General features: G+C 44.2%; 2 protein-coding genes, 4 long non-coding RNA genes and 2 pseudogenes across 14 annotated transcripts; 1 reads left to right on the top strand and 7 right to left on the bottom strand.

Moving 5' to 3' along the window:
• Positions 1 to 21,107: 21,107 nt before the first annotated feature.
• Positions 21,108 to 22,726, bottom strand: LOC127302267 (chloroplast envelope quinone oxidoreductase homolog; annotated as a pseudogene).
• A 1,473-nt stretch (positions 22,727 to 24,199) lies between these two features.
• Positions 24,200 to 26,186, bottom strand: LOC127302266 (chloroplast envelope quinone oxidoreductase homolog). Its single transcript, XM_051332675.2, has 4 exons — positions 26,022 to 26,186; positions 25,799 to 25,940; positions 25,213 to 25,301; positions 24,200 to 25,119 (listed from the first exon to the last, which is right to left on the bottom strand). Exons 1-4 carry the CDS (start codon positions 26,088 to 26,090, stop codon positions 24,406 to 24,408), a joined length of 1,014 nt encoding a protein of 337 aa, XP_051188635.1. The 5' UTR covers positions 26,091 to 26,186; the 3' UTR covers positions 24,200 to 24,405.
• Positions 26,187 to 54,074: 27,888 nt separating this feature from the next.
• On the bottom strand, positions 54,075 to 55,123 carry LOC127304188 (BTB/POZ and MATH domain-containing protein 2-like; annotated as a pseudogene).
• A 6,188-nt stretch (positions 55,124 to 61,311) lies between these two features.
• Positions 61,312 to 70,693, bottom strand: LOC127302264 (uncharacterized). 3 transcript variants are annotated; one of them, XR_011745676.1, is made up of 9 exons: positions 70,428 to 70,484; positions 70,199 to 70,324; positions 69,749 to 69,810; positions 68,706 to 68,820; positions 68,003 to 68,158; positions 62,502 to 62,602; positions 62,286 to 62,401; positions 61,823 to 62,049; positions 61,313 to 61,714 (listed from the first exon to the last, which is right to left on the bottom strand). It is a non-coding gene; the product is annotated as an uncharacterized lncRNA (long non-coding RNA). The 3 variants fall into 3 exon arrangements; XR_011745675.1 differs by having other exon boundaries at positions 61,312 to 62,049; positions 70,199 to 70,320; positions 70,428 to 70,693; XR_007852777.2 differs by having other exon boundaries at positions 61,312 to 62,049.
• LOC139831111 (uncharacterized) lies at positions 62,782 to 64,122 on the bottom strand. Its single transcript, XR_011745677.1, has 3 exons — positions 63,612 to 64,122; positions 63,488 to 63,528; positions 62,782 to 63,361 (listed from the first exon to the last, which is right to left on the bottom strand). It is a non-coding gene; the product is annotated as an uncharacterized lncRNA (long non-coding RNA).
• On the top strand, positions 64,471 to 65,389 carry LOC127302265 (uncharacterized). The gene is made up of 3 exons (XR_011745674.1): positions 64,471 to 64,696; positions 64,781 to 65,035; positions 65,127 to 65,389. It is a non-coding gene; the product is annotated as an uncharacterized lncRNA (long non-coding RNA).
• A 753-nt stretch (positions 70,694 to 71,446) lies between the features above and the next one.
• LOC139831380 (uncharacterized) lies at positions 71,447 to 77,593 on the bottom strand. 2 transcript variants are annotated; one of them, XR_011746106.1, is made up of 5 exons: positions 76,934 to 77,593; positions 75,982 to 76,316; positions 72,007 to 72,211; positions 71,661 to 71,724; positions 71,447 to 71,565 (listed from the first exon to the last, which is right to left on the bottom strand). It is a non-coding gene; the product is annotated as an uncharacterized lncRNA (long non-coding RNA). The 2 variants fall into 2 exon arrangements; XR_011746107.1 differs by having other exon boundaries at positions 72,040 to 72,211.
• A 14,909-nt stretch (positions 77,594 to 92,502) lies between these two features.
• On the bottom strand, positions 92,503 to 103,087 carry LOC127302262 (uncharacterized). 6 transcript variants are annotated; one of them, XM_071820352.1, is made up of 6 exons: positions 102,208 to 103,087; positions 102,086 to 102,119; positions 101,781 to 101,857; positions 100,820 to 100,895; positions 100,554 to 100,666; positions 92,503 to 92,719 (listed from the first exon to the last, which is right to left on the bottom strand). In XM_071820352.1, the coding sequence occupies exons 1-5, from the start codon at positions 102,274 to 102,276 to the stop codon at positions 100,560 to 100,562; spliced, it is 363 nt and encodes a 120-aa protein (XP_071676453.1). In that variant the 5' UTR covers positions 102,277 to 103,087; the 3' UTR covers positions 92,503 to 92,719; positions 100,554 to 100,559. The 6 variants fall into 6 exon arrangements, 3 of the variants coding, with proteins under 3 accessions (XP_071676453.1, XP_071676454.1, XP_071676452.1); XM_071820353.1 differs by lacking the exon at positions 92,503 to 92,719 and adding an exon at positions 98,762 to 98,832 and having other exon boundaries at positions 102,086 to 102,162; positions 102,244 to 103,082; XM_071820351.1 differs by lacking the exon at positions 92,503 to 92,719 and adding an exon at positions 98,762 to 98,832 and having other exon boundaries at positions 102,208 to 103,080.
• Positions 103,088 to 144,179: the final 41,092 nt, after the last annotated feature.

Genomic DNA, 144,179 nt, shown 5'->3' with positions numbered 1-144,179 from the left:
GGGAGAGCTTTAGTCAACGGATCTGCTACATTCAGATCAGTGTGTACTTTGCAAATCTTTACTTCTCCATCTTCGATGTACTCGCGAATCGAGTGGTAACGCAGCTTGATATGCTTCAGCCTCTTGTGTGACCTTGGCTCTTGTGCATTGGCGATGGCACCCATGTTATCCACGATAAATGATTAATGGGTCCAATGCACTAGGAACCACACCGAGCTCTACAATGAACCTCTTCATCCATACCGCTTCGATGAAGCCTCAAGCCGCTATGTACTCTGATTCTGTTGAAGACTTCGCCACCGTGCACCGCTTCGAGCTTGCCCTACTTATCGCAGCACCATTCAATATAAACACGTACCCAGATTGTGACTTAGAGTCATCGGGATCGGTGTTCCAACTTGCATCGGTGTAACCGTTTACAACGAGCTCTTGGTCACCTCCATAACAAAGAAACATATCCTTAGTTCTTTTCAAGTACTTCAGGATATTCTTGACCGCTGTCCAAAGTGTTCCATTCCTGGATCACTTTGATATCTGCTAGTCAAACTAACGAAGATGTGCTATATCCGGTCTAGTACATAGCATGGCATACATGATAGATCCTATCGCCGAGGCATACGGGATGTTACAAATCCTTACTCAGTCTACTGCCGTAGCCGGTCCTAGCGTTTTACTCAAGACCTTGCCATGTAACATAGGTAAGAACCCTTGCTTACTTTCGTCCAATCTAAAATTCTTTAGAATCTTGTCCAGATATGTACTCAGGATAGCCCTATTAGGCGTCTTGATCTATCTCTATAAATCTTGATGCCTAATATATACGATGCTTCACCAAGGTCTTTCATTGAAAAACTATTATTCAAATAACCCTTAATATCGCTTAATAGTTCTATATCATTCCCGATCAATAATATGTCATCTACATATAATATCGGGAATGCTACAGAGCTCCCACTCACTTTCTTGTAAATACAGGCCTCTCCATGACACCGTATAAACCCGAAGTCTTTGATCACCTTATCAAAGCGTCGGTTCCAACTTCTTGATGCTTGCTTCAGTCCATAGATTGAACGCTGAAGTTTGCATACTTTGTCAGCATTTTTAGGATCGACAAAACCTTTGGGTTGTACCATATACAACTCTTCCTCAATGTCACCATTAAGGAACGCCGTTTTGACATCCATCTCGCCAAATCTCATAATCGAAAAATGCAGCTATTGCTAACAAAATCCTCACAGATTTTAGCTTCGCTACAGGTGAGAAAGTCTCATCGTAGTCAACTCCTTGAATTTGTCGGAAACCCTTTGCGACAAGTCGAGCTTTATAGACAAGTAATATTACCATCGGCATCTGTTTTTCTCTTGAAGATCCATTTATTCTCGACAGCCTTACGGCTATCGTGTAAGTCTACCAAAGTCCATACTTTGTTATCATACATGGATCCCATTTCGGATTTCATGGCTTCTTGCCATTTGTTGGAATCTGGGCTCATCATCGCTTCTTCATACGTCGCAGGGTCCTCATCATTGTTATCCACAATCATGACATTTAGACAAGGATCATACCAATCAGAGTGGCACGTTCCCTTGTCGATCTGCGAGGTTCGTAGTTTCCTCGTTCGAAGTTTCATGATCATTATCATTAGCTTCCTCTGTTGCCGGTGTAGGCGGTACATGTACAACTTCCGATCGGCGCTACTCGATCAACGAGTATAGATTCATCAATCTCATCGAGTTCTACTTTTCTTCCAGTCACTTCTTTAGTGAGAAATTCTTTCTCAAGAAAGGTTCCGTTCTTAGCAACAAAGATTTTGCCTTCGGATCTGTGATAGAAAGTGTACCCTATAGTTTCCTTAGGGTATCCTATGAAGACGCATTTCTCCGCTTTGGGTTCTAGCTTGTCCGGTTGTAACTTCTTTACATAGGCTTCGCAACCCCAAACTTTCAGAACGACAACTTAGGTTTCTTATTAAACCATAATTCATACGGTGTCGTTTCTACGGATTTTGATGGTGCTCTATTTAAAGTGAATGCGGCTGTCTCTAATGCATAACTCCAAAATGATAACGGCAAATCAGTAAGAGACATCATACTACGAACCATATCTAAGAGAGTTCGATTACGACGTTCGGACACACCGTTTCGTTGAGGTGTTCCCAGCGGTGTCAATTGTGAAAGTATTCCGCATTTCTTTAAATGCATGCCAAACTCATAACTCAGATATTCACCTCCACGATCAGATCGTAGAAATTTGATCTTCTTGTTACGTTGATTTTCTACTTCACTTTGAAATTCCTTAAACTTCTCGAAAGTTTCAGATTTATGTTTCATGAAATAGATATACCCATATCTACTCAGATCATCTGTGAAGTTTAGAACATAACGATAACCACCGCGCGATGCTACACTCATTGGTCCACATACATCGGTATGTATGATTTCCAATAAGTCAGTAGCTCGCTCCATCATACCAGAAAATGGAGTCTTTGTCATTTTTCCCATTAGACATGCTTCGCATCTATCAAGTGACTCAAAGTCAAGTGATTCAAGTAATCCATCGGTATGGAGTTTCTTCATGCGTTTCACTCCAATATGACCAAGACGACAGTGCCACATATAAGTAGAATTATCATTAAGTTTAATTCGCTTAGCATCAATGTTATGTATATGCGTATCACTACTATCGAGATCTAATAGAAATAAGCCATTCTTTTGTGGTGCTCGACCATAAAAGATATTATTCATAAAAATAGAACAACCATTATTCTCAGACTTGAATGAATAACCGTCTTGCATTAAACAAGATCCAGATATAATGTTCATGCTCAACGCAGGTACATAATAGCAATTATTTAGGCTTAAAACTAATCCCGAAGGTAGATGTAGAGGAAGTGTGCCGATCGCGATCACATTGACCTTGGATCCGTTTCCAACGCGCATCGTCACTCCATCTTTCAGCGGTTGTCGTTTATTCTTTAGTTCTGTTTCGAGTTACAAATATGAGCAACCGAACCAGTATCAAATACCCAGGTACTAGAACGAGAACCGTTGAAATGAACATCTATAACATGTATATCAAATATACCTTCTTTCTTCTTCTTGAGAAGGCCGCTCTTCATATCAGCCTTATACTTTGAGCAATTACGCTTCCAGTGTCCCTTCTCCTTGCAGTAATAGCACTCAGCATCAGGCTTAGGGCCGTTCTTAGGTTTCATAGGAGGCGTGGCAGCTTTCTTGCCACCCTTCTTGAATTTTCCCTTAGACTTGCCCTGTTTCTTGAAACTGGTGGTCTTGTTGACCATCAACACTTGGTGCTCTTTCTTGATCTCAATCTCAGCAGCTTTTAGCATGCCAAAGAGTTCAGGTAACTCCTTGTTCATGTTCTGCATATTGTAGTTCATCACAAAGTTCTTGTAACTTGGTGGCAGTGATTGAAGGACACGATTAATCCCCAATCTGTTAGGAATCACTATTCCCAAGTCACTGAGTTTCTTCTCATGCCCGGTCATGGCGAGCATGTGCTCACTAACGGAGCTGCCTTCTTCCATCATACAGCTGAAGAAATGTTTCGATGCTTCATAGCATTCCATCGCCGCATGAGTCTCGAATATAGCTTTCAGCTCATTCATCAACTCATGAGGATCATGGTGCTCAAAACGTTTTTGAAGATCGGATTCCAGATCGCACAGATGGCACACCGAACTTGAGAGTACCGAGTTTTCCGAGTCGCGTAAACAGCTTTTACTTCATCGGATTCATCTTCTGCAGGAGGGTCACCTAGCGGTGCATCAAGCACAAATTGCAGATTTCCGCCGAGAGGAAGATCCTCACATGACGGAACCAACGGTGAAGTTGCTACCGTTGCTCTTAAGTTTCTCTTTCTCTAGGAACTGATTAAAATTGATTGGGGACGCCATCTCTACAACATATATTTGCAATAGTTTAGACTAAGTTTATGACAAATTGAGTTCAAATTTTAATTCAACATAATTAAAAACCTAAGTGAACTCCCACTCAAAACAATATCCCTCGCATTGTCTTAGTGATCACACGAACCAAATCCACCGCACCTAAACCCGATCATCACGAGAAAAGGTGTGATTTCAATGGCGAACACTCAAAGTGTTCATCATATCAACCATATGATTCATGCTCTACCTTTCGGTATCACGTGTTCCGAGACCATGTCTGTACATGCTAGGCTCGTCAAGGCCACCTTAGTATCCGCATGTGCAAAAACTGTCTTGCACCCGTCATATGTACTTATTGAATCTATCACACCCGATCATCACGAGGTGCTTCGAAACGACAAGACTTGGCAACGGTGCTACTAAGGATGAACACTTTATTATCTTGAGATTTTAGTGAGGGATCATCTTATAATGCTACCGTCGCGATCTAAGCAAAATAAGATGCATAAAAAGGATTAACATCACATGCAGTTCATATGTGATATGATATGGCCCTTTTGTTCTTGCGCCTTTGATCTTCATCTCCAAAGCACGGATATGATCTCCATCATCTTCGGGCATGATCTCCATCATCGTCGGCGTAGCGTCAAGGTCAATGGCGCCGTCTTCATGATTGTCCTCCATGTAGCAACTATTACAACTACTTTGAAATACTACTCAACATGAAATTTAAAGACAACCATAAGGCTCCTGCCGGTTGCCACAATACAATAATGATCATCTCATACATATTCATCATCACATTATGGCCATATCACATCACCAAACCCTGCAAAAACAAGTTAGACGTCTCTAATTTTGTTTTGCATATTTTACGTGGTTTAGGGTTTTCGAGAGAGATCTAATCTACCTACGAACATGAACCACAACGTTGATACTAATGTTTTCAATAGAAGAGTAAATTGAATCTTTACTATAGTAGGAGAGACAGACACCCGCAAAGCCTCTTATGCAATACAAGTTGCATGTCGAACGAGGAACAAGTCTCATGAACGCGGTCATGTAAAGTTAGTCCGAGCCGCTTCATCCCACTATGCCATAAAGATGCAAAGTACTCAAACTAAAGATAACAAGAGCATCAACGCCCACAAACCATTGTGTTCTACTCGTGCAACCATCTATGCATAGACACGGCTCTGATACCACTGTAGGAGAACGTTGCATAGAAAACAAAAATTTTCCTACCGCGAACACGCAATCCAAGCCAAGATGCAATCTAGAAGACGGTAGCAACGAGGGGGTATCGAGTCTCACCCTTGAAGAGATTCCAAAGCCTACAAGAGGAGGCTCTTGTTGCTGCGGTAGACGATCACTTGCCGCTTGCAAAAGCGCGTAGAAGATCTTGATCACGATCGGTTCCGGCGCCACGAACGGGCAGCACCTCCGTACTCGGTCACACGTTCGGTTGTTGATGAAGACGACGTCCACCTCCCCGTTCCAGCGGGCAGCGGAAGTAGTAGCTCCTCTTGAATCCGACAGCACGACGGCGTGGTGTCGGTGGCGGTGTAGAAGTCCGGCGGAGCTTCGCTAAGCTACGCGGGCAATATGAAGTGGAGGAGCAAAGCTAGGGTTTGGGAGGGGGTGGCCGGCCACTCAAGGGGGGCGGCCAAGCTATGGTCTTGGGGTGGCCGGCCCCCTCCCTTGGCCCCTCATTATATAGGTGGATCCCAAGTGTTGGTGTCCAAGTCTTCGAATAAGACCCGAAACCAAAACCTTCCATAGGAGGGGGAAACCTAGCCCAACTAGGACTCCCACCCAAAGGTGGGATTCCCACCTCCCATGTGGGGGTGGCCGGCCCCCTATGGTGGAGTCCACTTGGGACTCCACCCCCACTAGGGCTGGCCGGCCATGGAGGTGGAGTCCCTTGTGGACTCCACCTTCCTTGGTGGTTTCTTCCGGACTTTTCTAGAACCTTCTAGAACCTTCCATAGAACCTTCTGCGACATTTTATTTCACATAAAATGACATCCTATATATGAATCTTATTCTCCGGACCATTCCGGAACTCCTCGTGATGTCCGGATCTCATCCGGGACTCCGAACAAATATTCGAACTCCATTCCATAATTCAAGTGCTACCATTTCAACATCCAACTTTAAGTGTGTCACCCTACGGTTCGAGAACTATGCGGACATGGTTGAGTACTCACTCCGACCAATAACCAATAGCGGGATCTGGAGATCCATAATGGCTCCCACATATTCAACGATGACTTTAGTGATCGAATGAACCATACACATATATTACCAATTCCCTTTGTCTCGCGATATTTTACTTGTCCGAGGTTTGATCTTCGGTATCACTCTATACCTTGTTCAACCTCGTCTCCTGACAAGTACTCTTTACTCGTACCGTGGTATGTGGTCTCTTATGAACTCATTCATATGCTTGCAAGACATTAGACGACATTCCACCGAGAGGGCCCAGAGTATATCTATCCGTCATCGGGATGGACAAATCCCACTGTTGATCCATATGCCTCAACTCATACTTTCCGGATACTTAATCCCACCTTTATAGCCACCCATTTACGCAGTGGTGTTTGGTGTAATCAAAGTACCTTTCCGGTATAAGTGATTTACATGATCTCATGGTCATAAGGACTAGGTAACTATGTATCGAAAGCTTATAGCAAATAACTTAATGACGAGATCTTATGCTACGCTTAATTGGGTGTGTCCATTATATCATTCACACAATGACATAACCTTGTTATTAATAACATCCAATGTTCATGATTATGAAACTAATCATCTATTAATCAACAAGCTAGTTTAAGAGGCATACTAGGGACTTCTTGTTTGTCTACATATCACACATGTACTAATGTTTCGGTTAATACAATTCTAGCATGATATATAAACATTTATCATAAACATAAAGATATAAATAATAACCACTTTATTATTGCCTCTAGGGCATATCTCCTTCAAGATCATGTAAATCACTTATACCGGAAAGGTACTTTGATTACATCAAACACCACTGCGTAAATGGGTGGCTATAAAGGTGGGATTAAGTATCCGGAAAGTATGAGTTGAGGCATATGGATCAACAGTGGGATTTGTCCATCCCGATGACGGATAGATATACTCTGGGCCCTCTCGGTGGAATGTCGTCTAATGTCTTGCAAGCATATGAATGAGTTCATAAGAGACCACATACCACGGTACGAGTAAAGAGTACTTGTCAGGAGACGAGGTTGAACAAGGTATAGAGTGATACCGAAGATCAAACCTCGGACAAGTAAAATATCGCGAGACAAAGGGAATTGGTAATATATGTGTATGGTTCATTCGATCACTAAAGTCATCGTTGAATATGTGGGAGCCATTATGGATCTCCAGATCCCGCTATTGGTTATTGGTCGGAGTGAGTACTCAACCATGTCCGCATAGTTCTCGAACCGTAGGGTGACACACTTAAAGTTGGATGTTGAAATGGTAGTACTTGAATTATGGAATGGAGTTCGAATATTTGTTCGGAGTCCCGGATGAGATCCCGGACATCACGAGGAGTTCCGGAATGGTCCGGAGAATAAGATTCATATATAGGATGTCATTTTATGTGAAATAAAATGTCGCGGAAGGTTCTATGGAAGGTTCTAGAAGGTTCTAGAAAAGTCCGGAAGAAACCACCAAGGAAGGTGGAGTCCACATGGGACTCCACCACCATGGCCGGCCAGCCCTAGATGGGGTGGAGTCCCAAGTGGACTCCACCATAGGGGGCCGGCCACCCCCCACATGGGAGGTGGGAATCCCACCTTTGGGTGGGAGTCCTAGTTGGGCTAGGTTTCCCCCTCCTATGGAAGGTTTTGGTTTCGGGTCTTATTCGAAGACTTGGACACCAACACTTGGGATCCACCTATATAATGAGGGGCCAAGGGAGGGGGCCGGCCACCCCAAGACCATAAGCTGGCCGCCCCCCTTGAGTGGCCGGCCATCCCCTCCCAAACCCTAGCTTTGCTCCTCTCCTCCAGATTGCCCGCATAGCTTAGCGAAGCTCCGCCGGACTTCTACACCGCCACCGACACCACGCCGTCGTGCTGTCGGATTCAAGAGGAGCTACTACTTCCGCTGCCCGCTGGAACGGGGAGGTGGACGTCGTCTTCATCAACAACCGAACGTGTGACCGAGTACGGAGGTGCTGCCCGTTCGTGGCGCCGGAACCGATCGTGATCAAGATCTTCTACGCGCTTTTGCAAGCGGCAAGTGATCGTCTACCGCAGCAACAAGAGCCTCCTCTTGTAGGCTTTGGAATCTCTTCAAGGGTGAGACTCGATACCCCCTCGTTGCTACCGTCTTCTAGATTGCATCTTGGCTTGGATTGCGTGTTCGCGGTAGGAAAATTTTTGTTTTCTATGCAACGTTATCCTACATCAACTTCATTTTTAGAGTTGTTACCAGCATCATTTTCAGCAGGAGCTTCCTCAACCCGCAGCACATTTGTTATAGGCACAATAACAGTCATATGATCATCAACATTGTGCACCCGCATGAGATTTTTGGAGAAGGAGAATTTTTTTCTAAGGAGAGGACCAACGTTTGGATGGAGAGATGCAAAAGGGAAGACATTCTCATCAAAACTAACATCTCTAGATATGTAAACACAACCTGTGGAAATATATAGGCAGTTAACACCTTTGTGACGGGTACTATAACCCATGAACACACATCTTTGGAACGAAAAGCAAGTTTGCGTGTGTTGTAAAGACGAAGGTTGGGCCACCAAGCACACCCAAAAGTTCGAAGAGCATCATAGTTTGGTGTAATATGAAGTAGGCACTCAGTGGGAGTCTCAAGATTAATAACTTTGCTGGGAAGTAAGTTGATTAGAAAAGTGGCAATAAGGAATGCTTCATCCCAATATTTAAGTGGCATGGATGCATTTGCAAGTACGAAAAAACCAACTTTCACTATATGACGATGTTTTTGTTCAGCAGAACCATTTTGTTGGTGTGCATGAGGGCAGGAAACATGATGTGTGATACCCACTTTTTGAAAGAATGCATTGAGTTTCTCATACTCACCTCCCTAATTAGTTTGCATAGTAACAATTTTTCTATCAAACTTGGGCTCAACATATTGCTGATAATTAAGTAAGGCTTCATAAACATCAGAACAATTTTTAATCAAATAGATCCATGTGAACTTGCTAAAGTCATCGATAAAGCTTACATAATATGCATGTTTCCCAGTAGAAAAGAGGGGCAGGACCCCGTACATCAGAAAACACATGTTCCAATAGAAGGTGGAGATGGGGTATGGTAACTGATGGCTCTCGCCTAGATGACAATATTCACAAACATATGGAGTGATTTCTGGTGTGTAAGCTATCTTATTCCTTCTAAGTACTTGTTGAACCACAATAGAATATGGGTGTCCTAAACGGCGATACCATGTAGAGGATGATAGCTTTATTGTGATGAATGCATGCTTTGAGGACTCACTGGAGATGGGCATCAAGGGGTAAAGACCCCCATAGCAAGTGCCTCTAAACAGAGTTCGTCGTGTTACTTCGTCCTTGATCAAGAAAAAGAAATGGTGAAAATCAATAAAGTTGTGGTTGTCAAGACTAAACTTATGAACAGACAATAGATTTTTGGAAGCACTAGGAACATGTAATATGTCATTAAGTTTAAAAGAGATTATGAGGGGTGTGCTCAGTTGAATGACCAATATGACTAATGTGCATACATGAACCGTCGGCTGTGCCAACATGATCTTGTCCATGGTAGGTATCATGTGTAGAGAGCTTGTTCAGTTGACCAATGAGATGTTCAGTGGCGCTGGTGTCATAGTACCAGTTTGTAGCAACACCCTGAGAGGCAAAATTTGCACTTCTATTGTTGTTGTCACGTTCACGATCTCCATTGTCACGTTCACAACCTCCATTGTTGGGGAGATCATCATCTCAACGCCACCAACAGTCACGTGCTGGGTGCCCATGAATGCTGCAAATATGGCATGTGACATCAACATAAGGGGTCGGGCGACAATCACGACGATGCCCACCATCATCATCCCGACGAAGGGAACGCTCAACATCACGTCGACAACCTTTGTAGCCACCTCCATCACGCCTATCACCACCGCGGTATCCATAGTCGTGGTAGTCCTGTTGCTACCTGCCATAGTCCTCATAATGACCGCGGTTGTCATCATCACGGCGACGAGGACGATCGTCCCGCTAGCGATCTTCTTGGTCACGCCGCGGAGGAGCACCACCTCCATGACGAGCCAGATTTGTAGAAGATGAGAAGCTGTCATCATCACTCTGGGGCATGCGATCAAAGACTTGAACTTGACTAAACATATCAAACACACTTGTACTTGGATTTGCACGAACAACAACAACAATCAACTGGTTGTAAGAACTACCAAGACCTTTGAGAACATACCATAAAATCTCATCATCATCTAAGGGTTTGCCTGCAGCAGCGAGTTCTTGAGCTATTGTTTTCATCTTGGCAAATTATTTTTCAGCAAATATATCATTCTTCTTTGTCTCGACAAGAGCAAACCACAGTTGCTGGATCCAGGACTTCGACAAGGCAGAAACATGGGCATTGATAGCTTCCCAAACTTCAGCAGACGATTCTAGCCCAACAACATGGGCTAAAACATCAGGGGACAGTGCATTCACAAGACACCGAAGAACTTGCTGATCACGAGCAATCCAAGAGGCACACTCAGGGTTTGGAATCGTAATATTTTCCTTGTTGACTTCTTCAGTCTTGAGGAGTTTGTCGGGGGCTTTGTCCAGGCCTTCAATCAGCTCGAGAACGCATGCACCTCGAAGGAAAGGCACCACCAGTGCCTTCCATACCAGGACGTTCTCCCGCGTGAGGAGCTACGCGGGGGGAGCAGCAAGGGCGGCGACCAGAGTGGTGGCTGAGGATGATGAGCCCATTGTTTGCAGGCGATGTGGGTGTTACGATCGGATCTTGAGGGTTTTGAGGCGGCGGCGGCACGATTTGGTGCGGCGGTGACAACGTGTGTTTGGCATGTGTTTTAGGATTTGATGGCGGCGGTGGCTTTGAAAAGCTGCGGCGACAGGGTTTTGGGTGTAGGCTTGTATGTGCTTGTAGGCGGCGGCAGGGACACTGCGGTGGCAGCAAAGCTTGTCGTAGCGGCGGCGGCGACGATTTTTCGGTGGCAGCTAGGTCACGGAAGAGCCTTCTCGGATACCATGTTAATGTTTGTGAGGGAGCCGTACGTGGAGCTGGTACCGGTTACATGTTATATAGGGTAGAGAGTACATCGTATGTAGGTTGTATCTAATACACAAGAGTGTATGATATACGCACTGTTTAAAAACTAGGCCGATTCAACGATTACTAGGCCGATTAATCGCTACTAGGGGAATGACCGTGTCAATTACCATTAATCGCTTATGTTAATCCTTTAGCCCGATTAATCATTCCTAAAGTCCGGTTACTAGGTATATTCCCGATTAACTACTACACTTGGTCAAAAAAGTTACAATATTTTCAATGCATATCGCTAATACAGGCGCTAACCCTCCCCAATAAAGTAGGTTTTCCGAAGCTCTCTCTTGATTGCAGCCTCCAATAGCTTCATTCCACTATTGCCAAATTGTTCCTTGCCCTTCCAGACCAGTTACTCGTAGTTGCCCAGACCTCAGATACAGGAGCTCGATCAACTTGAGGAGCTCGTTCAGGAGCTGGAGGACGCCTTCAATAGGTTAGGTGGTTAAGGTGTAAGAGGGGTCGTACACTAGGTAGATGGTGCGAGAATATAAACTTTAGAGGTGAGAGGAGAAGAAGTGGAAGGAAGGAACGCGGCTTTGGCCTCGTGACCTTGAAGATTAGGGCATGGAGGAGAAGCTTACATATTTTTCTAGGATTTTAGACTTTAGAGAAGTAGGGAGAGACATATAGAGGCTCATATACTATTATTTTTCTTATATAAACTGTTTTAAGTGCTAATTTGTGTAGGTTGCACCGATTAATAGCCAACCGATTAAATCAGTTAATCGTCCGAATTCCGATTAATAGCTACTCCCAAACCGATCGAGCAATTAAACGATTACCGATTTTCTTAACATTACTATACGTATACAAAAGGTATAAACCAATAGCCTATTACATTGTCTAATAGGTACAATAGTGGCGGGGACAGCCCAAACACGCAAGCTGCCGCCGCGTGACCTCAACTTCCTTTGTAAGCTCGCCCCCTTTGCCTCTAAGTGGTTGTTTTTTTTTTGAGAACACCTCTAAGTGGTTGTTTGGATACTGAAGATTAGCCCTGAGTTTTAGCAAAGCGGGTTTTACGGGAATTTTTTGGGAAGCAAGTTTTGCTAATAATTCGGTTAGGAACGTGCATTACCAAAACCATGTTTGGATTGGAAAATCCATAAACCAGCGTGTGTGCGTTCATAGGGGTGAGTGTATACGCGTGTATGTGAGCGTCTGCGTTTGTACTGTGTTTCTCAAAAGAAAAAGAAAAACTCCTTGTTCAGCAAACAGGATTTTAGTTAGTGATACAGTTAACTCAGTCCACGCTTTTTACGTCGCGCCCAAACAGGATTTTAGTTAGTTATACAGTTAACTCAGTCCACGCAAAACTAGGTCTTCCAAAATCTCGTATCCAAACAAAGCCTAAGTCATCCATCGTCTAGCTCAACCAAGGCACCCCTCCAGTCCTCATCCCCTCTCGAGATGGTGCTGCGTTCGCGAGCGCAACATGCAAGCTCTAGAGTGGCAGCAGGGCCACACCGTCCTCGTGCTTGCCAGAGCCAAGGTAGCTCTCATGCAAATTTCATCTCCTTTGGTCACTTATTTCTCCAGGTTGCTGGTGAAGTGTGAGTTATGCTTCCTGCAAAAACTAGCTAAGATTTGGTACAATCTTTGCCCACGTCACATCAAGGATTAGTTGTGGTGGACGTTACACATCCTGCTCATCGGGAGCATTGTCTTACCAAAAGCTCTCTTTTAAGTATTAAAGATTGAGTGCTGCTATACACACGAACACATTCTGTCCAATCCTTGTCCGACAAAACATATCATACCATCCGTTGATTGCACCAGATCACAACACACGACTAGAGATTGTATCTTATGAGTATCGGACACAAACATGTGGTACCTGAAGTACTTCTGTTTTTTGGAGCCAATTCATGAAGACTTTTCATTGCCGTAATAAATATAGCATGCATGAGGTTTTATTCAATTTGTAAATGTTTCATCCGATGAGACTATTTTTCTCCTGCAGTTTTTTAGCAGCTAGAGCAATATGCGCATATTAACATTGGAAGTCGTCTTATATCTAAGCCTAATCGGACCTTATGTACAGGAATTTTTTTATCTCAGTTTGACATCCATTCAACTTGAGAAGTGTTTGGTCAGATGGTACTTCAATAGAGATAGTACTTAAGAGTACCACGGGGGACTCTTTCACAAAGAAGGATGATCAGTACTATTTTTGCTGAACTACGGTTAATGAGTGCAATCATCTGTGTTAATTTCTCTTAGATTTCAAAATTTTAGTGTACTTTAGAAGCTTCATTACTCCAATGATATACATGTAGTGTGCAGGAGTTTTGTTATTGAATTTGTAAATACTTTTTCCCTGACGCATTTTTGCTATTGTAGATGTTTAGCAGCTAGGACAATATGCTTCTATTGACCATTTGAAGTATTCTTTCTATCCACTACTTGGTATGCAATATAAGACGCCTTGAAATATCATGAACCAAAATAATATTTGTTGCGATTAAACTTCACAGAGTTTTTATTAGTGTTTGCATCTTCTTATTTTAGTGTGTGTATATATCCTACACCATATATGAAAGGACGCATGGATAATTAAGATGCTAGCACGTCACCGAGTTTTATTCTTCGAAATAGAGGTTCTACTCCTAGCCTCTGCATCAAAATGATGCACATAGCTTTCTTTTATTAAAATTATTCACCGGAACCTTACAAGAAGAAATACAAAGATCAAGCTGAAGCCACCTCATTAACGACCTCATTAACGACAGATGTCGCAATACCTACAAGTTTGACGAAAGGGGTTATCGTGTCGGGGTCTCATGCCCGGACCTCACCAACGCACATCATCAGAAAATTCGAGGCCTCACCAAAACGTTTCATACCGAGTTGGGAAGTTAAACCGGTCCAGCCAACCCTGAACGCACACTACTATACACGCTCGAGAAGTCGCTGCCACCATCTTTGGCCAACCCATCTTCGGGAATGATCATGATCAACGCATTGACCTTGCCAGGCGTGCCATCGACGCCGTCACGGAGCCAGACGACGCCACCACCCTGCGCGAGTCCAGCCTACCATGTCCATCTCCGAGACTCCGCTGCACCACGCCGCCGAGAAACGACAACGTCTAAGAGGTAGATGAAGACTGCCCCGCCTCAGGCTCCTCCGGCCAGCATCAGCTCCAAAAACGATGTCCCCGTGGGGGAGAACGACGCCTCACGCCATCATCGTTCGATTCGGCAGAGCCGGGTCTGAGGTTTCCCCCCGGAGCCGACGACCCTTCCCGCGTCGGGGTAGCGTTCGGCCATCTCTTCGTGCTCTGAAAGGGGAGTGTGGAGGTGCTAGGGTTATCGATGGTCTGGCGGCGACGCGAGGAGGAAGAAGAAGGGGAGGATATATAGGCGGCTGTAGGCCGAGTGTCTGCGTGTCCACTGGCTTGCTGCTCCGGTCACTAATGACACGCAAAAGCCGAGGAGATGACGATGACCGCCGTGATGTGTCACTGACTGAACGGGCCACTGGCAGGGCGGTATTCTTCGCACGTTTTTCGGCTCTCTGCGTCCTTTTCTCTCCATCCGGCGCTCGCAGACGCTTCCCAAAAATAGGTGGTTCGGTCTGAAATCGCCGGATGAAAAAACTGCTCAATCCGACGAATTTGGAGACCGCGGCTGAAAAATTTAGGGCCATCCCGGTACGGGTCCGGCCTCCGGGCCGGGCTCCGGCGCCGGGGGACTGTCCCGGCTGCGGTACATCGACCAGCACCACCATCCAGCAGTTCGGCACGATGCAGCAGCCGCAGCACGCGTGGCGGCCCCAGCGTGGCCTCCCGGAGTCTGCCGTGTCCGTCATTCGCGCCTGTCTCTTCGAGCACTTTCCTCCACCCGTAAGCTATCCACCGCGCCGCTGCCCATGCATCCGTTTCGATCGCTTTGTGCTCAGTGCTCACTGATCCCGTGATCCGCCGTGAATGCAGATACTCGAAGGACTCGGAGAAAGTGATGCTGGCGATGCAGGCTGGGCTGTCCAAGTGTTTCGTCAACACGCGTGTTCGGCTGTGAAAGCCTATGGTCGAAGAGATGTACAAGGAGAAGTTCAGCGCGGAGATGGACTCGGCCAGCTCGTCGTCGGAGAACGCCGGAAATGGCAAACACGGCAAGGTCTACGAGGCGGCATGCCAGAAGGACCAGGACCGCCGACTGCGACGAGTTCCATAGCCCGTCAAGCGCCGCTGCGAGGAACGTCGGCGGGAGCCACTTGCTCTACACCTACAAGTCGTAGCCGGTGTCTGGCATGGACGCAGGCGCGCTGTCCAGCCTCGGTGACCCCCCCATCCTGAACCACCACCGGCCAGGCGGCGGCAGGTTCGTGGCGTTCGGCAGCGACATGGCGTGTCGCTGACGTTGGTCGTGCAAGCACTGCAACAACAACGCCGGCCACGTGCCGGCCGAGTAGCAGGGCCTGTTGTATGGCGGCAACCCCGGCGACTTCGACTTCCACAGTGGCGCCAGCTGCTGCACAATTTCGTCACATGAGCGGCTGCCGGAACTCACGGCACAACGCCTCACAGAACTCACGGCCGCCGACGCCGTCGACACAGTACATGCACTACATGGTACACGGTTAATCTGAAGCAAGTTCATATATACATACATACGATGATACGAGTATACAATTGACTTGGTAAGTGAAGTATGTTTTGGATTTTTTTTTTGACGGAAATAGGTTTCGTATATGATATGGGGATGTAGCTGCTCTAAACATAGTACTGGTATTTTTTGCAGGTTTCATTAACTAACGATTATTTCATGATACCATGATCTGTTGATCCGGTTTGTTTCTCGATCTGTAGTTGTTGAAATGTATCCAACCTGCAGTGTTCTGATCTTCTGAAGATGTCTTGCCATATCTGCACTTTGGAAGCTGTACAAGAAAGACGAGTTCCTCGAACGACTGTATCCGGTCAGTTTCTTCAGCTGTACAAGAGTCAAGAGGTGGAGCGCGTGTATCTGATCTCCTTGTATATATAAGGACTTTGTTAGCAATAATTTTACCGTACTAGCATAACCAAGTTGATTAGGCTTTTTCTAGTCAGCTTGACGTGCATCGTGAGTCATAGCTTATTACTACTAGATGATTCCCGGAGCGCTGCGGCGGGACATTAGCATGCCAATCAGCTCATGTGAGAGATGAATACCGAGGACGAAAAGAGAAGAGATACATGCATGCGGCCATGTAGGCAGTGTGGTGGTAGAATGTTAACAATCGTAACCGAGAAAGACAATTTAGCAAAATATCCGAATGGAAGTTGGTTGGTCTGATGAAAAGAGAAGAGATGGATTTTAAGAACACTCACTGCTTATAAGTACACATAAAGAATCAACAATGCTATAAAGAAATACAGTGCCAGAGGCGTGAAAAATTGTTAGTATCTGAAATCGGTGATCATACAGAGAAAATGTTATGTTGGATCTCGATTTAAATATTGCAATACTTACATACGGGAAGAAACAATTGAGAACCGTCCATATTGCAACAAAGATCAACGCGGAAGAGCTGAAAAAAAAAACAGATGCATTCACCAAGGTCCAAGGAAGGTCAAACCTTGGACGATTGATATATAGATTCAAATGACCATGCCTGTAAATAAAATGCTGAAATTAAATTGGTGTTTAACAGGAACAATTGGTAGAGCCGAAGAATCATCAAAGCGAAAACTGGAGCCAAACCATATAGAATTGGCCCAATTTTTTAACTCCGAAACACCAATGCTAATTCTGCACTCAAATAATATAATTCAAGCATAGTAATGGGATCAAATTCAGATGAACTAATCCACAAAAAATGTAGAATATAAAAAATGACCAACCAGTAAGAGACAGATAGTTATCTCAAAGAACTCAGCCTCTATTTGAGAGTTCAGAAGTACTCCTACTTGAAGATATATAACATGTTGACTGCTCCTAAAAATAAAACTGCATGACAGTTCAAATGACATACCTTTGGGGAATCAAAACTACTATGCACTAGCCAATGATCATATACTAATTTTCTGTAAGGTATATAAGGTGAATAAGAAATGTCAAGTTAACAAAACTGTGGCAGCGAGGCCGTGATGAAAAACACACTGAGAACAAATAATAGCTCTTGTGAAAATATGGTGTGGATACTTTGCTACCTACTTCTGAAGATACCATTGAAGTTGCTAGTGTTTGTCGTGTAGGAGATCATACCTTTGGGTTTTCCTGATCTATTTGCGTCTATTGTGAATGCTCAGCCATGTCTGATTGCAAGCAAATCAGCCATGGTTCGAAAACCTGAGCTATCAGAGTTTGTGCTGAACCGGTTGGTTTAGCTTGTCCATAGCGGCGTCTGCTTCAACATGGGATTCAAGGAGCAGCAGATAAAGAAGATATATGCGGATGTTCTTGTATTCGCTGGCGTACATGTCACCATTGTCCAACTGTACAACCACATCAGAAACTGGAGGACGAAGTAGAGCGTCATTATGAAGATGAAATCTGATCGCATTCTGGTCTTGAGCGAAGATGGTTGTTGTTTCTACGGTGGTGATGAAGGGATGGCGGACGAGTACATCCAGGTACGAAGCCTTATTGAGTCACTGCATAGATTTGAAAGTATATATATATGAATGTCGTTCGCACTAACAGTTGTTCCTTGTGGATTGCAGCGCTACCCGAAGCACCGTCAGTACGTCGGCACCCCAATCACAAACTACGCTCAGATGAAGACGATCTTCACTCCCCGGTTTGTGTGCAAGGCTGTTCCAGCCTAACTTGCTGGTCAGGGCTATCGACTTCATTGCAGACAATGAAGCAGAGTATGCCGTGTACCGTAAGCTGCATCCACCGAAGAGGAGAAGCTGGCTTAGGACCTAACTCCGCAACCAGTTTCCTGCTTAGTGCTCCTGCTTCCTTCGTCATGATCTGCTGATTTTGGGAGGTGATCTTGTATCCCTCCATTAGCTAGAACTTGCTACAACCACTACAACATAAAAGACACGTAGAGACGTTAAATTTAGGTGGTTTAAACGCTTTAAAGCGTCATTATGTGCTTGTAGAGCCGCTTGTGTAAAGCGGCATAGAAGCGTGTCTATCCCTTTAGAGAAGTTGTGATGATTTCCCCACAAATCGTCTTTAAATTTACGTTCTTGCGTCCTAAAGAATCATAATACACCTTTTTATTTTACATAAAATAATTATTTTATAGTTGAGACAAATTCCTTTCACGTATTAGGATAATATAATATATATGCTATCAAACAAGATAACACAAAATACAATGCATTCTTTGGGGAAAAGCTTTATTTATCGGGAACAACATTACATTACAAGCGATTTGAACATATTCATGAAACAATTACAAACTCGACCATGCAAAATCCTCTAAATCTCGTACACTTTCTTCTATAGTAGTTGGAATATCTCTACAAGCTTCTGCATGGAACAATGATACATCAGCTCTCCATCGCCATACTGCTGGTTTGTCTTGCAATATTCTGTGTTGCTTAAAAACCATCACAAGTAATTTCACTGTAGACAATGGAACAATGTTAGTTGGAATATCAGTATAAATATCTCTACAAGCTTCCGGATGGAGCAATGGTACATCAGCTCTCCATCGCCACTACTGCTGGAGTGCTGGTTTGTCTTGCAATATTCTGTGTTGCTTAAAACCGTCACAAACAATTTCACTGTAGACAAAGTCAATTCAAAAGTAAATAAAATAGTATCTTGCAATAAATTTCCATAGCAAGTTCTACTTTTCACATGCACAAATGGAGCACACGCCGTGAGTGTTTTACCATCAGAGCGGTATATCTGCAAAATGCAGCACCATCTGTTCACATTGGCTGCTGCAAGAAAAACAATTACCAAATACTAAATAGCCATACAGAAAAATAGAGTGCTTGCTTGTGTAGGAACTAATTTTGTAGAAAACAGAGTGCTTACCTCTGTAGAAAACAGAAGATAAGTAGAGCTTGTGTGAAAAATATGTACATCGAAAATGATACTTTGTTATGTACTTGATCAAAGCAAGTCTTAAGATGATTACATACATGGATGCAGTTAGATAAATAATACTTTAGAGGATTAGATAATTGCTCGTGGTATCTGATGAAACATGCTTAGAACTTAGAGGAGAAAAAATGGAACGTACCTTAGCATTGCTTTTATGAGTACATCATCCTGAAGCGCCAATTATTTCAGTTCACAACAACGACTAGATTAGAAATGCAAATAATCTCCCGAAGCTGCAAAACAATGTAACATAAAGTCTTTATATTAAGGTCAAAGAATAAAAACAATTAGTTTGCATGGTTCACGTCTATGTCTTTACTAAATTATGTCTTCGAGGCCACCATAGTTTACTTATATCTGTCATAGCAAATCGAAGTGAAATACTTGAAAAGAAGGAATAGATATGATTGAGTTAATCAAGCATCGAGATATATATAGAACAACATACAAATACTCTGGAAATAGTCATATGAATTTCATGATTTTCGTGGCCTAATACTACAGATTGCTTATGAGCTTTCCAGATGTTCATATTCTTCATGGTATGTACATAATGCTAAGAAAACCATCAGTGACGAGCAGCTTCTCTCCATTCCTTGGCGGCGACGCTTCGAGGATGCCGGCGAGCGGTGACGGTGAAGATTCAGGACCTGATTGCTTTTTTAGATTTTGTTCTGGGGTGTGTTTTATAATTTATAGGCCTTATTTTCAAATTCTAGGTTCTTTAAGGCGAGTGTTGTAAAGGGTCTGTTTGCAATTTGTACCCATCACGTGTCACTCTAATGGAATACCACCTTCTATGTGCAAAAAAAAAAAAAAAACTAATTGTACAGCGTCTCAAAGTACGTCTCTACCACACGATTTTTTTTCCTCTGTCTTGCACATAAAGACGAGTTGGAAAGCATCCTATGGAAGACGTCCTTAGGTGATTGATTTCTTGTAGTGAACCTGATTCCCGGTCTGTAATGATGAACTTGTTCGAGGTGGTATATACTAACCCCTCGTGTGACGAACCTGTGATGCATCACGAAGTAGTTGCTTCGCTCGTGATGCATCGCCACTAAGTAGTTGTTGTGTATTACCAGCACCTTTTGCGATGAACTGAATTTGATGTGTGCTGAATTTGATGTGTGCTGTTATTTGGGTAACCTCACCACTCTAAGAGAAGGGGTTACCACAGTACGCGGCTATGTGCAACCAAACACGCTGTGGGTTGCACGAGCAGCGAAGAAAGTAGTGGAAACGGGCAACCAAACGATGGGATATGTCTTCCCTCTCCGGTGCAGAAAAGACCGCACAGGCTACCAAACTACCCGGTTTTCATGGCCCGTTTGCGATGCGCAGGTGAGCTCATCTCACTGACGCAGTGAGCCACGAAATAGATGCAAACTACCAAACGGCCCTCATGACCGGACCACGCACCATGTTCTTCGTGGCAAGGAACGTGTGCGAAGCAGTACTGTTCCGGGAGTAGCTGGAGGCACCTGCCCGCGCGTATGCGGATGCTCCGTGTAGAACTGCATGCTCTAACCAATGCAACCAAAAGACCGATCTAATGGAAGAGATTAGGCAATACATTTATACTTCAACACTCCCCCTCACGTGTGGCTCCCTCAGGCCTAAACGTGGACCGAAAGTGGGCTGCAATTTTTTTATTTTTATATTGCGCCAGCCGTGTCTTGAACTCAAGACCTCTTGGCTCTGATACCATGTAGAACTGCATGCTCTAACCAATGCAACCAAAAGACCGATCTAATGGAAGAGATTAGGCAATACATTTATACTTCAACACTCCGGAACAGAGCCAGCACCTGCCTCCCCTCTCTGGCGGTGGAAGCTGATCGAGATGACCTTGTCTCCTTCCCCGGCCAGATCGCCAACTGCAAGTTCGCAAATCTGCAACAATGGTTGCATCGTGCTACTAATGTACTACCAATTCATACAGTGATTCGTGCTCACTCCGCGCCTCCAATTTCCACGACGATCTTGCCTGTGGCATGCCCGTCGACGCTCTTCGCCCACGCCTCCTGCGCTCTGCTCAGCGGGTACCTCGAGTCCACCACCGTCCTCAGCCTCCCCTGCCTCGCCAGGTCCACCGGCCACTCCATCTCCTCCTTCTTGGGCCGTTGGGCGTCAGCATCAGCATCAGCATCAGCATCAGCGGCGCCAACCTCTTCTTGGCGAACGACAGCTTCTGCAGGAGCGACGTGAGCGCGGCACGGACCCCCGGCGTGACGTCCGCGGCCGTTCCGCCCTCGTCGGACCGCACCGCCTTGAGCGCCGGCCAGGACATCCCCGCCGCGCAGTTCGCCACCGCGTCGTACTTCCTGCCGGACGGGCTCAGGACCTCGTCTTGTAGTCCAGCACCTCGTCGGCGCCCAGGCCCTGGACGAAGGCGACGTTGCGCGCGCCGCAGGTGGCCGTGACGTGCAGGCCGACGAGCTTGGCCAGTTGCACCACGTAGTGTCCCACGCCGCCGGACGCCGCGGTCACCAGCACGTTCTTCAGGCCGGTGGCGTTGGACGTGCTATCGTCAAAGCTGACCCCCGTGGCCTTGAGCAGCTGGAGCGCGCTGCTGGCGGCGGCCGGCAGGCATGCGCCATCGACGGCCGACACCTCCGGCGGCCTGGCCACCGTGAGTGCCGCTGGCATCACCGCGTACTCGGCGAGTCCCCCGCCGCTCTGCAGCCACCGATCGTGTCAGAAGTCAAAAGTCAGAGCACTGGGTTTTGACTGTTGGGTACAGACGGAATGGCAGCATTGGATGGTGCGTCGTCCTTACCGGGAAGCCGATCGAGATGACCTTGTCGCCTTGTTTGAAGCCGGTGACGCCGCTGCCCAGCTCCACGACTCCGCCGGCTAGATCGCCAACTGCATGTTTCCCAAATGGCAAAGGGTTCTTGCATGAGCACTTGAGGAATGTCGGAAAACTTAAAACGGAGGTGGAACTACATCATAAGAGGCTATACTCGACATCTACATAACAAAGATGCACGGAGCACACACCCTAAATACCAAAGGTTTCAATAATACTTAAGCTTCACAAACGGCTTGAACATACCCAATGATCCAACCATCTGCAACTATAGTCTAGAAGGGCTTGCCCATCCGCACGACATTGAAAAGACCTAGTCAGGATTCAATGTGATCCAGTGTGTAGCCTTGTGAACAATCTACAAGTGAAAAACTATATTGTGAAAAACAACAAGGAAAACATACTCATGCCCGGATGTGAGAATTAAGTTGGCAGTAACCTCGATCATTCAACCAACTTCCAAAAGTAGTCCTTGTGCTAGTTGTTGGTGGTAAGTTAAAAATTACTTGAGTTCTCCACCACACAATTTAAAATGGTTAGTGAAGTGGATGTACAACTTAACCACCTAGGTTCAATTTCATATTATTTAGAAAAAGTCGATGTAGGTGTTTCCCCTACCGCATTTCTTAAATAGAAAATCAAGCCAAAAAAATTGACTGAAAAATATCACTAAAACAACATTTTATTCACATCTCAATTATATTATGCAAGATTACCCTTAATACACATCGCAAGCTGGATGGCAGTGGTGCCTGTCACAGAGGGCCTAGCAGCCTCTCGTGGGGTGCAGATTGAGTGGTCCGAGGGGAGCGGTTTCACACAACCAGCAATGAACACATTCCAGAAATCAGGCCACCCGAGGAGGAGCCGGCTCAAACGGTGATTCTGCATATTCTATTGCATGATATGGTCAAGGGGATTTTCAAGGAGAGAGGGGATTTTGGAATTCAACGCGCGAGAGATTGCTATGTGTTTTGCTTTTCCGCTCTTGCAGGGATAGATTGGGCTGGAAAAGATGTTTTCTTTCATGTGCTACCACTGATTTGTAACGTGCTACAGAGAATTGGTGCAGATCCACACGCCAATAGCTAGCTGCTCACGGTCATGCAAATCGACACGACGAGAGAATTGGTGCAGATCCACACGACATGCTAGCCGCTCTGATTTCTTTTAGCAAATAACAAATTTATTCTGTAGCTAGCTAACACATTAAGCCGGCCAAGGTGCATCGCTGAGCGCGCTAAGTGAGACCAAACCGTTCAGGACCAAACACAGGTATCAGGTCCGGTCTACAGCCCTACAGGTCAACTACATGTAACGCTCATATATATATGGGGAATTCGGGAGGTTTGTTCTTAACTTCTTATCCTACTGATACTAGCAATGGCGGTAGGACTGAGATTTTGGGAGGAGGCTGAGCACTAAGAGCTGTATTTTAGAGTGAGAATCTGATTATTTTCCAGCGGATAGTATCGACCCTTGGTGAACTGCTTGTGGAGTGCATCCCCTGGATGTGCCATGGCCGGCAGCGGACACTCTACCTCTAGATGTTGCAGGTGGCTGCTCGCCAGAGAACGCACAAGGACACGCGCGACGGCCTGGCTCGGACGCACAGTAGCTCGCAGACAGGTGAGGATTTCATAGTCAATTTCTGGTGGCGTTGCGCAAGCGTGCCATTCCCAAGGCGCACTGCCTGAGTGTCAATAATGTGGATGCAACGTGAGATAGAAGTTGGAAGGAGATCGGGTGATGGCCGCTGCTTCCTCTGCCTTGAATATCAGATATCACTGCCACTTTCCTACCTGCAACGTTGAGAGGTAAAAGTTGATGGCATTACACAACTGGTACTGCTCACACCTCAAAAGTTTTTAGTTCAATTTCAGTCTCATTTTTATAGAATTGTGTTGTTATTCGTGCTTGATACTGGTTTTTTTAGTAGCATCTCACCATGTCAAGAACGATTTTCTCTATAAAAAATGTTGCTTGATACCGTTATGTTCTAGCGTTGCCGAAACACACCGTTTGATTGTGTCTTTTCTAGATACCATTACAATTCTGTGTCACATTTGTTATAGCTAAAAACTAACGTTGAAAACTAACGGTGTTCGGCACCAAATTTTCCCAAAAAAACAACCCGTTGTATAATTCTTTCAAGAACTTTGTGTTTTCGCTTGTCATAAATTCTCGATGGGTGGTGCAATAGGGACAATATGAGAGCCATGAAATAAAGAGGTATGAGTGTAGACACTAACCGCGCCATGGGTGGTGCGAAGCACGGGCTTTATCCTAGTAGCTACCAATGGTCGCATCATGCTAATAATCAATTCATACAGTGACTCATGCTCACTCCGCGCCTCCAATTTCCACGACGATCTTGCCGGTGGCGTGCCCGTCGACGCTCTTCGCCCACGCCTCCTGCGCTCTGCTCAGCGGGTACCTCGAGTCCACCGCCGTCCTGAGCTTCCCCTGCCTCGCCAGCTCCACCAGCCACTCCATCTCCTCTCTCCTGGGCGTCAGCATCAGCGGCGCCAGCCTCTTCTTGGCGAACGTCACCTTCTGCAGGAGCGACGTTAGCGCGGCGCGGACCCCCGGCGTGACGTCTGCGGCCGTGCCGCCCTCGTCGGACAGCACTGCCTTAAGCGCCGGCCAGGACAACCCCGCCGCGCAGTTCGCCACCGCGTCGTACCTCCTGCCGGACGGGCTCCGCAGCGCCGCGCCCTCGGGCGTCTTGTAGTCCAGCACCTCGTCGGCGCCCAGGCCCTGGATGAAGGCCACGTTGCGCGCGCCGCAGGTGGCCGTCACGTGTAGGCCGGCGAGCTTGGCCAGCTGCACCGCGTAGTGGCCCACGCCGCCGGACGCCGCGGTCACCAGCACGTTCTTCGGCCCGGTGGAGCCGGACGTCTTCTTGTCGAAGCTGACCCCCGTGGCCTTGAGCAGCTGGAGCGCGCTGCTGGCGGCGGCCGGCAGGCAGGCGCCATCGACGGCCGACACCTCCGGCGGTCTCGCCACCGTGAGCGCCGCTGGGGCCACCGCGTACTCGGCGAGTCCGCCGCCGCTCTGCAGCCACCGATCATTTCACAAATCAGAGCACTGGGTTTTTACTGTTCGGTACAGACGGAATAGTAGCATCTGGTGGTGCGTCGTCCTTACCGGGAAGCTGATCGAGATGACCTTGTCGCCTGGTTTGAAGCCGGTGACGCCGCTGCCCAGCTCCACGACTTCGCCGGCTAGATCGCCAACTGCATGTTTCCCAAATGGCAAAGAGTTCTTGCATGAGCACTTAGCAAAATAGAGGGATGTCGGAAAATTTAAAACAGAGGCCGAACTACGCGTAGTTTTTTATTTGTTAACACTCGTAATTTGTATTTTAAAGTTTTAAAATATTTAAAACAAAATTTTGAAGATAGCCAATCATGTATACTGCAATGATGTAAATTTTCCAGAATTCTGTCTACATCTAAATTCTGCAGCTGTTGCTTGAATGAGTACCGATTTTAAGCTTCTTTTCCGATTTAGCTGCAGATTTCAGTCAGTTCAAGAAGTTGAGCAGAAAGAAGAGCATGTCTGTCATTTGTGACAGGCCCTGGATCATAATCACCATACAAATGATATCTCCAGTATCAGCAAGCCGACCGGCGTCATGCGGTTTCTGTTTGGCCATTGTTGCGGCAGCAAACTTTGATCACGAAACTGATACTGAATTCGATAGCCATGTGCCAGCCTGAAGCTAGATTACCTGGCGTGAAGGGGAACTTTCCGGGGAGGAATGGCCGGAGCATGCCCTTCTGGATCTTCCAGTCGATGGGGTTGATGCTGGCCGCCTCCATCTTGAGCAGAACCTCCCCCTTCTTCGGCGACGGGACCGGCACCTCCACATGCTGAATGAAATCAACCAGTAATGTTCAGTACTTCAGTTCAGTTCATCTCTGCGTCGACGTTGATGAACCAAGCGCACGTACCTTGAGGCCTTCCGCTCCTCCGCCATACTTGTCGTACTGCACGGCCTTCATAGTCCTCGGAGTCGCCATGGCCGCGGACTGTTGCGTGCTCGTGCGGAAGAGAGGAAAACAGGGGAAGAGAGAGTGAAGAAAGAGAGACAGGTGGGTGGTGTGCAATGCGCTGATGCTGATAGATATTGGTGGCACTCGTGCACGGAACTTGGCCGTCCAACGGTGTCGCCCAGCCGCGGAGGGTACACCGTGCCGCTGGCGATTTTTTTTTTAAATAATACACTTTTTTTATTAAATCCAGAAATAATACTCGATTTTCATTTTTTACACGAATAATACACCATCGGGGTGTGTGAAACTGAAATGGAGAAATCGGGGTGCCAAATCCCGAAACGGAGGGAATCTGGCGTGCGAGGCCAAAGTCGAGGACTTGGACCCCGAAGAGTGCCTGTCGGCCACGCGCGGCCCATGTCGGCATGTCTCCTCGCCAGGAGCAGATGCTGTCGGGGCCCGGAATCCCGATGCGCGGTATTCGGGGAGGGTGACCCCGAGTTGGGCAGCGTGACTCCGAATCGCGGGAGAATAAATTTGTCCGCGCACGCTGCGGCCTCGCCCGAGCGCGCTGCTGCCTCGACTCTCTTCTTCCTCCTCCAGCTCTCAGTTCATCTGCTTTCCACAGAAGCAGAGCACATCACACAGAGGAGCTGGGGTTCTGCGGTCTTGGCCGCTACGTACCGAGGTATGTGTAAGGGTTGCTAGCTCACCTTGCAGGGTTCTGGAATCGTTGGTTGCCCACTCCTGTTGCAGCTCTGGTCCTGGGCGAGGTTTCCCATCGGCCGTCCTGAGATTGGTGGTGGGTCTTGGCCGACAGACGAGTTGTACGGCGCGGATCGCATCGACATGCCGACGTTTGGTTCTCTATGGACATCGTGGAAGGTATACGCAATATTTACTCCGTTTTATATTGTTATATAAAATGTAACACTAACATAGTTATGTTATGTTATGCAGAGACTTTTTGGGCATAATCAGCTAAGGAATTGCTACTCAGCATTCACAGAGCAGTTTGACCTACTACTAGAGAGTGATGTCAACTGACAGCGATACAGTGAGGACCACCGCGACGGGGCATACCCAGGCGGTATATCGAACATGTGTACCAGAGATTGGACCTACTGGATGACGAAGGCGAAGATCATCTTCGATATCTTCGTAGAGGAGATGTCGCATCAGAGGGTCATGAGACAATTTGGACAGCGTCAGTTGATCGAGCCACCACCTCCCACCGTTCCTCTACCACCACGCATTCACGCGTGAGTACAATTTAATTTTGTCCTAAGTTATTACATAAATTAAACAATCATTGACGACATGCATTTTTAGGTTAAACAGAAAATGAGCGAACAAGACTGCTGCTGGATGGGTACAGGTCCTGGCTCCATACATCACGGGTTGGGCCAATGCGCCGGAAGTATCATGGTTCACTAGGGAGCTGTTTGATCTCCAGGAATTTCAGCAGTACTTGCGAGCTTACATGCGTAGGACACGACTTCGGCTGAGCCAGGCGTGTGACCCAGTTGAGAGGGCTCCCTCGACACAGTGGGACACCTACCCTCGTCACTCCACTTCAGGCATTCGGCATCACGCTGTAAGTCAAATTTATTTATTGTACATTTTGCCAACACATTACTAATTTGTGCTCACAATTGTAGGCCGAGTTGACGGCGGAGCTCCAAGATGACGTCGCCAATATACACGCTCTCTCTCCTCCGGCCCACTTCTTGGACGGTATGAGCACCACGCCTCCTTCGCACATCGTTTTTAGGACAAACTACGTCGAATCTACTCGGCTCTCACATGCACCCGATCTTCGGATGTTGTCGAGTACCGAGCAGCACCAACAAATTAAACGGTACACCAAGCGATAATTAAGATACAACTTACTACTGCAACATACCTCTCTTCTAACAAATTAAACGGTACACCAACGCTACAACATAGTGCAAGATCCATGACTACTGCTAACAGAACACTAAGAACACAGCACACCCTTTCCCTTGCCCTTCAACGATGCAGCTTTCATGGCCTTGGTGCTAGGCTTGAAGTCGTCGTCCGAGTCGACGACCGGCGGTGCAGCGCTCTTGCCCTTCGAGGACTTGACACTCTTGCCCTTCGACGATGCAACTTTCTTTGCCTTGGTGCTAGGCTCGAAGATATCATCGTCGTCTTCACTCTTAGCCGCCCATCGTTCTGGATATTTCAAATCCCTTCCCCTGTCTTCTTCATTCTTCCATGTTAGTGACTTCCACTTCTCATTCAACCTGATAAGCTCACACCTTATTTCCCGTGGGCTACGAGCTGACATCTTCTTGACTGGATATCTATAAGACGAAGTCTCAAATTTCCTACCCACCTTACCGAGCAAGGCGTCGCTACTGATGAACTCCTCGGAGGTCTCTACCTTACTCTCCCTCATCACATAGCGGGCACTGTCTAAAAGATGTTCGGCCATGAATTCGTTGAAAAGATGGGGGGATTCTTATATGGGGGATCCATCTTATTGAGAGAATACACTGAAAGACAAGGAAACGGTGGGGTTTTTTTTATGGGCTAGAAGGGATGACTTTCGGCGGGAAGATGTGAGCGGGAAAAATTGGGCGGGAAAAAGTGGCGGAAGATTTGGGCGGGAATAAATCGCGGGAAAATTGGGCGGGCAAAAATTGGGCGGCGAATTTCGGCGGGAAACAATTGAGCCAAAATTTCGGACACAAATTTTTTGCGGCAAATTCATTTCACATTAATACTAAAACTGAAATTAAGATACATTGCAGCTGAAATTAAAATACGGAATTTAAGATACAACGACAAACTAAAACTGAAATTAAGATACATAGCCAGTACGACACATCACTCTACTTTCACTGCGTCCACCGTGGCCATTTTCCAGACTTGTCGCCGCGTTCTTCTACCACTTGCGCCTCAGCAGCTCTTTTCCTTAGTCTCTTCCTCTCCGCTTCACGAGCCTCCCTGCGCACTTCTTCCTCTGCAAACCTACGTGCAGCCTCATCATCCATCCTCATCTGATTCACCTCGCGATTACGAGCTTGTTCCGTCCTTAGTTTCTGTATCTGCCTCTCTCGCTCTGCTTTTTCATTAGCACGAACCTTTTCCCAACGCTCCTCCTCAAAGAACGTTTCTCACGCACGCCGGTGTTTCTCCTCAACCTGCTGGCACGCCCAATCCGGCTGCTCCGTGCCTATCCAGTGAAACCATTTGCATAGGGGCGGGGGACACTGCAACACAAACAGTAACATTAAATCACATTCACAAATAAATTTATGCCTACATAAATTTATGTCGAAACATACCGGCGGCCTGGTGGACGACGAAGCTGAACTACGGGATGGATCATGCTCATAGCTCGCACACATTAAAAATTTCATGCCAAACCAGTCGGAAAAATCCTCCACCTGCTTAACCTTAGCAAGATGGCCGCACCAACACCGCCCCGCAGTCACACCCGGGGGCAAACTTGCAGCCTTCGCCTTCACCGGCCTAAGCTGCTGGTCGGAGCACGACACACTCATGATGGCTAAGGATGAGCAAACAGAAAAAAAAAGATAGAAGCACTTGTGCAGCGAAGAGTGTTGATGCCTGCTTTTATAGACAAAATTCCGAGAGCGTGGCGGGAAAATATAGCGGGAGCTAGTGGCGGGATAAAATTGGCGGGAAGAAGTGGCGGGAAGGAGTGGCGGGAAGGGTGGCGGGAAGGGTGTCGGGAAGTGCGGGAGCGAAACACGGCGATGTGAACGTGAAAATGCGGGAAAAAAATCGGCTGGTGCAAACACCTCGGGTTCACCTAACCCGAATTAAAGATATCGGGTTCAACTAACCCGAAATTGGGAAATCGGGTTTAACTACCCCGGCTTAATATTTCCATTCTATTTGTTTTTCATCGAGGCACGGTACCACGTATAATCGGGTTGGCCTACCCCGATTTCTTAAAATCGGGCTCCTCTGCCCCGATTTCTCCATTTTGGATTCATAGACACTGACGGTGTATTATTCCTGAAAAAGATGAAAAACGAGTATTATTTCTGTATTTAATAATAATTAGTGTATTATTTTAAAAAAATCGCGTGGCGCTGGACATGTTTCGTCTCGGCTTTTCTCTATATTTCATTTCTTTTGCTTGTGTTAGGCTGTAGCCGTACCCTTCTTGTGGTAATTCTCCCAAATGCTGTACTGATTCTAGAAAAAAAATGCTCCTGCTTTCGGTGTAAGTCTATCACAGGTTTCAGGTACAAGTATGATACAAATTTTGTACCATATCTAATCATGAGAATCAAAGTAAAATTATGTAATTTCAGCAGAAATATAAACAAGTACATATTGTTTTAGTTTATTTCACATATAATTATTTTGTGAGGACAAGAGGTTGGCATTAGATGATTGGGAGAGACATGTATATCCGGCAGGGGAGGTTTTTCTTTGGACCAGTGGGCTCAGGGGTTGTCAATATTGAAAAATATCCGTCAGTATTCGGAATTTGTTACATGGTCAATTTTTTTGGGTACAAAATCAAAGTTTTATATTCTTTCTGGACAAAAGAGCACTTTTATTGAACCCAAAAGTTCAGATCAAGAAGGATAAAGCATAGTCCCACGGCATATTCTGAGCTAAGGTGCATAACACCGATAATAAATAGTGGAAGAAGATTAAATACAAAAATACAAAGCCTAACATTCTTTTTACAAAAATAGGTTCTTCAACCACCTAGCGAGTGGAGCTTAAATGAAGTTAACCGGCAACCACAAAGTTAGTTTCGTCAGTGAAACACATCGAAGAACACGCACGATGTCTAGTGCTGTGCAGCCGAGATTCTGGATCAACCAAGCGCAGGTACCTTGAGGCCTTCCGCTCCTCCGCCAAACTTGTCGTACTGCACTGCCTTCATGGTCCTTGGAGTCGCCATGGCCGCGCACTAGCCGAGAGAGAGTGAAGAAAGAGAGACTGGTGGGTGGTGTGCAATGCGCTGATGTTGATACATATTGGTGGCACTCGTGGATGGAACTTGGCCCTTCTCGCGGTGCCTGAACCATCAGCTCCCTATCCAACGGTGTGGCTCAGCTGCTGCGACCGATGCATGCCGCGGAGAGTATAGCGCTGGACATATCTCGTCTTGGCTTTTCTCTACCTTTTCATTTCTTTTGCTTGTGTTATTTCAACCTCGGAAGCGGCGCTTGTGCAGGCGGCTACAACAAGAGGAGACCTAGCAGACTATCAAATGATGCTTCGCATAGTAGTGGAGCCTTTCCTATGGTGAACAAGAAAGTATGTATGCTAGGTTTTGCATGGTAGTGGTTTCCGATATGCCGGAAACAACGTAAGGGACTAGATGCATACTCTGTCCTTGGGCACAACCGTGCACCATGCTCCCTCGAAGCAGCATAGGTGGCATGGCGTTGTACTATCGGAACACTCAGACAGAGCATAGTCTTTAACAAACTCATGATTTTCTGTGGCACAAACTCCCCAAACAAACGTTGAAACAAAGATACAAGTAGGTTGGTAGTGTGTAGACATAGATTGAAGAAGGGAGAACTGAGTTCTTACATGTACACGGAATGTGGTGATTGGCACTCTCTTTGAAATTTTTATGTTCAAATTGAGTGAAGCTTGGGCCGGATCTCTCTGCTTCTTGTTGTTGTAGCCATAGCAGAACGCATATTTTGCACTCTTAGTCTTTGCACTTTGAGTACTACTCTCTGTAACATTCAGAACACATCTCCATGGTGGTGGCACAAAGGATGACTACAGCATACACAGTGAGCCCTCTGTTGAATGCACATGCACATCTTCCGCCCACGGATCGGTTGGATTGCACATACTTTGGCCACGGGTATCTTCCCATTCATGGAGCATATAAGCAATTTATGCAGCCACAAGTGTGATGACGACTGACTTTGCGAAAGACCTTGCTGAGCCTTTGACAATAAGGTGCAGTTCGCGAAGCACTTGTTCCCTCTGTTCTTCTTCATGTATGTTATTAGCACTCTTCGGTGTCGGGAGCAGAATGGGTATAGGTCACTTAATTTATACTAAATAATTTTACTTCACCATATTTCCGCTAAATATATGTCGCAAAATATCAGTACTATTTAATTTTGTTATCTAAACCGATCTGGCCACTAAATATATATATCACTTTTATCAATAGTATTTGTATATACTATCTTTGAAAAATGCTTTTAAGTATGACTGGCAGACGTAAAAACTAATCATGACATCTATATTAAAAGACAATTCGAGTGTTTAATCTCTACAAATATAATTTGTTGTGAGAAACATGAACTATGTTTTATTGATTTGTATTATTTAACTTATGCTTATGAAAAACATGATAAAATGAAGTCTAAGCTAAGAAAAATAAAACTCTCGCATTACTATCTTGAAAATTAGTTTATGTTCATTAGTATATTCAAGTGCACTTATAGATATACTTGTTCTTTGTTTCTGAAATATCTATAATAAAAAATGTTTTTTATTATATGAATTATACAAACAACGTAATAGAGGATTGTAGAGTATAAGAGTATCAAGCTTGAGTACAACTAAATCGTGAATTCTACTCCTAAAAATTGTGACTTCTTATGTGTCACCAAGTAGTCCTTTAATCCCCTCTTTCCATAGGTTACCAGATACATCCTTTATTCTAATCCAAATCATGCACACCGCTTGTAACATGCATGTATATTTAAAATATGGATGTGGCTATATTTCTTAGTCGATTGAGAACTAATTTTGTTCTCAGCTAGATGATATCATCAAATTTCAGTTGCAACTCGTTTTACAACTCATGACTAGCACGAATCAAGATGCAAATCAAATGATGTAAGACTTAACTGAACACGAAGTTGATTCTCAGCTAGCCAAGAACTAGCAAATCACTTAAAATATAGACTCTCTGTAACGTAAAAGGAACTATTGCATTTCCTTGGTCCCATCTCCTCCCCAAGAACCTCATTCTCCGTTCCTCCCCAGGAACCCCATCTCCTCCCGCACCTGCGCGGCGGAGCCGCGCCGAGCGGCCCCCCAGCGACTCCCCTCCTCCTCCTCCCCAGCGGCTCCCCTCCTCCCGCCGCCGCCGCCTGAAGCACGGCCGGGCAAAGCCCTGGAAGCGTGGCGGCGACGGTGGACTTCCTCGGCCACGGCATCCGTGGGGGCGCGGGTTCGCGTCTCCGGCGGCGGCGATCCGCATCGGGCTGTCGACGGTGGTGCCATGGAGCGGCGGTGACCAGAGGAGGGAGAGCATCTCCATCGTTTGGCGGGCGGCGGCGGTGGTTCGGGTCCGATCTGGGTCCTGGCGGGCTCGGGTGGGCTGCGATCTTACTGTTGCGGTCATAAAGATGCCGGCTTCGTGCAGGTTTCTTGGTTCATTCCGAGGCACGAGGACGCCATGGGCGACTGTCCTTGGCATGGTGGTGGCGGCCTCTTCCTTCGCCGGAGGTGGTCGGCTGGTAGCTAGGGTGGCGGATCACGAGATCCGTCTACTCCGGCGATGAAGATCTAGTCGACGACGAGCTAGCGGTGAAGGGGCCACTGGTGAAAACCGCGCCTTGAAATCATTCTTGGCAGATGATGGCGGCGGCTGTTGGCGTCGTTCCCTTGCGACGACATCATCTTTGCTGGCCTCTACGCTGGCTCTTGCTGAGTTGGGGACTAGCGGCTGTCGGTGAAAGCCGTGCCGCGATTGGCGGGCGTTGGCAGCGTTAAGCATCGCTTCCTTCTTGAAGGCATCGTTGTCGCAGTATGCGGCTACTCACTCATGCTGCTTCGGGAGAAACCCTAGATCCGGGTCTCCCGGATCGGATGATGACGGTGCTTCCTGCGTCGTTCTACCTCTTGGGGCATCATTTTTGGAGCAGTGGCTGGATGAAGGTGGATCTTTGGTGGAGTGGTGATAACGCGTGAAGCACACGTCCGTTGGGAACCCCAAGAGGAAGGTGTGATGCGTACAGCAGCAAGTTTTCCCTCAGTAAGAAACCAAGGTTATCGAACCAGTAGGAGATGAAGGCCACGTGAAGGTTGTTGGTGAAGGAGTGTAGTGCGGCGCAACACCAGGGATTCCGGCGCCAACGTGGAACCTGCACAACACAATCAAAATACTTTGCCCCAACTTAACAGTGAGGTTGTCAATCTCACTGGCTTGCTGTAAACAAAGGATTAAACGTATGGTGTGGAGAATGATGTTTGTTTGCAAAGAACAGCACAGAACAGAGTTTGCAGTAGATTGTATTTCAGATGTAAAAGAATGGACCGGGGTCCACAGTTCACTAGTGGTGTCTCTCCAATAAGATAAATAGCATGTTGGGTGAACAAATTACAGTTGGGCAATTGACAAATAGAGATGGCATAACAATGCACATACAAATCATGATGACTAATATGAGATTTACTTAGGGCATTACGACAAAGTACATAGACCGCTATCCAGCATGCATCTATGCCTAAAAAGTCCACCTTCGGGTTAGCATCTGCACCCCTTTCAGTATTAAGTTGCAAACAACAGACAATTGCATTAAGTATGGTGCGTAATGTAATCAACACAAATATCCTTAGACAAAGCATCGATGTTTTATCCCTAGTGGCAACATCACATCCACAACCTTAGAACTTTCTGTCACTGTCCCAGATTCAATGGAGGCATGAACCCACTATCGAGCATAAATACCCCCTCTTGGAGTCACAAGTATCAACTTGGCCAGAGCCTCTACTAGCAACGGAGAGCATACAAGATCATAAACAACACATATATGATAGATCAATAATCAACTTGACATAGTATTCCATATTCATCGGATCCCAACAAACACAACATGTAGCATTACAAATAGATGATCTTGATCATGATAGGCAGCTCACAAGATCTAAACATGATAGCACAAGAGGAGAAGACAACCATCTAGCTACTGCTATGGACCCATAGTCCAAGGATGAACTACTCACGCATCAATCCGGAGGCGGGCATGATGATGTAGAGCCCTCCGGTGATGATTCCTCTCTCCGGCAGGGTGCCGGAGGCGATCTCCTGAATCCCCCGAGATGGGATTGGCGGCGACGGCGTCACAGTATGTTTTCTCGTATCGTGGCTCTCGGTACTAGGGTTTTCGCGACGGAGAGAATAAATAGGCGAAGGGGCAGAGTCGGAGGACGCCCGAGGGGCCCACCCCACAGGCCGGCGCCCCCCCTCCAGGCCACGCCGCCCTAGGGTGTGGGGCCACCTTGGCCCCTCTCCGTCTCCTCTTCGGTGTTCTGGAAGGCTCCGTGCAAAATAAGACCGTGGGCTTTTGTTTCGTCCAATTCCGAGAATATTTCCTGTGTAAGATTTCTGAAATCAAAAACAGCAGAAAACAGGAACTGGCGCTTCGGCATCTTGTTAATAGGTTAGTGCCGGAAAATGCATCAAAATGATATAAAGTGTATATAAAACATGTGAGTATTGTCATAAAACTAGCATGAAACATAAGAAATTATAGATACGTTTGAGACGTATCAAGTGGTGTTCATCTACCACGTTGACGTTGATGATTCCCGGTGGCATGGAGCTGCAGGGTATCGAAAACGGGCGCGGACTGCAGGACACGTGCAGGATGGTGGAGTTGTCTGCCGTCATGGTGACATCGACGGCAGGTCTGTGGCGTGTGTGTTGGCGTGCGCTGAGAGTCTGCTTGACTGGATGTGCTTCTCACCTGCTATTGGGAGGCTTGGGAAGGCATTTGGTTGTTTGGATGATGTGAGTTGGTGTATTGTCACCCCCTTCATCCCTCTGTAGGTTTAGCGAGGTGGTTTTGAGTTTGATCTTTTGTATTGCTCTTGTAAGATGTTGCGAATAATCTAATAAAAAGCCGTGTGCATTCCTTGGATGCAGAAGCTGGGGTGATTTTTTTCCCCATTTCGGAAAAAAAAAACTTCCTTTGTCCTTATTTACATGTACTTTTTTTAAAACAACCTTATTTACATGTCGTCCTTGGTTTTTGTCAATCATGAAAATTCTCATAAAAGTTGTACCAATAAAAACTTCCTGCCAATAAAAATTTGATGGTAGCATTGGTGTTTTGGTCCAGCAATAATGAATATGGGCAGTGTAAAATTATCGATATGGATGGCAGAACACCAGAGTTTATGGTTCTGGCCCTTATGAGGAGGTGATACCCTGCTCTTGTTTGTGGTGGTTCATATTTCCTTTGGTATTTTCCTAACAATACTTAACGGGGACAATGGATGTATCAGAACTTGATGGTAGCCTCCGGAGAACGATTTAGACATGTTTGGGCCCGAAAATAGCGTCCAGTAACAACTCTACTCCTGTTTGTAGCTAGTTTGAGCATAAAAATAGAAAGAAGCATATAGGTTTGGGAGCACGAGAGGTTGGGATGAGATGAGCGGGAAGAGGGATGTAGACTAGCCGCAAAGGTTTGTTTTACTAGGGGGTGTTGCCACGCAAAACTGCCGCGCAACACCAGGATAACCGTCGTACTTTCGTGACGACGAACGATTGCTTTTCCGGCAAAGCAACAAAGGATCCTCGATTTCGAAGAGGAGATACGGCCGCTTTTCAGCGCAAAACGGCAAAGATGAACCAAAACCCTAGGGTTGCTAGGACATGGCAGAGAAGAACGATAAAGAAAACGTACGTAAAACAAAAGTAGATTGTATTGTGTATAGATCGATTGGTTGGGGGTTTTCCTCAATCGGCCATGGCCTATTTATAGGCACGGAGGACTTATCGTACATTAGAACTTAGCGTACAGATATAAAACTCTACGAGCTAGCTAAACCGAATATATCCGTACAGATATAAAACTCTACGAGCTAGCTAAACCGAATATATCCTTGATTCGGTTACCATGTATGAATTAATACCTGCCTATTCTACTCGTAAGCAGATACGTGATAACTCCAAACAAGATCTAAACTTGGACGTGATTTGCTTGGTAGCTTCTGAACATGACGCTTCAGTCTGGCATCGGAAGCCTGTCCTATGCAGCAGCGTTTTAGCTTAACATATTTTAGAACTTGCCTTTGGTCGCCACGGTAGTCCATACAAAACTCCTTATAATTGTCCTTATTAAATAACCTTGTATGTTTGATCTGCCGCCGTGGTATTTGAATTCAACTATGATCAGACCTGCATTTTGAACTAAATAACAAGTCCAAATAGATATGTCAATCAACGATTAAATCACACACTTTAAATTAATTTGGCCAATCATAAAAACCAGCTAGCCAAATTACGCCATCAACACATGCCCCCCTGTTTTTGGTACGATTGAATTGACCAAAAACAATTCTGCAATACCTTAGGACGATGCCAATAACTTCAGTGGCCATAATTTTTCTTAGGGCGATATCCAAAGAACACATCGGCCAATTTTAATATGACGATACTCAAAATAATATATCGGCCAAACTATGTTAGGGTGATATTTCAAGTAACATAACGGCCATGATATCTTCAAGCCTCTTGCCACACACTAGGATATACCTATGTATTTATTTTCCATTGAGTGATGTTGGTAACTTCTCCTCTCTATAAGTCTATATGAGTCTTCCCAACTCGGCGACCAGTTGCCGAATTTTCTATATAGTCCCTATCTCACACTCCTTTTAGTGTTGATAACAATTTCCTAACAATGTCGGCCAATAAAACCCGCTATTTTTTTTTAACCATCACATCTCTTGAGCTGACTGGTGTGTTTTGCATATTGCTTCATGCACTTTAACCTTAGCTAATATATTTTGATCAGATTCCAGAAACTTCAAAAGGAAACCATCTATAGTACTTAGATATAATTCGGCAGTCTATAAGCTACATGTGAAAGCTTGTGGCCGAATTATTTCATCTCTAATTTGACTTGGATCCTCTAAATAATAAACTAGTGGAACTCTCCAATCATCAGGTTCCAATCTATTTTCTAACTCGGCTGTTTGTAACTCATTTACCGAATTAGCTCCCTGTACTTACTAGTTTCTGGACTGAATTAGAATCAGCGATATTATGCTCTGAATCACCTTTGCATTGTACGACTAGTTTTTGAACGGAACGGGTTGCACCCTGTACCAAGCTAGCATCCAGCAATGCCAACTTATATTTTCTAATTCGGTTGTATGTAGCTTATGTACCGAATTAACATTATCATGCAATACTTGCTGCTGGACCAAACCTGGATATGCAGACCCATGGATGGAAACAACAACAGTCTTACTTTTAGCAGCTACAAGCATCGGCCTTTCTAATATAAAAAATTTCCTTGTGCTAATACGAAAACCTGATGCTTGTTGTGCTAAATAATCAGCTCTTAAATTTTCTTCTCTAGCTATATGATGTATAATTAACTCATCTAGAGACTCAATTATATCTAAAACACTGGTCCAAATAACTATTTAGTACTTCATCAAAACATTGGAATTCGCTTTTATTTTGGCGCAATACCAGAAGCGAATCCCAGAAAGCATATGTAACCACCCATGTCTACTAAACTTTCTAGAGAAAATCAAAACCTTATATTCAGTTTGGTTGTTAGTACAAAGACATTTCAAACGGACCGATGTTTCATAAGCTATATTATTAGGGGAAATTAAAACATGGCTGACACCATATCCGTCTCTACAAACCAATCCATTAAAATATTTTTTTTTTCATGGGCAAACACCAACAAAAATAATATTTTCCTCATCCTTAGTCATATGACCAACAATAGAATCGGCGATAACTTCACCTTTCATAGCACGCATCGATTCATATGCTAAATCACATTAGATTAGTGCTAAACCCATTTTCTAATCCTACTATTGGTAATCGGTCGATGTAACGTAAATAGTTAAACATGCCGGCTATCAAGTTTGCACACATATACTAGAAAGTAGATAATGCCGAAAATTGGTACATGTATAATATAAAGATACACATAAATTTTCAGTAAACACGTACCGATTCTCGGCGTCGAGTAAGCTACAGCTCAGATATGAAATGATGTACTTCCTCTAGATATCCTCTTCGTAGGCACCATTGGTTTATCTTGATTAAACCATTCATTATGCCAGTTCTCAGGTGACTTTTCTCTAATTTCGAATACTTGTAGTCGTTGTACCCGTCGTTTTTGAGTATGTGTGCGTCCTGTTGGGTACCACTGAGGTCCTGGTTTAGTTCATGCTACAACTGACTTAATTCTGTTGCCCCCCGAGTTCCGCGGCCTGTACTGATGTGATATCATTTTTGGCGCAAATAGTTTGTCCTCGGCCGAAAACATTCTCTGCGGATCAGATATGTCGCTGGCTACAACTCTCTGGCTACCTCCATTTCTTGAATCCCAGCATTGCATATATGTACTAGCATCAGATTTGAGAGTTGTTGGAGACAAACAAGCTGAAACAGCATACCTTCTAGCCGATCCAGATTTCCTACTTATACGTGTGCTAAAGGATGCCAGCATATCATTTGCATGTTTCCCTTCTGTACTAGCAACCTTTTCTTTAACTGAACTAGAACAAACTCGATCATTGTCAGCTGTTTTGTGATTATTAACAACACCTACAGCTGATCGATGGTCACCAACCTTCAAACCATGGGTAGCATCTAAATCATCTGGGCTTTTTACGCACTTAGGTTCAACACGGTTCACTGGCATCCACATGAGTTTGCGGTCACCCTTACAGTTTCTAACATCTTCCTTGTGCACCAGGGATCGGTTTCCTCGAATAATAGTTGTATCACGCGACATTGCTTTCTGATTGAACCGAACCTTTTTCTCATGCAATTTTGGTCTGAACATATGCCTTGACGGAACCCACTCCGGCTGAAGATAACATGCTGGCCATGTATGATACGGGGAATTATAATCCCATGGAGGAAATTGAGGACACATAGGAGGTGGGCAGCCCCAATGTATTGGCACCACTGGGAAATAAGGTTGCCCGTTACCTCCAAGCCGACTAAACACCTTGTTGACCTTGCGCGAAGTGTATTTGTCCAACATATGTTTAACAGTCGGCTTTGGTCTTGGAGCTTGTTTTCTCTTTCTTTCATCGACGTTTTGTACTCCTACAATTGGATTTTTTGGTTTGATCATCCTAGGCGCAGCATTATCATCAATGATAACATTTTCCCTTTGGTAGATTCGGCCTGATCCGACCGAATGAGAATTTTCTTGTTCTTGAAGTCAACCTTATTGATGGGAAAAAGATTAATATCGAGCTTCGTCTTAGAACATTCTATAAATATCAATCGTCCATCATCAATGGCCGATTGTACCTGTCGACGAAACACGTTACAACCATTAGTAGCATGTGAAAAAGAATTGTGCCACTTACAATAAGATCTTCCAGCCAATTCTTCTGAAGGTGGAATTTCATGACCATCTCTTATTCTAATTACTTTTTCTTGCACCAATGTATCAAAAACTTTATCGCACTTGCTAAAATCAAAATTATACTTAATATCCTCTCGCTTAGTAGGTGTAGGGTTCAAAGAAGAACATGCAAAAGGTTTTGACGTAGGTGCTTGCACCCATTCGGCTATACATATGTCAATATTATCACCACTAGCCGAATCCCCATCATATTCTAAATCCTTAACCATGTGGTTTTCCTTCTCTTTGTTTATATTTTCTTTTAACCGGATATGTTGTTTAATTTCTTTAGCCTGGTTTTCATGTTCCAAAGCTTTTTGTAAAACTTGATTAACATCTAAAAATTCTCGCCCTTCTAATTTTTCCTTAATATGAGCAAGCAGACCCGAAAAGGCACGATCAGCCAAATCCTTTTCGGCTATGTTTAAGTTGAAACAACGGTTTTTGACATCTTGAAACCTCCTAATATAATCATGAACACACTCATTATGTTTCTGCCTAACCATGGTTAAATCTGAAAGTCGAAGTTCAGTTTCACCGCTATAAAAATAATCATGAAATTTTTCCTCCAATTGTGCCCATGTTAAAATAGAGTTAGGAGGAAGCGATGTAAACCAAGTAAATGCAGCACCAGACAAAGACAATAAGAATAACTTTACTCTATAAACATCCGATGTGCGTACCTCACCACATTGTGCTAGAAAACTTCCTACATGCTCAAAAGTGGATCTACCATTTTCCCCCGTAAACTTAACAAAATCTGGAATTCTAAAACCACGTGGATATGGCGTCAAGTCAAAATATTCAGGGTATGGTTTTTGATATGCCCGTGCTCTACCCTTAGGTTCCAAACCAAATTCTCTAAGTATACTAGCAATTTGATCCTTAAAATTATCAGTGGGTCGTGGAGAACTAATTTGTGTAGTGGGTGAAACACAAGTGCGTTGTATTATCTCCGGCAAACTAATTTGAGCATGCGTGGTTTGCTCCGGAGAACCATTATAATAAGCATCTGGTATCGGCCCGTAAGGAATTTCGCTACCAATGGGTAGCAGCGGAGATGTATTATATGCCACCGTTTGATAACTAGGTTGCTGCAAATTAAAATTAAAGCCTACACTTCGGTCCTGACTACTGAAATTTTGTGAAGCCGAAGTTAAAGTACCATGAGTTGCAACACTAGATACAAAATTATTGGCCGAACTACTGACATAATTTCGGCCGCTTTGATTGCAATTTGAATTGATACGAGGATGTAAAATATTTTCATGTTTTCTATTAAGCTGATGTAGTGCTTCGGTCATTGTGTGTGCCCTATTTTTCATATTATAACCATAACCAGTATCTACAGCCACGTCAATTAAATTAGCAATTTTGGTGGTTGAAGTACTTACCTGAGTGTCGAACGTAGGAGAAGGGATTGGTGCCATTACCTTCATGATGATACCGTCTCTTGTCTTGAAGTACCGCTTCAACTTCTCAGCCTTCAATTCTTCAAGCTCCCGCTCAAGCTCTAGCCGGTCATCTTCACACAAATCATCGAGGCCGAAGTCACTGATGTTGTCTAGATTGATGCAGCTTGTGTCCTTGGGATCGGAGTTCATCGTGCGCTTCTTCGTTTCTGTCCCCAGCGGAGTCGCCAATTGTGTTGCCACGCAAAACTGCCGCGCAACACCAGGATAACCGTCGTACTTTCGTGACGACGAACGATTGCTTTTCCGGCAAAGCAACAAAGGATCCTCGATTTCGAAGAGGAGATACGGCCGCTTTTCAGCGCAAAACGGCAAAGATGAACCAAAACCCTAGGGTTGCTAGGACATGGCAGAGAAGAACGATAAAGAAAACGTACGTAAAACAAAAGTAGATTGTATTGTGTATAGATCGATTGGTTGGGGGTTTTCCTCAATCGGCCATGGCCTATTTATAGGCACGGAGGACTTATCGTACATTAGAACTTAGCGTACAGATATAAAACTCTACGAGCTAGCTAAACCGAATATATCCGTACAGATATAAAACTCTACGAGCTAGCTAAACCGAATATATCCTTGATTCGGTTACCATGTATGAATTAATACCTGCCTATTCTACTCGTAAGCAGATACGTGATAACTCCAAACAAGATCTAAACTTGGACGTGATTTGCTTGGTAGCTTCTGAACATGACGCTTCAGTCTGGCATCGGAAGCCTGTCCTATGCAGCAGCGTTTTAGCTTAACATATTTTAGAACTTGCCTTTGGTCGCCACGGTAGTCCATACAAAACTCCTTATAATTGTCCTTATTAAATAACCTTGTATGTTTGATCTGCCGCCGTGGTATTTGAATTCAACTATGATCAGACCTGCATTTTGAACTAAATAACAAGTCCAAATAGATATGTCAATCAACGATTAAATCACACACTTTAAATTAATTTGGCCAATCATAAAAACCAGCTAGCCAAATTACGCCATCAACAGGGGGCTCAGGGCTAGGATGGTGAATATCAAAGAGCACGTTTATCAAAATCAAAAGTTTGCATCGAAACGATAGAAGCAATAGGTTCACAACCAACCTCCGCATTGTTAGGGAGAAAAGTCGGTGACTACGAAGATGCCTAGGACAAAATTTGAGGGAAATTTGAAACTAAAATTTTTGAGTGGCACAAGAACAGATTGTTAATGATACATGTGGAATTTCCTTTTTTTTTTTTGAAAGACCTGGCAAAGTGCTGGCTTTTCGTGAGGAGAGTAAAGAAGTTTACCAACTAGTGGACAGGATACAAAAGAGAAACATAGAGAAGAAATAAAAAAAAGGCTTTACATGAAGTTTAGCCAATTCGTCTCGCTAGGTTCCCGAAGGAGGCTGCTAGGCTTTTGGCACCAGCCAGGCTCCAATCCTCCTAAGGTCCTTGAATTGCAGCAACAATGTCAAACATAAGGCTCGAAATGAGCCCGGCTTTGAATTAACGAAGCCATCAACCGGCAAGGAGATACACGAGAAGTTACAACACACACGCGCTAAACGCACAAAGAAACCCACACAGAAGACAACATAGAGAACGTCGAGCCGAAGCGCCAGCTTGAACCATGAGGAGGGGCCTTGTCTTCTGCGGCACCGGAGCAAATACGACCATGTCCACACCAACAATGTCTCTCACCGGTCTTACCTTCCCTTCAAAAATTATCCAGCTTCGCTCAAGCCAAAGCTCATAGGCTATCAAAATAACCATGGAATTGACTCCTTTTCTTGAGGCCAGAGGTTGGCTGGCGATGTGGAATTTCCTCAGTAATGAATATGATTATAGCATTTTTGTAGCGGAAACTTTGGACTGCAAAGGAGGAATAGGGCATTGTTTTTGCAAAGAAGATATCACTATAGCCATCTTACAAATAGTCACTTCTCACTCAACGTAGAAACCCATGATTTTTTTTTTGTATCTTTCGCACAAATCTTATTGCTCAAATCATAAGATTTACTTACAAATAGCTACTCCCTCCGTTCTTTTCTATAGTGCCTATAGATTTTTGGCATTTGTTTCAGAATATAAGGTTGTAGCTTAGCTTTTTTCAATTACTCCCTTCCCATTCAGCTCCCAAATCGTTCATCTCCCAAATTTGTTATAGTAAGTTAGGAAGATATGGATTTCCCAAATTTTACGTTGATCTAAAATCGTTCAGCTAGGGTTCTTGTGTAAAAAATACTCTTGCTCTAATTTCCATGCCAAACAAACTATAGGCACTATAGAATGGAAATATTTCAGTCAGGCTAGAAATGGCAAAATCAGCAGCAGAGGCTAGCTGTTTCCTCAGAAATGAAATAGCAAAGTATGGCTATCTTACAATAATTCACTAAAGTGACATGGCGTGCTCGTGGTACATCATTATTACTCTGCGTCTTTTACCATGTCCACGATGATCTTACCGGTGGCATGTCCGCTCATGCTCTTGGCCCAGCCCTCGTGCGCCCTACTCAGCGGACAGTCCTTGCTCAACGATGCCGTCATCAAGGTAACGACGCAGAACACCGCCATCCCTGCCATCCAGCTCGATTTTCATCGGCAACTATGTATTCCCGACTCGCACCCGAGACTAGATGACGAGTCTCGCGATCCGACAACCCAACCTCAGGCTGACCACCTCCGACGAAGGAGATGGACACCACCACGTCAGATCTTGATCGTCCTTAGTGATGCGGAGGTAGCCTAGTGGATACCCACGCCACCTACGGAGAACTAGTGTGGGAGAATCCCGCCTAGGCCCAAGCGGACCCAAGATTGGGGTTGCGCCACCCACTAGTGCCACCGAAGCCCCACCTCGGTCGCCTCTACCATGCCTCACCATCGCTTGGAAGGAAGTGTCGGTCGCCGCCATGCCCCTTATTGGCGACACAGGAAGACGGCCGTCGTGCCACACAGGCTTTGCCCGATGAAGCCATGGGCGGCAGCGGCGGGAGAGGGGGTTGGGATGCGGGAGGTCGAGGGAGGGAGGAGTGGTGGCCGCCCGGCGCGGCACGACGCCGCGCCACCTTGCGGGTGCGGGAGGTGTCTAGGTTGGCGCAAATAAAAATATGGTGACATGAGATACTTATCTTGATCATCGGTTGGTCCTACTTGAAATATGTAGGCAATGATTTGTATATGTATTATTATTGTTGAATAAAATGATTGGCTTTGCTGAACTCTTGGCGAGCACATTTTCCCTCGCTTCAGAAGCCGTCACCACCATCGAACCGCTGATCCATCTTCTAGGCAGAGATCCACATAGTCCTTGCCTCTCCTGCTGTTGATAACACCATGGAAGATCTGTCGTGTGTGGCACCTGCTGAACAGGCATGCCTCAGCGTAGCACTTGTCAGCCAGGCATGACTTGACATCTCCTCCTCCAGCACTTGTCTATCGGCGCTGCTACTCAAATGATGCTCTCAAGAGATAAAAAAGACACCACCGTGCCGCCATCGTCCGGTTTGGAAAACAAATCCTAGGGCTTCCCCCATAGCAACATGAGTAGGTCGACAATCGTTGCTCAACAATACCTTCATCAAGGTAACGGCACAGAACACCGCCATCGCCCGCAAGCCGGCTTGGTTTTCACCGGAAACTATGTCTTCCCGACTCTCAGCTGAGACTAGATGACGGATCTCTCGAACCGACAACCTAGCCTCAGGCCGACCACCTATGGCGAAGTAGATGGACAACACCGCGTCAGATCTCGGTCATCCTCAGTGATGCAGACGTAGCCTAGGGGAGACCCGCGCCACCGACGAAGAACCAGTGGGTGAAGCCCGCCTAGGACCAATCGGATCGAAGATTGGGGTTGCGCCACCCACTAGTGCCGCTGAAGCCCCGCCCCGGTCGCCTCTACCATGCCTCACCATCGCTTGGAAGAAAGGGCCGGTCGTCGCCATGCCCCCGATCGGCGACACAAGAAGATCGCTGCCGCGCCACACGGGCTTTGCCCGATGAGGCCATGGGCGGTGGCGGCGGGAGAGGAGGTTGGGATGCGGGAGGTCGAGGGAGGGAGGAGTGGTGGCAGCCACGCGCGGCGCGACGTCGCGCCGCCTTGCGGGTGCGGGAGGTGTCTAGTGTTGGCGAAGGTGACATGAGATACTTATCTTGATTATGTGTTGGTCCTACTTGAAATATGTAGGCAATGATTTGTATATGTAGTATTATTGTTGAAGAAAATGATTGACTTTGCCAATGTTGGGCTTAACCAGTTTTTTTTTTCTTTACGGAAGACATAATGAGATCCATCCTTGTTTTGGACCTTCTCCTCTAAACACTTTCTTTGGGTTTTGCCATTTCAGCCCAGCCCAATCGCCACCCCCACCACTCCACACACAACACTCCACCCGACACACACACACTTTCGTTCCTCGTCTAGCCCGCCGCCGCCGCCGGTTCCTTTGTTCCGGCCGCCGTCTCTGTCCCCGCAGTTCGCCGTATCCTTCCGATTTGTATCAGGGATGGAGCTGCCGTCGGGTCGTCGCCCCAGCTCGCAGTCGCTGATAGGATCTCGCCGTCGTTCCCAGCCACGCCGCTGCCCAGACGGCGGCGGAGACGACCGGATCAGCGCCCTTCCGGACGAAATGCTGCTCCAAATCCTCGTTCGCCTCCGCTGCGCCCGCGCCTCCGCCCACACAAGCTCTCTCTCCCGCAGGTGGCGCGGTCTGTGGAGGCACCTCTTCGAGCTCTCCTTCCGCGAGATCCCCTTGGACGCAGTCGACGCCGCCCTCCTACAGGTCGCATGCCCCGCTCTGTCCCGCCTCGAAGTAGAGATCCCCGAGGAACACGGGATTATGGACCCTGCTCGCATCTCCGCGCTGCCGCGCGGTTCGCCCCGGCGGATCTCGTCGTCGATGTCCACGGGGACTGCAAAGATCATGAAATTCCTATCGAGATTCCCTCCTTCCAACGCGCCACCTCGATCAAGCTACACGTAGCCAACCTTTATCTCACACTGCCGGCAAGGCGCGTTGAGTTCCCTATGCTGGAGAGGTTGTCTGTTGCCCACTGCCGCTTCGACAACATGAACATGGTTGAGCTGATCAGCCGATGCCCACGCCTGCGCGTGCTAGAAGTGGACCACTGCTGGCGTCTCGACACGCTCAAAGTTCACTCGGCGACCATTGAAGAGCTTGTGGTGGACGATTGGCTGACCAACGTTGATATCGTGGCCCCCATGCTTAAGAAGTTCAGGTTGAAAGCCACCATGGAGAGATGCTTCAGCGTGTTGTTCTCAGCACCGATGGTGGAAGATCTCTCGTGGTCATTCTCGTTTCACCATCAAAATGTCGGGATTGGCGAGATATCGCTATGGTGTGTGCGCGGCCTGAGTCTACAGACAAAAGAGCGCGCGCACGTCCTACTGTTGGACATAGATTTTGCGGTGCGTATTCTCTCCTGCTCAATTTACCTTGCCTTATTGTCCTGATGCTAGATTGTCTTAGTTGGTATTTTACATGACTGTTTTCTGTATAAATGGCCGAACCTCGAAATGCTGAGCTGATGGACATTCTAAATGGATTGATACTTTTGGATACCATGCCTTGGATTAGGTTCCTATAAATTGATTAAATAAGATGAGTATCAAATTTGGATAAGCAAATTTGTTGCCCAATAAAGGTCCAGTATGGGCCCTGGAGGAGTCGGGTTGCTACTCCACCAAGTCCCTGTACCTCAAATTGTCGCATGGGGCGGCAATCACACACTTCAAGGAAGTGTGGAGGACGAGGGTTCCCCCGAAGATCAAGGTCTTCCTTTGGCAGTTGATCAGGGGGCGACTGCCCTCGGGAGAGCAGTTGGCCAAGCGTCACGGCCCATCGAATGGGGACTGTGCGCTATGTGGGGAGTTCGAGGATTGTAATCATATCTTCTTCAACTGCCACTTGGCTAAGTTTATGTGGGCAGGGATTAGGGAGATCCGGTCGTGCGCTTGGAACCCAACAGGGGTTGGGGACTTTATCGCTATTGTACAGGGTTTGTCGGGGCGCCTCTGTAGATTAGCTTGGTTTACCTTTGCGGCTCAATGCTGGACGCTTTGGAATATTCGCAATAAGCTAGCTATAGAAGGAAAGGTCCTTGGCAGCCCGGCTGATGCTATGTTCAAAATGTCTATTCATATGCAGGGGTGGAGGGTTCTGGTCAGACGGACGGACCGGAGACTCTTGGACGTGGCGACGGACGAGGTTAGGCGGCTCCATGGGGCGACGAGGACATGAGCTTTGGGCGGGGCAGCGCTACTCGACAGTTCTCTTCGTCGTTGGCGTGTGATAGCGCGTGTGTGGATCCTGTTATGTATTCGTAGACTATGCTATGCTGTGCGGTGTCCCAGAACTTGTGTTGGTGCTTGTATGACTTGAGGTACCAGTCGTGGTGGCGAGTGCGTTGTATCGTCGAATATGTGTTGTGGGGCTATATATATATATATATATATATATATATAGGGTCGCACTATTCTGAAACCGGTGCTCAAAATAATATTCTGAGCACCAACCGGCCTATAAGGAGGTGATCCGCGCTGGAAAATCGCACCGAACGGTTCCACATAAAAAAATGAACCACGCCAACCACGCCTCCACCCAGCCGGCCAGGCCCGCCCCCTTCCCCGGCTGGAGAGCCGCCGCTGGCGAGGATGCCTTCTTCCCCGGCCAGCCCGCCGCCTTCCCCTTCCTTCGGACTGCAGCACCACTGCTTTCCCCTGCCGTTTTTCGTTGTCCCCGCATCTGAGAGCTCCGGTCGCGCCGCCGGCCGCCGCCCCCTCCTGCATCTCCAGTATTCCGTCGCGCCGCCAGCCTTGACTCCGGGAAGCGCAGCCGCCGCCTTCCCCGCCCCCAGCAACCCCTGCAGCCGCCTTCCCCGCCCCCGGCGACCCCCACCGTTGTCCCCATATACGGGGTCAACCGCCGCTGCTGCTTGGAGAGGTCGCCCGCCGCCATCGCCGCCTCGGAGGCCCATCGCGCCGCCACCTCGAGCGCTCGCGTGCTGCCGCTGGAGGGCTCGACGCCGCCACCATCTCAAGGCGCGCTGCCGCCCGGAGGTCCCCTGCCGCTCCTGGTTTCTCTCGCAGCCAGCCATCAGGCCTGCTTCCGGCGCTGCTGCTCTTCCCTGCACGACACAGGCCGTCGCCTCTCCCCGACCTCACGCGACGCTGTCGTCAGCGACATGGCCACTCCAGTTCTAGCCGCGTTTTTTCTAAAAAAAATTATCTTAGTTTATCTGATCGGGCAGTACAAGCAGTTGGAAAAAAGATGTGCAAGCACAGCAAAAAGAATGCCCACGAAGAAAACATAGTGCAGGGTAGTAAAAAGTTCGATTCAGAACTGAAATAGCAATTACATAAGATGTTCAGTGATGCTTGCCAACAGTACAATCGCATTGTGGTATGAAGTAAACAACTTCAGGCCATGGAAAATACCCGGAGAAAAGACATTAAATCATAAAATTGAAATTATGATTCAGAACTCGTAGGTAGTGATTAAATTGCATCTCCATCACTTCTGCTAAGCCATCCATTTATGAAGTACTACCATCAGACAAACAAATGATGGTGTTTCCGAGAGAGGCAGTTGATAAAATAAAGAACCTGGACAAATTATGTGATTTTTGCAACAGCCAACCATTCATGTAGTACTACACATCGCTGCAGGGAGAAAGTGTAGGAAAATTGAAGAAAAACAAATGATATTTAGTTAAGATTTTTGTATTAGATTGCGCACATATAAAACAGGACACTACACTTATTTCACACCAATGTATCTTTGAAAAATAAGAAGGCGAGAAGTTCAATTGATAAGTATTGAAAAGTACAGCCCGATGGTTATCGGAAGTACAAGTACACCAATGAAGCATCTCATAACAATATTACATGATGTATAGCTGGATTAACTACAAAGAAGTACATGCCATAAATTTAGGAAGTACACTAAAAACAGTCCAAGAAGTAGATAGTGCGGTGCGGTGAAAAAAAACCATCACGATTCCCCGATCCATCTCCACCTCCCACAATATTTCCCCTGCCACGATAGTACCCTCGAGCCGCTGGTGGCTAGGCGCGCCGACCAAACCGCTGTCGGCCATGCGTCCCACCTAACCGCTGTCAGCCAAGCGTCCCTCTTGCAGCTCTCAGCTTCCACGTATCTAAATGCTGCTATGTATACTTCTGTAGCTACTTCAGTGCATAGGCAAATAATAATAATTAATAAGAAAAGAGAAAAGGTGAGGTAGCACGGGTGTGGTTCTGCAGTTGCTACGTATACTTCTGTAGCTGCTATGTATACTTCTGTAGCTAATGAATTTTGACCTCAAGCTTAAACTAATGTGTCTAAGTCACATTGTTCATTTCACTAAATACTTGTATTGGCAGTTCGCACCACAAAGTACAAAAGAAAGTTGCAATTCTTGTGTATAATATCCTTTTTGATTTATAGCTTTAATCTTAGTCACGAAGCACAAAACAAAGTTGTAATTTGCTTCGGCTTGTATGTGGTGTTCATCAAATACTCCATGGTATGGCTACGAGGACTATTTTTTATCTTAATTTGGCCGGATAAATACAAAATAGTCATTTCATATGTACAACAATTCACGAACATAAGTACAATTATTTGTCGCGAAGAAGTACACATATTAAACGCAAAGAAGTACAATTATTCATCGCAAAAAGAAGTATAATTATTCGTCACGAGAAGAATACAAAATCGTGGAGAATTACATGGATAAATAATGAGAAGTTCAATTAATAAATGTCGGGGAGTACACACCTTGCGGTCAAGAAGAACAAGAAAACACATGTTTGTCAACAAAAAAATACCAAAAAAACATCAAGAAAAATGTTGTAGCATATGCTTCCGAAAGAAGTAGACTCCACGGGAAGTACAAGCGTAGATTCGAGGAAGTACGAGTATATGAGTCCGCAAGTTCAGGTCTATCGTTTCGTTAAGTACAACCCGTTGTCTAGAGAAGTTCAAGTCGGTCCTCAGAATATTAAACTAGTTCTCATTCCATATAAACCTTCTTGGTAATTAAAATGTCTGCTGGGAAGTACAACCAATAGCGCCGGGAAGTACAAGACTTCGGGTTTAGAAAGTACAAGGCTTCTCTTCCAGGAAGTTCACAGTACACGTAAAGTGGTAAAAACATAATAAAAATCATCTAATTATTTACCTCACGGGAAGTACAAGCAGTGATTTCCAGATGTACAAGTGGTGACTACGGGAAGTACAAAGGGTTGGTTTTGGAAGTGGAAAAGAAAATTATAGTTGATTTACTAAACACTTTATGAATCGCGCCGAGAAGTACAACCACATTGCTCGAAAAGTACATGCTCATGTCGCGGGGGAGTTCAAATACTTGACGCTGAGAATTACTACCATTCAACACGAGTAGTACAACCACTTAACATAGTAAGTAAAAAAACCGGCAAGATCTAAATGCACAAAAACAAAATAATCCCATCATCCGCGAGGAAGTTCGAATACTCGATGATGAGAAGTACAACCATTCAACACAGGTAGTACAACCACTTATTTAGGAACTACAAGAAAGCCGATAAAAATTCTAATATACAAAATAATCTTGTCATCCGCGAGGACGTACAAAGACTTAAAGCTAAGAAGTACAATCGTTCGACACAAGAAGTACACCCACTTAATATAGGAAGTACAAAAAATCGACAAAATCCTAATGCACAAAAAATAAAAAATAAAAATCCTCATCCGCGGGAAGTACAATCTGTGATTCCGAGAAGTACAAGCGGCGACTGCAGGAAGTACAAGCGGTAACTACGGGAAGTAGACAGTGTTCAGATAAAATTTATTAGTTTTTCTGAACAGCTTCGTGAAACAGCATCAAGAAGTACAACCGCATTGCCCGAGCAGTACAAGCTCATGTCGGCGGAAGTTCAATGCTCTGTTTTTTGCGAGGCGGAAATCTATTGTGAAAATCTCATTGTTTTGTTCACTAACCAACTCAACCATTGCCACCCAAAGCTTTATATGATAGAGTATGAGTCTAATTTCATTACCTACAACATTTCACAACAAATAAATGGATCAAATTCATCGAATTCGAGTCATTAACTCGCAAAGTATACCGGAAACATGATTTCAAAACTTCTAAAATTACTTTTAAACCGTTTGGATTTGGCAAAAATGGTAGATACGAAAAAGATGCGCCCTTTCAACACCTTTCCAACCGTATATCATTTGCATTGTTTCAATATACCGGATGGAAATCGCGGGCAAAATCATTCGGTGCCCATCACATAAACCGGGCGGACAGTAATTCAAGTTGTTCTCTTAAACTGTAAGGAATCAGAGAAAACAATTGGAATAAGAAAGTTGCGCCTAGTTCATAGCTTTCCAACGCCATATTATTTGCATCATTCCGACAAACGGTTGAAAAAATTCATCTAAATTACTGTCCGCTCGTTTTTTAGTACGTCCGAAATTCGGTATTTTCAAAATTGTTCAAAAACTGTGAGGATTTTGAAAAAACTTAAAACATGAAAAAGTTGCGCAATTTCATTATCTATCCAACGGTATATCATTTGTACATTTCCGATAAGCGGTTCGAAAATCAAACTAAAAGTTCGTTTTCTGGTCAGATAGAAGAGTTTTCGTATTTTCAAAATTAAATTTAAACCGTGCTGAATCTGTGAAAGTTGTGAACATGAAAAAGTTGCGGTTTTTCATTATCTATCCAACGGTAGATCATTTGCATAGTTCTGACAAATGGTTGAAAAAATCGTAGTGTAATCAGTAGCTCTTAAGAAAATGGGAAGTTCAAGTAAGTTCCGACAAAAAGGTCAACCCTCTTATCCAGGAAGTTCAACCTTGTGTCCAGGAAAGTACAAGTCGGTGCTCAGAATATTATTCTGCAACCGGTTGCAGAATAGTGCTGGTATATATATATATATATATATATATATATATATATATATATATATATATATATATATATATATATATATATATATATATATATATATATATATATCGACGCGGATTTTCTACCAAGGGTGGTAGCTATGCATAGGGTAGCAGCCGTTGGATAGAGGGAGTTCTGATTCTACTCATGCCCAGATCAAATACCCAGGAGCACTTTCACTGAATGGCCGTTTGTGCTCCGTGATTGCATGCAGTCTAAAATGGCAGGAAAAAACGTTGCCACATCTTTCCTACACTTTTTTTAAACATCATTCCACACATTTGTGTCGGCAACGGTGGTGACCATCCGTGGTGTGAAAATTTAGCTTTTTTTACTCCTTTTGACAATTTGCACGGGTGACGGTAGCCAGGTCAAGGGTGCTAGCTCCATACCATATGAAATGTGTCATTTTTTACTAGTTTTCACACATTTTTGTCGGCACGGTATGGTTTAATAAAAAATTATGTCCTACGAAATGCCATGGTCGTTGTTAAATGGTAGTTAATTTATCCGCGTCATTTTTCCAAAACATTTATCTATTGTAGTTTGCACTTTCTTCAGAAAAGATTAATCGGCCTAGCTCAGCATGGTGCCATGCCGTGTGCAATTGTCGTTTTTTACATGTTTTGATATTTTGCATCAGTGACGGTGCCCGCGTGCCATACCGTATGAAACTTCTCTTTTTTACTCGTTTCCAAACAATTCAGACGGACGGCGTGGTCAGCAGTCGTTGCTAAGTGGTGGTTGAATTAGCCGTAGCATTTAGCAAACGCACTGTTATCTTTTAGCTCTCATATTTTATGTGGTTCACAAGTAGAACCTGTCTTTCCGAGCAAAATATTTGTGGCTTCGCGATGGCGTCTTCTGTCCCGACAGATGGGTGCTTATTTTCTGTTCTCCCCCCTCCCCCTAATATGAATTGACAACAAACCAAACAAGTCAGAAGATTTGGCATGAATAATATTTTAGAAAGGTTAGCTAAGGGGCATGAACGAAACATGTCCTAGCTTATCTTATTTTGGTGGAAAAAAACAACGTCAACTAATATGGAACGGAGGAAATATCCAGTAGTACGGAGTATATAAAAGATCTCAAATATATATACGTCCTAATTTACAGCGTTTTAGCCGTAGAAGTCTCAAATTCTCAATGGATATTGTGCAAGTCCAGCAAAGTAAAGAGAACTCAAGAGTGCGGACAACTAAAACTAGATGGAGTACTTCATCATCGCCGGTACGAATCACACGCGAGTACTACTAATTAACTGCTCATTTAGCGGCCTCTTCTTCTCGAGGATCTCCAGCAGAGCAGATGGGCATCCTGTCTTGAGCTTCTCAAGACCATCGGGCGATACCAATACCACAACTAGGTTACCGGGAGAAGAGAGGAACCGCATGCCCGCCTCCCTCAGCACGGTGCAAACCATGACGCTCGGCCAGCGCCAGTGTGGCGGTCACGGAGCTCGTGTCGATGTGCTTGCACAGCGCTTCCTCGCAGGCGAGCTTCAGCTCCTCCAGCTCGTACCTGTCCGCCGCGGCGAGGAGCCGCTCCGCCATCGCCTCGAGCTCCGGCGGTGGCGAGTTGGTGTACATGACCCGGAGCAGCGCCTTGCACACGTCGGCGTCCATGTCGCCGACGCGTAGCTCAGCGACGGTGTCGTGCGGGGCGAGAGCGAGGTCCGCCTTGAAGACAGGGGATCGGCCTCGAGCACCCATCTGTGCGCGGCGAGCGTCTGCTCGTCGCCGACCACGATCTTCACGTTGGGTTCCTATCTTTTCCAGATGGCTTCCGTGATGCCAAGCACAGGGAACGGCTGTGGCGCCTTGGCGAGTTCCTCCGCCGCAGCGACCTCGTCCATGTAGTCCTCGGTGTTCAGCCCGAGGTTGACGGTGACCTCGCAGAGGACGGAGAGGCAGTCGTCCTCGAGGTGCTTCTCCTTGTCCGAGTACACGACGGCTTCCAGGACTTGTTGAGTATGCTCAGCTTGTACCCCACCGTGGCGTCGCCGCTCTTGGCGTGGCTGGCGTGCCGGAGAAAGAGGGAGATGCAGCCCTGGTTCTCTTCTGCGTCGCCGTTTGGGTAGCACTTGATACACCAGTTGTGGCCGCCGACGCCGAACTGACCTGACTCCACGGCAGCGCCATTGGCCACCTTCTCCCTGACCTGCGTGAACCTGTGGAGCCTGAAGACGTGAGAGCCGGTCGCCTGCGTCCTCGCGCCCAAGGTGGAGGCGGTGATCTGCTGCCGGCCGCCGACGCGCAGGGCAGACAAGAGCGCGGACGTCGACATGATGCCAATGTACGGGAGGGTGGATGATCGCGGCTTGCAGACGTTTATATGTAGGTTATAAAATCAGGACGAGAGCGTGTTGTTCATGGCTACTTGAACAACGCATCTAATAACCCTGTTGATACCCGCACATGCATGTATTACTTCCTGGACATACCACATCGTGGTATATGTGGGCTCTGGTACGTATGCTACCCAAACAGTGTTATTACTTCGGCTACAATCAATCAATTGGGCAGACATTATTTCCTAGATGTCTAAAAGGACACATTTGCAATACGAGCTATCCTATAACTAGATAATGCAATGGAAAGGGTTAGACTAAATGACTACTGTAATGGTTGCTGTAGGTGATCACCTTCGGTCCGTGAAGAGAAAACAACCAAAACAACACATTACTACGGATGCGGTCACTTACGGTCCGTGAGGAGAAAACAACCAAAACAACGCATTGCTACGGCTGCGGTGTGGTACACATGATTGAAAAAAGGGTGATGCCATCGGATGCTATCCACACGTAGTCAACTGAGAAACTGCCAACCGTGACCATCACTTGGTTGTTGTTTTAGCAAAAAAATTGCTACGGTCTTTAGGTACGATCTGCACCGTGGTATGGTTGATGTTTTGGAATTTAACCGTCCAACGGGTTCTTTTTCTATGGTACAAACCGTACCCGTGGCTGGTTGTTGTTTTAGTATTTAGAGGAGTTACGGTATGGTTAACTAACGGAGTTGCCTATTCGAAAACGGATGAAAACCAAATGGTCTAACACCGTGTGCTCCATATATGCTCCCTATAGAAGATCTAATGGTTGGATCTATATGCATAGCTACCACCCATGGTACCCCACTATTTTCCCCATATATATATATATATATATATATATATATATATATATATATATATGGCCGGGCCTTTGGCCTTATGTTTTAAAAAAAGTATTGCAAGTTACAGATCGAAGCATAAAAGCTGTTTATCTAGGTAAGTACAATAAAAAGGTACTCGTATTTTAGTATTGCAAGTCTAAAGCTAAGCTACCCTATATTCAACTAAGAAAGAACCAAACAATGAAAAGTGGTGAAATAGTTTAGTGTTGCTGTTCGGTGCATCTTCCTCTCCTGCTCAATTCATCCTGTGGTACAGTCTTCATGCCAGGTTCTCTTAATGCATGACTAAGATAAGCATTACAACTTCGTATCCAAGTATAAACGACCTTTTATCTAAGTAAGCACACATAAAGAATTATTGTTGTATTTATGTACTCAACTTTTTCCAAAACCCCTGGTGTCGGGCCGATATACTGATATGCAACAAACTACTGACTATTAACTATTAAATTCTGAAAACGCCATTCCAAAACACAACCATGCATTGGTAGCGAAAAGTTACTGCTACGGCTACTACTAGTCTACTACTGCATAGATACCGTTGCCAAGAATAGCTTATTGCTTACCAGCTATTGCCCCACCACCTCCTGTTCAACCAATCAATGCCAGCTGCTAGCCTTCTCTGCCATGTCAACTGCATGGCCTCCATTCGGACAGCACATTGCTTTTGTGCTTCTGTTTTGTTAGATATAGTATTAGCTTAGGTCTTAAGCTAACTAGGTAGTTATTGTTTGGCCAAAGCCGTACAGGCGTCACGCCCCTTCAAGCGGACGCGAACCTTGTAGTTACCGCCTCATTGGCACCTATTCAGATTGTATATATACCCAAGTTCTTGATCAATAAAACAGAGATTTCATTCTCACTTCTTTTACATCAAACATGTTTGACCTTGGACACTGGTATGGCCTCCAAGGAACCACTTTTCCATGGGTATGGTAGAGGTGTCATTCAGGATTTTAAAGGCGTCTAAGAGAGGTTTGGGGACGCTTTGACGCCTAGTCGCCTAAAGCGAACGATTTTTCAAGGCAGAGGGGTGGGGGGGCTCCTTGATTCATAAGCGCCACCTAGGCGACGCTTTTAAAACCATGGTGTCATTTAGAGCAAGTGCTGATCAGAAGAATAGTACAGTACCCAAGTTGAAACCAGAGCAACAGATGACAGTGAATTGAGTGAGTTTGGAATTTTAAATGAGGAAAGAGAACCAAGGTTTGATTATAAATTTTGTATGGCTGTAAATGGAGCCAAAGTCGGCAAGAGAATTAAACAAGAATCGAAGGATTTTTTAGTGCGAAGCCAGATCTGGGAACTGTATTTTGTGTTTTAAGCTTATGCATGTGCTTAAAATAGTGAGACGCTATAGCATTGTAGATTTCGTTGAGTAAATAGAATTTTATTTAGCTACCAAGTCCATAAGCCCAAGACCACCTTACCAGCTGGAAGCCTGTCAGGCTCATAATGCTAACCTGCCCACACATGGGGTGTCACCTGAGCTACCACAGATCTCCACCACCACACAACATAGTAATTGTTGTTACATCACATATCAATTGTTTCGCTCAATGTTCATAAGGGCTGAACAATATAGCGACATTTTGTTTTCAAGTTATCTGGAAGAGGTTAGATACATTTTAATTTGGCCAATGACTTTGGCCATGTTTGAATTGCAGTACTCGTCCCTGAAAAAGTAACAATATCGCTAGGGGAGCTTCCTAGGCTGATGTCAGGAAAGGCTTGCAAGGCGATGGATCGGCTTGATTGAAGTAAAAAAATTAGCAGTCTTTTATAAGTTATGGTCTTCAAAACGACAAAGTATTGAGAACATGCAGGCTTGAGGTAGTCTGGGAACATTGTGATGTAGCTTTGCTATGCTCCTGCTTAGACATTTCTTTTAGTCATGTCTGCCGAATGCATGCATAATAGTTTGTTGACCTTGGATCAAAAGTCACACATTCAATTACTTCTGCTTCACATCATCAAATTGCTTTAATAGTACTCTGAGTTGATCTTTTTTAAATTTCCTTTTCATGGACCTTCTATGCATTAGCACGAGGAATTTCTTCTGGACAGTGACTTGTTCCAGCAGATATCACCGCTTCCTGAATTTTCTGTTTTGGAGATGTATTTGGGATCATATGGACATGTTTTTGGAGCAATGATGTTGGATCTTCTTGGGACTTGCAACACTATAACCATGCTTAAAGTCACCATGCGAAGCTCACCGGTAATTCGCCAATCTGGGCACCATGATATATAATGCATTTAAGAGACCTGATTTTATATACTCTTCAGATGACTGTATAACTTGATACTCCTGTATGAGTAGGTTTTTCGGATTCATAATCAACAATACTTCACGATTTTTTCAGAGAACACAAGCATGCCCACCAGAATGTCTTTGCGATGAATACCCAAACTGGAGAAGTCAAACTATCCCGCTGATGTCTCTTGAAGAAATAGATATAGATGGGTTTTTGGGACTGGGCCACGAAGTTGATTTCTTGAAACTTCTGTTCAGATCCGCAACTTTGATGAAAACAATGGTCGTCAGGTTATCCCGTAAGCTTTTCCCAAGTGATGGGGGATATAAGGAAATGTGCAGCATCTTCGAGGCGAATCCATCCGTGAAATGCTATGTTTATCGCAGCTCTGAATGGTATTAAGCAGGTTATTGAAGCATGTCTATCTAATGATTCTAGTTGTAACTTTATATGACAGCTCCTACTAAAACTTGAGCTACTGCCCTATCTTCATTGGTCGTCTTCATGTTTTGCGGAAGATTTACGTCAGTACTGCAAACTTCTGTGTTGTCTTGGATTTTTTCCATTAAAATAGCATGAACTTGGTTGGCACCAGTAGCAGGTGCAATGGGAGCTCATGGTCTACAACTGTTAAGTAGGCCAGTTCAAGTATAAAAGAAGAATGGAATGGGAGGGCAGGCGCTAGTTCACTGGACCTGTTTACGAGTTCCTAGACTGGAGGTAGTAGCCAGTAGATGAGTACTGAAAGGGCTTCCTCTCCAGCTTCTCGGTTGAAGTACTTCAGTTTCAGCCCTGCTCATCAAACAGCGTGTCCAGGAGTTGTCAAGATTGCTGACGTCCAATTCGCTTACGCCATTGTCTACCTTCACTTCTATTAATTCCCAGCGGAGTCAAGCACATCGAAGCTGAAAGGACGGTGATTGTTTCGTTTTAGTGTGAAAAGTTATGGGTCATGAACACATAATCTCTATGGCTATACCGCCTGTGCTTTTTCTCAAATGCGTGGATTTGACACGACTGTTTGGTTTCCTCTTGTTCGTGCACTAAATTGCACACGTTTGGGCAAGTTCATGTTAAGGACGTACACAGTGCTGAGAGCTTCCGTACTGTGCGGAGTGAGAAGGTGTTAGTGGCAAGCCTTACCCTCACGAAATCCAATGTGAGGAGACCGCGACTCGAACCTGGGCAAGTTCATGTATGCACAACAAATTATGTTTAAAAATAGGGTGACATGAGATACTTATCCCGGTCATCTTTTGGTCCTACTAGAAATATGTAGGCAATGATCATGTATGCACAACAAGTTCATGTATTATTATTGTTCATGTATGCACAACAAGTTCATGTATTATTATTGTTGAAGAAAATGCTTGACTTCAGCAATGTTAGGCGTAACCAGTTTATTCTTATTTTAACGGAAGACATAATGAGATTGATTAAAAATTCCATCCTTGTTTTGGACCGGTAATGCTACACATGCGGATGAAATTGGCTATGGAACGCTACGCGCTGACGTGACGAAGGGACGGTGGAGCCAGCGTGGGTAACTTCTCGCTCACAGGCGAAAGAAAATCAGTTACGAAAAATATCCCCCATCTTCCCAGTAGAGCTCCACTACTTCATGGGCGGTGAGGCGGCCTAGACCTGGTCGGCGGCGGCGCGGCGACCTAGCCCTCATCCTTGGCGGCATGACGACCTAGCGCTCTTCGGCGGTGGCGCCGTGACCTCTCCGTCGTCATCGTCAGCGCGGCGACCTAGCCCTCGGCGGTGGTGGCGGCGGCGCAGCTCCCCCTGTTCTGCAGCTGGACGGTGATTCCCCTCTCTTGCAGACCCATCTCGTCAGAGTTGGTCGTTAAAACTACAAGTTTCAGAAGTACCAATGCAAGTGTGGCATCTTGCTAAAGAATTTTGTCTCTCTTAATGCTGGTCTCTTACAATTTCATTTCGTGGGTATGCCACGGCCGGATGGATGAGGCTAATGTGGTCTGCACTGAGATCAAGGCGAGACGATTGCTGCCAGATTGCTACTGGATTCTTTTCTGCAGGAGCATACAATTTTATCTAGTGGATAGTCCTGGGGATAATTGATTGTATTGCAGCCTGTAGTAGAGCTAATGAATGTAGAAACAGGGCTGGGTTGTATGATTTCTTCTCAGGGTAAAAGTTGTGTGACACAGCTTAGTTGTGCACTTCCATGTGTTATCTTTGTACCATACTACTTTGTATAAGCTTCACGTTTATATTTACATGAATACAGATTGTTCAGATGTACCGGCACTTATGTCGTTGTGCCATGTTGTACTGCTGCTAGCTCATGGTCTGGCTACCAATTAGCTCCACTACCTGGTTCTTGTTTGTGGTTCTGGGGTACATTTGGATGTTGTTTCGACAGTTTTCTAGCTGATAACATTCTGGACTCAAACGCATGCCAGACAATTGCTCTTCTGAACTCAAACGAGTTCAGTTGTACATTACTCTTTCTGTTGGCATGTCCAAGGGAAAAGAATGTGATGTGTATAGTATTGGATGGTACAGGCCTGAGATTCTGTGAACTACTGTTGCTGGTAGCTTGTATGCTATACAATGTGATATGTTGTATGATAAGATAATAAATAATAAACTCTTTTGATGATAAATTCATTATGATATCTTGTTCTATTCCAATACTGACAATTGCAATCGCATATAATTCAATAATCAGTTCAAATACACTGTGGAGAAACCAGATTCCGAAACATAAATTCGTTTACTTTCTACTACCCTGTACATTAAAATTTCCAAGTGCATAAAAGATTATAACGAAGGTCTGCATCCAACATCCTTAAATTACACAATTCATCTCTAACTTTGATCCATCGTATTGTTGGACTTCTCCAGTTCCATCAAAGCGTAATTGCAAAGAACTGGACACATGAGCGGAGCTTTGCTGAACTTGATACAACATGCTTGTATATTCCATTGCTGGATTATGTTGGTAACACTAAAGTCAAACGGTTTCTGCACCAAGCAAGTTTAGAAGGTACTTGCTATAGAAATAAATAAAGAGACAAAAATATATACATGAATTGCTCCATATGGTATTGTGGCTATCATCGAGGTCAATGTTGGCGCACCTTATGGGGACTACGGAGCTCTTGAGAAAGTTTGTACATAGCCCGGTAACCTTTCCGAAGTCATTGAGGATGTAGGCGAGGTTTTGAATGTCTTCTCTAATAGGGGCTACAAAACCACCGCATCATCCGCATAAAGAGATGTGCGGAGGATGGTACCCCGCCCTCGGATCTTATGGAGAAGCCCATGTCCCGTTGCCTTTTCCAACGCATGAGCCAAAGTACCGATAGTCCAACACCTTTTTTTTCTTGTAAAACTTCTCCTTAATTAATAGAAAGGGCAAAGCTTTTGCCCGCGTATCAAAAAGAAAAACTAATGTCCAAGAAAAAAGATTCCTGGTCCAGATAAAGTGGTAAAAGACATATGTGCTCAAGTATGTAGTGAAAATAAAGAGATGACAAACAAAGATACTTGAATTGTGCTGTAACTAAAAAAATAGCTACCTCATATTTCGTCTCCTCTTGTTGTAGGCTGTCTCTCTCGGATGATTTTCTTTTTGCATTTGATCTTTTATTTTTGATTTTCATGGAGCGAGCCTGAAATAAATACTAAATTAGTGGACTTAAAGTGTAGAGCTTTTCGAAGAATCAAAGTATTTGTTAGAAATATCTATTGTTCAGCTTTCTTCTTCTCCTTTTGTGCAGATTTCTTCTTCTCCCATCTCCCATTTCTGTACATCATGATAATATTATAAGAATGTATATAAGAAGTTAATTAAACAAAGAACATATTAGTCAAACCAACTGAACACTAATACTACTGCCGCTTGAGGTAATGGACTACTACTTGTGTGCACCGTGACCAGTGTTATCCCCTAAAACAGGTGCTGATTAGCTAGTGATCAAATTTTAAAAAGCTTGACGAGAGACATTTTTTTTAACATAGCAGAATAGGAAGATTGAGTACCTGCAAACACAGATGGATAAGGATCAGGCAAGCTGAACTGGGTTTGATCAATTTACTTGAACCTGTTCCTCTGCCATAGAATGATCGATCAACAGCTTGGCGTGGTCAATCTGAACCTACAATGCAAGTTTGTTGCATAATTAGAAGAATGTCCGGTGGCCGCCAACGGTCAAAATGGCGAGGTCTATCTACGGGTTGAGGACGATGGTGAGGTACCTGCATGAAGCCCGGCCATTCACCACGGCGCGATGGAGGAAGCGGGACGGTGGCGGCGGCCCTGCACGGCGGCGCGATGGAGGAAGGTCGGCGTGATCGATCTGAACAAGGGCAAAACGTATTGGGCACGTCCTATTGGTTGCATAATTAGCGGCACGTCCTGTTTGTTGCATAATTAGCGGCGCTTTTTTTTCCTTCCGTGCAGCAGCCACGTCCAATTCCATCCGCGTCAGTGCGTAGCTATTCCGTAAGTCTAGCATTTCCGGTTTTGGGCCTTCTCTAAACACTTTCTTTGGGTTTTGCAGTTTCAGCCCAGCCTAACCGCCGCCCCCACCACTCCAAAAACTCCATCCTTGTTGTTACATGTCGGTGGCAGGGGCACGAGCGAGTACGGGAGCAGAAACCGTCGGGCTCCCAGCACCCTCGGTGGAGGAGGTCCCCGTCCGCTTGGCAGGTGGCGCAGACGGCGCATCCAGAGTTGCCTTCCTCTTTTCCATTGCTAGAAAATGGTAGTTCTCCTTTCCCTGGCATACGACTCTCATAGGTTGGTACTGATGTTCTATTAGCTATCACTCCAACTAAATCACCGAAGCCAGGTTCATGTTCCTCATTCCGTATTTCATCTTCTCTTCGAGATTCAGTACCAGTATCCATGTAGTCAACTGAATAACTACATGGGCTACGTCCCTTCCATTCCGTCTCCTCGGGTATCAAAGGATCCCGTTGATCTGAGCATCACATAAGAATAATAAAGTTAGCACGATCCACTTGCTTGCATGCCGTAATACAACCTTGGAAAACCAAGAGCGAGTAATACCTTCGGCTTCCCCCTCAATGGTATCTTTCTTCTTTTTTACTTTCTGTATCAAAAATTTCTGATGTTAGCACCAAGACCACAAGCAGACACGGAGGAGAATTCAGTTGGTGATAAGCAATACACTTTAGAAAACAATTACAGCACATGAATCGAATGTATGAATTATTACCTTCTCTGACATGCTGCGATGTTCATCCCAATAACAATTATCTACATAAAAGAAGGTGTTAGGTAGGTGGACAAAAGACAGAGGGTTGTTGCAGGTATACAGATAAACAGGGACAGGCACATACGCTTGTTCCAACTAAATTTAATGCTATCCTTAGTGATTTTTTGTATTTTTTCTTTAGGTTGTGTTGTTCTCTTCTCTCTTTTATCTAGAATATCTTCAATATCCTTATCCGTTATTGTGCTATCCTCGGAACTGAAAACCTTTGTAGCACCCAACAATGTCATTTTTGAACGGACATTTTTATTGACAGCTGAACAGAAGAGAAATTTATCAGAAAAAAATCATATACGCAATTACTAAAGAAAAATGCTCGAACAAGGCAATGAGTATCAAAACTATACTTTCTCCGTGTGCGAATCGTCCTTGCCAAAAATTAAAGGATACAATGCTAGCTTTTTATACCCTTCCTGAAACACTTTTTCCTCGACGGTGTGCTGTAATTTCGTTTGCGTTATATTTCCAGACAGATAGCAATATAAAATTTGGCACTATCTAGAAACAACAAACCTCAATGCAAAAGCGGAAAACTTGAACTTGTTTATTTTGACCTAGTCCAGTAACACGGTCTAAAGCATTCAGGTAGCATTATGTTCCTTACTTATTTCACATCTTAATCCCATATTTTTTTATACAACCGTAACATGTTACCTACATAATTTTATGTGGATTCTTATTGACGTTTTTTCTTTATGTTTGCATAGGAAAAATAGTTCTACTAGATAAGTTGCTGCATAAGTTAAAGGAGCGTGGTTCAAAGTCTTTATTTTTTCAACGCTGATTGTTTTTTCACTGCCATGCAGATTTGAATGAATTATTGGTTTATCAAGTGTGTAGGAGATATACCACTCGTCGACACTAAGAATGTGTACACCGCAACTTACTTTCCCAGAATTTTGCTTTGTCTAACATATATAGCACTATAACCTGCAGATGCATAAGCTTTTAAAAATCTTGGAAGAGTATCTTAATTACAGAGAATATAATTATTGTAAAATATATGAAGGTACACGCCTAGAAGATCGTGATAAAAGTCATTGAAGCCTTCAACAAGGAAGACAAGTTTGTTTTCTTACTTTCAACTGGGGCATGTGGCGGTGGTATCAACTTTCCCACTGCTGATGTTGTAATATTTTACGACAGCGATTGGTATGCACTTTATTATGCTAAACATGATTTTGTTGCTCACCCTAGGAATCGAATCTTAATTCTTTGATACTTTTGTGCCTTCAGGATTCCACATGCTGATCTGCAAGCTCTAGACCGTGTTACTGGAATAGGTCAAAATAAACAAGTTCAAGTTTTTCGCTTTTGCACTAAGGTTTGTTATTTCTAGATAGTGCCAAAATTTGTATTGCTACCCGTCTGAAAATATAACGCAAACGAAATTACAGCACACCGTAGAGGAAAAAGTGTTTCAAGAAGGGTATAAAAAGCTAGCATTGTATCCTTTAATTTTTAGGCAAGGACGATTCGCACACGGAGAAAGTATGGTTTTGATACTCACTGCCTTGTTCGAGCATTTGTCTTTACTAATTGGGTATATGATTTTTTTATGATAACTTTCTCTTCTGTTCAGCTGTCAATAAGGATGACCTTCCAAAAATGACATTGTTGGGTGCTAGAAAGGTTTTCAGTTCTGAAGACATCACAGTAACGGATAAGGATATTGAAGATATTCTAGATAAAAGAGAGAAGACAACAACACAACCTAAAGCAAAAATACAAAAAATCACTAAGGATAGCATTAAATTTAGTTGGAACAAGCATATGTGCCTGTCCCTGTTTCTCTATATACCTGCAGCAGCCCTGTCTTTTGTCCACCTACCTAACACCTTCTTCTATGTAGATAATTGTTATTGGGATGAACATCGCAGCATGTCAGAGAAGGTAATAATTCATACATTCGATTCATGTGCTGTAATTGTTTTCTAAAGTGTCTTGCTTATCACCAACTGAATTCTCCTCCGTGTCTGCTTATGGTCTTGGTGCTAACATCAGAAATTTTTGATACAAAGTAAAAAAGAAGAAAGATACCATTGAGGGGGAAGCCGAAGGTATTACTCACTCTCGATTTTCCAAGGTTGTATTACAACATGCAAGCAAGTGGATCGTGCTAACTTTATTATTCTTATGTGATGCTCAGATCAACGGGATCCTTTGATGCCCGAGGAGACGGAATAGAAGGGACGTAACCCATGTAGTTATTCAGTTGACTACTTGGATACTGGTACTGAAGCTCGAAGAGAAGATGAAATACAGAATGAGGAACAAAAATCTGGCTTAGGTGATTTAGTTGGAGTGATAGCCAATAGAACATCAGTCCCAACCTATGAGAGTTGTATGCCAGGGAAAGGAGAACCACCATTTTCTAGCAATGGAAAGAGGAAGGCGGCTCTGGATGCGCCGTCTGCGCCACCCGCCAAGCGGACGGGGACCTCCTCCACCAAAGGTGCTGGGAGCCCGACGGTTTCTGCTCCCGTACTCGCTCGTGCCTCTGCCACCGACAGGTAACACAACACTCCACCCAACACACACACACACACACACTTCCGTTACTCGTCTAGCCCGCCGCCGCCGATTCCTTTGTTTCGGCCGCCGTCTCTGTCCCCGCAGTTCGCCGCATCCTTCCGATTTGTATTAGGGATCGAGCTGCGGGCAGGTCGTCGTCTCAGCTCGCAGTCGCTGATAGGATCTCGCCGTCGTTCCCAGCCACGCCACTGCCCAGACGGCGGCGGAGACGACCGGATCAGCGCCCTTCCGAACGAAATGCTGCTCCAAATCCTCGTTCACCTCCGTTGCGCCCGCACCGCCGCCCACACAAGCTCTCTCTCCCGCAGGTGGCGCGGTCTCTGGGGGCACCTCTTCGAGCTCTCCTTCCGCGGCATGCCCTTGGACGCAGTAGACGCCGCCCTCCAACAGGTCGCCTGCCCTGCCCTGTCCCGCCTCGAAATAGAGATCCTCGAGAGACACAGGATTCTGGACCCTGCTCGCGTCTCCGCCCTGCTAAATGCCGCCGCGGGGCTCGTCCCGGTGGATCTCGTCATAGATGTCTGGGGGCACTGTAAAGATCGCGACTTTCCTATCCAGATTCCCTCCTTCGAACGCGCCGCCTCGATCAAGCTACGCGTGGTCAACCTCTACCTGACTTTACCGGCGGGCGACAACATCGAGTTCCCTGCGCTGGAGAGTGTGTCTGTCGCCGGCTGCCGCGTCGACAACATGGCTGAGCTGATCAAGCGGTACCCTAACCTGCGCGTGCTAGAGGTATGCGGGTGCTGGGGCCTCGACACGGTCAAAATCCACTCGCCGTCGATCGAGGAGCTTGTCTTGGACAACAACAGTGTACTGGGTAATCTTGACATCGTAGCCCCAATGCTTGAGCAGTTCAGGTTGCAGGCCACCATGGGTAGGGGCTTCAATGTGCTGTTCTCAGCGCCGATGGTACAATATCTCTGGTAGTGGTGCTCGTGTGAGCAGCGGAATGTCGGAATTGGCGAGGCATGGTACCTAAGAAGCCTGGATCTATGGACAGAGGAGAGTGCCTACATCTTACAGCTCAACATAGATTTCTCGGTGTGTCTTCTCTCCTCCTCAATCTACCTTACCTTGTACTAGTATTCATGCTAGGTTGTCTTAGCTGGCATACATGTCTATTCTTTTCTGTATAAATTGTCAAACCTAGAAACGTTGAGCTTATGCAACTTCTAAAAGGACTTACATTTTGGATTTGAGATAGTATGCAGCAAATAGCAGGTTGTTATAAACTGATGAAATAAGATCAATGTCAAATGTGGATAAGGCCGAGACTAAATATATTGCTGAAGATCCAGAACGACATGAGTACAGAAACTTTGTTAAAAACTATAGAAACATTTTATATAAGTAAGAACGATAAAAAGAAGTATTTTAGTTATGTTACTCTACAGCTAAGCTAAATAGCTAATCTATATTCAACTAGGAGAAAAACAATGAGAAATGGTGAAAATTTTGATGCTGCTGTTCGGTGCTTCTTGTCTCCTGCTCAATTCACTTTGCGGTATTGTCTTCATGCTAGGTTGTCTTATTAGATTACTAACTTGGACTTAAATGTTTGATCGAGGACAGTATTGCTGCAGTAGGTTGCTGTAAACTGATGAAAAAAATCATCCACATATCAGCTAGATAGCAAATTGGACAAGGTTGAGTCCAAATAGAGTGTCCAGCTAAGATCTAGTACCAGATAGGAATTGCAATTTTGTATCTAATCTGGACCTATACTTTATTATGTTGTGCAAACATGTACATACATTCACACTTGCCTACCATTTCACAAAACTTTCCCAGCAAGAATTTCTTAAAGAACTCTTACTACTTTCAAGCCTATTCCTTGCATTTTGCAAGGAACAAAACCCGGATCGCCATCCGTAGCAACCACACATAGCAAACAGGAAGGGTTAGAGAGAGAGGGATTACCTCGTCACCGTAGTTGTCGTCGAGCAGCAGGACACAAGGACGGCGGCATCCTCTCCGGCGACACCAGCAGCGGCCCACATCCGCCACCAATGTCAAAGCCAGGCCAAAAAAAACCATGTTACGGTAGGAAGAGCAAGAAGCCATGTCCAAGGGTAGCTGCAACAAATTAGTTATCAAACCTTAGTGAAAACTGAAAACGGATTTGACTAGTAATAGCTCCAGACAAGACACAAGTTTCATCAGTGTTTGTGCATCATGAGAAAAAAAATCAAAAGAATCTAATGCCTATGCAGGCCAAGTTTTTAGTTAAGTTAAATTAAACAGACTTTCCGCTTCCATATTTCAGGAATAGGGAAAAAAGTAACAGATATAAAGTGTGCATGCAACCAGGAGTCCGGGACGTACTCCAATCCCTTGGGAATCAACTTCACTTCACACTTGAAGCTATGTACTAGTGAGAAATGAATGCGAAAAAATGCAGCTTTTCAGGTGCAACTACAACGACACAGGCCAGAGTTTTTTCCCTGAGAATTCGTGGCCTAATTCAAGTAATCGTCAGGCTCTACAGGACCAAACCTAAAGCCATGGCACAAGAGATTTATGCATAATTTTCGCCACTAACACATTTATTCAACATGATAAAATGATCTATACTGAATTTGAAAGGACTCGAAGTCGATGAAGAGGAGGAGAGTAAGCTCACGGGCAGCAGAAGCTTGGGGAGGTAGTGGCGGATGATGTGGTGGTCGGCATGATCGAGGAGCAACAGTTCGGGTTCGTGGCCGGCGCCGGCAACATTATGTATGCGCCATTTTACACTAAATTATGATGATTCATGGATTAGATACCAATCAAGAAATAAATGCTTGGATTCCTTCTATACCTCTGAGCAGGCCTTGATGACTACATGGCAGAATCACGATAACATTACACGACCAAAGAAAAAAAATGCTGTTTACATAACATCAGACCCTATATCTGTCCTACGACGTATTAAGACCCCAACTTAGTTTCTCAAGAAGGATTAAGGAATGTGAAAATCCTTGCAACTATTGAATTGGTATGTTAGCAACTACACCATATGTTCGAGTTTAGATCTCACCTTGAGCATGGCTGACTAAACATGCATACATTTATATTGAAACCATAACCAATAAACAAAGAGTCACAAAGCACCAGTTATGTGGCCCATGAACTAAATGCTCAATAATAAGTGGGCCAGACCAAGCCAGGAAGTCAGTACAGACAGCCGTGGCATCGCATAACACAAACAAGCTAAAGTTAAAATACCTCAAATATCAGTACAAGAAACAAAAATATAATTCAAAGCAAGAAACAAAAATATATAAAAGTATAGTTCTAACTGTAACATCGAGATGATACTTCTAATCGAGCTTCTATACATAGAGGAGCTTGCAGGCTAGCTTTCTACTCTAAAATGAATGATGCAAAAACAGGGCAGCAAACAGTAAAGCTCACAATAGAATTTGCACTCAGTATTAACACTAGGCACGACACATGCATGGATAAATATATATACCCAAAGGTGATAGCAACACCCAAATCATGCAAGAGCTAGTAATAAAACCAAACAGTCTTAGAATCAAGGAAAACTACGATAAAACCAAATAGTCCTAGAATCTAAGATGTGCACACCAGCCAAGTACAGTCAAAATAAGTACAAAAAAGTATGAGGAACTATTTACATCTAGGGACAAGGGTACATCACGTTGCCCAGAATCTCACCTTAACCATGCAGATCAAGAAAAGGACATCGCTGCCACAGGCAAATATTCGTTCCAGCCTATCTGCATACACACCAGGCGGTAAAGTTAGGTTAAAAACATGCAACCAAATAGAGAACCAAATAGACATAGCATGCCAAATTAGTTTCTCAAACCATAAGTTCCAGATTAGGGTAGGGTCAAGCTCGCAGTATATTTGCAATGACTAGCAGGATCAAAATAAGCCACTAAACTCAATCATTCATTCGGTGCAAGTTTTTTTTTACCAATGAAGTAATCATCCACAATCAAAATGCATCCACACAACACCAAAATGGTCTCAGCGTAAAATGAAAATGGTATTAATTTACGAAGCACCCTTTCTAGATGATCAAGAGTAGATGGCCAAAGTACTTTCAATCACTTGCAGAATAATCCATAAACTGAATTCTGACAAGTGACACCTCTGTACCTGCTTATTTGACAAATCTTTTGGACCGATCTCGATCCTCAAAGGAACACCTTTGATTTCCCATTGACAATATTTCGATCCTGGAGAATGGTTTTCACGAGCATCCAAGTCTGCTCAAATCCCTGCCTGATTCAAGGTGTAAATTGTTCAACTCGCATGCTCCTTTAATATCCATTCTGTCAGCATGTTTAAATGGCAGATGAATAATGAAGACCTGGATAGGTCTCACCTTGGGTGGCAGGACTAAGACCTTGTCATCACCATGTGTATTACCATGACACCAATCTAAGAAGAGCAAACATGCCAGATATTAGAAATGCAAGCATAACTAGAAAGAACATATGGTGACAAAATACCACATTCACATAATTAAAAAAACTAGTACTAAGCTATATTTCAGACTGCAACATGCCTCCACATCACAACTCAAGGAGATCAACAAAACATTATGCCAAGACGGGTACAATATCATATCATTCAAGTATCTATACAAAGTTAATAGTGCAAAAAGCAAGTTTAAGATGATCAACTTGAGGGGACCACCACAAAGTATTCCACAATTAACACGTACCTACCAGAAACAGGTTACTGGAAGTTACTATTTAAATGGCAAGTGACAAGGAATCATTTGTAAACATCTACTAACTCCATTCCAATCAATAAGGCTTATTATATTTCTGAGAAGTCAAACCGAGTAAAGTTTGACCAAGTTTTCACAAAAAATACAAAATCAATACTATTAGATAAATCATGAAATATATTTTCATGTGATACCTATAGAATACCACATTTGTTGATATATATTTTTCTACAAGTTTGGTCAAACTTTACTTGGCTTGACTTTTCAGAAATATAAGCTTTATTCATTGGAATGGAGGGAGCAGTGGATATGCATAAATCTACCCCCAGAAAGACATGCCTGACGAACAACAAGAGCCATCACCAAGCTAGTAATAGAACTGTTCGACAAAAATACAATTAACATCATATATCATAGTTGAATACAAACCTACATGTCATGCAAACATGCCAGAAGACAAATATAAAACAAAGATCGCTGACATGCATGATCAACTAATTAACTAGTGTCCAATTGAATCACCCTCATTAACCATAAAAAAGCAGATCGAACCGCCACGGTAACACCAGATTGAACATGCCAACACACAGGTACACCGAGAATATGCTAACTCAAATGCCGTTCAAAAGCACACATTCATGATTCATCAATCTCACGGTACAATAGCTGTCACAACAAGAGAGAGGCATCGCGGTGGATTGAGATATACCAGATCATTACCTTGAGGATACAAAGCTTCATGGAGCTGTTATCGAATGCAAGGAGCAATAGAGGTGTCTAACAGTAGCTGCACAGAAATACCAGGGGCTACCATCGGTTAAGGCTACATGGGAGAGGAGGAGCTGGGGTCTTCGGCTACAGGAAACTGGAGTAGAAGAGTACCTACAGAGGACGACACAGAGGGTTTCAAGTGCATCCTGAAAGAGCTGCATCGGAGAGCCAAACCCTGCATGTAGCAGTAAAATTATGTCAGCGCATGTTTATGTCCGTAGCTCGGATGTGTCACATAAGAACAAATATATACATGAAAATTCAAGAAAAATCCAATGAAGAAATTCACTAAATAAAGAAAAATTGAATAATGCTGCTCCAATGCTCCAGAATGTATATAACCAATTCATGCGAACAATATATATGTGAGAGAAATTCCAACTAGAGACCTCTCTGGTTCATGTAACGTAGCAAATGATATGCTAGAACTGAGAAATGATTCACAACAAGAAGGTACCAACGAAAGACATTGGCAATCATTAATATTTACCTTGTGGCAGGCTTGAAATGAACCAGCATCACGGTCCAGTTGTCCCTCGACCTTCTCCCGGAAGACGCGTGCATTTGCTCCAGGTGGAATCCGGGCGACAACAGACCGGGCAAGAAGAGGAGACCACCACCAAGAGCTCAGGGAGGTCGGCGTTGATGTCATTCAACGTTTTCTGCATGGGGCACAAGCATGGGCATGAGTACTATGAGCAAAAAAAAATAGGATCATTTGCCTACATAACATTCTAGATTATACCCATGACGATAATGATATATGTTTTGAACCAGGAAATGTACATGTTTCCAATAGGCACGGCCAAGATAGATCGTTTAAGTTTTCTTTTCTTCTCTCAATAGTGATGTGAAAATTACTCTCAACAGTTCACCTGTAAATATTCAGTATCCTTTAAGATAATACAATAAAGTAATGTTATTGTTTAGTCACGGCAACATCAAAACAAGCAATAATACGGAACAAGTAGTACCATGCACATCAAAGTAGACCGACCACCATACTCAAAGACCCAACCAAGGCATCGCTGTCTCCCATGACGACAGCATCTTGGCGATGTTGTAGCTGATGGTGTTCTTGATGCATATTTTGTAGCAACCAGTTTTCCGAGAAAATAACTCGTATTAAAAACATATTATACTCTTGCTGCAATCTAAAGCTCTTAGATCAGGCTGATCAAAACTCAATTTAATGGTGTGGGGATGATCTAGTCTATTAGTTCCAAAACACATCCATTTCATCAAGCATGAAATAAGTATGACAATGAACTCACAAACAACACCAGCTAACTTGAGTCCCTGCAAGATACTACACTGTCCAGGTAAACTTGTTATGTTGAATGCTTACTCGGTCAATTGACTAACTTGATGAAAGATAATATATTTTTTACCTAACTAGTAGTGTGGCCCTCGCAATTGCGAGGGAATCATTCTTTTTGTGTCAAGACTGTTTATGGGAACATTGTGAGGGCATCATTCTTATTGTGTCAAGAGTGTTTATGGCTACAATTGTCATTGTTGTTGAAAGATAAATATACAATTGTCATTTCCGAAATGTACATTAATGAGGCCATGGATGGTATGGAATACTAAGTTACCAACCCTCCTAGAATTTACGTTATGTATCAAGGAGGATATCCGAACCGGACGCCCTAATACCCTACACTGAATCAAGTACTATCAGTTTTTTTTTACAAACTATTATATAATCGTCTTTGCTTTTTTTAAGCGGTTATTTAGACATTAGTCTCTTTCATATTTGAATATCGATACCCATCCGTGTCAACCCAGATTACACAGTTACATAACTATTAATTTATTTTGAAATCCTATGCACACAATTAGATCTAACTATCATTATAATTAGGGTGAGATGGCTTAATGTGGCTTGATGTCGTGTCTCTGTTCTAGGACTCATTTATCTTGCTTTTCGGGGCACATCAGCATTTTTCTTAGAAAGGCTCGAGACTCTTCAAGATTACGCCATGAAATGCTTGCACTAACTTTACATGTGCAATATACTCTGTTCAGAAAAATGTTTGCATAGATCACATATGAGCATAAAACTAAGTCGATTACCATACATTATAGAAATTAATAGATTGTTGTAATCGGTATAGGTCATGCAACTAATCGCTAATTTTTTTACGTTCGTACAAACAAATATGCCGTTAGTTTTGGAAAAGTGGTATTTTTTGATGCACCACCAATGCCTGCCTTAATTGTTTTTTACATCGGCGTATTAGCGTAGATCAGCGATTTTCATCTCGGTCAGGAAAAAATATCGGTGGTCACTGATACTGCCGGTTCCTGGAAATACCGATACTTCAAATACGCTGTTATTTTTGAAAAAAAGTTGTTGTCGATACACCATCGTTGCCTCCTGTAAATATTTTTATACATCGATGTATTAGTGTATATCATCGTTCTTTTATCTTGGGTGGGAGAAAATACTGGTCATCACCAGTATTATTAGTTTTCGAAAATACCAATTCTAATACCATCGAGATTTGTCAAACGAATTTACAAACCCATCAAAATTTACGAAAGAAAATAAAAATCTGATCAAAACATATAGATACCAGTAATTTTCGCCTGATACAAATTTTCTCGCTAGTAATTGGAAAAATCGACCAATATTTCAAATCCGCCTTTATTTTTGCCCCCTAAATTTTTTGCATTACATCGACGTATTAATATATATCGTTGTGTTTTATTTCGGGTGGGAAAAATACCAATGGTCACTTGTATTACTGGTTTTCAGAAATACCGCTCGTAATATCGTCCGAGATTTGTCGAATAAATTTGCAAACTCATCCAAAATTAACCAAAGAAAGTCAAATTCGAGTAAATTATATAGATACCAGTAAATTCGTATGGTAAGAATTCTCTCGCTAGTAACCGGAAAATCGGGTTGAGGAGAAATTTCGGAAATACCGGCCAATAAAAAATGTAACTTATATTAGTAAAATTCACATTTGATATCCTTGCTAAACTTTGTAGCATGTAATTACATGCCACGTATTTTTTTTTTTGCATATCCTGCTAAGATGCACATGCATCTGCAGTTCAGCATGTTTGAGCTTTTACGTGCTACAAATATCGTAGATGGGCTACCATGAAAAAAAATAAAAGACTGCATCTAGAGTCCTATGATGATACGACATAGACCGTGTCACTTTTTTAGTTTTTTTTTCACGTTTTATCTAAACCGTGTGACGTATAGAAGTTGCTTTACTTTTTTAGGAGCGGACTTCTCTAGCAAGCTGTCTTCTCATTTATTTTCAAACGGACCGGGATAGGTAAGTCGAGTACGATTTTCTTCAGGTTTAGTTTACTCTTTTTTCCGAGTCTACGTTTGAAAGGAAAGATATGGAGTCGTATAGAAACTACACAATCGCGACATTAGTTCATTTTTGTACACGTATGTTGTTTTACGTAACACTTCGTATCTTTAAATCTCAGCCGTTAAAATTAAAATCTTTGGTTTCTAATTTTTAAGCATATGTGGATTAACCGGGTGCCTCGAAAAACATCCTTATTTTGCTTTTAGTATATAATAGATTAGTATATAATAGATGCCAATTGGGAGCTCAATTTGCATATGATTACTAATCTACTGATAAGAGTAAAGATCACATGGCCTAAATTTTTAGATGATCCGAATCTACAAAGTCATGCCAAGGGTTCAAAAAATGTGAGTAGATCACATGGCAAATGACCAGATCAGAACTACACTTGAGAACGAATGCAGGTTCAAGAAACAAGTGATCATATTTACACACAAAATTACATGTATGACCGCTTAAAATCATACAGCTAATCGCAAAAATCGAACCAACCCAGAAATAATACTAGACAGGCTTGTTTTTACTACAACCATTAAGTGCATTAAAAAAAGATCAAATAGTAGAGAACAATATCCAACTGAACCAGTCACAAATCAAAAATGATGGATAACTTTACAGAATTAAAGTCCCCAGTCCCCATTGTCTAAAAGACTGAAGCATGAAGCTAGACCAAGATTTTAATCAAGTAAAATAGATTTCCTGCTTCCGTATTACATCAATAGGAAAAAAAGCAACATATACAAATTCTGCATGCAACCAGCAGTCCAGGACATACTTCAATCCATTGGGAATCAAAAAACTTCACTTCAAACTTGAAGCTATGTACTAGTGAGAACTGAATGCGAAAAAATGCAGCTTTTCAGGGGCGACAGAAACGACACAGGCCAGAGTTATTTCCCTACGAATTCGTGGCCTAATTCAAGTAATCGTCAGGCCGTACAGGACAAAATCTTTAATGCCATGGCAGAAGAGATTTATGCATAATTTCAGCTACGAACACATTCATTCAACGTGATAAAATGATATGTACTGAATTTGAAAGGACTGCAACTCGATGAGGAGGAGGAGGAGAGGGAGCTCACGGGTAGCAGCAGTTTGGGGAGGCAGTGATGGACGATGTAGTGATCGGCATGAGGAGCAACAGTTCGGGTTCGTGGCCAGCGCCGGCAGCAGCACCTCAGTAAGACGACCGCCAGCCTTCCTCCATGCCTCATGTTGCAATTCCTGTGCCCCTCCCACCGGAAAGAGGCACGGCTGCGCCACCTTGGTCGTCCCCGACAGCGGGGCACCAGGTCAACCCGTGGAGTTCTACGTCTCGGCCAGGCACCACCAGGTCTCCCCCTCCGTTGGGTGCTGCAGGAGAGGAGACGAGGACAGCAGCGTCCTCTTCGGCGACACCAGCAGCGGCCCGCGTCAGCTGCCAACGTCAATGACAACAAAAGAAAAGAACCCCAGGTTACTGTAGGAAGAGCAAGAAGCCATATCCATGGGTACCTGCAACACGTTAGTTATCAAACCGCAGTGAAAACTGAAAACATATATGAGTAGTAATAGCTTGAGACAAGATAGAGTTTCACCACTGCATGTGCATGATGAGCAGAAAACAATCCAAAGAAACTACTGCCTATGCGGACCAAGTTTTTAATTAAGTTGAATATAGATTTCCCGCTTCCATATTTCAGCAATAGGAAAAAAAGGCAACAAATATAAAGTGTGCATGCAACCAGGAGTCTGAGGTCGTACTACAATCCCTTGGGAATCAAACAACTTCACTTCACACAGCTATGTACTAGTAAGATTCTGAATGCGAAAAAATGCAGTTTTTTGGGGCCGACTAAAACAACACAGGCTAGAGTTCTTTTTCCTGTGAATTCGTGGCCTAATTCAAGTAATCATACTGGACCAAACCCTAACGCTGCCACAGGAGATTTATGCATAAATTCCGCTGCTACCACATTCATTGAACACGATAAAATGATATGTACTGAATTTGAAAGGAATGCAAGTCGATGAGGAGGAGGAGAGGAAGCTCACGGGCAGCAGAAGCTTGGGGAGGCAGCGACGGACAATGTGGTGGTCGGCATGAGGAGCAACAGTTTGGGTTCGTGGCCGGCGCCGGCAGCAGCACCTCGGGAAGGCGACCGCCGGCCTTCCTCCGTGCCTCATGTTGCAATTCCTGCGCCCCTACCCTCCCGCCGGCGAGAGGCACGGCTGCGCCGCCCTGGTCGTCCCCGACGGCGAGGCACCAGGTCAACCCGGTGTAGTTCCACGACTCGGTCGGGCATCACCAGGTCTCCTACTCCGTGGGGCGCTGCAGGAGAGGAGACGAGTAGGCGCGGGCTCGACTTGAGTCCACGGCGTCCTTGCCGGAGGTCGAAGCGAAAGACGGCGGCGGGTGAAGCCCACGCCGACGGGTTGGACCTGCTGCGGGAAGGAATGGGGGTGGAGTGGGGGCCGGTGGCCCGTGCCGTAGCTTGAGGGGAGGTTGGCGGCGCATGCAGGGCTTGGCGTCGAGGAGATTGGAGAAGAGGCTCAGGCCATTGGAGGTTAGAGTTGGGGATAGTTGAGATCCGATTTTAGGGGATTAGCATTACTTCATCATTTACGGCTGTTTCCAAGGAATCCTGCATGGCTCACGGCCTCACGCGTAAGATTACAACAGAAATTGCCATGTCCTCTCAATTTGGCGGAGAAAACAAGGGACACCCACTAAATTAGGGAGGATAAATTCTCCCCAACTAGAGAATACCCTACGCGTTGCAGCAGGATCCTTGGAAACAAAAAATTTGGACATTGAAAATGTTGAAAGATCTTGTACAAATAATATAGCGTAACTTGAAACTTTTAGAACTATGTGTACAACTATGATTTAGGATGGTCAAAAACTCAAAGTCATGGTTTATCAGATTATGTAGAAATAAGAATTTAAAAAGGCTCAATAGCACTAGTATCAATTTAGAACAATACTTAAATTCATCTATAAAGAAGGGCTCACATGTCACTGCGGGGAATTTTAGTGCATATTTTGTATCTTCAGTACTTCGGTGAGAAAAATGCTAACTGACGATACTTGTTGTCACTAAGCAAGCAAGAAGCACACCAACTACGCATATCAGCATTTGAGTACAGTTGTAGCTGTCTTCTCTGAATACTCCAACTTTAATTTCAAAGAACTTCCTAAATCATGTAAACAAATGGTTCTTCTATTTCAAAACTTCTGGCCTACAACATAATGGTCTGCATTATACACACAACCAATATTGAGTAACTTAGATTTCTTACGACGAAATAGTTGCAGAAATTTACAAATTAGAGTAAACATCAGAGGCATGAATATGCATAGAGATGTTGCTTGATAGGCTTTTCTTACCAGGAAAGCAAAATTCAGATAATGTACGTGACTAAATTTAGAACTATCTTCATGCAAAAACCATTCTTGTCAACCATCTTCCACCTGTAGCAGAATCCTAGTAGAGACATCTTTCCTATCAGCGGGTGTGAACAGCATGCCAAAATAAGATGCAATTAATCTTACCGGCCTATTACACTTTAGCTGGAACATAAACCTCTGCAGCCCAATGGTCACAGCATAGCATATGGATATATATATCATATTCTCGATAGCGGAGAAAGAGAAGTTGTGGAATTCACAGGACGATGATATCCATCACGCCTCGCCGTTCACCCGAATTGATCTGTTCAGATCTTGCATTAGGCTGCCGGCAAGGCAGGACAAATATGTCAATGAACACCCCACATCACAGCAAGAGAGGGTAAACCGGATGGTATAGCTCCAAACCCTTGCGAATGCCTCCGGTGCGGAGACGGCGAAAGCTCTATCATGGTGGGAGAGAAGAGAGGAGGGAGGGTGTGTCATGGCAAGCAGTGATGTGTTGCGAGGAGAATAACGGAACATGGCTAGAAAATGGTGGAGAGAATGGAAATATATATACACATGATATGAGGGGGACATACTCGGTTTCTGTTTGCAATAGAAGATGAAGAGGAAAGGAAATAAATAATTTACGTGGGAAGCCATAGTGGGAATTGAAGATGACATTGAAGGAGCTTAGTGGAAGGAGGCCTGGTGGAAGCTTAAAAGGTTGGAATACAAAAACGATGGCTGCTTCTTGATGAGGAACTCTGTAACTCAACTGTCCTTGCATCAATGAAAGGTGGAGGCCTTGGTGAGATCAAATAGACGTACAACTAAATGAGGCTATTAGTTTTTAAATTGTGGTCAATTGACACATGATGATATGGCAAGCTAGTGGACTCATGATGATGTGGCATAGCTGCATGTCAAGAGAAATATGTTAGTGAGGATGAACTTCGTGGAGGAGATGTCCCAGCAGAGGATCATGAGACAATTTGGACAGCGTCAGTTGATCGAGCCACCACCTCCCACCGTTCCACCGTTCCTCTACCACCACGCATTCACGCGTGAGTACAATTTAATTTTGTCCTAAGTTATTACATCAATTGGACAATCATTGACGGCATGTAATTCCAGGTTAAACAGAAAAGGAGCGAACAAGACTGCTGTTGGATGGGTACAGGTCCTGGCTCCATACATCACGAGTTGGGCCAATGCGCCGGAAGTATCATGGTTCACTAGGGAGTTGTTTGATCTCCAGGAATTTCAGCAGTACTTGCGGGCGTACATGCCTAGGACACGACTTCGGCTGAGCCAAGCGTGTGACCTAGTTGAGAGGGCTCCCTCGACACAGTGGGACACCTACCCTCGTCACTCCACTTAAGGCACTCGGCATCACGCTGTAAGTCAAATATATTTTTTGTACATTTTGCGAACACATTACTAATTTGTGCTCACAATTGTAGGCCGAGTTGAGGGTGGAGCTCCAAGATGACGCCGCCCAGTATACACGCTCGCTCTCCTCCGGCCCACTTCTTGGACGGTATGAGCACCACGCCTCCTTCGCACGGCGTTTTGAGGACAAACTACGTCGAATATACTCGGCTCTCACATGCACCCGACCTTCGGATGTTGTCGAGTACCGAGCAGCACCAATAAATTAAACGGTACACCAAGCAATAATTAAGATACAACTTACTACTGCAACATAACTCTCTTCTAACAAATTAAACGGTACATCAATGCTACAACATACTGCAAGATCCATGACTACTGCTAACTAGAACACTAAGAACGCAGCACACTCTTTCCCTTGCCCTTCAACAATGCAGCTTTCATGGCCTTGGTGCTAGGCTCGAAGTCGTCGTCCGAGTCGACGACCGGCGGTGCAGCGCTCTTGCCCTTCGAGGACTTGACACTCTTGCCCTTCGACGATGCAGCTTTCTTTGCCTTGGTGCTAGGCTCGAAGATATTATCGTCGTCTTCACTCTTAGCCGCCCATCGTTCTGGATATTTCAAATCCCTTCCCCTATCTTCTTCATTCTTCCATGTTAGTGACTTCCACTTCTTATTCAACCTGATAAGCTCACACCTTATTTCCCGTGGGCTACGAGCAGACATCTTCTTGATTGGATATCCATAAGACCAAGTCTCAAATTTCCTACCCACCTTACGAAGCAAGGCGTCGCTACTGATGAACTCCTCGAAGGTCTCTACCTTACTCTCCCTCATCACATAGCGGGCACTGTCTAGAAGATGTTTGGCCATGAATTCGTTGAAAAGATGAGGGGATTCTTATATGGGGGATCCATCTTATTGAGAGAATACACTGAAAGACAAGGAAACCGTGGGGGCGGGGTTTATAGGCTAGAAGGGATGACTTTCGGCGGGAAGATGTGAGCGGGAAAAATTGGGCGGGAAAAAGTGGCGGGAGATTTGGGCGGGAATAAATGGCGGGAAAATTGGGTGGGCAAAAATTGGGCGGCGAATTTAGGCGGGAAACAATTGAGCCAAAATTTCGGACACAACATTTTTGCGGCAAATTCATTTCACATTAATACTATAACTGAAATTAAGATACATTGCAGCTGAAATTAAAATACGAAATTTAAGATACAGCGACAAACTAAAACTGAAATTAAGATACATAGCCAGTACGACACATCACTCTACTTTCCCTGCGTCCACCGTGGCCATTTTCCAGACTTGTCGCCGCGTTCTTCTGCCGCTTGCGCCTCAGCAGCTCTTTCCCTTAGTCTCTTCCTCTCCGCTTCACGAGCCTCCCTGCGCACCTCTTCCTCTCCAAATCTACGTACAGCCTCATCATCCATCCTCTTCTGATTCACCTCGCGATTACGAGCTTGTTCCGCCCTTAGTTTATGTATCTGCCTCTCTGATACGTCTGACAAGGGACTAACTTATCAATGCCTATGGGTTGTAGACTAGGGTTTTAGTCGGAAGTAGAGGGCAAGTAGATCTCGAAGGTTTCAGCCGAAAAGTACTCGACGATATGAAAACTAGGGTTTGTAAGACAATGATTCGATGCTTTATTTGTCCCTCGACTCCCCCTTATATAGGAGGCGGAGCCGAGGGATTCGTAATAAACAAGTTACAGAGTCCGGGAGGGTTTCCAACTCATCCTGCAAGATTACAAGTATTGCTTCCTAATACAACTCTAACTTTCCTTAATAATAATTTGGGCTTCCGATTCTCCTTATCCTTCGGGTCATGGGCCTTCAGTAAATCCCGGGTACCATCTTCGGTAGGCCCATTGGGGATGCCTATGTCAGTAGCCCCCGAGATTTTGCTTGAATCGCAGAGTCAGGGAAAATCTCCAACTTTATATTCATTCAATAGCTCTGAACTTTATCATATATCTTTGGATATGAAATTATATATTGTACAGGGATAATGGTAGTTGGGGCTAGTTCATCTGACGGATCAGGTACTAGTTAACTGCTCTAGTGGCAATCCGCAAAAACCTACTTCAAGATCACGTCCCTGGACATGATCTCGGGATACTGGTGTAAACTTCGACAGGTGTCGCTTAAGGTCTTACCATTCTGTCGAGTCCCAGTCATATTTTATCGGGTACCTAACGCGTCTGTTAGGATTTTTCTTCGCATCTGTTGATACGGAAAAAAGTAGCAAACCGACGTCAGAGACGGCGCCACGCCGCTCAGAACGGATCTGGGGTCTTACCTTCGCAAAGTTTTGCGGCATTCAGATATTATTCGCTACTTTGGCGCTCTGAGAATATATTGTCGAGTGCTTTTTCGGCTGCTGGAATAGCACATTTTATTGAGTCAACGGATGACTTATATTGCCTTCCCGATGGGAGTATATGTAGAGTTATTTACATAACTCGAAATATGCTCACTTTTTCTTCTTATCCTCTTTTTTTTATAATTTCATCGGGCACGCGAACAGCGTTCCCGATGGGAGTAGCCCCCGAGGCTACAACCAAGGACTTGTGCTTGGGTGTAGGCTCAACGCCTTACGTTGCTATATTTTCCTTTCTTCTCGAAGTTTTCATATCTGTCGGGTGCGCGAACAGCGCTCCCGATGGGAGTAGCCTCCGAGGCTATGAGCAAATGCTTATGTTTGATCATAGGCTCTCGCCATTTCTATTTTGTCTTTCTCGAGCTTTTTTATTGTTCCAAAGTAGGCCCCGAGCATTTGATCAAAAACTTGTATTTGACCAAAGGCTCTCGAAATAATCAACAATCTTTTGTTGTCGCTATTATTATGAAGCTGTCTAGCCGAATTTTTCTCTGACCAAGGTAACATCATTGCTGACGATAGCCACAACCGCTGTATCGGGAAAACGCGAGAACTGCTCTCTCTGCCTTGCGGGCCCAAATTGCTCATCAAGTTGACACGTCGTGCAAATGGGGGACACATGTCCTCCACTTTTTCTGGCGCACGTACTGTAGCTCCTGCGCTTTCTCGTCTGAATGAAATTACTTTTTACCCCTTGTCCACGTGTACACCATCTATCCCGCAATCTCTTCATCCAACGGTGTGTCGATTCACCGCAACTCTATTTAAGGTCATCGTCTTCCTCCGTCAATATTTTAGCTCGCGCCGCACCTCTGTTCTTCCTCTGCAAAAATCCTCCATTGCTCCCATTGCCTCTTGCGCTCAATCTCGCTCGCACCTTTCTCTTCCACGCTCATTGATGCCACCTCGCGCGCGTCTGACCAGGCACAACACTCCGGAATCCAAGATGGCCGCCGAAGATCTGGAGTGGGAGAGATCTAAGATCTCCAACCAGGATATGAACCTGCTGAAGAAGCTTGGGTTCACCAAGAAGGAGAACGCGCTGCGCTTCCCCAAGGAGGAGAGCTATCCATCCCCTCCAATGGAGTACCGGGTCAGTTTCGTTGACCATCTCATCCGTGGTCTTTCTCCCCCTATCCACGAGTTTCTTCGAGGTCTTCTTTTTGTCTATGGGCTTCAGCTGCATCAGCTGACGCCCAATTCCATCCTCCACGTGTCGATTTTTATCACACTGTGTGAGTGCTTCCTCGAAATCAAACCTAATTGGGCTCTGTGGAAGCGTATCTTCTGCCTCCGCCGTAATGGCTCCCACAACGTCGCCTACAACATTGGCGGCGTTGTCATCTGTGTTCGTTCTGACGTCGAATACTTCGACGTCAAATTCCCCGACTCTGTCCAAGGTTGGCGGAAGAAATGGTTGTATGTGCACGAAGAGAGCTCCGATTCAGTGGAGAACAACATCGCCCCTTTCGACGGAGGAGCCAAAATCCTTCGCCGCCGTTCCTGGGATGCTGAAGCCACGGAAGATGAGAAATTGACGACAGAGGCGTTGATGACTCGCATCCACCAGCTGCAGAACACCAGTGGCAAGGAGCTGTCGGGTATTCAAATCACAGCCTATTTCCTTAGGATTAGAGTGCAGCCACTCCAGGCTCGCAAAAATCCCCTTTGAATGTACGCTGGTGAAGAAGACGTCGATAGGCTCTCCAAAGACCTACATGTGAAGGATTTGGAAAAACTGATCCGAAAGATCCCGTCGCTCAGCAAGAAGGATCCTATTCCATCCTCTTGCCGTATTACGCCATATAGTGGCGCCAATCCCCTTCCCGAGGTAATTTTCCTCTTGACTACTATATTGTCTTGTCGAGTTTTTGGTATCTGTCGACTACTATTTTGCTAGCGTCTTTTTGCATAACTTTTTGTCAACTCTTTGTTTTTCGCAGAACCACCATGTTCTGGCTTCTCTTCCTCCTCTTCCTGAAGGTGGAGAAGTCGAAGAACGTACCGTTGTCGATGATGACAACCAAGGTACTTCTCGCCCTGAGAGTGAAGTTGCGGGTTCTCAAAAATCCGCGGCTTCCTCTGAAAAAGAAGCCGAGTCTGAGGCCACTGCCTCGACACACTCCCTTCCTTCCGCTGTTTCTCCAAGGAACAAGAGGAAAAGGGATGAAGGTGCCGATTCTGGCACCTCCAAGGCCAGCGCACCTCCTGCCGAAGAAGTTGGTCCTTCTGAAAAGAAGACAACTTTCAATCCTTACGAGGATGCCCTTGTCAGCTCATAAGTTCTCTATTGCTCGTTGTTGTTTGCTCTCGATGTTCTTGTCTTTGTTGATTCTTATATTGTCGCCTTGTGCTGTAGCGGTGACGAGGATGAAAATCAACCTATTGACGCGACTGCTCGAACGAGTACGTCGCGTACTTTAGTTATCTCTGAAGCTCAGCCTGATGGAGATGAAACCTCGCCTCCTCAGCAAAATATCGAGCATCCTACTCCTCCTGCAAGCCCCCGTGCTTCTTCGCCAAAGAGGACAAGGATCGAGCCAGCCAAGGAGCCTACCTTACTACTTGGTAGCTCTACGACTCCTTCCTTGGATGATGTAAGTTGTGCACTTCTTCTCTTCCGTGCCAAATATTTCAATGCTGTTAACTCTTTTTTGTTTTTCGCGTCTCTTTTATTTTTTGTTGTCGAACTTTTTACCTTATTAATGCTTCCTTTCTCTATCTTTCTTTGGCAGCCCTTGATGAAGGAACTCATCCATCTCGGTACCCAATTCATTGGATACCGTGATCATGCTAAAAAAGCCGAAGGTACTACTTTGTTACTTCTTCTGGTGTATGCCCTTTCCATCATTTTCGTATCACGGCTTTGATTGTTGTCGACTATTCTGTCAGAAAATCTCGTAGAGTCCAACAAGCGTGTTGATTCTCTTGCTCGTAAACTGGAGCAAAGTGAAAAAGCTTGTAAGAAGGCTGAAGCAGATGCCAATAATGCTAAGGCAGAGGCCGCCACTGTCGAAGATCTTCGAAAAAGACTTCATGAGGCAGAAACTGCTTTGAGCGATAAGATCACCGAGCAAGCTGCTCGTGAAAAATAAATCCTCAGTCGTTTGCAATCGCAGAGTCGACGTTTTGTTAGTAAGTACTCAAATCCTTGTGCATTTCTTCGGGTTGCTTTACTTTCTCTAGCGTACTTTTTGATGAGCTTCCTTTTGCTTGTTTGCAGGGAGAACGCATCAAGAGTATGAACTGGAAAATCCTGAAGGCGATGAGCTTATCGACGCGCTTTCTCTCCTTGAAATCCATGGGGATGAAGCACGTGATGGCCTTGCTAACGCCGAAGCAGGTCTGTCTAAGCTTTTCCCCTATTTCTTCACGAAGAAAGAAGAGCCCAACACTTTTACTGCTCTCGCCAAATGCTTCAACGTGACGGAAGATCTTGGGCTCAAACTTCACCAAGAAGGCCTAAAGATTGGCGTTGAAGGCACAATCGCTCTGGTTGCTGACAGCCAGCAAAACGTCGACTGGACTAAAGTTGGCGACATAAAGGAGATGGAGACGAAGAAATGGCAATCTTTAATTAAAGCTGCCAAGCCACCCTCAAAGCCGATCCTTGCCTTCCTCGGTTGCAAACCCACTCCTGCTCCAAGCTCATCCAAGCCGGAGGTCAAGTAGACCACCTTGTCTTTCTTACTTTTTTCTTTTTCTTTCTTCCTTTTGATGCTGTCGCCAAAGTAGCTTTTGGCGACACTTACCCTACTAGCTCGTTAGGGCGTCCTCCATTGTAATGTCTTGTAAATATTCTGAAAATCAATGGAATTCTATTTTTGCTTGATGATTGATGTCGAACCTTTTTGTTTTCAGTTGATATTTGATAACTACACTTCAACTCCTCGTCCTTTCGACGTTTTTCCTGCTTCCTCTCGCTCGAAGAAAACGCCTATTGATAGTAAATTTGGTGAAGATTCCTCGAGTAAGGGTTCAGCGCAGGATTTGGAGGAACTTCGTCAACAGCTTCAGTGTGCGAAGAAGCAAACACTTGTAATGATGGAGCAGTCTCGCAAGTCATCTGAAAAAGAGAAAGTTGCGCTGCAGCAGGCTCAGGAAGCCATAGCTGCCAAGGAGGCCGCCATTTTTGAAGCTGCGAAGGCTACCACCCGAGAGAATTTTATGCTCGAGTTGATGAATGAAGCCAGTGTGGACATGTCAGGTATACTTTTGCAAACAAAAACTTCATCTGTTTTTTCGCTATTTCCTCCTTTTGAAATTCGTGTGCTGTCGCCAAATAGGTTCCTTTCTAGACACTGCTACTGAAGACCAAAGGGTAGACACGAGGACTAATCTCCTGGTTAATCTTTCACTTGACCATGGTTCTCTGTTCTGGGCCACTCCAGAACGCACCCGACAGATTGTTAGATTTCAAGACCGCGCTTGTCAGGTTCGTGAGTTCCTTGATTTCTGTACAAGAACCTTGTCTTTGGTTTACAGCGCCTTGTTCCCGCGCAACAAGATGCCAGAAACGTTTCCTGCTCTGATGGATAAATTCCGGGATGCCCCTCGAATCCATGGATTTGTACGAGCTCAAATGTCTGTTGGCGCGAGATTTGCTATGATCATGATACAAATCTGCTATCCGAAGTTAGACATGAGTCGAATTGTCGCCAAGTGCCTAGCCAAGATGGCGAAGAGGAAAAGGAATATTGACAAAATTGATGATGTGGTAAAGCCTGTTGCCGAAGATATGATGGATGAATTGCTTCGGATGGATGCTGAATTCTTCGTGAAGGACAGCTATGCTGAACATAGCACTCGCACTTCCAATAGTGAACGAATGACTATAGATAACATATTAGGCGGCCGTTAGGAATTTTTCCTTTGTCTTGCCAATTTTCCTCAATGATTGTACCTTGTATATTTTAAAGCCATGAAAGATGTATTCCTTTCTTTTTCTTTGTCGAGCCCCCGAGTGTTTTAGGTGGCGATTTTCTTTATTGTGTAAACGAGGTTGAACCAAGGCAAAATAAACTATATTGAGTGTACTATATTTTGCGGGTACGAGCCCCCGAGCCTTTTTTGCTGATCGCTATTTTGTATGTTCATTTATTTTGCGAGGTGTTTTACACCAAGGCGAAATATTTTTGATAATATATATTGTAACTCTTGGGCATAAGCCCCCGAGCTTGTCGAAGAAAAAGATATATATCTCCACTATCTTTATTATAATGCAGCACCGCGAGCCCGCCTCATTAAAAACCTTTCCCAGCCCCACTCGGTGCCCTGGAAAAGGAAAAGAGTGCGTCTGAAAACTCGCGGGCGTTTCAGTACATTGTATTTTTACAAGGAGGACTATATTTCGACACTAAGCGTAGAAACGCCTTAGCTGCGCCACGTTCCAGGGGTTTTTCTCGGGAACCCCCGTCTTCTTGTCTTTGATCCTGTATGCTCCTCCTTCGATGACTTCCGTGACAATGTAAGGGTCAAGCCATGGTGACTCGAGTTTTTCAGTACTCTGTTAATTGAGTCGTAGAGCTAGGTCTCCAACCTGAAAGGATCTTGGTCGCAAACGTCGACTGTGGTAATTTTTCAGATCTTGCTGGTACTTGGTGACCCATGATAGTACTTCATCTCGAGCTTCGTCCAGTGCATCGACATCGTCCTCTAATGCTCTTCTGAAAGTTTCTACATCGTACTCCGTGACTCTTGGAGAACCAAGCTCTATTTCTATCGGCAGTACTGCCTCTGCTCCATGGACCAGAAAAAACGGAGTCTCCTGCGTCGCTGTATTTGGCGTTGTTCGAATACTCCATAATACACTTGGCAACTCTTCTGGCCACGTATGCCGAGCTTTTTCCAGTGGTCCCAGCAATCGCTTCTTGATACCGTTGCAGATGATACCGTTGGCTTTCTCGACCTGGCCATTGGTTTGCGGGTGCCCAACTGACGCGAAGTGCAATTTAATGCCTACTTCTGCGCAGTATGCCTTGACTTCCTTGGATGTGAAGTTACTGCCATTGTCCGTGACGATACTATGAGGTACTCCAAACCGAAAAACAATGCTTTTCACGAACTTTATTGCAGACGCTGCGTCTAGTGAATTTATCGGCTTTGCTTCTATCCACTTGGTAAATTTGTCGACAGCGACGAGCATATACTCGTATCCTCCTGGCGAGGCTTTATGTAACTTTCCCACCATATCGAGGCCCCATTGAGCAAAGGGCCAAGACAATGGTATTGGCATCAACTCTGCTGCCGGAGAATGAGGTTTTGCGGCAAATCTCTGGCACGCGTCACAAGTTCGTACTATCTCCTTCGCGTCCTCGATTGCTGTCAACCAGTAGAATCCAGCTTGCAAAACCTTAGCGGCAATAGCTCGACTGCTCGCGTGATGTCCACATATTCCCTTGTGTACGTCCTTCAGGATTATCCTTCCTTCTTCGGGTGTGACGCACCTCTGTAACACACCCGAAATACTGCGTTTTGTACAGCTCCCATTTGACCACTGTAAAGGCTTTGGATCGTCGAATAACTCGCCTTGCTTCAACTAGGGCGTCGGGTATTTCTTTCCTTAAGATGTACGATATGTACGCTTGCATCCACGAGACTTGCACCATCATTACTAACTCCTGTTCCTCTTCTTCTTCTGGTATTTCTTTGGGAGCCACCGAGGTTTTCTCCTCCTTCTGCTTCTTCTGGGCCTTCTTTGGTTTTGTAGACCTCTCGGTTATCTCTTCCCAAAACACACCTGGTGGAATTGCGAGGCACTGCGAGCCGATATTTGCAAGAACATCAGCCTCATCATTGCTCAGCCTGCTGATGTGGTTTACCTCGCATCCATCAAATAACTTATCCAGCTCATTGTACACTTCTTTGTATGCCACCATGCTATCGTTGACTGCATCACATTGGTTCATGACTTGCTGAGCCACCAATTGTGAGTCGCCAAAGATTTTCAGTCGAGTTGCACCACAAGCCTTCGCCATCTTCATCCCGTGTATAAGAGCTTCGTATTCTGCCTCATTGTTAGACGCATTTGGGAACGTCATCCGCAAGACATACTTTAATTTGTCGCCTTCAGGTGATATAAGTATCACCACTGCTCCAGCTCCCTCTAACCTCTTGGACCCGTCAAAATTCATAGTCCAAGTTCTCGATAAATCCGGGGGTCCTGTGTTTTGCAGCTCCATCTACTCTGCGATGAAATCTGGCAGAATTTGCGACTTTATTGCTTTTCTTTTTTCATATGTGATGTACCGAGGAGAAAGTTCTATTCCCCAAAGGGAGACACGACCTGTAGCTTCTGGATTATTTAGTATATTGGATAGAGGTGCCTCATTGACCACTATTATCGGGTGTGCCGAAAAATAGTGCCACAATTTTCTTGCAGTTGTGAACACTCCATATGCTAGCTTCTGGTACTGCGGATACCGCTATTTTAAAGGCGATAAAACTTCACTGATGAAATATACCGGCCTCTGCACTCCATGAAGTTTTCCTTCCTCTTCTCTTTCGACAACGAGTGCCGTGCTGACCACCTGGGGTGTAGCCGCAATGTATAACAGGAGGGGTTCCTTCTCTTTAGGCGCCACCAAGATTGGTGGTGTCGAAATTGTGTGCTTGAGATCCTCGAAGGCTTGATACGTCTCAAACGTATCTATAATTTCTTATGTTCCATGCTACTTTATTGATGATACTCACATGTTTTATACACATTATATGTCATTATTATGCATTTTCCGGCACTAACCTATTGACGAGATGCCGAAGAGCTAGTTGTTGTTTTCTGCTGTTTTTGGTTTCAGAAATCCTAGTAAGGAAATATTCTCGGAATTGGACGAAATCAACACCCAGGGTCCTATTTTTCCACGAAGCTTCCAGAAGTCCGAAGGAGAGACGAAGTGGGGCCACGAGGTGGCCAGACACCAGGGCGGCGCGGCCTGGACCCTGGCCGCGCGGCCCTGTTGTGTGGGCCCCTCGTGACGCCCCTTGACCTGCCCTTCCGCCTACTTAAAGCCTTCGTCGCGAAACCCCCAGTACCGAGAGCCACGATACGGAAAACCTTCCAGAGACGCCGCCGGCGCCAATCCCATCTCGGGGGATTCAGGAGATCGCCTCCGGCACCCTGCCGGAGAGGGGAATCATCTCCCGGAGGTCTCTTCATCGCCATGATCGCCTCCGGATCGATGTGTGAGTAGTTCACCCCTGGACTATGGGTCCATAGCATTAGCTAGATGGTTGTCTTCTCCTCATTGTGCTATCATGTTAGATCTTGTGAGCTGCCTATGGGGACCCCGGACTAGCTGTCCGAAATACCCTGTTATGTATACAGTTCACGATCCCATGATCAGTGCGCCGTGAACACATAACCGAACTGATATCAAATTACACCATCCATTACAAAGCGGAATAAGAAAATTACAACATGGTCACATGACCAATACTTACATAATAGCCTCGAAGGGCCTAACTAAACATCAGAGTAGCATCATCACTTCAAGAACGCAGCACCCAAGTCATCTCGCCATAACCCTACAGTGCAATCGATCGGGAGACGTTCCTAGCCCGCATAGACGTCGTCAACTCCTTCTTCATCTGTCGAACTCCTTCAAGTCTGGCCAAGTAAATAGCCAGGGACAAAGCCGTGAGTACATTTGGAATTGTACTCGCAAACCATCAAGAAGGTGATAAAAATTCTAACTAGAGAAGGCAAGAGAGGAAAAATAGTTTCTCTCGTGGATGTAGCATGTGGAAGAGAAATAGTTTCTCTTGTGGATATAGCATCCCGGCATCTCGAGTGATGGGGACACTAAGGGAGTCCTATTACATCTCTATACCTTTGTTAAAGAAGAGGTAGCATACCGCCATCTCAATTGATGGGGATACTAGGAAAGTCCTATGACATCTCTATATCTTTGTTGAAGAAGATACTTCAAAAGATAAACTACGACATCTCTATATCTTTATTGAAGAAGAGTCCCTCTACATGAAACACTAGGAAGGGTCACCCAATTTTGTTTCATTTTCCTCGACCATCTCCATATGGTCGGCACCAGCCTTTCCGTACCCTTCCGGTACATCCAACACACACATTTCCTTTGGAAATCATTTTCTAAACCAAAACTCGACACAGCTCGGTAACGGCCATCCCAACCGTCCATGACCGCGGACGCGGCTATTCGAATAGTTTTAACTCTGCAGAGTGTGCGCACTTTCCCCACAAGATCTGATAAATCCGCCGGGATCATCCCCGGTTCGTCATATGAAAGTATGCGAGTCTCGGATAATCGCCGAAGCCTTTCGCCTATTCAACTTAGCAAGAGGTCCTACCCTATGGAGTATGTACCTCCCCGGCACCGTGGCAGCTCACCTCCCTTTGAGCGTGGCTCCACCGCCAAGCCAGGAGACCCATAGTGTCTTCCGGACGGGTCAGCCCGAAGGCCTCCCGTTATACGATTGTCTCCAACTACGACAACCCGGACTCGGGGGTAACCGTACCCTTGTATAGTTGTGCGGTGCCTCATGCTAAGAAGAACAAACGTCAAGCTAAGCCCCGTGCCCACGTTGGAGTAGTGTGGTTGCGCGGGTTAATTGTTCCGGGCGAATACAGAGAACCATGTGTCGTTTTTCTCAAAAACCCAAGTCACACACACATTTCCTCTTTCCAACCATCTTTGTCAAGATCCTTTCCTTTCATAAACCATACGCTTGGGTAAGATTGCCTCACCCAAGGTTTTCATAAACATTTACAACAAGGAAAACCTTGAGGGGTTCCCAACCTATAGTTTCATGAGTTGAACTAGTATTGCACTACGGCCGAGATGAGAGTCATCCCGCCATAGATGAGGTATAAAGGGGTAGTGGAGTGGATCATACTTGCTTAAGGTAAGCATGTATTATGACAACACAAGGAGGAATATACTCTCAGATTTGTGGTGCTAATTACACAACTTAGATAGTGGAGTGTCACTATCCAACATATTCTCCAAGATGGTACACGGCATACTCCTCTCAAGTTGAGAATACACCAAGATCATGACATTGATACCTCTATACTACAAAGGGGTGGGTGTGGTGTAAGTTAATATCTTGAGATGGAACATGCTCAAGTTGAGCATACAAGATCACCAAGTGGAATAGCACGGCCATGTTACCATGCATCCCATAACACAAGGACAATAGTGGAGCATCACCACTAGGAGTACCCCACTTGCAATCACACATAGATGACATAAATAGAGATAATAACACACATAGAATGAAGGCGCTTTGAACATCAACAAATGACATCCAACTAGACACCGGATCGTAGATCAAAAGATGGCTTGCCTTGGCTTATTTGTCCCCGTACTTCTTCAACTCCATCAATATAAGAATCCCAACAATATAAATAAAATCCTTGTCCAATTCCACTTCTTCTTCTTCTCCGAATTGCTCGCGTCTATCGCCGGAAAATATAAAAGGAACACAATCAATCACATTGCACCAACAAAACAAACATACAACAACCATAATTTAACCATTCAATAAAGAGCTACCATACAAAGGACTTATAGATACCACAAACAACTTAAAGAAAACCCATGTTATTTACCTAGTAAAGGTATGAGAGTATCACAACTTAGCAATTGCCTCTCTCGGTTATCACCATAGTATAAACCAAACATCCCCTGGTAGATAACATCATAAAGAGGACAAAAGCATTAGTTTGACATCAAATACATTCACAAAACATTTTCAAACATTTTTGGAAAAAGTAGAAAACAGTTTTCCTAACTTAGTTTGCTCACATAACACCACACAAGAATAGGAAGCAAATGATATGCCCTACCATTTGAAAACTTAAGCAAAACAAAAGAGCTAATGTTAAATTGCAGAGATTTTGTTTTGCAAACATAAAACAAAGGTTGCCCATTTCTAATAAAAAAAGTTGGTCAAGGTTTTTAAATAAACCCAACAAGTTTTGGTCCAACAATGCATGTCACACATATACCTTACTAACAGTAACGAAAATGCATGAACAGAGACTAACACTATTTTTCCTAGATGACCAGTACTAATACAAGACTAACCCAATTGGAAACACCCAAAAATATCAAACCTACAATTTTAGGAATTTCTTTGAATCTGACTGTACAGAAAACAAGATCTGTAAGCCATAAATCGTAGAAACATCCTAAAAATATGAGGCCACTGGCATTTGAAAGGTAATTAAACAGAGATTCACACGCAATTGGATTTGGGTTCAAAATATTTCTGAAACTCTCACAAATGGATTTACAAGTTCACTGCATGTTTTCACCATTTGCTTTGACTATGGAGTTGCAGAACAGATAAAGGTTTGAAACTTGTTTGAGATGATTAAGAAAACATTCAGCAATCCTACAGAAGTGGAATCACTCAATTAGGTTCAAAAATGGATTTTTGATGAATTAAAAGCTAACAGCCATATCTGCAGAACACACAGAATAAGTTTAATTCACCACAAATCGTACACAACTCATAAAAATATGAGGTCAGCTGCATCGGAAAGGTATTGTAAAGGTGGTTCTTACCCAACTGGTTTCATTCAAAAATTCGTTTCCAATCTCCTGATTTAATTCGACAAAATCAGATCTGACTAGATCTTGATCTGTGAACCATTTCAATTCCATTAGGTCATTTGAAGCGAACCCAACGCCAAAATGAAGGTACTGGAGAGGGCTTTCACCCAAAATTGAGTTTGCTCAAAAAGGTTTTGTAAAACGGAAGAAATCTAACAAACAATGATTCTGCATGTTTGCAGAACTTTATTTATCATGCAAAATCCGTAACGAATTTGAGGATGAGACCAACGCCAAGTTGTAGATATTTTCAGTACCTATCTGCAGAACTTTGAACCACTTGATTTGGATCTGCACACGAGATTTGGCGGATTTTACAAGATCGTACCAGAATCTGAAACAGCAAGAAACAGAAATTACTGCAAGGTTTTGGACGAACTTTGCTCAAGAACTTCAGATCTGAGGATAGCTCAACCTTCTCCATGCTTGGACCAACATGCACCTGCATCAAGATCCAATCTTAGCAATGGAGGGAGAAGAAGAGGAGATTAAACCATCTAAGGTTAGGGAGAAGAAGGAGAGGGAGGCTCTCATGGTGAGGATGAGCTTGAGGGAGGGGGAGAGCTTCATCTTGGTGGCTTGCCATGGCTATGGCCGGCCATGGGAGCAAAGGGGAGCACCATTTTCGTGGGGAAGTGGAGGAGGAGAGTGTGAGGGAGTGGAGGAAATAGTAGGGAGTGAAAAGAAATGAGGCAAAGGAGAGGAGTGGAGAGGAGTGGAGAGTGGGAAATGAGAGCAAGTGAGGAGGGAGTGGGCTGCCAAGCCCCTTTATATAGAGGGAGAGGGGGTGGGTTGGCTGCCTCCTCATTGATTGAGTTGGTTGGGAGGTAGCCTCCTCATTGATTGAGTTGGTTGGGAGGCTGCCCATTTATGGATTGGGGTAGGTGGGAGGCATGGCTTGTATAAGAAGAAAAAGGGGAGATAGTGCTGGCCGAATTTTGAATGCAAACACAAATTGGCCGGCTCCATTCTTGCCAAACAAAAATGAACAATGAGAGAGAGATGCACATCATCCATGTGCATGATGTTGAGGAGGTAATGTTGATGGAGGTTGAGACATAGAGATAGAAATGGAGAGTGAGAGTGATATGCATTAAAAGGAAAATTTGTTATCACTTTGTTTGTGGCAAACAAATGATGGAAAGAGATAGATCCAAGGTTTAGAGGGGTAGTGATGGAAGTACAGATACAACACCAATGGTGAATATGGTGGCATAAAATCAATTCAAGAGGTCAAGGTGTTGATGGAAAAGAATGGGGGAGTGAGATAGGTATGAGGAAAAATAAGTTGTTCTAAAAAAAGAGGTCAATTTGGAGTGGTTGGAAATACTCCCTGAGTCTAGGGTTCAGTTGAAGGGAGTCCATTTGAAAGTATCAAATGATCATCCATTTGATCAAGAATTGGAGGATGAGGGGATACAATGTGGTAAATCAGTGATGTGCATAAGATGTGCAAGGATTGTCATTTGAAAAAAAGAATTTATTTGAAAGGGATTTGAAACACCTCAATTGGGAATGAACTCAAGTGGAATGGAATTTGAAAATGTTGAGAGAAACTAGTTGGAACATAGGAGGTCAAAATGTTCTACTTACTTTCTCAAGTGAAGTAGAGTTTTTCTCAAATGTAAAATAAGCAAGAGGAAGACAAGAAATGGTATAGGTACCATAAACAAGCCTTTTGTAAAATGGAAAACAAAATAGAAAATAATGTTTTAGAAATCAGTACTTGGTAGAAATGGGATGAAAAACAAAACCCATTTCAGTTCTTTGTTTTCTTTGAAGAAATATCCTGAAAAGATTTTATAAAACTAGAAGTAGTTTTGTGATCAAAACTAGAGAAGGAAAAACAATAGGGTTTTTGAGAAAGAAAACTAATTTAGGGAGGAGTGTTCTCAAGGGTAGATGGTGGCCTCAAAATGTACCCATCATTCCCAATCTTGGTTTTGTGAAGATTAAACTTGAATAAAAACAAGAGGTAAAAGTGAAGGAAGTGATCTTGAGGTAAAACATTGGATAGGGTACAAGATCAAGTTGAATATATGAGCTGCAAGGATTGACTGAGACATGCAAGACGTGGAGGTTGAAGAGGATGTTGCATAGATGAGATCCATGCATTGAGGTCAACAATAACAGTGGTGGTTGCTTAGATATCAACTGCCAAAGTCTGGAACTTATAAGCTTGCCAAAACAGATTGTTGACTTCGTCTTAATCAACCTATGATGAGTGGGTATAAGAGAAGGATGTGATGAGGGTAGATGATCCCAAATTTTGGATTCAAGGATGGTTTGAGCTGGACTAACACAAATAGGAATATCAAGATGGCACACACATGTTGCCATCAGGAGAAGAGTTTGATGTAGTAAAAAGGAAAACAATTTTACCTAAGTCACACATGTGTTTTATTAGGTGAGTTGTATGTCTGACCACTAGAGGTGTTGTTCTTTGAGGTACTCAACACGTAACTCAACAAGAAATCAAGACAATATATCTAGTGGCAGATCAAAGCAATTCATCACAACAAACAAATCAAGGCAACTCATCTAAATTGGTCTATAGAAAAAGTTTTTGTTCCCCCTAATTTTTGAAATATGGACAATTAATCAAGGTTGCAAAAGTTGGGGTGTTACAGATCTTCCACCCTTAAAATAATCTCGTCCCGAGATTACTGAGCGTAGAACTGGAGGGGTTGTAAAGTTTAACGAAAATTAGACTCCATTTTTATGTAGACATGCCTTTGTGTGGAGAGGGTCGCAACTTCAGCTTGTGAGAGACATGATGGATTTCGACGATGGCGAGCTTCATGAAGAGGCCGACGACTCCGTGCGGATGTTGGATCTATACCTTCTTAATGATCCTAGCGGGGTTCATGATTGTGGGAGAGTTAGTGCACCCAATGGTGCTTGAGCAGGGTTGAAAACTTTTTAGAGTTAGCTTAAATTTAGTGGAAGACGAAGTCTTCCATCCTTAAAATTGTTCATCGGGGAGGGGGCATTAAAAACTGTAAGCTTCGGCCACGGGTCTTGTCGGGCGCTTTTTGGAGAAGCCCTTGATCTTTGGAGTTGAACATCTTCAGCGGGCGTTGAGTAGTCCACGGCTTCAAGAGGGGTTAGTGCATCCCACATTTCCAACGATGTGTTAGAAAGGTTTAAAATGTTAGGGTTAGCTCCAACTTTTAGTGGAAGACTTCCACCCTTAAGATTTTTCATCGGGCTTTCGGAAAATCTTAGAGCTTCTGCCTTGCGGTCCCTGTCGGGGCTTCGAAGGAGTCATCGATCTTCCGTACTCAGTTGAAGAATCTTCAGGGCGACGTGCAGACCGCAACTTCAAGAGGCACTCACGGTGTTAACTAAACCATAGGGGACGCGCCGTGAGTTAATAAGTTGATGAAACGCCTGGTTGGTACCCATATGAAGCAGCAACAGGGGTCGTCGAAGACAATCTTCAGCTTGAGGGTCGGTGCTGACTTCAGTAGCAACTAAGAAGTTAGCGGGTAAACTACGCCTAAAGTCTTGAGTCTTGAGGTATCTTCAGGAGCCTTCACTTGATGAGGACCAGATGAACCATGTGATGTAGCTTGGCTTTGACGCTATTGTTCACTCAACTTGTTAGACGGTGTGTTAGAGGGTAGTTTTCAAGAAAATATCCTCGAGGTTAGCGCGATTATGCTCCAAGGTTAGTCCAAATTAGTATGTCTTCTCGCAGAGGTGCAGTCATTCTTGAAGGTAGGGCTTCTTCTTTCTTGGCGTAGTCGAGATGCTCCAGCTGATATTAAAGGAAGTTAGCGTAGATGGGGGTTTGGGTTAGTTTTCCTGATGTTTGAAAAACAACGCTAACGGGGGTAGAGTTAGAGCTTTTCGTTAACTTATCCAACTAACTAGCGATTAGCAAAGCATCGGCGAGGTAGGTGAGGGCGAAAACATCTTTGGGAGGCTTTCTAAGCTAGTTTATCACACTAAGGGTGTTTTTCAGACCGAAAAGCCAAGACAATTATACACACAACAAACAAACAAAAGACACTCAAGGCAGCACACAAGGGAACTACAAGCAATCATCAAACCAGGCATGGTAACCTAAGTACCCATGGAATGCCTAATGCGTGGGGGTAGCTCAATCAAAGCGATTGAGTTTGTCCTATCCATCCTATTGGTTTGGGGGCTGGTCACACATGTTGCCGTCTTCATTTTGCTCTTATGGACTCCAACATGGATTTTCGTGGCGCTTGGTTGCGAAGCTGTGCCCGGTGTTCGGTCTTCTATGTTGAGGCGGAGGAGAAAATCGCGTAGTCTTCTTGCTCAACATCCCGGGACGTGAGGTCTTCGAAGAGGTAGTTGTTGAGGTACTCCCGAAATCGTCAACTTCTTGTAGCTGGCCTAAAAATTACTAGTCAAGAACTGAGGACTTGATCCCAGATGACTGCAAAAAGTGCAGGTCCACGGAGGAAGAAGGTCAGCTCCTTGATAGACTTTGGTGACAACCAAAGACATGATGTTATCATCCCAACAAGCACACGGCTACGTCGGCATCCAATCTTCAATAGCTGCAGTTGGAGATATATGAGTCTTCCTGAGGGATTGAGCCATCTTCGAGTTCGAGTCTCCAGTCTGAGTTGGGGACATCGTCCAATATGTAGGTTTGAATTGGCTGAGACAATAGAGTAAGAATTTTCAAACCTTTTTATAAAGCGGAGAGGCAAGAATTTTAGAAACTTTGAATAAATAAGAGGAGTAGAAGCTATACTTCCGACTAAAGAAACAATTTGTTTTGTAAATAGTTTTGTCCAAGTACTTGTTTCCTAACTAACATCCATGCTAACTAAGGTCTCCTACAATGATGGCTCTGATACCAGCTCTATGGGGACCCCGGACTAGCTGTCCGAAATACCCTGTTATGTATACAGTTCACGATCCCATGATCAGTGCGCCGTGAACACATAACCGAACTGATATCAAATTACACCATCCATTACAAAGCGGAATAAGAAAATTACAACATGGTCACATGACCAATACTTACATAATAGCCTCGAAGGGCCTAACTAAACATCGTAGTAGCATCATCACTTCAAAGAATGCAGCACCCAAGTCATCTCGCCATAACCCTACAGCAACCGATCGGGGAGACGTTCCTAGCCCGCATAGACGTCGTCAACTCCTTCTTCATCTGTCGAACTCCTTCAAGTCTGGCCAAGTAAATAGCCAGGGACAAAGCCGTGAGTACATTTGGAATTGTACTCGCAAACCATCAAGAAGGTGATAAAAATTCTAACTAGAGAAGGCAAGAGAGGAAAAATAGTTTCTCTCGTGGATGTAGCATGTGGAAGAGAAATAGTTTCTCTTGGGGATATAGCATCCCGGCATCTCGAGTGATGGGGACACTAAGGGAGTCCTATTACATCTCTATACCTTTGTTAAAGAAGAGGTAGCATACCGCCATCTCAATTGATGGGGATACTAGGAAAGTCCTATGACATCTCTATATCTTTGTTGAAGAAGATACTTCAAAAGATAAACTACGACATCTCTATATCTTTATTGAAGAAGAGTCCCTCTACATGAAACACTAGGAAGGGTCACCCAATTTTGTTTCATTTTCCTCGACCATCTCCATATGGTCGGCACCAGCCTTTCCGTACCCTTCCCAGGTACATCCAACACACACATTTCCTTTGGAAATCATTTTCTAAACCAAAACTCGACACAGCTCTGCAACGGCCATCCCAACCGTCCATGACCGCGGACGCGGCTATTCGAATAGTTTTAACTCTGCAGAGTGTGCGCACTTTCCCCACAAGATCTGATAAATCCGCCGGGATCATCCCCGGTTCGTCATATGAAAGTATGCGAGTCTCGGATAATCAGTCGAAGCCTTTCGCCTATTCAACTTAGCAAGAGGTCCTACCCTATGGAGTATGTACCTCCCCGGCACCGTGGCAGCTCACCTCCCTTTGAGCGTGGCTCCACCGCCAAGCCAGGAGACCCATAGTGTCTTCCGGACGGGTCAGCCCCGAAGGCCTCCCGTTATACGATTGTCTCCAACTACGACAACCCGGACTCGGGGGTAACCGTACCCTTGTATAGTTGTGCGGTGCCTCATGCTAAGAAGAACAAACGTCAAGCTAAGCCCCGTGCCCACGTTGGAGTAGTGTGGTTGCACGGGTTAATTGTTCCGGGCGAATACAGAGAACCATGTGTCGTTTTTCTCAAAAACCCAAGTCACACACACATTTCCTCTTTCCAACCATCTTTGTCAAGATCCTTTCCTTTCATAAACCATACGCTTGGGTAAGATTGCCTCACCCAAGGTTTTCATAAACATTTACAACAAGGAAAACCTTGAGGGGTTCCCAACCTATAGTTTCATGAGTTGAACTAGTATTGCACTACGGCCGAGATGAGAGTCATCCCGCCATAGATGAGGTATAAAGGGGTAGTGGAGTGGATCATACTTGCTTAAGGTAAGCATGTATTATGACAACACAAGGAGGAATATACTCTCAGATTTGTGGTGCTAATTACACAACTTAGATAGTGGAGTGTCACTATCCAACATATTCTCCAAGATGGTACACGGCATACTCCTCTCAAGTTGAGAATACACCAAAATCATGACATTGATACCTCTATACTACAAAGGGGGTGGGTGTGGTGTAAGTTAATATCTTGAGATGGAACATGCTCAAGTTGAGCATACAAGATCACCAAGTGGAATAGCACGGCCATGTTACCATGCATCCCATAACACAAGGACAATAGTGGAGCATCACCACTAGGGAGTACCCCACTTGCAATCACACATAGATGACATAAATAGAGATAATAACACACATAGAATGAAGGCGCTTTGAACATCAACAAATGACATCCAACTAGACACCGGATCAGAGATCAAAAGATGGCTTGCCTTGGCTTATTTGTCCCTGTACTTCTTCAACTCCATCAATATAAGAATCCCAACAATATAAATAAAATCCTTGTCCAATTCCACTTCTTCTTCTTCTCCGGAATTGCTCGCGTCTATCGCCGGAAAATATAAAAGGAACACAATCAATCACATTGCACCAACAAAACAAACATACAACAACCATAATTTAACCATTCAATAAAGAGCTACCATACAAAGGACTTATAGATACCACAAACAACTTAAAGAAAACCCATGTTATTTACCTAGTAAAGGTATGAGAGTATCACAACTTAGCAATTGCCTCTCTCGGTTATCACCATAGTATAAACCAAACATCCCCTGGTAGATAACATCATAAAGAGGACAAAAGCATTAGTTTGACATCAAATACATTCACAAAACATTTTCAAACATTTTTGGAAAAAGTAGAAAACAGTTTTCCTAACTTAGTTTGCTCACATAACACCACACAAGAATAGGAAGCAAATGATATGCCCTACCATTTGAAAACTTAAGCAAAACAAAAGAGCTAATGTTAAATTGCAGAGATTTTGTTTTGCAAACATAAAACAAAGGTTGCCCATTTCTAATAAAAAAAGTTGGTCAAGGTTTTTAAATAAACCCAACAAGTTTTGGTCCAACAATGCATGTCACACATATACCTTACTAACAGTAACGAAAATGCATGAACAGAGACTAACACTATTTTTCCTAGATGACCAGTACTAATACAAGACTAACCCAATTGGAAACACCCAAAAATATCAAACCTACAATTTTAGGAATTTCTTTGAATCTGACTGTACAGAAAACAAGATCTGTAAGCCATAAATCGTAGAAACATCCTAAAAATATGAGGCCACTGGCATTTGAAAGGTAATTAAACAGAGATTCACACGCAATTGGATTTGGGTTCAAAATATTTCTGAAACTCTCACAAATGGATTTACAAGTTCACTGCATGTTTTCACCATTTGCTTTGACTATGGAGTTGCAGAACAGATAAAGGTTTGAAACTTGTTTGAGATGATTAAGAAAACATTCAGCAATCCTACAGAAGTGGAATCACTCAATTAGGTTCAAAAATGGATTTTTGATGAATTAAAAGCTAACAGTCATGTCTGCAGAACACACAGAATAAGTTTAATTCACCACAAATCATACACAACTCATAAAAATATGAGGTCAGCTGCATCGGAAAGGTATTGTAAAGGTGGTTCTTACCCAACTGGTTTCATTCAAAAATTCGTTTCCAATCTCCTGATTTAATTCGACAAAGTCAGATCTGACTAGATCTTGATCTGTGAACCATTTCAATTCCATTAGGTCATTTGAAGCGAACCCAACGCCAAAATGAAGGTACTGGAGAGGACTTTCACCCAAAATTGAGTTTGCTCAAAAAGGTTTTGTAAAACGGAAGAAATCTAACAAACAATGATTCTGCATGTTTGCAGAACTTTATTTATCATGCAAAATCCGTAACGAATTTGAGGATGAGACCAACGCCAAGTTGTAGATATTTTCAGTACCTATCTGCAGAACTTTGAACCACTTGATTTGGATCTGCACACGAGATTTGGCGGATTTTACAAGATCGTACCAGAATCTGAAACAGCAAGAAACAGAAATTACTGCAAGGTTTTGGACGAACTTTGCTCAAGAACTTCAGATCTGAGGATAGCTCAACCTTCTCCATGCTTGGACCAACATGCACCTGCATCAAGATCCAATCTTAGCAATGGAGGGAGAAGAAGAGGAGATTAAACCATCTAAGGTTAGGGAGAAGAAGGAGAGGGAGGCTCTCATGGTGAGGATGAGCTTGAGGGAGGGGGAGAGCTTCATCTTGGTGGCTTGCCATGGCTATGGCCGGCCATGGGAGCAAAGGGGAGCACCATTTTCGTGGGGAAGTGGAGGAGGAGAGTGTGAGGGAGTGGAGGAAATAGTAGGGAGTGAAAAGAAATGAGGCAAAGGAGAGGAGTGGAGAGGAGTGGAGAGTGGGAAATGAGAGCAAGTGAGGAGGGAGTGGGCTGCCAAGCCCCTTTATATAGAGGGAGAGGGGGTGGGTTGGCTGCCTCCTCATTGATTGAGTTGGTTGGGAGGTAGCCTCCTCATTGATTGAGTTGGTTGGGAGGCTGCCCATTTATGGATTGGGGTAGGTGGGAGGCATGGCTTGTATAAGAAGAAAAAGGGGAGATAGTGCTGGCCGAATTTTGAATGCAAACACAAATTGGCCGGCTCCATTCTTGCCAAACAAAAATGAACAATGAGAGAGAGATGCACATCATCCATGTGCATGATGTTGAGGAGGTAATGTTGATGGAGGTTGAGACATAGAGATAGAAATGGAGAGTGAGAGTGATATGCATTAAAAGGAAAATTTGTTATCACTTTGTTTGTGGCAAACAAATGATGGAAAGAGATAGATCCAAGGTTTAGAGGGGTAGTGATGGAAGTACAGATACAACACCAATGGTGAATATGGTGGCATAAAATCAATTCAAGAGGTCAAGGTGTTGATGGAAAAGAATGGGGGAGTGAGATAGGTATGAGGAAAAATAAGTTGTTCTAAAAAAAAGAGGTCAATTTGGAGTGGTTGGAAATACTCCCTGAGTCTAGGGTTCAGTTGAAGGGAGTCCATTTGAAAGTATCAAATGATCATCCATTTGATCAAGAATTGGAGGATGAGGGGATACAATGTGGTAAATCAGTGATGTGCATAAGATGTGCAAGGATTGTCATTTGAAAAAAAAGAATTTATTTGAAAGGGATTTGAAACACCTCAATTGGGAATGAACTCAAGTGGAATGGAATTTGAAAATGTTGAGAGAAACTAGTTGGAACATAGGAGGTCAAAATGTTCTACTTACTTTCTCAAGTGAAGTAGAGTTTTTCTCAAATGTAAAATAAGCAAGAGGAAGACAAGAAATGGTATAGGTACCATAAACAAGCCTTTTGTAAAATGGAAAACAAAATAGAAAATAATGTTTTAGAAATCAGTACTTGGTAGAAATGGGATGAAAAACAAAACCCATTTCAGTTCTTTGTTTTCTTTGAAGAAATATCCTGAAAAGATTTTATAAAACTAGAAGTAGTTTTGTGATCAAAACTAGAGAAGGAAAAACAATAGGGTTTTTGAGAAAGAAAACTAATTTAGGGAGGAGTGTTCTCAAGGGTAGATGGTGGCCTCAAAATGTACCCATCATTCCCAATCTTGGTTTTGTGAAGATTAAACTTGAATAAAAACAAGAGGTAAAAGTGAAGGAAGTGATCTTGAGGTAAAACATTGGATAGGGTACAAGATCAAGTTGAATATATGAGCTGCAAGGATTGACTGAGACATGCAAGACGTGGAGGTTGAAGAGGATGTTGCATAGATGAGATCCATGCATTGAGGTCAACAATAACAGTGGTGGTTGCTTAGATATCAACTGCCAAAGTCTGGAACTTATAAGCTTGCCAAAACAGATTGTTGACTTCGCTTCAGAATCAACCTATGATGAGTGGGTATAAGAGAAGGATGTGATGAGGGTAGATGATCCCAAATTTTGGATTCAAGGATGGTTTGAGCTGGACTAACACAAATAGGAATATCAAGATGGCACACACATGTTGCCATCAGGAGAAGAGTTTGATGTAGTTAAAAGGAAAACAATTTTACCTAAGTCACACATGTGTTTTATTAGGTGAGTTGTATGTCTGACCACTAGAGGTGTTGTTCTTTGAGGTACTCAACACAGAACTCAACAAGAAATCAAGACAATATATCTAGTGGCAGATCAAAGCAATTCATCACAACAAACAAATCAAGGCAACTCATCTAAATTGGTCTATAGAAAAAGTTTTTGTTCCCCCTAATTTTTGAAATATGGACAATTAATCAAGGTTGCAAAAGTTGGGGTGTTACACTGCCTATCATGATCAAGATCATCTATTTGTAATGCTACATGTTGTGTTTGTTGGGATCCGATGAATATTGAATACTATGTCAAGTTGATTATCAATCTATCATATATGTTATTTATGTTCTTGCATGCTCTCCGTTGCTAGTAGAGGCTCTGGCCAAGTTGATACTTGTGACTCCAAGAGGGAGTATTTATGCTCGATAGTGGGTTCATGCCTCCATTAAATCTGGGACAGTGACAGAAAGTTCTAAGGTTGTGGATGTGCTGTTGCCACTAGGGATAAAACATCGATGCTTTGTCTAAGGATATTTGTGTTGTTTACATTATGCACCATACTTAATGCAATTGTCTGTTGTTTACAACTTAATACTGGAGGGGGTTCGGATGATAACCTGAAAGTGGACTTTTTAGGCATAGATGCATGCTGGATAGCGGTCTATGTACTTTGTCGTAATGCCCTGATTGAATCTCATAGTACTCATCATGATATATGTATGTGCATTGTTATGCCTTCTTTATTTGTCAATTGCCCAACTGTAATTTGTTCACCCAACATCTGTTTATCTTATGGGAGAGACACCACTAGTGATCTGTGGACCCCGGTCCTATTCTTTACATCTGAAATACAATCTACTGCAATTGTTCTCTACTGTTCTTCGCAAACAAACCATCATCATCCACACTATACATCTAATCCTTTGTTTACAGCAAGCCGGTGAGATTGACAACCTCACTGTTACGTTGGGGCAAAGTTCTGTGATTGTGTTGTGCAGGTTTCACGTTGGCGCCGGAATCCCTGGTGTTGCGCCGCACTACACTCCGCCGCCATCAACCTTCAACGTGCTTCTTGGCTCCTACTGGTTCGATAAACCTTGGTTTCTTACTGAGGGAAAACTTACTGCTGTGCGCATTGCTGGAATTTTGGGCATTTGGCCTTTGGCCCATGGCCCATTATTAAATTCTGAAACTCACATGGCCCATTCCAATAATCAGTGGCAGCACTAGTGGGGGCTAAAGTTTAGTCCCACATTGCTAGTTGGGAGATAGTTGGAGTGGTATATAAGGTGGACTGTTCTAGTCCTAGTAAGTGAGTGAGAAGAGAGAGAGCCCTCGCGCACTCCTCCTCCTCCGCCGCCCGCCTCACCTCGCCTCGCCTCATCACGACACGTCACGACGCGCCGCGGGTTGCGGGAATCTCGCCGAGCCGAGCTTATCTTTTTGCTTTTTGGGAAATTAATTGTGTAATCAATTTCGAGTCATTAACGGACGCGTTACTCAGCCGTTTTGCCTTCCGGTTTTTCTGGATCGTGGCTGTGCCGACTCGGACGTGGGCTGCGTCCCACGACCTTCCCGAACCGCACTATATAAGCGCGGACGCCAACCCTAGTCTGTACCAGACGCACATGCGACTACCTGTTTCCAGTTCATTGCGCCGCCACCTTCGTTTTCCTCATCCCGTCCGTCGGCGTGCACCGACTGCCGGGACAGTAGGCCTCCGGAACCCTGCCTCTCGTGAACCTGTACGGGTGAGGGGCAATCAGGTTTTTGGGGAGCGCTCTGATACATCTCCGACGTATCGATAATTTCTTATGTTCCATGCCACATTATTGATGTTATCTACATGTTTTATGCACACTTTATGTCATATTCGTGCATTTTCTGGAACTAACCTATTAACAAGATGCCGAAGTGCCGATTCTTGTTTCTGCTGTTTTTGGTTTCAGAAATCCTAGTAAGGAAATATTCTCGGAATTGGACGAAATCAAAGCCCGGGGCCTATTTTCTCACGAAGCTTCCGTAAGTCCGAAGGAGAGACGAAGAGGGGCCACGGAGGGGCCACACCCTAGGCGGCGCGGCCCCCTTGGCCGCGCGGCCCTGTGGTGTGGGGCCCCCGTGCCGCCTCTTGACCTGCCCTTTCGCCTATAAAAAGTCTCCGTGACGAAACCCCGCATCGAGAACCACGATACGGAAAACCTTCCAGAGACGCCGCCGCCGCCGATCCCATCTCGGGGGATCCAGGAGATCGCCTCCGGCACCCTGCCGGAGAGGGGAATCATCTCCCGGAGGACTCTACGCCGCCATGGTCGCCTCCGGTGTGATGTGTGAGTAGTCTACCCCTGGACTATGGGTCCATAGTAGTAGCTAGATGGTTGTCTTCTCCCCATTGTGCTATCATTGTCGGATCTTGTGAGCTGCCTAACATGATCAAGATCATCTATCTGTAATTCTATATGTTGCATTTGTTGGGATCCGATGAATAGAGAATACTTGTTATGTTGATTATCAAAGCTATGCTTATGTGTTGTTTATGATCTTGCATGCTCTCCGTTATTAGTAGATGCTCTGGCCAAGTTGATGCTAGTAACTCCAAGAGGGAGTATTTATGCTCGATAGTGGGTTCATGCCTCTGTGAATCTGGAGGAGTGACAAGAACCACTAAGGTTATGGATGTGCTGTTGCCACTAGGGATAAAACATTAGTGCTATGTTCAAGGATGTAGTCACTAGTTACATTACGCGCAATACTTAATGCAATTGTCTGTTGTTAGCAACTTAATACTGGAGGGGGTTCGGATGATAACCTGAAGGTGGACTTTTTAGGCATAGATGCAGTTGGATGGCGGTCTATGTACTTTGTCGTAATGCCCAATTAAATCTCACTATACTCATCATGATATGTATGTGCATGGTCATGCTCTCTTTATTTGTCAATTGCCCAACTGTAATTTGTTCACCCAACATGCTGTTCGTCTTATGGGAGAGACACCTCTAGTGAACTGTGGACCCCGGTCCAATTCTCTTTACTGAAATACAATCTCTTGCAATATCGTTTCTACTGTTTTCTGCAAACAATCATCTTCCACACAATACGGTTAATCCTTTGTTACAGCAAGCCGGTGAGATTGACAACCTCACTGTTTCGTTGGGGCAAAGTACTATGGTTGTGTTGTGCAGGTTCCACGTTGGCGCCGGAATCTCTGGTGTTGCGCCGCACTACATCCCGCCGCCATCAACCTTCAACGTGCTTCTTGGCTCCTCCTGGTTCGATAAACCTTGGTTTCTTTCTGAGGGAAAACTTGCTGCTGTGCGCATCATACCTTCCTCTTGGGGTTCCCAACGAACGTGTGAAATACACGCCATCAAGCATATTTTCTGGCGCCGTTGCCGGGGAGATCAAGACACGCTGCAAGGGGAGTCTCCACTTCTCAATCTCTTTACTTTGTTTTTGTCTTGCTTAGTTTTATTTACTACTTTGTTTGCTGCACTAAATCAAAATACAAAAAAAATTAGTTGCTAGTTTTACTTTATTTGTTATCTTGTTTGCTATATCAAAAACACAAAAAAAAATTAGTTTACTTGCATTTACTTTATCTAGTTTGCTTTATTTACTGTTGCTAAAATGGCCAACGCTGAAAACACTAAGTTGTGTGACTTCACAACCACAAATAATAATGATTTCTTATGCACACCTATTGCTCCACCTGCTACTACAGCAGAATTCTTTGAAATTAAACCTGCTTTCTTGAATCTTGTTATGCGAGAGCAATTTTGCAGTGTTAGTTCGATGATGCTGCTGCCCATCTTAATAATTTTGTTGAACTATGTGAAATGCAAAAATATAAAGATGTAGATGGTGATATTATTAAACTAAAATTGTTCCCTTTCTCATTAAGAGGAAGAGCTAAAGATTGGTTGCTATCTCTGCCTAAGAATAGTATCGATTCATGGACTAAATGCAAGGATGCTTTTATTGGTAGATATTATCCCCCTGCTAAAATTATATCTTTGAGGAGTAGCATAATGAATTTTAAACAATTAGATACTGAACATGTTGCTCAAGCTTGGGAAAGAATGAAATCTCTGGTTAAAAATTGCCCAACCCATGGACTGACTACTTGGATGATCATCCAAACCTTCTATGCAGGACTAAATTTTTCTTCACGGAATTTATTGGATTCAGCTGCTGGAGGTACCTTTATGTCCATCACTCTTGGTGAAGCAACAAAGTTTCTTGATAATATGATGATCAACTACTCTGAATGGCACACGGAAAGAGCTCCACAAGGTAAGAAGGTAAATTCTGTCGAAGAAACCTCTTCCTTGAGTGATAAGATCGATGCTATTATGTCTATGCTTGTGAATGATAGGACTAATATTGATCCTAATAATGTTCCATTAGCTTCATTGGTTGCACAAGAAGAACATGTTGATGTAAACTTCATTAAAAATAATAATTTTAACAACAATGCTTACCGGAACAATTCTAGTAACAACTATAGGCCATATCCTTATAATAATGGCAATGGCTATGGTAATTCTTATGGGAATTCTTACAACAATAATAGGAGTTCACCCCCTGGACTTGAAGCCATGCTTAAGGAATTTATTAGTACACAAACTGCTTTTAACAAATCTGTTGAAGAAAAGCTTGGGAAAATTGATATACTTGCTTCTAAAGTTGATAGTCTTGCTGCTGATGTTGATCTTTTGAAATCGAAAGTTATGACTAATGAGAATCATCATGATAAAATTACTACTACAGCAAATGCCATTCAAGTTAGAATTAATGAGAATATAAGATTAATGGCTGAACTGCGTGCTAGGTGGGATAGAGAAGAAAATGAAAAACTAGCTAAAGAGAAGAATATAGCTAAAGTTTGGACTATTACCACCACTAGTAATGCTAATGCTACACATGTTGCTGCACCTCCTACTCATACTAATAAAAGAATTGGTGTTAGCAATGTTTCCACTTCGAATGCAAAGCGCGAAAAACTGCCTGAAACTGCTAAAACTGCTGAAACTGCCTGTGATAAAGCTGCTGAAATTTTTTCCAACATTGGGGATGATGATCCCATTGGTTTAGATTATAATGGTTTGAATTTTGATGATTGCCACATCTCTGAAGTTATAAAGTTCTTGCAAAAACTTGCTAAAAGTCCTAATGCTAGTGCTATAAATTTGGCTTTCACGCATCATATTACAAATGCTCTCATAAAAGCTAGAGAAGAGAAACTAGAGCGTGAAGCCTCTATTCCTAAAAAGTTAGAGGATGGTTGGGAGCCCATCATTAAGATGAAGGTTAAAGATTTTGATTGTAATGCTTTATGTGATCTTGGTGCAAGTATCTCTGTTATGCCTAAGAAAATTTATAATATGCTTGACTTGCCACCGCTGAAAAATTGTTATTTGGATGTTAATCTTGCTGATCATTCTACAAAGAAACCTTTGGGGAAAGTTGATAATGTTCGCATTACCGTTAACAATAACCTTGTCCCTGTTGATTTTGTTGTCTTGGATATTGAGTACAATGCATCTTGTCCCATTATATTGGGAAGACCTTTTCTTCGAACTGTTGGTGCTATTATTGATATGAAGGAAGGTAATATAAAATATCAATTTCCTCTCAAGAAAGGTATGGAACACTTCCCTAGAAAGAGAATGAAGGTACCTTTTGATTCTATTATGAGAACAAATTATGATGTTGACACTTCATCTCTTGATAATACTTGATACACACTTTCTGCGCCTAGCTGAAAGGCGTTAAAGAAAAGCGCTTATGGGAGAAAACCCATGTTTTTACCTACAGTACTTTGTTTTTATTTTGTGTCTTGGAAGTTGTTTACTACTGTAGCAACCTCTCCTTATCTTAGTTTTGTGTTTTGTTGTGCCAAGTTAAGCCATTGATAGAAAAGTAAGTACTAGATTTGGATTACTGCACAGTTCCAGATTTCTTTGCTGTCACGAATCTGGGTCCACCTCCCTGTAGGTAACTCAGAAAATTAAGCCAATTTACGTGCATGATCCTCAGATATGTACGCAACTTTCATTAAATTTGAGCATTTTCATTTGAGCAAGTCTGGTGCCATTTTAAAATTCGTCAATACGAACTGTTCTGTTTTGACAGATTCTGCCTTTTATTTCGCATTGCCTCTTTCGCTATGTTGGATGAATTTCTTTGATCCACTAATGTCCAGTAGCATTATGCAATGTCCAGAAGTGTTAAGAATGATTGTGTCACCTCTGAATATGTTAATTTATAATGTGCACTAACCCTCTAATGAGTTGTTTCGAGTTTGGTGTGGAGGAAGTTTTCAAGGATCAAGAGAGGAGTATGATGCAACATGATCAAGGAGAGTGAAAGCTCTAAGCTTGGGGATGCACCCGGTGGTTCACCCCTGCATATATCAAGAAGACTCAAGCATCTAAGCTTGGGGATGCCTTGGGCATCCCCTTCTTCATCGACAAATTATCAGGTTCCTCCCCTGAAACTATATTTTTATTCCATCACATCTTATGTGCTTTTCTTGGAGCGTCTGTTTGTTTGTTTCTATTTTTGTTTTTGTTTGAATAAATTCTTGTGTGGGAGAGAGACACGCTCCGCTGGTTCGTATGAACACATGTGTTCTTAGCTTTTTAATTTTCATGGCGAAGTTTCTCCTTCGTTAAATTGTTATATGGTTGGAATTGGAAAATGATACATGTAGTAATTGCTATTAATGTCTTGGGTAATGTGATACTTGGCAATTGTTGTGCTCATGTTTAAGCTCTTGCATCATATACTTTGCACCCATTAATGAAGAAATACATAGAGCATGCTAAAATTTGGGTTTGCATGAGTGGTTTCTCTAGAGTCTAGATATTTTCTAGTAAGATGTTTGAACAACAAGGAAGACGATGTATAGTTTTATAATGCTTGTAATATGTCTTTTATGTGAGTTTTGCTGTACTAGTTCGTGCTTGTGTTTGCTTCAAACAACCTTGCTAGCCTAAACCTTGTATCGAGAGGGAATACTTCTCATGCATCCAAATCCTGAGCCAAACAACACTATGCCATTTGTGTCCACCATACCTACCTACTACATGGTATTTTCTGCCATTCCAAAGTAAATTTCTTGAGTGCTACCTTTAAAATTCCATCATTCACCTTTGCAATATATAGCTCATGGGACAAATAGCTTAAAAACTATTGTGGTATTGAATATGTAATTATGCACTTTATCTCTTATTAAGTTGCTTGTTGTGCGATAACCATGTTCACTGGGGACGCCATCAACTATTCATTGTTGAATTTCATGTGAGTTGCTATGCATGTTCGTCTTGTCTGAAGTAAGAGAGATCTACCACCCTATGGTTAAGCATGCATATTGTTAGAGAAGAACATTGGGCCGCTAACTAAAGCCATGATCCATGGTGGAAGTTTCAGTTTTGGACATATATCCTCAATCTCATATGAGAAAATTATTAATTGTTGTTATATGCTTATGCATAAAAGAGGAGTCCATTATCTGTTGTCTATGTTGTCCCGGTATGGATGTCTAAGTTGAAGAATAATCAATAGCGAGAAATCCAATGCGAGCTTTCTCCTTAGACCTTTGTACAGGCGGCATAGAGGTACCCCTTTGTGACACTTGGTAAAAACAATGCATTGTGATGATCCGGTAGTCCAAGCTAATTAGGACAAGGTGCGGGCACTATTAGTATACTATGCATGAGGCTTGCAACTTGTAAGATATAATTTACATGATACATAAGCTTTATTACTACCGTTGACAAAATTGTTTCATGTTTTCAAAATCAAAGCTCTAGCACAAATATAGCAATCGATGCTTTTCCTCTATGGAGGACCATTCTTTTACTTTCAATGTTGAGTCAGTTCACCTATTTCTCTCCACCTCAAGAAGCAAACACTTGTGTGAACTATGCATTGATTCCTACATACTTGCTTATTGCACTTATTATATTACTCTATGTTGACAATATCCATGAGATATACATGTTACAAGTTGAAAGCAACCGCTGAAACTTAATCTTCTTTTGTGTTGCTTCAATACCTTTACTTTGAATTATTGCTTTATGAGTTAACTCTTATGCAAGACTTATTGATGCTTGTCTTGAAGTGCTATTCATGAAAAGTCTTTGCTTTATGATTCACTTGTTTACTCATGTCATATACATTGTTTTGATCGCTGCATTCACTACATATGCTTTACAAATAGTATGATCAAGATTATGATGGCATGTCACTCACGAAATTAACTGTGTTATCGTTTTACCTGCTCGGGACGAGCAGAACTAAGCTTGGGGATGCTGATACATCTCCGACGTATCGATAATTTCTTATGTTCCATGCCACATTATTGATGTTATCTACATGTTTTATGCACACTTTATGTCATATTCGTGCATTTTCTGGAACTAACCTATTAACAAGATGCCGAAGTGCCGATTCTTTGTTTCTGCTGTTTTTGGTTTCAGAAATCCTAGTAAGGAAATATTCTCGGAATTGGACGAAATCAAAGCCCAGGGGCCTATTTTCTCACGAAGCTTCCGTAAGTCCGAAGGAGAGACGAAGAGGGGCCACGGAGGGGCCACACCCTAGGGCGGCGCGGCCCCCTTGGCCGCGCGGCCCTGTGGTGTGGGGCCCCGTGCCGCCTCTTGACCTGCCCTTTCGCCTATAAAAAGTCTCCGTGACGAAAACCCCGGTCTGAGAACCACGATACGGAAAACCTTCCGAGAGACGCCGCCGCCGCCGATCCCATCTCGGGGGATCCAGGAGATCGCCTCCGGCACCCTGCCGGAGAGGGGAATCATCTCCCGGAGGACTCTACGCCGCCATGGTCGCCTCCGGTGTGATGTGTGAGTAGTCTACCCCTGGACTATGGGTCCATAGCAGTAGCTAGATGGTTGTCTTCTCCCCATTGTGCTATCATTGTCGGATCTTGTGAGCTGCCTAACATGATCAAGATCATCTATCTGTAATTCTATATGTTGCGTTTGTTGGGATCCGATGAATAGAGAATACTTGTTATGTTGATTATCAAAGCTATGCTTATGTGTTGTTTATGATCTTGCATGCTCTCCGTTATTAGTAGCTGCTCTGGCCAAGTTGATGCTAGTAACTCCAAGAGGGAGTATTTATGCTCGATAGTGGGTTCATGCCTCTGTGAATCTGGAGGAGTGACAAGAACCACTAAGGTTATGGATGTGCTGTTGCCACTAGGGATAAAACATTAGTGCTATGTTCAAGGATGTAGTCACTAGTTACATTACGCGCAATACTTAATGCAATTGTCTGTTGTTAGCAACTTAATACTGGAGGGGGTTCGGATGATAACCTGAAGGTGGACTTTTTAGGCATAGATGCAGTTGGATGGCGGTCTATGTACTTTGTCGTAATGCCCAATTAAATCTCACTATCATGATATGTATGTGCATGGTCATGCTCTCTTTATTTGTCAATTGCCCAACTGTAATTTGTTCACCCAACATGCTGTTCGTCTTATGGGAGAGACACCTCTAGTGAACTGTGGACCCCGGTCCAATTCTCTTTACTGAAATACAATCTACTGCAATACTGTTCTACTGTTTTCTGCAAACACTCATCTTCCACCCAAGACGGGTCATCCTTTGTTACAGCAAGCCGGTGAGATTGACAACCTCACTGTTTCGTTGGGGCAAAGTACTCTGGTTGTGTTGTGCAGGTTCCACGTTGGCACCGGAATCTCTGGTGTTGCGCCGCACTACATCCCGCCGCCATCAACCTTCAACGTGCTTCTTGGCTCCTCCTGGTTCGATAAACCTTGGTTTCTTTCTGAGGGAAAACTTGCTGCTGTGCGCATCATACCTTCCTCTTGGGGTTCCCAACGAACGTGTGAAATACACGCCATCACGCTCCGGCGCGACTACTGGCATCACGACGTCGTCATCGGACGACGAGTTCCTCCACACCGACAACTTCTTCCCGGACCTCAGCAACTTCTTCGACAACCTCAACATGGGCGACAACAACGCTGCTGCGAAGTATGTGATCTTGTCGTTTCTCTTTCAGTTTCCGTTAGAGTTCCTTCTTCTAGTTTCTGTGGTAGAAGCGATCGGTTTATCTTGTTTAGACGTGATCTGTTCATCTATCTTACTAGTCTACATGATTAGTTTATTTGTTATTTTCATAGTCATGATTTATCAATTACTTGTACGGATTATTTCATATGGATATTTGCTTATATATTCAACAATCCAAAAACCTGATTATAGGCAAATCAATTCAAGCAGCGTTGCTGCCGCTACTTGATACGTCCCCGACGTATCCATAATTTCTGTCGTTCCATGCTTGTTTTATGACAATACTTACATGTTTTGCTTGCACTTTATGATGATTTCATGCGTTTTCCGGAACTAACCTATTAACAAGATGCCACAAAGGTGCAGGTTCTGTTTTCTGCTTGTTTTTGGTTCCGAGAAAGGCTGTTCGGGCAATATTCTCGGAATTGGACGAAATCAACGCCAAACCTCCTATTTTTCCCGGAAGGCTCCGAACACCGAAGAAGAGTCGCAGAGGGGCCCGAGGGCCACCAGACCATAGGGCGCCGCCGCCAGGCAAGGGCACGAGCCACCCTATGGTGTGGCGCCCCCAGGTGCCCCCCTGCGCCGCCTCTTCGCCTATAAAATCCCTTTCGGCCTAAAAACGCGATACCAATTGACGAAACTCCAGAAAGACTCCAGGGGCGCCGCCGCCATCGCGAAACTCCAATTCGGGGGACAGAACTCTGTTCCGGCACCCTGCCGGAACGGGGAAGTGCCCCCGGAAGCCATCTCCATCGACGCCACCGCCTCCATCATGCTCCGTGAGTAGTTCCCCCATGGACTACGGGTTCTAGCAGTAGCTATGTCGGTATACTCTCCCCCATGTACTTCAATACAATGGTCTCATGAGCTGCCTTACATGATTGAGATTCATCTGATGTAATCGGTGTTGTGTTTGTTGGGATCCGATGGATGATACATTATGATTAGTCTATCTATAAAGTTTGTGAAGTTATTGTTGCTGCAATCTTGTTATGCTTAATGCTTGTCACTAGGGCCCGAGTGGCATGATCTTAGATTTGAGCTCTATATTGTTGCTTAGATTGTATCTACAAGTTGTATGCACATGTCACTGTCCGGAACCAAAGGCCCCGAAGTGACAGAAATCGGGACAACCGGAGGGGATGGTAGTGATGTGAGGATCACATGTTTTCACGGTGTGTTAATGCTTTGCTCCGGTACTCTATTAAAAGGAGTACCTTAATATCCAGTAGTTTCCCTTGAGGCCCGGCTGCCACCGGCTGGTAGGACAAAAGATGTTGTGCAAGTTTCTCATTGCGAGCACGTACGACTATAATTGGAAAAAATGCCTACATAATTAATAAGCCTGATGTTCTTTCTTAATGTCTTTGATTCCTATCAATTGCCCAACTGTAATTTGTTCACCCAACACTTGTTATTGGAGAGTTACCACTAGTGTAGATCGCTGGGAACCCCGGTCCATATTTCATCATCAAATACTTGTTCTACATGTCATCATATTACCTCTGTGTTACTATTACTGCTGCTGTGTTACTATTACTACTGCTCTCATATTACTGCTACTTTCACATCACCCCTGTTACTAGTGCTTTTCCAGGTGCAGCTGAATTGACAACTCAGTTGTTAAGGCTTATAAGTATTCTTTACCTCCCCTTGTGTCAAATCAATAAATTTGGGCTATACTACCCTCGAAGACTATCGCGATCCCCTATACTTGTGGGTCATCAAGACTGTTTTCTGGCGCCGTTGCCGGGGAGGCATAGCTCTACTCATAAGTTCACCTGGGGAGTACACTCTACCTCTCTCTCTGTTTTATTTTATTTTGTTTTGCTTAGTTTACTTTTGTCTAGTTTATTTGTGCTTAGTTTATTTCTGTTTAGTATTATTTTGCGTAGTTTACTTTTGCTTAGTTTATTTTTGTCTTGTTTTATTTTCCTCATATACCCAAAAATCCATAAAAATTTGAAAAACCAAAAAATTAAAAACTGCTGTTATGGGAGAACCTACAACCTACCTGGAGCTTATAGAATGTTATAATAATTATAGAAAATCAAGAGCTGGTAAAATAATGAGTGCTATGATAGAAAAATTGAATACAATGGCTAGAATCTTGCTTAGACGCCATGATATAAACTGTTGCTCTCAACAGGATAAACATCTTAAATTTCAATGTGGCTCTAGTGAGGAATTTTTAATTAAGAACTATAATCGGAATTGCTATATTCATTATGGGTTCGAAGAGGTAGAACAATTTGTCTTATTTATGGGAGCCTCCGAGATAGAATCCTTCATGGTTGAGAATTATGAAACTTGTGCTATTTGTAAGGACCTTAAAGATTATGTCTCTACTATCCTTAATTTTTGCATAGAATGCTACAGTAGGAATCCTTATATCCTTGATTATAAAGAGAGACACATTAATGCACAAGAATGCACTCACAATTTGCAGGAACCGGTGGAAGAAGAAATTGATGAACCCGAAAGCTCATTGGATGAAAAAGAGGAGGAAATTGATGAACCTGAAAGCTCATTGGATGAAAAAGAAGAGGAGAGCGATGAACAAAAGGGGGAAGAATGGATTAGCTACCCATGCCAACCTTCTAATGAGAGTAACTCTTTATCTCTTACACTATTTGATTGTCCTCCATGCTTACCGAAAGAGGTTGAATGTTATGTTCCTGTGGATTCTCTTGAAATATTCCCTATGAGTAAAACTTGTGAGAATAATTATGCTACTGTTATTTATGATAATCCATGCTACTTTGATAAATCTTATGATAATGCTTTGTTTGTGCCTGATGTCGAAATGCATGGTACTAAAGAATTTTGTTTAGCAAATGTTTATGATAAAGCTCTAGATGATGGTCCTATGTTATTTGATAAAATTAATTGTACTACTAATGAAAATGGGATTGGAGAGTTCTTGACTTATTCTATGAGTCCCATATCTCTTGAGATTGATCAACTACCTTGTTATATTATTAATAAAAGTAAGTTTGAAAGTTTTAAATCCACTATTCTTGAACTTGATAAAAATTATATGTTTGTGGATCATGAAAAGTATGCTGCATGTGATAGTTATATTGTTGAGTTTGTTCATGAAGCTACTGAAAATTATTATGAGAGAGGAAAATATGGTTGTAGGAATTTTCATGGTACTAATACACCTCTCTATATGCTTAAAATTTCGATGTTACACTTGTTCTATCTTCTTATGCTTGTTACTTTGCTTTTCATGAACTTGTTTATTTACAAGATTCCTTTGCATAGGAAGCATGTTAGACTTAAATGTGTTTTGGATTTGCCTCTTGATGCTCTCTTTTGCTTCAAATACTATTTCTCGCGAGTGCATCATTAAAACTGCTGAGCCCATCTTAATGGCTATAAAGAAAGCAACTTCTTGGGAGATAACACATGTGTTATTTTGCTACAGTACTTTATTTTATATTTGTGTCTTGGAAGTTGTTTACTACTGTAGCAACCTCTCCTTATCTTAGTTTTGTGTTTTGTTGTGCCAAGTGAAGCCTCTAATCGAAGGTTGATACTAGATTTGGATTTCTGCGCAGAAACAGATTTCTATCTGTCACGAATCTGGGCTGTTTTCTCTGTAGGAAAATCAGAAAAATATGCCAATTTACGTGCGTGTTCCTCAGATATGTACGCAACTTTCATTAGTTTTGAGTTTTCTGATTTGAGCAACGGAAGTATTTTATTAAAATTCGTCTTTACTGGCTGTTCTGTTTTGGCAGATTCTGTCTCTGTTTTTTTGCATTGTCTCTTGTGGACTTTAAGCGAGCTTTCTAGACGTAGAGGGCTGTAGCTAATGTTTTATTGAGTTCTTGCAATGTGCCACTACAGGACCAAGGTGGATTCAAATTTTTTGAGTACTAACCCCTCTAATGAAGTTTATGAGAAGTTTGGTGTGAAGGAAGTTTTCAAGGGTCAAGAGAGGAGGATGATATATGATCAAGAAGAGTGAAAAGTCTAAGCTTGGGGATGCCCCCGTGGTTCATCCCTGCATGTTTCAAGAAGACTCAAGCGTCTAAGCTTGGGGATGCCCAAGGCATCCCCTTCTTCATCAACTTATCAGGTTCCTCCCCTGAAACTATATTTTTATTCGGTCACATCATATGTGCTTTACTTGGAGCGTCCGTGTGTTTTATTTTTGTTATGGTTTGAATAAGATCGGATCCTAGCTATCCTTGTTTGGGAGAGATACACGCTCCGCTTTTTCATATGAACACTTGTTCTTCGTTTTACTTTTAATGTTCAATGATAAAAGTTGGAAGCTACAATATTTATTTGGTTGGAAAAGGAAAATGCCTCATATGTCTTGGATAATTTGATACTTGGCAATTGTTTTGAGCTCTCAACTAGATCATAAGTTTTTGCATGTAGTTTAAACCTATTAGTGGAGAACTACCGTAAAGCTTGTTAAAATTGGTTTGCATAATTGATCTCTCTTAAGGTCTAGATATTTTCTGGTAAAAGTGTTTGAGCAACAAGGAAGACAGTGTAGAGTATTATAATGCTTGCGATATGTTCTTATGTAAGTTTTGCTGTACCGGTTCATACTTGTATTTGCTTCAAACAACCTTGCTAGCCTAAGCCTTGTATCGAGAGGGAATACTTCTCATGCATCCAAAATCCTTGAGCCAACCACTATGCCATTTGTGTCCACCATACCTACCTACTATGTGGTATTTCCTGCCATTCCAAAGTAAATTGCTTGAGTGCTACCTTTAAATAATTCAAAATGCTTCTCAATTTGTGTTAATGTTTTATAGCTCATGAGGAAGTATGTGGTGTTTAGCTTTCAACCTTGTCATTTACTTTTGACGGACTCTCATATGGACTAGTGGCACATCCGCTTATCCAATAATTTTGCAAAAAGAGCTGGCAATGGGATTCCCAGTCCCGAATTAATTAACTTAAATAGACACTCCTCCATGGTTTGTGATTGTTGGACGGCACCCGAAGGATTCGGTTAGCCATGGCTTGTGTAAGCAAAGGTTGGGGGGAGTGTCATTATCATAATAAAACTAAAATAAAAAGGCACTCCTTCATGGTATGAGATTGTTGGCAGGCACCCGAGGATTCGGTTAGCCATGGTTTGTGAAAGAAAGGTTGGAAGGAGTGCCACCCAAAAATAAAAATTCATGGGAGCCGCTCTTGAAAGTCCGGTTGGCGAGGTAGTTAGTGTACCCATTACCATTCGTTGACAACAACAAACACCTCTCAAAACTTTACTTTTGTGCTCTCTATATGTTTTCAAAACCAAAGCTCTAGCACAAATATAGCAATCAATGCTTCCCTCTGAAGGGCCATTCTTTTACTTTTATGTTGAGTCAGTTTACCTACTTCCTTCCACCTTAGAAGCAAACACTTGTGTTAACTGTGCATTGATTCTTATATACTTGCATATTTGCATTCATCATATTACTTTGTGTTGACAATTATCGATGAGATATGCATGTTGAAAGTTGAAAGCAACCGCTGAAACTTATATCTTCCTTTGTGTTGCTTCGATGCCTTTACTTTGAATTTATTGCTTTATGAGTTAACTCTTGTGCAAGACTTTTGATGCTTGTCTTGAAAGTACTATTCATGAAAAGTTTTGCTATATGTTATCTATTTGTTAGCAACTATAAATCATTGCCTTGAGTCACTTTATTCATTTCATATACTTTGTAATAGTATGATCAAGGTTATGTAAGTAGCATGTCACTACAGAAATTATTCTTTTTATCGTTTACCTGCTCGGGACGAGCAGGAACTAAGCTTGGGGATGCTGATACGTCCCCGACGTATCCATAATTTCTGTCGTTCCATGCTTGTTTTATGACAATACTTACATGTTTTGCTTGCACTTTATGATGATTTCATGCGTTTTCCGGAACTAACCTATTAACAAGATGCCACAGTGCCAGTTCCTGTTTTCTGCTGTTTTTGGTTCCAGAAAGGCTGTTCGGGCAATATTCTCGGAATTGGACGAAATCAACGCCAAACCTCCTATTTTTCCCGGAAGGCTCCAGAACACCGAAGAAGAGTCGGAGAGGGGCCAGAGGGCCACCAGACCATAGGGCGGCGCGGCCTGGCCTGGGCCCGCGCCACCCTATGGTGTGGCGCCCTGTGTGCCCCCTGCGCCGCCTCTTCGCCTATAAAATCCCTTTCGGCCTAAAAACGCGATACCAATTGACGAAACTCCGTAAAGACTCCGGGCGCCGCCGCCATCGCGAAACTCCAATTCGGGGGACAGAACTCTGTTCCGGCACCCTGTCGGAACGGGGAAGTGCCCCCGGAAGCCATCTCCATCGACGCCACCGCCTCCATCATGCTCCGTGAGTAGTTCCCCCATGGACTACGGGTTCTAGCAGTAGCTATGTCGGTATACTCTCCCCCATGTACTTCAATACAATGGTCTCATGAGCTGCCTTACATGATTGAGATTCATCTGATGTAATCGGTGTTGTGTTTGTTGGGATCCGATGGATGATACATTATGATTAGTCTATCTATAAAGTTTGTGAAGTTATTGTTGCTGCAATCTTGTTATGCTTAATGCTTGTCACTAGGGCCCGAGTGGCATGATCTTAGATTTGAGCTCTATATTGTTGCTTAGATTGTATCTACAAGTTGTATGCACATGTCACTGTCCGGAACCAAAGGCCCCGAAGTGACAGAAATCGGGACAACCGGAGGGGATGGTAGTGATGTGAGGATCACATGTTTTCACGGTGTGTTAATGCTTTGCTCCGGTACTCTATTAAAAGGAGTACCTTAATATCCAGTAGTTTCCCTTGAGGCCCGGCTGCCACCGGCTGGTAGGACAAAAGATGTTGTGCAAGTTTCTCATTGCGAGCACGTACGACTATAATTGGAAAACATGCCTACATAATTAATAAGCCTGCTGTTCTTTCTTAATGTCTTTGATTCCTATCAATTGCCCAACTGTAATTTGTTCACCCAACACTTGTTATTGGAGAGTTACCACTAGTGTAGATCGCTGGGAACCCCGGTCCATATTTCATCATCAAATACTTGTTCTACATGTCATCATATTACCTCTGTGTTACTATTACTGCTGTTGTGTTACTATTACTACTGCTCTCATATTACTGCTACTTTCACATCACCCCTGTTACTAGTGCTTTTCCAGGTGCAGCTGAATTGACAACTCAGTTGTTAAGGCTTATAAGTATTCTTTACCTCCCCTTGTGTCGAATCAATAAATTTGGGTTATACTACCCTCGAAGACTATCGCGATCCCCTATACTTGTGGGTCATCACTACTCGACCTCCCCTCTTTGATGGTATGCATTACAAGAGGTGGCGCACAAAGGCAGTTCTATGGTTTACAAACCTAGGCTGTTTTAGCGCCACAGATGCAAGACCTGAGGGGCCTCTCTCTGTAGAGGTGCAGGAAAAGTTTGAGAAGGTCGACGCCATGTTTAAGGCGGCCTTGTTCAGCATTCTTGGGGACAACATTGTTGACCCGTACATGGCTTTCGACCATGGCAAAGATGCGTGGGATGCGCTCGAGGCCAAGTTTGGGGTCTCGGACGCTGGCACTGAATTGTATGTCATGGAGCAATACTATGACTACAGGATGACTGATGAGCGCTCCGTGGTTGAGCAGGCTCATGAGATACAGTCCCTTGCCAAAGAACTCGAGCAGTTTAAGTGTACCTTACTGGACAAATTTGTGGCCAGTGGCATTATTGCCAAGCTTCCTCCTTCATGGAGGAACTTTGCTACTTCTCTGAAACATAAGAGACAAGAGTTTTCCGTTTCGGATCTCATTGGCTCGCTTCATGTGGAAGAGAAGGCGAGAGCAAAGGACACACGCGCTCGTAGTTTTGAGGGAGGTTCTAGTGCCAATGTGGTACAGAAGAAAAACTTCCAATCCCACAAGTCTAAGAATAAGAACAATGGAAAAGGCAAGTTTGAAGAGAAGAACAAAGCCTCAAACTCAACCAACTTCAAGAGGAAGACTCCTTATATGAAGAAAGGGAACTGCCATGTTTGTGGCGCTCCTGGACATTGGGCTCCTGATTGCCCAGAACGCCATGATCGGCGTGGGAACAGCGGCAAGTCCGCAAATGTTGTTATTGGCGTTGATACTGAGATGAAGGACGTTGGGTACGGTATTTCCCCTACTGTCCTTTCAGTATGTAATTCTCCTGATTGGTGGATAGACACCGAAGCCAATACACATGTATGTTCTGATGTGTCTATGTTTTCTTCTTATCAGGTTGCAAGGACTTCCTCCGTGCTGATGGGAAACGGCTCACGTGCTTCTGTTCGTGGTGTTGGTACGGTGGATCTGAAGTTTACTTCGGGAAAGACCATCCAGCTGAAGAATGTGTAGCACGTTCCCTCCATTAATAAGAATCTCGTTAGCGGATCGCTTTTATGTCGAGATGGTTTTAAGTTGGTCTTTGAGTCCAATAAAGTTGTAATTTCCAAGTGTGGACAGTTTGTTGGAAAGGGTTATGTGTGCGGAGGCTTGTTCCGCTTATCTCTGTCAGACATATGTACTCAAATTATTAATCATGTTTGCAATGATAGTGAGTCCGATATTTGGCATTCACGACTTTGTCATATTAATTTTGGGTGCATGGCGCGGCTAGCGAATATGAATATAATTCCGAAATTTGCTATTGTCAAGAAATCCAAGTGCCAAGTATGTGTGCAAGCAAAACAACCACGTAAGTCTCACAAGACTGCGGAGGCAAGAGACTTGGCACCGCTGGAGCTTATACATTCGGATCTTTGTGAAATGAATGGCGAATTGACAAAAGGAAGAAAAAGATACTTCATGACTTTAATTGATGACTCTACTCGATATTGTTATGTGTACCTCCTGAAATCTAAAGATGAAGCTCTTAATTACTTCAAAATCTTTAAAGCTGAAGCAGAAAACCAACTTGATCGAAAGATCAAGCGGCTAAGGTCTGATCGTGGTGGAGAGTATTTTTCCAACGAGTTTGATTCTTTTTGTGCGGAACATGGTATTATCCATGAGAGGACGCCTCCCTACTCACCTCAGTCAAATGGGGTGGCCGAAAGAAAGAACCGTACTCTAACTGATTTGGTTAACGCCATGTTAGATACATCGGGTCTATCCAAGGCATGGTGGGGGGAGGCGATATTGACTGCATGTCATGTCCTAAACCGTGTCCCCACAAAGAACAAAACCATTACCCCGTTTGAGGAATAGGAAAGGAAAAGGTTGAAACTCTCTTACCTACGAACTTGGGGATGTATGGCGAAAGTAAATGTGCCAATACCCAAGAAGCGCAAGCTTGGACCAAAAACCGTGGACTGTGTTCTTCTGGGATATGCATTTCATAGCATTGGCTACAGATTTTTGATAGTAAAATCTGAGGTATCCGACATGCATGTTGGTACAATTATGGAGTCGAATGATGCGACTTTCTTTGAGGACATCTTTCCTATGAAAGAAACGTCTAGCTCATCAATTCAGAGATGTCCAGTTCATCTACTCAGGAATTATTTCCTGAACCTACCATGGCTATAGAACACTTTGATAATCCTGTGGAGGATGACAATGAAGTTCCCAGAAGGAGCAAGAGACAGAGGACTGCAAAGTCTTTTGGACATGATTTCATTGTGTACCTCGTGGATGATACTCCCACTTCTATTTCAGAAGCCTATGCGTCTGAGGATGCTGACTACTGGAAGGAAGCTGTTCGTAGCGAGATGGATTCCATCTTAGCTAATGGAACTTGGGAGGTTACTGATCGTCCTTATGGGTGCAAACCTGTAGGATGCAAGTGGGTGTTCAAGAAAAAGCTTAGGCCCGATGGTACTATTGAAAAGTACAAGGCACGACTTGTGGCCAAGGGTTATACTCAGAAAGAAGGCGAAGACTTCTTTGATACATACTCACCTGTAGCTCGACTGACCACTATTCGAGTACTACTTTCCTTGGCTGCCTCACATGGTCTTCTCGTTCATCAAATGGATGTTAAGACTGCTTTCCTAAATGGAGAGCTTGAAGAGGAAATTTATATGGAGCAGCCTGATGGATTTGTAGTAGATGGTCAAGAAGGAAAGGTGTGTAAATTACTGAAGTCTTTGTATGGGCTTAAGCAAGCACCTAAGCAGTGGCATGAGAAGTTTGAAAGAATTTTAACCGCGGAAGGCTTTGTTGTAAACGAAGCTGACAAGTGTGTATACTATCGCCATGGTGGGGGCGAGGGAGTTATTCTTTGTCTCTATGTCGATGACATATTGATATTCGGGACCAGCCTTACTGTGATTAAGGAGGTCAAGGAGTTCCTATCTCGTTGTTTTGAGATGAAGGACTTGGGAGTAGCTGATGTGATCTTAAACATCAAGCTGCTGAAGGATGACGATGGTGGGATTACATTGCTTCAGTCCCACTATGTGGAAAAGATCCTGAGTCGCTTCGGGTATAGCGACTGCAAATCTTCTCCAACGCCTTATGATCCTAGTGTGATAATTCGAAAGAATAAAAGAATTGCTAGAGATCAATTGCGATATTCGCAGATCATTGGCTCGCTTATGTATTTAGCCAGCGCCACTAGGCCTGACATCTCCTTTGCTGTAAGTAAACTCAGCCGTTTTGTGTCTAGACCTGGAGATGTTCATTGGCATGCTCTTGAGAGAGTTTTGCGCTATTTGAAAGGCACTGCGAGTTATGGCATTCACTATCTTTGGGTATCCAAGGGTACTTGAGGGTTATAGTGATGCAAATTGGATATCTGATGCTGATGAGACTAAGGCCACAAGTGGTTATTTGTTTACACTTGGAGGTGGCGCTGTTTCCTGGAAGTCTTGCAAGCAGACCATCATTACGAGGTCAACTATGGAAGCAGAACTCACAGCATTAGACACAGCCACTGTTGAAGCAGAGTGGCTTCGTGAGCTTTTGATGGACTTACCTGTGGTTGAGAAACCTATACCCGCTATTCCTATGAACTGTGATAATCAAACTGTGATCGTCAAAGTAAACAGTTCTAAGGATAATATGAAGTCATCAAGGCATGTGAAGAGGAGACTAAAAAATGTCAGGAAAATGAGAAACTCCGGAGTTATAGCGTTGGATTATATCCATACGTCTAGAAACCTGGCAGACCCCTTCACAAAGGGACTATCACGAAATGTGATAGAAAATGCATCGAGGGAGATGGGTATGAGACCCACACTATGAGCTGCCCACGGTGGTAACCCACTCTATGTGATCGGAGATCCCGTGAATTAGAGCTGGGAGACAAGCTGTTGGTCAGCTGAGAGGAGAGTATCTATCCCTATAGCAATTTTACCACTCCGTAAGATGCAATACTCTCCTAATCTGCATGGCAGGTTGATAATTATCTTAATGTGTTCTAAGTGGCTTATTTTAGCAGAGATGTTGTCCTGCAGAACATCTTTTGAAGAACACACCTATATGAGTCTGATTGTTAAACGTCGCAATCTATGAGAGTTGGGTGCTCTCTAGTAAACTCATGAAAGGCCCTGGAGTATGACGTATAAGCTCCAAACCGCGAGGAAGTCTTGTGGCAGCCTAGTATCGGTCTAGGCTTTGTATGAAGCTAGTGAGCAGAAAACTTGTAGTTCAAGGCATAGTCCACTATCCAAGTTGCAATCTAGTGTAATATGAAGCTTTAAGTGGAAGTTCAACTTAACAGTCTCCACGACATACCGGTATATAAAACAATGTTCTGGAAACTTACTGATGAGATGTGCCAATGAGAGTTTGTGGGGGATTGCTGGAATTTTGGGCATTTGGCCTTTGGCCCATGGCCCATTATTAAATTCTGAAACTCACATGGCCCATTCCAATAATCAGTGGCAGCACTAGTGGGGGCTAAAGTTTAGTCCCACATTGCTAGTTGGGAGATAGTTGGAGTGGTATATAAGGTGGACTGTTCTAGTCCTAGTAAGTGAGTGAGAAGAGAGAGAGCCCTCGCGCACTCATCCTCCTCCGCCGCCCGCCTCGCCTCGCCTCGCCTCGTCACGACACGTCACGATGCGCCGCGGGTTGCGGGAATCTCGCCGAGCCGAGCTTATCTTTTTGCTGTTTGGGAAATTAATTGTCTAATCAATTTCGAGTCATTAACGGACGCGTTACTCAGCCGTTTTGCCTTCCGGTTTTTCTGGATCGTGGCTGTGCCGACTCGGACGTGGGCTACGTCCCACGACCTTCCCGAACCGCACTATATAAGCGCGGACGCCAACCCTAGTCTGTACCAGACGCACATGCGACTACCTGTTTCCAGTTCATTGCGCCGCCACCTTCGTTTTCCTCATCCCGTCCGTCGGCGTGCACCGACTGCCGGGACAGTAGGCCTCCGGAACCCTGCCTCTCGTGAACCTGTACGGGTGAGGGGCAATCAGGTTTTTGGGGAGCGCTCCGGCGCGACTACTGGCATCACGACGTCGTCATCGGACGACGAGTCCTCCACACCGACAACTTCTTCCCGGACCTCAGCAACTTCTTCGACAACCTCAACATGGGCGACAACGACGCTGCTGCGAAGTATGTGATCTTGTCGTTTCTCTTTCAGTTTCCGTTAGAGTTCCTTCTTCTAGTTTCTGTGGTAGAAGCGATCGGTTTATCTTGTTTAGACGTGATCTGTTCATCTATCTTACTAGTCTACATGATTAGTTTATTTGTTATTTTCATAGTCATGATTTATCAATTACTTGTACGGATTATTTCATATGGATATTTGCTTATATATTCAACACGCATCACACCTTCCTCTTGGGGTTCCCAACGGACGTGTCAACTACGCGCATCAAGGCTCTATCTGCCTCTTCGTTCCACTGGAACTTCTCTCCTTCCTGATTAAAGCGTAGAACGGTAACGCTTTTTCTCCCAGCCTGGCGACGAATCTTCTTAAAGCTGCGACTCGCCCAGTTAGCTGTTGTATTTCTTTCAACTTCGTTGGCTTCCTCATTGTTACGATAGCTTGGATTTTTTCGGGATTAGCTTCAATCCCTCTTGCTGAGACTAAGAACCCAAGAAGTTCTCCTGCAGGGACGCCGAAAGAACACTTCATCGGATTCAGCTTGAGACAAAACTTTTCGAGGTTGTCAAAAGTTTCCTTCAAGTCCTCGATTAGCGTGGCCCCCTTTTTTGACGTTATGATGACATCGTCAATGTACACTTGCACGTTTTTCCCGATCTGTGTTGCTAAGCACTTCTGCATCATCCGCTGATATGTTGCTCCCGCGTTTTTCAAGCCAAAGGGCATTGTTTTATAACAAAACACGTCGTAAGGAGTAATGAACGCTGTTTTGACCTCGTCTTCTTCTTTCAATCTAATCTTGTTATAACCAGAGTATGCATCCAGGAAGGAAAGACGTTCACATCCTGCCGTGGAGTCGATAATTTGATCGATCCTTGGGAGGGGAAAGTGATCCTTTGGACAGTGTTTGTTGAGACACATAAAGTCGACACACATGCGAAGGACTTTAGTGTTTTTCTTTGGAACCAACACTGGGTTTGCTACCCACGTGGCCTCTGTATGCAGCTCTTTAATGAAACCAGCTTCTCTTAGTCGATCAATCTCTGATAGCATAGCTTTGCGGTTTGGCTCCGAAAAACGCCGCAAAGGTTGTTTGATTGGTCTCGCGATTGGATCCAAATTTAGGTGGTGCTTGATACGTCTCCGACGTATCGATAATTTCTTATGTTCCATGCCACATTATTGATGATATCGACATGTTTTATGCATACTTTATGTCATATTTATGCATTTTCCGGAACTAACCTATTGACGAGAAGTCGAAGTCGCCAGAAACCCTCCAGAACGCCGCCACATCGCGAAACTCCGTCTCGGGAGCCAGAAGTCTCCGTTCTGGCACTCCGCCGGGACGGGGAATTGGAGGAGATCATCGCCATCATCACCACCGACGCCTCTCCATCGACCAGCCATGTTTCCCCCATCCATGTGTGAGTAATTCCCCCGCTGTAGGCTGAAGGGGATGGTAGGGATTGGATGAGATTGGTCATGTAATAGTGTAAGATTGTTAGGGCATAGTGCCTAGTGTCCGTCATTGGTACTTTGATGATATTGTTGCAACTTGTTATGCTTAATGCTTGTCACTAGGGCCCGAGTGCCATGATCTCAGATCTGAACATGTTATTATTTCATCATGATATTCATTGTTTATGGTCTTACCTGCAAGTTGTATACACATGTCGCTGTCCGGAACCAATGGCCCCGAAGTGACAGAAATCGGGACAACCGGAGGGGATGGTAGTGATGTGAGGATCACATGTGTTCACGGAGTGTTAATGCTTTGCTCCGGTACTCTATTAAAAGGAGTACCTTAATATCCAGTAGATTCCCTTGAGGCTCGGCTGCCACCGGCTAGTAGGACAAAAGATGTTGTGCAAGTTTCTCATTGCGAGCACGTACGACTATAATTGGAACACATGCCTATTGATTGCTTTGTACTTAGACACCGTTTTATTATTATCTGCAAATGCCCTGCTTGACTGTTACATGAGTTTCTCTCATCCATGCAACGCCCGTTATCCGTCCCCGTGCCTACAGTATTTTAATCCTGCTGTTTACTATAATCACTACTGCTGTCTCTGTTACTCTGCTGCTGTTATTTCACTATTGCTACTGCTATAAAACTCATTACTCGATAAACTCTTGCGAGCAAGTCTGTTTCAGTGCACTTGAATTGACAACTCCGCTGTTAAGGCTTTCAAGTATTCTTTGTCTCCCCTTGTGTCGAATCAATAAATTGGGTTTTACTACCCTCGAAGACTGCCGCGATCCCCTATACTTGTGGGTTATCAAGACTATTTTCTGGCGCCGTTGCCGGGGAGGAAAGGTAAAAGGCACTCATACTCCGGTCCCAGGTAAAGTACTTTTCTGTTGCCGTTGTGTGTGTGCTCGAAGCTATTTCCTTTAGATCCTGCAATTGCATCTTTTTGTTTCTTGTTTACACTAGTTAGGCATAATGGACAACAATGAGCTTCTTATTCTATTTCCTGATTTAAGACATGGATGGTTTGATGCGAAAATTAAAAAACCTATGGAACATATTAGTATGAACGCTTTGAACACCATTGTTGCTAATGATATGGAAAATTCTAAGCTTGGGGAAAATGGCTTTGATGAGCATGATATTTTTAGTCCCCCAAGCATTGAGGAGAAAATTTACTTTGATGATACTTTGCCTCCTATTTATGATGATTATAATGATATTGGTCTTTTAGTACCGCCTGTTATGGAGGATAAATTTGATTATGATTACAATATGCCTCCTATATTTGATGATGAGAATAATAATGATAGCTACTTTGTTGAATTTGCTCCCACTACAACTAATAAAATTGATTATGCCTATGTGGAGAGTAATAATTTTATGCATGAGACTCATGATAAGAATGCTTTATGTGATAGTTATATTGTTGAGTTTGCTCATGTTGCTACTGAAAGTTATTATGAGAGAGGAAAATATGGTTGTAGAAATTTTCATGTTACTAAAACACCTCTCTATGTGCTGAAATTTTTGAAGCTACACTTGTTCTATCTTCCTATGCTTGTTACTTTTTTCTTCATGAACTTGTTTATTTAAAAAACTCCTATGCATAGGAAGCATGTTAGACTTAAATTTGTTTTGGATTTGCCTCTTGATGCTCTCTTTTGCTTCAACTATTATTTTTTGCGAGTGCATCATTAAAACTGCTGAGCCCATCTTAATGGCTATAAAGAAAGCACTTCTTGGGAGATAACCCATGTGTTTATTTTGCTACAGTACCTCTATTTTATATTTGTGTCTTGGAAGTTGTTACTACTGTAGCAACCTCTCCTTATCTTATTTTATTGCATTGTTGTGCCAAGTAAAGTCTTTGATAGTAAAGTCAATACTAGATTTGGATTACTGCGCAGAAGTATGCATCAAATTGGATGCAGAAACAATTTCGGAATCATTGCAGTGCAAGAAAAAGCAAATCAACAAGCAGATACGCTAAGGCAAACATAAGTTAATTAACTACCGGTATAGCCTACCGGCATGAACTGTTGTACCACAACCAAAATAGAGGTTAAGTATTATCTTACATCATAGACCCCGACATACCGGGGTAGAATTTAACGGGCAATGTTTCCAAGTTCAACAGGACAAGCGTGTCACGGGCATCATTCAAGCAAAGTTCAGGCAACATGGGCTTCAGGAGGAGCGTCTTGGGCATCAGGACCCTCTGGAGGCGCGTCACCGGCTCCGGCCTCGTCAGCGTCTTCACCTTCCTCCTCGTCGCTCAGATAGTCTTTGACGTCTTCAGGAGGAGGGATGAAGGTGCGCATTTCAACGTACTCCGCGATGTGGTAAGCGCGATCCTGCCGCTTAGCGGTGAGGACCGGGTCCAAGTCTGTGGGAGCTCCTTCGTGCACGCCGATGAGGGCGTCCAGGTCCAGCTCCGGGTACCAGGAGCAGGCAACGCGAAGCGCTGAGTCTGCTCCGGCACGGGCAGCCGAGCACTGCCACTCCCGGATCCTTCGGCCGGCACCTTTCAGGCGGTCGCTGATAAGGGAGAAGCTGTCTGGCACCACTTCTCCAGGCCAGAGAGTCCTGTAGAGCTGGGCGGCCACATCCGGAATGTCGGAGAGATTCCGGTCCACGCAGCGCATATGGGACACCCGCGCGTTCAACGCAACCAGGTGGTCATAGGGGTCCCAGGGCGCAGCCAAGTTCTTGCACGCCTGGGCAACCCGGTGCTCTTCAACCTTCTTCGCAGCATGCGTCTGGGAATCCGGAAAGAGCCCTGCAAGACAAAGAAAAGAAGCTAAGCACATGCTACCGCAACGGATAAGCTTATAAGCAGGAACCGGAAGAGAAAAAGAGAAATGTACGGAGGGCAAGCGCGTCAGTTCGCGTAACCAGAAGGTCGTACTCCTTCTGTTCCGCCTCCAGCCGCGCCACCTTGTCCTCGGCTGCTTTCTGCGCCTTGGTGGCCTTGCCATCGACTGCTTTCTGCGCTTTGGCGGCCTCTTCCAGCTCAGCCTGCAACACCACATTGGCATTACCGGCATCCTCCAGCGCCTCATTCAGCCTAGCCTCCGCAGCAGATTCCGCAGCCTTCAGCGCCTGAGCATGGTCAAGGCCAAGCTGGATAAGCTGGTCCTTGAGCTCCTTGTAGCTGGCCTTCTGGGCGCTTAGCTCCTCCTGATGCTTCAGAACAAGTTTGTCCTTCTCCTCTGAAAACCGGAAAGAAAGTGTTAGCAAAGTTGTACTGATACAATGCAAAGAAAGCAAGTTAACCGGAAAATAAGAAGCTGTACCTTGAGCGGCGGCAAGCTGCGCCTTGAGGGCCTCGATAGAAGCTTCCGGGATGGCTGTTGAAACAGAAAATCATAAGTGTTAAGAATTGAGAGAAAGAAAACCTTCCGGTAAAAAGATGCCGGAGGCGCAAAAAGTTACCTTGGCACTTGCTGTGTGCCTCAGCGAGGTCCCGGTGCTCCCAAAGAAGCTCCTCGAAGAGAACCTTCCGAGCGTCAGCCGTGCTCTGTTCAAGGAGATGGTGTTAGATAAGAACAAGATCTTAACCCGAAACTCGGGGACTGGCTATGCCGGTTTTGCGCGTTTCTAGTAAGTTTCGCGCTAAGAGCAAGATCTTAACCCGAAACTCGGGGACTGGCTATGCCGGTTTCACGCGTTTCTAGTAAAATTTTGCGCTTTTCTAATTAAGTTTCGCGCTAAGAGCTACGCTCTCAACACGAAACTCGGGGACTGGGATAATAGACAAGATTCAACAAAAAAGAGAAACCGGCATAACGTTGAAGGTTCAAGGACAGATAGAAAAGAGCCAAAAAAGAGGAACCAAAATAGATCAAAAAATAGAACAACTCTTGTGTTACTTACCATCATGTTGTTCGTGGCATCAAACCACGCACTGTCCAGCTCCTTGACGGCTCGACGCAGCCGCATGAAATGCTCTTCGGAGCACCGCGCGCCAACAGGATCAGGCGCCGGTAGCCGGTCCTTGCCCATGCCGCGGGTCGCCTTGGACACATCCGCGGCGTTCCACTTCTCTGCATAGGGCAACAGGTGCCCTAGCTCCCGGCCTTCGCGCTGGAACGCGGTGATCCGGCCAAGCAGGCCGGTGGCCTTCTCGCCGGCAGCGCTAGCGGCGCGGGAGACGTGCAACACCAGGGCCGCTGGCCGCCGGAAGAGGCGCCCAGGGCCGTTTCCTTCCCCTTGACGAGCGTCAAGGTCTAGGGCGGCGATGCCGGGGGAGTGGCACCGGCTGGCTCGACGTGAGGAGCTTCTGGTGGTGGCGTTGGCGTGGCCTTGGGAGAAGGGGGAGCGTCAGGCGCGTCGCCCGCTTTGGAGCCTGCCGGCGCGGAAGTTTCCGGCGCGGCTTTGGAAGGGGAAGACATCTTGGTCTTCTTCTTTTTCTTCTTTTCCAGGAGGGGAGGAACCGAAGGTTCCGCCCGGCAGCTTCTTCTTCGGCGCCGGTGTTGCTGGCGCCGGTATCCTGGGTCTCGGGAAGGAAGGCAAGTTCCTCCTCGGTGCGGTGATCTGGCGGTGTAGGGGCCGCACGCCCCGAACTTGTAGCACCTCCCAGAGGGGAGGCAGAGGTGATACCGGCACCAGAGGGTGCCGGGCTTGAGTGAGGAGGAGGAGTTGAGGTTTTTGCGGGTCCGGTAGAGCCCTCAGGCCTGGGGCCAAGCTTGAGCGCGGGGCTGAAAGAAAGAAAAAGAAAGAGTTGGAAAAAGGCAACCGGAAAAGAACTTGGCGAAAAATGAGACAAGCAAAAGAACTGAGCTTTACCCAGAAGAGGTTGGCATCTGCTTGCCCTTGTAGCGCCTCGTGCCTACTTGTTTCCCCGCAAAGGGTTCAGTCCGGAAGCGTTTGGCAGGAGGGGCTTGGCTCGAACCGGCATCTGTTGCCGGAGCCTTGTTCTTCTTGCCCCCAGCGGTGAGTTTGTCCAGGAACTCCTGGCCAACCTCGGCCTGCAGCGGGGTGGCGTGCTCATGGACCTGTGGGTTGATGTTGGCTGAGGGAACGTCTACAGAAGAACAATAACAAAAGAATATGAGAGATCAAACAGAAGAACTACCTCAAGCAAGGTCAGGTCGTCAGACGAACCGGCTGGTTTCGGCGAATACTTGCCGAGGCGCGAGGCTGGAGTCCGGCCCATCTTCAGGTCCTGCCAACGGATGACGGGGTCCGGGTCGAATTTGTCGAGACCACGCTTTCGGCAAGGGCCTCGCCGGTCAGATTCGATTCCGGGGAAGCGGTCCTTCGCCTAAAAAACAAAAGAGAAAGAAAGGGTTAGTCACAGTGCAAAAGTTACCGGTATACCGACCCGAGTTGCGTAATCTCTTACTTCTTGGGTCGGGGGGTTAGTGGAACTGAGAGGCCGAAGGCCCCATTCCCAGTCTTCCGGCATGGCGGTCTGGCACATCTGCCTAGCCTTGAGGACGATGTCCTTCATGCTGAGAGGGATTCCAGTAATCTTGGTAGGATCACCGGGACCGTACATCTCGCTCATCTTATGCATGCGGCGCTTGAGAGGAAGCACCCGGCGCGAGATAAAGGCGCGGATAATATCGTCTGAGCAGATGTCGGTGTCCTTCATCAGTTGTTTCATGAAGCGTATAATCCGGTTGGTCTCTATGTGAGACTCCTTTGGATTGTAGCTCCAGTTGGCCCTCGTGGGCGGCGCCGGATTAAAAGGCGGCAGGTCGATGAGGTCCGCGGCGCCGTTATTCTTCACATAGAAGAAGGTCCCTTGCCATAGCCGGCATGACTCGAGACCGGAAAACTTGAAAAAAGGGCTCCCCTGGCGGGAGCCGATGATGCAAGACCCGCATTGTACGGGGGGTTTGGGTTTAGGAATTTCCTTGCCCTGAACGGAGTTGATCCGAAGAGCAAAGAAACGGGCAAACGTCTCGCGAGTGGGACGAATGCCGATATAAGCCTCCATGAAGGTGGCATAGCAGGAGAGGTAGAAAATGGCGTTGCCGGGAAGATGGTGAGGTTGGAGTTGATAGAAATCGAGGAATCTCCGGAAGAAATCGGAGACGGGAAGGCCGAAGCCGCGCTCGAAGTGAGCGAGAAAAACGACGCGTTCACCGGGTTCAGGCACCGGTTCGATCTCGCCGCGAGGAAGCCGGCAGGTTACTCCTTCCGGAATCCTCCTGGACCGGTAAAGCCAATCGATTTCGTACTGGCTGACGTTGGAGCCCATCCAGGCCCCGCGTGTGATACCGGAGGAATCTGTGCCAGAAGCTTCGCTAGAACTACCGGATTCATGGTTGCTACCGGAGTCAGTGTCCATCTGGACAAGATCGGTGGATAATCCGTCGGAAGATCTGCTACGCCGGCTAGCGGAGGAAGAGGCAGAAGAAGAGGTAGAGGAAGATTCCCCGCTAGACATGAAATCCGATGCAGAGAAACAAGAATCCCCCGATATACCCCCGCGTGAAGATCTACGAAAGAGAGAAAAAGCAAAGAAAAAGAAGAAGTAATACACTACCAAGTTGAGATCTGGAGAGCAAGCAAAAGAGGGGTAAACCCAGATTAAGCCTAACCTGAGGCGGCGGAGTCGCAGAGGAAGAGGTTCGCCGGTGGATTGGCGAGCTTGCCGTTGGCGAGGAAGTCCGTCGACGGCGAGGTGGAAAAAAGCTTGAGGAAGCGCCAATGCCGCAGCCGCGAAAGGAGCACCGTAGAGGAACTTCGCGCGGCGAAGTTCGGCGACCTTCGGTGGAGCAGTAGCGGGAGTTCGCCGGATGGCGGAGCTCGAGTGGCGAACGAAGCGGCGGAGGCGCAGAGAGCAACGGCACTGTGCGCGAAGGAGTGGGGAATGCGAGAAGAGGAAGAAGAAGGGGCGATTTTCCCTTATAAAGGAAGAGAGAGAAGTGGGCCGAAAACCGCTGGGCCGTGACGGTTCGCCCCACGGGCCGCCACGTGGCGCGGCGATACACGCGTAGTAACGGGAAGCCACAGGGAGGCACACACGGATCCGAAGGGGTAGTTGGGATCCGCTGTGAAGCAATTAATACGCGCGCGGAAGCCGAAGGGAAGTGACCCCTGACACTGACGCGTCAGTCACAGTGCGCATGTCCCTGATAGGCGCGGGGCCCGATATATTCTCGACTTCGCCGAGGAGGTATTTAATGACTAAGATGCCGGAGAATAAGCTACCGGAAAATGCCTTGCAAAGAGAGAGAACAGGAGTTCGGGCAAAGATGCTGGATCAAGCCAGGGGCCGGATAAGCTAAACCGGTATCCAAAGACGTGAGAACCTGGCATGGTCTGTTGGATAGAATCCGCCAGACTATACCAGCTTCGGGGACTAATGTTGGGGGGATGACCCCCGGTATGCCAAAGGCATGCCAAACCGGATGGTTTAGGCCATCAGGATACCGGTTTAATGTTCATACCGGAGCGTAAGATAAGAGTTTGGCTAAGTAAACTATGCCGGTATCCCCAAGAGGGGTATACCGGCACCGGGTAAAGAAGACACCGGGATACCGGAAAGAAAAGCATGTCGGCAGTCTGGTCAAAGATTCTCTCCAGAGCTAGAGGACAAAGATGAGCTAAGCAAAGAAGCTTTATACAGAGGCGTGATGATAAAGAGGAGGATGACGATGAAAGAAGCCGGAAGACGTCAGCCTCCCTGTTTAAAGAAGACCCCGGCATCATCTATGATTAAAGTAGCTTTATAAAGTATCTTTGTAAAGTAGTTTGTCTAGTCAAAGATGCTATTAGGGTTTCTTCCCCTGTAAACCACCCTCTCCCCTATATAAGGAGAGGGGGTAGCCTCCTTCACGGGCGCGGAACAGAGAGAGAGAGAGATTCTGTAAACACAAACCTGTAACCTGTGGAAATCAATGGAGAAAGTGATTTAGAGCGAGTTCTTCCTTGTGTCTTTCTTCTTCAACCTCTAGCCTTGGCTAAGTTCTTGAGGAAACCATCCGGAAGTTCATCCCATCTAATCACAAACCCTCCCCCGAATCCTCTAGCGTCCATTCGGCCCCATCTTAAGCCATCCTATGGCATCTGTCTGTTCACCACGACGACAGTAGCACTCAATCGTCATCTAACTCTGGGGAGTGTCGATGTTCCCTTCTATTTTGTCGAGCTCTGTCCACTCGTGCTTGCGCTGCTGTGTCTCGTGCTCCACTTGTTCTCTCGGGAACTGGTGCTGCTGCAGCAGGTCGTGGACTATTTTGCCTTGCTGAACCTTCGGGAGGCGTTGTTATAAACGTCGTTCCCATGGCCCCGACTCCTGCCATAGCCATATTGTACAATGCTTCTCGTGGATCTCCGGGAGGTGGCTTGGATGCAAGGATGAATGCTTGCGTCGCCATGTACCCAGCTTCTGGTGTCTTAGGAATAATGTTCCCTCTCGTATCTATCGACATAAAGGACATATCGAGGTTTTGAACCAAGTTCTCCCTATCAGCCTCAGGTATGTTTTGCAGCCTAGATCTTGCTCTGTTCCGAGCTTCTCTGTCGCTATCTCCCGAAGTTCCTGAATGTCGACTTAACTCCGCTCTTCGCCTGCTTGATATGGAAGCTGCCTCCCTTCTTCTGTTCAGAGCAGCTGTCTGTTTTTCCAATTCTCTTCCAGCTCGGGCGAGCCTATATTGGTATGCTTGCAATTCTTCCGTCGTAGCGGTTGTCGCCATTGGTTCTGAACCATCCATAGCTCTTGCGGCTCTATCCCATGCTGCTTGTGGAAGTTGAACCCTAACAAGTGGTGTAGGCCCGACATATTTATTGCCCAAACCTCGCCTTAGGTCAGAGGGATCGACATATGGATTTCCCAGTTCGTCGAAAGCCTCTGATGTCTCCTCCTGATCGCGACTTGCTTCTCCAATGGCATAAATCTGATGATATTTTGAATTCTGAACCTTGTTGGGTTTGGTGACACCATCATAGAGATTGGTGAAGACCTTGCCAACGATAGTGGATCTGTCGATGAAGTTGAAGCTGTCGATGCTACTCGAGTCATCGCTTATATCGGAGTCCGCAGATGACTCGAAGGACATGTCGCTGAAGATCTTGGCGAGCTTTTCGCTTGCTCTATTGCTGATGAAGCGTGGCGATGGAGTTTCCTCGTTGCCTGACTCGATTGACGATGTTGAACTCGAAAAATCAGAATCGACCGCCGATAACCCTGATGTCTACGGGTGCTTCTATTCTTGTAGACAGTGTTGGGCCTCCAAGAGCAGAGGTTTGTAGAACAGCAGCAAGTTTCCCTTAAGTGGATCACCCAAGGTTTATCGAACTCAGGGAGGAAGAGGTCAAAGATATCCCTCTCATGCAATCCTGCAACCACAAAGCAAGAAGTCTCTTGTGTCCCCAACACACCTAATAGGTGCACTAGTTCGGCGAAGAGATAGTGAAATACAGGTGGTATGAATGTATATGAGCAGTAGTAACGGCGCCAGAAAAGTGCTTGCTGGCGTGCAGATGATGGTAGTAATATTGCAGGAAGTAAAGATGCAGTAAAACAGTAAACAAGCAGCGATAGCAGTATTTAGGAACAAGGCCTAGGGATCATACTTTCACTAGTGGACACTCTCAACATTGATCACATAACAGAATAAATAAATAGATGCTAGACTCTACACCCTCTTGTTGGATGATGAACACCCCTAACTGTGTAGGATTACACGAACCCTCAATGCCGGAGTTAACAAGCTCCACAATATTCAATGTTCATATTTAAATAACCTTAGAGTGCATAACAGATCAACATAACCAAACCAAGTACTAACATAGCATGCACACTGTCACCTTCACACTACGAAAGGAGGAATATATCACATCAATACTATCATAGCAATAGTTAACTTCATAATCTACAAGAGATCACAATCATAGCCTATGCCAAGTACTACACGATGCACACACTATCACCATTACACCGTGCAGGAGGAATAAACTACTTTAATAACATCACTAGAGTAGCACACAGATAAATTGTGATACAAAACACATTGCAATCATAAAGAGATATAAATAAGCACTTCACTATGCCATTCATAACAGTGAATAAGTATTGTGTGAAATATAGCCTAAGAGACCCACACGGTGCACACACTGTCACCTTTACACACGTGGGACAAGGAGTCTCCGGAGATCACATAAGTAAAACCCACTTCACTAGCACAATGACATCTAGATTACAAGCATCATCATATGAATCTCAATCATGTAAGGCAGCTCATGAGATTATTGTATTGAAGTACATAGGAGAGAGATTAACCACATAGCTACCGGTACAACCCCGAGCCTCGATGGAGAACTACTCCCTCCTCATGGGAGACAGCAGCGTTGATGAAGATGGCGGTGGTGTCGATGGAGGAGCCTTCCGGGGGCACTTCCCCGTCCCGGCGGCGTGCCGGAACAGAGACTCCTGTCCCCCAGATCTTGGCTTCGCGATGGCGGCGGCTCTGGAAGGTTTTCTCTGGTTTCGTCGAACGTGTCGTGGTTTTTAGGTCAGGGACCTTTATATAGGCGAAGAGGCGGAGTCGGAGGGTCGACGAGGCCACGACACACTAGGGGGGCACGGCCAAGGCCTTGGCCGCGCCACCCTGTCGTCTGGGGTCCACAGGGCCCTCCTCTGGCGGTTCTCGGGTGTTCTGGAAGCTCCCGGGGATTCTAAGATCTTCGGTGTTGATTTCGTCCGATTCCGAGAATATTTCCTTACTAGGATTTCTGAAACCAAAAACAGCAGAAAACAGGAACTAGCCCTTCGGCATCTCGTCAATAGGTTAGTTCCGGAAAACGCATAATAATGACATAAAGTATGCATAAAACATGTAGATATCATCAATAATGTGGCATGGAACATAAGAAATTATTGATACGTCGGAGACGTATCAAACCCCGACGAGATCGGAATTTCGAGACGATACGCTCCTTCTTTCTCGACGCGGAAGTGGAACTTTCCAAACGTCATCTCCATGGGCTCCTCCAGATACGCATATGCATCCAAACGGGAGGGCGGGTGAGGTACAAAATCAACTAGACCAGTTTCGATCTGTTTACCTTTGTCCATTATGTTGCTTGCAGTTGACGAAGTCGATGATCTTGAACGTGCCATCGAGATCATATCCTTGACACCTCTAATCACCACAGACGGCGCCAATTGACAAGGGATTAACTTATCAATGCCTACGGGTTGTAGACTAGGGTTTTAGTCGGAAGTAGAGGGGCAAGTAGATCTCGAAGGTTTTAGCCGAAAAGTACTCGACGATATGAAAACTAGGGTTTGTAAGACAATGATTCGATGCTTTCTTTGTCCCTCGACTCCCCCTTATATAGGAGGCGGAGCCGAGGGATTCGTAATACACAAGTTATAGAGTCCGGGAGGGTTTCCAACTCATCCCGCAAGATTACAAGTATTGCTTCCTAATACAACTCTAACTTTCCTTAATAATAATTTGGGCTTCCGATTCTCCTTATCCTTCGGGTCATGGGCCTTCAGTAAACCCCGGGTACCATCTTCGGCAGGCCCATTGGGGATGCCTATGTCAACGTCCAAAACGTATCTACTTTCCCGAACACTTTTGCTATTGTTTTGCCTCTAATTTGTGTATTTTGGATACAACTAACACAGACTAACGCTGTTTTCAGCAGAATTGCACTGGTGTCTTATTTTTGTGCAGAAAATCAACTTTCAGGAAAATCCCCGGAAATAATTGCAATGGGCCTATTTTTACAGAAGACCCACGGAGCCAGAAGACGAGACGGAGGGGGGCCACGAGGTGCGCACACCACGTGGCGGCGCGGTGGGCCCCCGGGCCGCGCCGCCATATGGGGACGCTGCCTCGGCCAGCCCCTGGCGCTCCCCTCTGGACTACTTAAAGCCCTTGACCTAAAAACGCATGGGGGGTTCGACCAATTTGCCAGAAGACATCCAGAACTCCGCCGCCATCGAAAACCCTGTTTCGGGATCAGAAACTCCGTTCTGGCACCCTGCCGAGACGGGGAATTGGAGGAGATCATCGCCATCATCGCCACCGACGCCTCTGCATCGACCATCCATGTTTCCCCCATCCATGTGTGAGTAAACCCCCGTTGTAGGATGAAGGGGATGGTAGGGATTGGATGAGATTGTTCATGTAATAGCCATAAGATTGTTAGGGCATGGTGCCTAGTATCCGTTGTTGCTACTTTTATGATATTTTTGCAACTTGTTATGCTTAATGCTTGTCACTTAGGGCCCGAGTGCCATGATCTCAGATCTGAACATTTATTGATTCATGATGATATTCATTGTTTTATGATCTTACCTGCAAGTTGTATACACATATTGCTGTCCGGAACCCGAGGCCCCAAAGTGACAGAAATTGGGACAACCGGAGGGGAAGGCTGTGATATGAGGATCACATGTGTTCACGGAGTGTTAATGCTTTGCTCCGGTACTCTATTAAAAGGAGTACCTTAATTACCAGTAGTTTCCCTAGAGGTCCGGCTGCCACCGGCTGGTAGGACAAAAGATGTTGTGCAAGTTTCTCATTGCGAGCACGTACGACTATATACGGAACACATGCCTATGGTTATTTAATACTTGGATACTGTTTTATTGTTATCTGCAAATGCCTTGTCTTGATTATTAAATGAGTATTCTTATCCATGCAGCGCCCGTTCATCCATCCCTATGCCTACAATATTTTAATCCTGATGTTTACTATAATCACTACTGCTGTCTTTATTACACTTTTGCTTATATTTCACTACTGCTACTGCTATAAAACTGTTGCTACTGATAAACTATTGCGAGCAAGTCTGTTTCCAGGTGCAGCTGAATTGACAACTCCGCTGTTAAGGCTTACAAATATTTTTTGGCTCCCCTTGTGTCGAATCAATAAATTGGGTTTTACTTCCCTCGAAGACTGTTGCGATCCCCTATACTTGTGGGTCATCAAGACTATTTTCTGGCGCCGTTGCCAGGGAGCATAGCTTTATTTGCAAGTTCACCTGAATTGATATTGTTCGCTGCAAATCCTCCATCATGGGTAAACCTCGCGATACTAAAGTCACCATATTACCATCCACTACAAGAAAAGGTACAACTCTAAGTACCTCTGCTGCTCTTGATTCACTATCTGTGATAAGTCAACTTGTTTCACCACCACAAGCTTCACATGTTGGTACTTCTGCTGAATCTGAAAATTCCTCTTATAATCTTGATGATGCTTCTACTGTTCTTGATGATAATGGTTCATTAGGTCCTTTTCTAGATGCTACAATTGCTAGGTCTAGACAAATTGAAAATACTGAAATTCCTAATGAAAATATTGTTACACCTGTTAATTCACCTGAGTCTGTTGAACACTCTAGTGATGATCCTGATGAAGATTATGTGGAACTTGATGATGATTTTATTGATAAATGTAATGCTACTACTGGTGCAAGTAACATTAAAAAGCTTCTTGCACAACAAGCTGTTAGATATAAACTGTCTCCTGATCCTAAATTTGCCACATCTCCTATAAACATTAAGGATAAGGATTATGATTTCTCTCTTGATTTATCTCATATATCTATTGTTGAGAAAACACCTTTTTGTGGTACTGAAAAAGAAAGTGTTGTAGAGCACATGAATGAGCTTTCTACTTTGACTAGCTTGTTTTCTGATGATATCAAGAAGCGTACTTATTTTGTTGCTAAATTTTTTCCTTTCTCATTAAAGGATGATGCTAAAAATTGGTTTAATAGTTTGCATCCTGATTCTATTGATAGTCCAAGTGGTTTGCTTGATGTTTTCTTTCGAAAATATTTTCCTGCTAGTGCTCAACATATTGCTTTGCAGAAAATTTATAGTTTTGACCAGGAAGATGGAGAGAAATTGCCTGAAGCTTGGGCAAGGTTTTGCTCTCTTCTTAGAGCTCGGCCTGGACATGATTTGGAAAAGCATGACTTACTTGATATATTTTATAGTGGACTAACCATTGAGTCTAGGGCATACCTGGATAGTTGTGCTGGTTGTGTTTTCAGGAAAAGAACTCCAGACGAAGCTGAAGAATTAATGGCTAGAATAAGCCAAAATCATGATGATTGGACTACACCTGAACCAACCCCAACACCAATATTGAAGAAGAGGGGTATGATTGAATTAAATGATGAAGATATGAGGGAAGCCAAGAAATCTCTTAAAGAGAAAGGTATTAAATCTGAAGATGTGAAGAATTTACCTCCCATAGAAGATTTATGTAAGATAACTCTCCCTTCATCCACAATTGAGGTACATTCTCTTCAACGCTTTGATAAAGAAGACATTCCTTACTCAAAACCTCCTGATCAATGTTTAGATGAATTTGATAATTATGTTGTTAAGCAAGATAACTTTAATATGAGAGTAGAGAATCATTTAATGGAAAATTCTCAAGCTATTAGTAAATTACATGATATTGTGGAGAGAACCTCTAATGATGTTAAGATGCTTGTTAAACATTTTCATATGGTTCAAACTCAAATTGATCAACTCACTAAATTGCAAAATGATTTGTTAAAAAATACTTCTAAAGAAAAACATGCTTATGAAGTAACAACTAGAGGTGGTGTTTCTACTCAGGATCCTCTATATCCTGAGGGGCATCCCAAAAGAGTTGAACAAGATTCTCAACGAACTAAAGAAACTAGTGCTCCTTCTAAGAAAAAGAAGAAGAAACAGAAAACTGTTGTAGAATCTTCTGAACCTGTTAATGATCCTAATAGTATTTCTATATCTTTTGCTGAAACTGAAAGTGGTAATGAACATGATAAAGATAATGATAAGAATGATGTTTCTGATAAAGAAGAGGTTGAAGATGAACCTGAAAAGCATGCTAAAAATAAAAAGTACACTAAAGAAGATTTCATTGCTAAGAAACATGGTAATGAAAGAGAACCTTGGGTTCAAAAGCAAATGCCTTTTCCTGTTAAGAAACTAAAATCAAAGGAGGAAGAACTATAATAAATTTTGTGATTGGATGAAACATTTGTTCTTGCAAATCCCTTTGACTGATGCTATTAAATTGCCTCCTTATTCAAAGTATATGAAAGATATTGTCTCTAACAAAAGGAAAATTCCTAATGAGGAGATTTCCGCTATGCTTGCTAATTACTCTTTCAATGGCAAGGTTCCAAAGAAGCTGGGAGACCCAGGTATACCAACTATTCCTTGTTCCATCAAGAATAATTATGTTAGAACTGCTCTATGTGATTTGGGAGCAGGAGTTAGTGTTATGCCTTTTTCTCTTTACAAGAGATTTTATTTAGATAAGTTGGTACCAACTGATATATCTTTGCAAATGGCTGATAAATCTACTGCTGTTCCTGTTGGTATATGTGAGGATGTTCCTGTTCAAGTTGCTAATAATTGCTTAATATTAACTGATTTTGTTGTGTTGGAAATGCCTGAAGATGATAATATGTCTATTATTCTTGGAAGACCTTTTCTTAACACCGCAGGGGCTGTTATTGATTGCAATAAAGGAAAAGTTACTTTCAATGTTGATGATAAGGAGCATACTGTTTATTTTCCCAAGAAGATTGATAAAGTATATGGAGTTAATACAATTTCTAATTTGAGAACTATCAAAGTGGGAGTTATTGATTGTCCTATATATGAGCCTAAAGAAGGATATCAAAATATTATGATTGGGTCCATATCAATACAATATAAGGTAACATGATTGGTTTGAGGTTTATTTCTTCTTATGTCATGTAAAATTTATTTGGTGCCAAGACTTGATCAACCTTGTTAACAAGTACATTTTAAATGCATGGAAGAGCTAAACAACATTTCTTTCTTTCTCCACACTTGTTTACTTTCTGTAGTACTACTTGTTTTGCAAGATGCGTTAGTTGTTTAAAATTTTGAAAATCTTTTTCTGCCCTGA

Source organism: Lolium perenne, chromosome 5, assembly GCF_019359855.2.
Source record: "Lolium perenne isolate Kyuss_39 chromosome 5, Kyuss_2.0, whole genome shotgun sequence".
Taxonomy (NCBI): Eukaryota; Viridiplantae; Streptophyta; class Magnoliopsida; order Poales; family Poaceae; genus Lolium; species Lolium perenne.
The sequence above is the reverse complement of the archived record's forward strand: the minus strand, read 5'-3'. Positions and strand labels throughout refer to the sequence as shown.

Coding starts and splice junctions, on each gene's coding strand:
- LOC127302262 (XM_071820352.1), bottom strand. CDS start 102,276: ATGCAGGTGCATGTTGGTCCAAGCATGGAGAAGGTTGAGCTATCCTCA. Junction 102,120..102,207: donor ATCTGAAGTTCTTGAGCAAA/GTTCGTCCAAAA, acceptor TCTCGTGTGCAG/ATCCAAATCAAGTGGTTCAA. Junction 100,896..101,780: donor TTTTGAATGAAACCAGTTGG/GTAAGAACCACC, acceptor GTTATCTACCAG/GGGATGTTTGGTTTATACTA.
- LOC127302266 (XM_051332675.2), bottom strand. CDS start 26,090: ATGGCGACTCCGAGGACTATGAAGGCCGTGCAGTACGACAAGTATGGC. Junction 25,302..25,798: donor AAAGTTCCCCTTCACGCCAG/GTAATCTAGCTT, acceptor GGAAACATGCAG/TTGGCGATCTAGCCGGCGAA. Junction 25,120..25,212: donor TCATCTCGATCAGCTTCCCG/GTAAGGACGACG, acceptor CGGTGGCTGCAG/AGCGGCGGCGGACTCGCCGA.